This window comes from Scyliorhinus canicula, chromosome 9 (genome assembly GCF_902713615.1).
Source record: "Scyliorhinus canicula chromosome 9, sScyCan1.1, whole genome shotgun sequence".
In the NCBI taxonomy this organism is placed as follows: Eukaryota; Metazoa; Chordata; class Chondrichthyes; order Carcharhiniformes; family Scyliorhinidae; genus Scyliorhinus; species Scyliorhinus canicula.
The window spans coordinates 79,033,237-79,134,765 of NC_052154.1; the positions used below are offsets into that span (position 1 = coordinate 79,033,237).

Genomic DNA, 101,529 nt, shown 5'->3' on the forward strand with positions numbered 1-101,529 from the left:
GGAATTGTAGTCTATCTTTTAAAAAAGGAAACAAGGTACTGCTAGTGCCACCTGGCACTGCCAAGCTGGCAGTGGGTCTGGGCGCGGGACCTCTTATAGTGAGTTGGGCCTTGGTGGGGTTCGGGGTTGCGTTAGGGGCTCGGGAGATTGGGATGTCTTTTTAAATGGCTACCAATCGACATTGCGGCGAGCAGAACTCCTCAGTGCAGGAAACATGGCCAAGTGTGAGCTTGCGGGGTGATCTCTGTTGAGGCCCCATATCTACCCAGGTGGGCGTTAGATAGTGGCCACTCCTCGCACCAAGAAACACCCAGCTAATCTCATGCACGACGGGTCTCTGTCCCCATTCGGGTAGATCGTGTCCTTAGTGTCCAAAGATGTTCAGATTGGGTGCGCTTGTGGGGTTATGGGGATAGAGGTTGGGGAGTGGGCCTAGGTGAGGTGCTCTTTCAGAGGGTCAATGCAGACCTGATAGGCCAGGTGACCTCCTTGTGCACTGTAGGATTTCTATAGATAATTTGACAGAGCACAAAATCCAGTGAGGTTCTGTTGACATGAAGCACAGAGAAACTTTCCCCCCTTCCACAAGAGTTGCCAACTGTGATTAAATGTATTCCTGGAGGTTTCATCACATGACTTGCCCCCCACTCTCCAGCCGCTCGTAGGCCAACACCTTCCATCCTTGCGATGCACTGCCTTCCTGCACCAGTTGGAAAGTAAAAGGGCTCATTACCCAATTGGATGATGCTCCACTGTCAGCATTTTATTTCCTCTATTGTCAATATTTTTATCTCAGGCAGAGGGAAATGTCGAAAGAACACACACACAAAAAAAACAATCTTTTTTAATGTCACTCGGATTTTTCTCCAGGTTGGCACACAGCAGTGTCCTGGAGACTCCGGGCTAACCCTGAAGGGTTGGCAACCCTACCTTCTGCCCAACCGCCTTTGTTTGAGTCATTGAGGGTCAGGTCGATACAGTAACTGAGGTTTACACGCCCTTCCCCCTTCAGTTGACTGAAGATTCTTCTCTCTTTTAACACGTAAACGGTCTCAGGCAGGCTTTGGGAATATGGGCGGTGGGGAAGCCATTAAACCTCTGGCAAACCCAACGCTGAGTGGGTAATACTCTTAACCCTCTCATTCGCCATTGAAGAGGAACTCGCCCAGCGACGAGAGAGTTACTGTTATGGGAGGGACCCCGCCCCCCGCCCCCGGGCGAATCGCACCTCCCCTGATTCCCGCCCCACCCCTTTGTATAAATACTGATGTCTCCAGCAGCAGCGGCTCAAGTTCCTCTGCTACAAGGTAGGAGTGATGGGGAGATTCGGCTTCTTCTTATTCCTGGGCCTTGCTTTTGTAAGTAGAGTGGGTTCAATCTTTCAGCAGTTGATCCTAGCGAATAATACTCCTTGCCCCCTCATCTGATGCTTGGACGTTTATCTGTCACATTGAATTCTCCTTTGCCCGTCATCTCATTTCACCAGGCGGATCGCGATGTTCCAGCGAAGGCCCGGGTCGCCAAGAGATGCTACTGCGATCTTCAGGTGTCAAATGGGCCATTCCCTCGCCAACAATTGGAGCAACTCTATTCGATCTCCAAGAACTGCACCCAGAAGCTGCTTAACGCTAACGAGGTGAGTGTGAGGCAAGAGCCAATTCCTCCCTACCTTCAGGACACCTCAGCCACAAGGCTGCAAAGCACACGTGCCTCACTCCCAAAGAACTGTGAAATCTTTTCATCCTGTGACCCAGTTCTCCCTGGGTCTGTGTGTGGAAACGAATGGGTTATTGCGCTGAGTTGGGAGGCCTGTTGCTCGTCCCAGCTGTAGGCAGAATTGGGGTTGCGGATTGTAGACTTTACTGCCTTATCTCTGCACACGTAAAAGGAGGAAGGGGGTATGCGAGAGTTATTTTTCCTTTCGAAAGCAACAAAGACTTCCACTTATATAGCGCCTTTCATAACCTGAGAATGTTCCAACAGTGTTTTAGAGCCAATGAAAATACTTTTTTTGAAGTGTAAGCATTGTTGTAGGAAATTGCTCAGCAAACGACAAGGTTTGCTGAGAGAATAATATTGGCTGAGGCACCAGGGGAAAACCCCTGCTCTTCTTCCAATAGTAGTATGGATCTTTGTCTTTAACCTGGGGTTGCAATTGAGCCCCCTGTTTAAAGTCTCATATCAAAGACACTGGTCGGAATCCTCCGGCCATTGGGATTCCCTATTCCCGCCCATGGGTTTCTCAGTGGGGTGGCTCAATGGAAAATCCCATTGATAAGTGGCGGGAATACCAAATCCTGCCGCCAGCGAATGGCGTACCACCAAGAGACATGCGGCTGGAGGACCAGAGAATCCCGGCAACAGTGTGGCACTCCCTCAGTTCTGCACTGGGAGTGTCTGTGTTTTGCTGTCAACCAGTTGATTCTTTATCTCAATCTTTTGAACAGAGAAACATACCTTCTATTTAATTCACAGTTCAGTGAATCTATGCAAATGATTGCCGATGTGGAGCAGAGACTGAAGGACCTTGTGAAGCGCATTCATGAATTCAAAGAAGAATATGATAGTGAACTATACAGTATCATTTCTTTTCGGATAATAGAGATCGAAATTGAAGAGCTGAATTATTTGCTTGACCAACTTCAGGAGATGTGCTTGAGGAACAATGATGAGAGAACTGAACTGGATACACAAGTAAGGAGGGTTCAATGTTGGTTGGTTAGGGTTGGGGAGGTGTGAAGCCACTTGAAACTCCCATGACTGAGAGGAATCCATTTAATCTCAAATTGGGAGTCAAACATGGAACTAATCACTGGAGGAACTTGTTGAGGCATCAGGGGATCTATCCAACCAACATCAGTAAAACACATTATTTAACTGTTACCATGTTGGTTTCTGGGGATATTTGCTGTTCCAAAATTGGCTACCACACTTCCTACATTCCAACAGTGACTATACTTCAAGACTATACTATGGCTGCAAAGCATTTTTGGACATCTTGGGTTGGTCTAAGGAGCCAAGTAAACACAAGTTAGAGTCAGACCTTTACAGCACAAAAAGAGATCCTTCGGCCCATTGTGTCTGCACTGGGTAGCACAGTTGCGTCACAGCTCCAGGGTCCCAGGTTCGATTCCCGGCTTGGGTCACTGTCTGTGTGGAGTCTGCACGTTCCCCCTGTGTCTGCGTGGGTTTCCTCCGGGTGCTCCGGTTTCCTCCCACAGTCCAAAGATGTGCAGGTTAGGTGGATTGGCCATAATAAATTGCCCTTAGTGTCCACAAAAGGTTAGCTGGGTTGCGGGGTGGAGGTGTGGGCTTAAGTAGGGTGCTCTTTCCAAGAGCCGGTGCAGACGTGATGGGCCAAATGGCCTCCTTCTGCACCGTAAATTCTATGATTCTATGGCCATCAAACACCTATCTATTCTAATTCCATTTTCCAGCTCTTGGTCTGTAGCCTTGTGTGCTATGGCGTTTCAAGTGCTCATCTGAATGCTTCTTAAATGTTTTGAGAGTTCCTGCCTCCACCACTCGTTCAGGCAGTTCCTTCTTATGTTCTTTCTTTATTCAACAGGTGCAAAATATGACCAGCAAAGTAGATGAATTAGAGAAATATGACCGGCTTAAAGTAGTTCAACAGCACAGAAATAATGTCATCCTGAAAAGGAGTCTGACTTCTTGCCAGAGTGCTCTATTAGTAACTCCAAGCCCATATATCACCCCAAAGCCAGGTGAGTACAACTGGCAAAGCTGTCACCACACACACAAGAGGAAGAATCCCCCCTGTTTTCCATTCAGGTGATGTGAAATATTGCTGCTGCATTAATTCAGTTTTGTCACTTTTGTACCAAAGAAATTCAATTGTTCAAAGACAAATTGGCTGGAAGAGCCTAAATAAGCGGATTAATTGACTGCATTTAACCTCCACATCATAAGCTGAGTCACGAGCAAGAAGGCAGCTCCTCGAGGACAATAAGTGATGGGCAATGAATGCCGGTTTAGCCAGCAATCCCCAAATCCCATGAATGAATTTTTAAAAAACTACCAAAAGATACTTCTTCCCAAATTGTGTAACTGGCCATTTTATTAACTTCATTTTGGTTTTCCCCCCATTCTATTAATTCCATTTTGGTTTCTCTCTCCATTTGCACAATCCTGCATTTATAGCTCAGTGAGCCCAGAATATTAATCAGACAGCAAGTGAACCAACCTCAGCGGTTTGGTAGGCATGGTAAAAGACGTCACGGGTACGGTAGCCTAGTCGGCGTTTCACTTAACTAGCAACCCCAAATCATGAGTTGAAATCCCAGCAGGCATACTAAGTTGTGCAACGGAATTCAATAACTTTGTAATCAAAGCAGAAAATGCTGGGAATACTCAGCAGGTCTGACACCATCAGCGCAGAGTGAACGTTTCAGACCTGTGCCTTTTTATCAGATAAATACATTTGTGGTCTGATACCAAAATAGATTTCTTCAGGAAAAGTAATATACCACTGTTGCTCAGTCTGACCTTTAGTGTCTCCCGCTCTGCAGTTAAAGCTTAATATACTCGGGGTTACAAGGGATGGGCTGTTTGACTGTCAGTGTTGTTGAAATCCCAAAAAGAAATGAAAACAAAATGCATGGGTTTTTACAGTAAAGACGTCTCAGTTATTCGGGGTAACAACAGGGTAGACACTTTTTATGTAACAGTCAGATCATCAACATTTAACTGCAAAGTATTTTAAGGTTTGGCCCCGGATTAGATTCTCGACAGTGCAGAAGGAGGCCATCCAGTCCACCTAGTCTGCACTGAACCGCTGACAGAGTGTTCTAACCAGGCTCCCACCCTATCCCTGCAACCCCGTAACCACACTTTAACCTGCATATCCCTGGACACTTAAGGGGCAATTTATCATGGCTAATCTAGCTAATCTCCACATCTTTAGACTGGGAGGAAACCGGAGCACCTGGAGGTAACCCACGCAGACACGGGGAGAACGTGCAAACACCACACAGACAGTCACCCAAGGCTGAATTTGAACCTGGGTCCCTTGGCCTGTCAGGCAGCAGTGCTAATCACTGTGCCACCATGCTGCCCCACTGTGCCATTCAGTAGACTCAGTCTTCCTTGATCATAAGGGATGTGGGTGCTCGTTGACAATTCATGAATAACCTTGGGAACCACACACACTAAATTAAATGTAAATTCCCACATTGATTTTTTAAAAAGGGTGTGATGGAAATAGAACCAGTAAGGGATTGACAGCACAATACCTCAGGTAAGGACTGACACATGGCAGAAATATTAAATAATTATTTTGCCTCAGTAATTCCCAGGGAGCTAGAACGGGTAGAAATGATATTGCATGATGAGATGAGCAATGAGGTAAGTGCGATTTAAAACTTTAAAAAAAGTGTTGTATTGAATGTTTCTTTTCTTTGCTCATGGGATGCGAGCATCACTGGCTAGGTCAGCATTTGTTGCCCATCCCTAATTGCCCTTGAGAAGGTGGTGGTGAGCTCCCTTCTTTAACAACTGTAGTCCGTGTTGTAGGAACAGTGCTGTTAGTACAGGAATTCCAGGAAATTCCTGTTGAATAAACAAATCAAACTCAAAGAGGATAAATTCCCGGCCTGATGGATTGCATCCACATATTTTAAAAGAATCAAGGGAAGAGATAGCAGAGGAATTACTACACACATTGTTAGAAAAAAGTTTGTTTCCAGAGGACTGGAATGTAATTGGTAATGTAATTCATATATTTAAGAAAGGGGATCATGGTCAGGAAACTATAGACGAATCAGCCAAAACTGGTCTTGGGAAAAATAATGAAAACCCAACCAAAGGAGAGACCAACATCTAGAAACAAAGAAATCTAATAATGAGTCGTCAACATGGATTTCAAAAATTTAGCCTGACCGACCTTGTTGAAATTATTGAGGAGGTAACACAGCAAGTCAATGGTAATACGAACCAGTGACCACTACCACCGAGAAGGACAGCCAAGTAACACACCATCCTGACAGGGAACTACATCACCATTCCTTCACTGTCACTGGGTCAAAATCTTGGAACTCCCTCCCGAACAACACTGTGGGTGTATCTATACCTTATGGGCTGCAGCGGTTCAAGAAGACGGCTCACCCCCATCTTCTCAAGGGCAATTAGGCATGGACATTAAATGCTGACCTAGCCAGCAACACCCACATCCTACAAAAGAATAAAGGACAAGATATGATTTATCTGGATTTTCAAAAGACCTTTAATAAGGTCCCCCATAATCGACCAATTAATAAGGTCAGAGAATGTGGTGCCGGGACAAGTAGGGGAATTGATTTCTAGCTCGCTTCAAGAAAGAAAGTGGAGAATAGGAATAAATGGTAGCTATTTATAGTGGCAGAAAGAGGGAAGTGATGTTGCACAAGTCTCAATGCCGGTACTACATGTGTTCACAATTTAAATTCACAATTTGGACTTGGAATCAAAAACACCATTACTAAATTTGCAGATTAGGGTGGAATAGCGTATCATATGGTTTGCATTCTCTGCCTGAAGGCAGGTCCTTGGCTCATTGTCTGCTGATGTTTCACCCTGAGCCATTTGTTTGGCATTTTTTTGTCACTGGTGGTTTACCATTGCCTTCCACACGGGGGGGGGGGGGGGGGGGGGGGGGGCAGAGCAAGGAGTCCGGCTCAGCCAGAATGGGAATCAAACCCATGCTGTTGGCAATATTGTGAACCAAATGCTAGACATCTAGCTAACTGAGCTGAACTGCCTCCCAAATAGTTAATACTGCAATAAATTAGAGGAAATTACAGTAATAACCTTGTGGAATGGGTAAGTAATTGGCAAATGAAGTTCAACACAGATAAATATGAGGTAGTACATTTTGATAGGAAGAATAAGGAGATGACTTATTACTTGGAAGTTGCAAATTTTGGTGGGATAGAGGAACAAGGGGATCTCAGAGTACAAATACACCAATCGCTAAAGCTTACACCATAGATTAGCAAGGCCTTGAGAAAAGCAAACCAAGAACCAGGCTTTATTTCTCGGTTAGGATTGAAGAATAGAGAAGTCAATCCTCATTTGAACCTTAGACCACACATAAACCATTCTGGTTGCCATATTATAAAATGAATATAGAGGCACGGGCAGGTGCAGAGAAGATTTACAAGGATACCAGAAATGTGTGCCCATATGTCTGAGGAAAGGATCAACATGCTGGGTCTCTTTAAATCATGTAAGGTTTTAATACAGCGAATACATCCGTTGGCTGATACCAAAATCGTGAAATACGATTGGGCAGAGAATAGGATTAGTTGTCGCCTCGACATAGGCGCCAATGCGTTCCGGAATGCTCATACAATAAACACCATTTGCATGTTTTCCATTAGAATCGATTGTGTTCCACGTGGTGCCAGCGCCAGTCCCTGAGCAGTAACTGAATCAGTCCACGTGTGGCAGCAGTTTTTCTGTTGTGAAAGTCCACGAATCCTGTGTCGACATCAACCCCCAGTCTCAGAAATGGAGAATCCTGCCCAGAATGTTTCCTCTTGTGAGGAAGAGAATAGCTAAATGCCATCAATATAAGATCATCACTGAGAAATCCAAAAGGGAACATAGAATAAATTCTTTACCCAGAGAGCTGTGAGAACGTGGAACTCGCTACCGTAGGAAGTGGTTGGAAGGAATGGTATACATGAGTTCAAGAGGACGCTAATAATGCACAGAAGGAAGAAGGGAATACAGGTTTATGATGATAGATTTAGGTGAAATGAAACTGAAATGAAAATTGCTTGTTGTCACAAGTAGGCTTCAAATAAAGTTACTGTGAAAAGCCCCTAGTTGCCACATTCCAGCGCCTGTTCGGGGAGGCTGGTACCGGAAGAAAGATGAAAGGAGGTTGGAGTGGAGCAAAAACACCAGCATGGATGGGAGAAGCTGGAATCAGATGTAACAATATTACAATTGATTAAAGGGAACTACAAAGACGTGAGGGAGGAGCTGGTCAGAGTTGATTGGAAAAGGAGCCTAGCAGGGAAGACAGTGGAACAGCAATAGCTGGAGTTTTTGGGGGTTATTAGGGAGGCACAACAGAAATTCATCCCAAGGAGGAAAAAACATGCTAAAGGGAGGACAAGGCATCCATGACTGACAAGGGAAGTCAAGGACAGCATAACAGAAAAAGCAGACAGGGTGGTGAGGATTAGTGGGAAGCCAGAGGATTGGGAAGCCTTTAAAAGCGAGCAGAGGACAACTAAAAAAGCAATAAGGCGGGATAAAATGAAATATGAGTGTAAGCTAGCTAGTAATATAAAAGAAAATAGCTTTTTTTCAATCTATAAAAGGTACGAGAGAGGCAAGAATAGACATTGGACCACTGGGAAATGCGGCTGCAGAAGTAGGAATAGGAAACAAAGAAATGGCAGAGGAACTGAGTATTTACTTTGCATCAGTCTTCATGGTGGAAGACACCAGTGGGATACCAGAACTTCAGGAGAATCAGGGGGCACAAGGTGAGTGTAGTGGCCATCACTAAGGAGAAGATTCTGGGGAAATTGAAAGGTCTGAAGGTGGATAAAACACCTGAACCAGATGGACTACACCCCAGGGTTCTAAAGGAGATAGCTGAGGAGATTATGGAGGAGTTGGTGGTGACCTTTCAGGAATCGCTGGAGGTAGGGAGGGTTCCAAAGAACTGGAAAATGGCTAATGTAGTACCCTTGTTTAAAAAGGGAGGGAGGCAGAAGACAGGAAATTATAGGCCGGTTAGCCTGACATTGATCATATGTAAGATTTTAGAGTCCATTATTAAAGATGAGATTGCGAAATACCTGGAGACGCATGATGAAAAAGGACTGACTCAGCACGGCTTCGTCAAGGAAAGTCATGTCTGACAAATCTGTTAGAATTCATTGAGTTAAACAAAGGAGAACCAGTAAACGTGATCTATTTAGATTTCCAGAAGGCCTTTGACAAGGTGCCATATAGGAGGCTGTTAAATAAGTTAAGAGTCCATGGTGTTCAGGGTAAGGTTCTGGCATGGATAGGGGATTGGCTGACTGGCAGAAGGCAGAAAGTGGGGATAAATGGGTCTTCTTCAGGATGGCAACCGGTGACTAGTGGTGTACCTCAGGGGTCGGTGTTGGGACCACAATGTTTCACAATATACATTAACGATCCAGAAGAAGGAACTGAGGGCACTGTTGCTAAATTTGCAGATGATACAACGATATACAGAGGGACAGGTAGTATAGAGGAAGCTGGGGCCTGCAAAAGGACTTGGGACAGGCTAGGAAAGTGAGCAAAGAAGTGGCAGATGGAATACAATGTGGAAAAGTGTGAGGTTATACAATTTGGTAGGAAGAATGGAGGCATAGACTATTTTCTAAATGGGAAAAGGCTTAGGAAATCAGAAGCGCAAAGGAACTTCAGAGTCCTAATTCAAGATTCTCTTAAGGTAACGTGCAGACTCAGTCAGTAGTTAGGAAGGCAAATGCAATTTTAGTATTCATGTCGAGAGGGCTAGAATACAAGAGCAGGGATGCACTTCTGAGGCTGTATACGGCTCTGGCCAGACCCCATTTGGAGTATTGTGAGCAGTTTTGGGCCCCGTATCTAAGGAAGGATGTGCTGGCCTTGGTAAGGGTCCAGAGGAGGTTCACACGAATGATTCCTGGAATGAACAGCTTCTCATATGAGGAGCAGTTGAGGGCTCTGGGTCTGTACTCACGAGTTCAGAAGGATGAGGGGGATCTTATTGAAACCTACAAGATACTGAGAGACCTAAATAGAACGGACGCGGAGAGGATGTTTTCACTCGTAGGAAAAACTAGAACCTGACTCCACAGCCTCAGACTAAAGGGATAATCCTTTAAAACTGAGATGAAGAGGAATTTATTCAGCCAGAGGGTGGTGAATCTGTAGAACTCCTTGCTGCAGAAGGTTGTGGAGACAAAATCATTGAGTGTCTTTAAGACAGAGATAGATAGGTTCTTGATTAATAAGGGGATTAGGGTTATGGGGAGAAGGCAGGAGAATGGGGATGAGAACAAAATCAGCCATGATTGAATGGTGGAGTAGACTCGATGGGTTGAATGGCCTAATTCTGCTCCTTATGGTCAGTTGGCCGGTTTCTGTGTTGTTTGTCTTATGTAATGTAAAGCTCCATCAATGCTGTGGTGGCTAAAGACACACAGACTAGAAGGTGCTAAACTGTGATCTTTTATCATTATTGAATTAGCTGATCTCAGCCAGGGCATAATTGGCTTCAATATCATTGATTTGGGAAGAGTTAAAATCAACCAATCAGCTCAAAATATCCAGTGATTCAATATACCGTAGCAACAACCAGCATCCAGAAAAATGTGAGGCATTCTGCTAGGATTTCCAAGAGAATAGCCCTATGAAATTGCTGTGAGTGATTGGCTGGTTTAGTAAGGCTTTAGAGGAATGCAAACCATTGCGTTTGGAAGGTAGTAGAGCACCATCCCCACACATGTAGGGTCTGAATATGCATGATAATTTTGCTATAAGCTAACACTGTTATTAGCACTATTAGTCTTATCTATAACATCATTAGAAAGTAAGATTAAAGATGTACTGAAAATCAGAGAATTCCGTCAAACTTACGTGGAACCTTGGTTAGATGTAAAAGCACTAGAAAAGTTTAAAAAAGATCAAGAATAATGGCAGAACTGAGACGGAATAATGATCAGGAAAGAGAACAGTCTGGTGCTCCTTTCTCTCGAAGAGTGATGTCTGAGCGGTCTAAAGTTGTTACTAGGTTTTATCACGACAAACAGAGATCAAACGAATTCCTGGCCCGTTTCTGTGTTTTAAGTGTGCTGAGTATTATTATACTGTACATATCGCGGTTTACTCACTGTAGCTGTAACAGGATTTGTTGGAATTTCTCACAGGGTCCTGTTCCTTTGGAAGGTTAAAAGCAGTCTCCTTTCCCAAGAGTTCAATGCTCAATCATTATGGGTCATCCTACCCATATGGTAACTGGGGAAAGGATCCGTTGCCAGCACCTGGGAAAGAGGATCAATACTGGCTTGCCATTGTATCCACCAGCTCTCGATATGGAACTACGGTTCGTACCTACGACTCTTATGTTGAATTCCTCACCAAAGGAACTTACAAAGATGTGACTGTTGGAGATGGGCTCAACCCCCAAGGTCCTGGTGGGTTAATATATGGAGATGCCTACTATTACAATTGCTACAACTTGGGCAAACTCTGCCGGTTTGACATGACCACACATGAAGTCGTATCTGCCATCCTGCCATTTGCTGGTTTTAATGACAAGTTTCCGTACTGCACTTTTTCTTCCTGTTATCCATACACAGACATGGACCTAGCAACAGACGAAAATGGGCTCTGGGTCCTCTATGCCACCGAATTTAATTTAGGGAATTTGGTCGTCAGCCGACTCAATGCAACTGATCTGTCACTCCTGGAAAGCTGGAACACCACCGTATTCAAACGATCGGTAACCAATGCCTTTATGGTGTGTGGAGTTCTGTACGCCACCAGGTTCCTGAACTCTGAAATAGAAGAGATCTTTTACATGTTTGACACAACCAGTGGAGTTGAGCGAAATGATTTGAAAATAGAGTTGCGAAAAGCCTTGCCTGGCATCCAGTACATGAACTACAACCCACGAGATAGGAAGCTGTATGTGTACAGTGATGCTTATGTTATGAGTTACACTTTGACCTTTGACTAAACTGAATGTAGGTTCCTAAGAATCATGCAATGGAAGGGAACCTGTTCTGGTCCAGGTAATAGTAGGAAGCGAAATGTATGTGGCAATTCTTTAAAACAGATTTGTGGAAAAACCAAGTGATGTGGCCATTAGTTGACACATTTCTTTTTTACTTTTTCTTCAAGTTCTTTGTCTTTCATATCTTGTAATGTGCTTAATGTGATCCTTGTGCTAAATAAAACCAATAATGACAAAGCTTGTCAGAAACTTATTCGGAAATTGATATTGGGGGATTATGCAAACATTTTAATTATTGCTCCCTAGTATGTATTTCCTACAGTGTTTAATTGATAACATTGTGACTTTGTGGGAGAGCGCTGGCATTTACAGCAAGCTGGACGCCTCAATCGAGTCTGTGACATCTACAGCAGCAACTCATCTGGACTAGTTATGTAACCTTGACAGTATCTCACATCTGCCTGAAATTTCCGTACCAGCCTCCCCGGACAGGCGCCGGAATGTGGCTTTTCACAGTAACTTCATTGAATCCTACTCGTGACAAAAAGCGATTTTCATTTTTATTTTCAAATTAAAATAGAAATACTGGAAATATTCAGTTGGTCAAGCAGCATCCGTGAAACAGTCAATGTTTCAGGTTCTTAACCTTTGAACAAGACACATCTGTCTGGACTCAGTTGATCGTCTTTGCAGTACTCACACATGTCTAGACTGAATGTGATATAACATGTAAGAGGTAACTCAGGTAAATGTGATAGCCAAGCAAAATTAGATTGATGTAACTATTGGTGTTTTGGTCTCTCTAGATTTTGACATTTAACATTTAGCAGCAACATTGAAACTTCACTTTCAACCAAGCACCTTAACAGTTTGCTGGTTCAATCACTATCATGAAGAATCATAACCTGTTAAACTTAATTTACAAAAAGCATTGAAAAATAAAAATGAAGATCCAGTATCTGTCAACACTGTAAAGGTGGCAAGCTAGTTTCTAGCTACCTGCTTGCACTGTAAGTAAACATCTCTTTTTCTACAATCTGGAGGCCACGTTCTCATAACAAACTGTGCCCACTCAGGTTTTGTGATTACATGAGAACTAGGAGTAGGCCATTTGGCCCTCAAGCCTGCTCTGCCATTCAATAAGATCTTGGTTGATCTTTTTGTGGACTCAGCTCCACTTACCCGCCTGCCCTCCATAACCCTTAATTCCTTTACTGTTCAAAAATCTATCTTTGTCTTAAAAACATCCAATGAGGTAGCCTCAACTGCTTCATTGGGCAGGGAATTCCACAGATTCACGACTCTTTGAGTGAAGATGTTCCTCCTCAACTCAGTCCTAAGCTGCTCCCCCTTATTTTGAGTCTATGCCCCCTAGTTCTAATTTCACCTGCCAGTGGAAACAACTGTAATTGCTGTATATCTGCCACAAAGGAAAATGGTGCGTTGGTTGGTGGTCAATCATCTCAGCTCCAGGACATCACTGCAGGAGTTCCTCAGGTTAGTGTCCTAGGCCCAACCATCTTCAGCTGCTTCATCAATGTCCTCTCTTCCATCATAAAGTCAGAAGTGGGGATGTTTGCAGATGACTGTACAATATTCAGCACCATTCGCGACTCCTCAGATAATGAAGCCGCCCATGTCCAAATGCAGTGCAAAAAACCTCCCTGCTTCTATCCTAACTATTCCCTTCATCATTTTATGTTTTTATAACATATTCCCTCATTCTTCTGAAGTCCAATGAGTATAGTCCAGTCTACTCAGTCTCTTCTCATCAACTCCGCGATCAACCTAGTTAATTTCCTCTGCACACCTCCAGTGCCAGTACATCCTTTCTCAAGTAAGGAGACCAAAATTTTACACAGTACTCCAGGTATGACCTCACCAGCACCCTATACAGCGGCAACGTAACCTCCCTATATTTAAACTCCATCCCTTGAGCAATGAAGGACAAAATTCCATTTGCCTTCTTAATTACCTGCAAATTAACTTTTGTGATTCATGCACAAGGACACCCAGGTCCCTCTGCAAAGTAGCATGCTGCAATTTTTAAACATTTAAATAATAGTCCATTTTGCTGTTATTCCTACCAAAATAGATTACCTCACATTTACCAATATTGTACTCTATCTGCCAGACCCTTGCCCCCTCATTTCAACTATCTCTATCTCTCTGTAGACTTTCAGTGTCCTCTGCACACTTCGCTCTACCTCTCATCTTAGTGTCACCTGCAAATTTTGACACATTACACTTGGTTCCCAACTCCAAATCATCTCTGTAAATTGTAAATGATTGCAGTCCCAAAACTGAGGCACATTACTAGCCACTGATCGCCAACCAGAAAAACATCCATTTATCCCACGCTTTGCTTTCTGTTAGTTGACCATTCCTCTATCTATGCTAATACATTACCCGTAACGCCGTCCACCTTTACCTTATCCAACAGCCTTTTTGTGCGGAACCTTGTCGACTGCCCTTCTGGAAATCCAGATAGACCACATCCACTGGTTCCCCATTGTCCACTGTACTCGTAATGTCCTCAAATAATTCAGTAAATTAGTGATACATAACCTGCCTTTCATGGACCTGCCCATGGGACAATTTCTAGCCAGATGTCTTGCTATTTCTTCCTTGATGATAGATTCAAACATTTTCCACACTACAGAAATTAAGCTAACTGCCCGATAGTTACCTGCCTTTTGTCTACCTCCTTATTTTTGAACAGTGGTGACAAAATACCTGTTCAATGCCTTGGCCAGTTCCTCATTTCCCATTATTGAAATCCCCGTCTCATCCTCCAAAGGACCAGTGTTTACCTGAGAATGACAGAAAGACCGTCCGTGCCATGACCCGCACCTGCATGTACCGGGATCTCTCCTTCTGCGCCAGCCCAAATATCTCACTCAACTCCTCCAGACTCGCAAATTGTCCTTCCAGAAACATATACTTCACCTCCCTGATCGCCCTCCCCTCCCATCCATGTTATGGGATGGTGGTTAGATCCTCTCTTGTAGGAGATGTTCTTTGCCTGGCACTTGTGTGGCGCGAATGTAACTTACCACTTGTCAGCCCAAGCTTGGATATTGTCCAGGTCTTGCTGCATTTGGACATGGATGGCTTCATTATCTGAGGAGTCCCGAATCGTGCTGAACATTGTACAGTCATCTGCAAACATCCCCACTTCTGACTTTATGGTGGAAGAGAGGACATTGATGAAGCAGCTGAAGATGGTTGGGCCTAGAACAGTAAGCTGAGGAACTCCTGCAGTGATGTCTTGGAGCTGAGATGATTAACCACCAACCAACGCACCATTTTCCTTTCTGGCAGATATATAGTAACGTAGGCCCAATCCCAAACTTCCCCAACACTGCAATCAGATACCTCCACTCCACCAATCAAACTCCTTCTCCACATCCAATGCCACCATCGCCTCCAACTCCCTTCTGCCAGAGAAAGCACCGCATTCAGCACCCGCCGCACATTTGGTGACAACTGTCTGCCCTTAACGAACCCCATCAGATCCCAATTACCCTTGGAAGGCACTCCTCCAGCCTTAATGCCTGCACCTTTGCCAATACCTTGGTGTCTACATTCAGCAGAGATATGGGCCTGTATGACCAAACTCCACCTCTATCTTCACATTCTTTTTTTTAAATTTAAATTTAGAATACCCAATTATTTTTTCCAATTAAGGGGCAATTTAGCATGGCCAATCCACCTACCCTGCACATCTTTTGGGTTGTAGGGGTGAAACCCACGCAGACACGGGGAGAATGTGCAAACTCCTCACAGACAGTGACCCAGGGCCGGGATTCGAACCCAGGTCCTCAGCGCCGTAGGCAGCAATGCTAACCACTGTGCTACCGTGCTGCCCTATCTTCACATTCTTGAGCAGGAAAGAGTTGGAGATCACTTATGGGCAATGTAACATGGCCAATCTTCCTAATGTGCACATTTCTGGACTGTGGGAGGAAACCAGAGCACCCAGAGGAAATCCACGCAGTCACCCGAGGTCAGAATCGAACCAGGTACCTGGCGCTGTAAGACAGTAGTGCAAACCACTGTGCCACCCAGCCACCCATAAAGAGAAGCATTGTAAATAATCCTCATTTAAAACCAGAACATTCCGCACAGGCAACATCATGTTATTAAAGAACCACTATTTATGTACTGCTGTATATTTTTGGGCCAAGCTGTAATATTCCAGGCAATAGTTTACTATGGCTTGCAAAGATGATTCTGGATAGGAGCGAAAATAACAGGGTAGTTGCTATGGGGGACTTTAACTTTCCAAATATTGACTGGAAACATATAGTTCGAGTACTTTAGATGGATCCGTTTTTGTCCAATGTGTGCAGGAGGGTTTCCTGATGCAGTATGTAGATAGACCAACAAGAGGCGAGGCCGTATTGGATTTGGTACTGGGTAATGAACCAGGACAGGTGTTAGATTTGGAGGTAGGTGAGCATTTTGGTGATAGTGACCATAATTTGATTACGTTTACTTTAGCGATGGAAAGGGATAGGTATAAACCGCAGGGCAAGAGTTATTGCTGGGGGAAAGGTAATTATGATGCGATGAGGCAAGACTTAGGATGCATCGCCTGGAGAGGAAAACTGCAGGGGATGGACACAATGGAAATGTGGAGCATGTTCAAGGAACAGCTACTGCGTGTCCTTGATAAGTATGTACCTGTTAGGCAGGGAGGAAGTGGTCGAGTGAGGGAACCATGGGTTACTAAAGCAGTTGAAACACTTGTCAAGAGGAAGAAGGAGGCTTATGTGAAGATGAGACGTGATGGTTCAGTTGGGTCGCTTGAGAGTTACAAATTAGCTAGGAAGGCTCTAAAGAGAGAGCTAAGAAGAGCCAAGCGAGGACATGAGAAGTCTTTGGCAGGTAGGATCAAGGATAACTCTAAAGCTTTCTATAGGTATGTCAGGAATAAAAGAATGACTAAGGTAAGGGTAGGGCCAGTCAAGGACAGTAGTGGGAAGTTGTGCGTAGAGTCTGAGGAGATAGGAGAGGTGCTAAATGAGTATTTTTTGTCAGAATTCACACAGGAAAAAGACAAAGTTGTCGAGGAGAATACTGAGATACAGGCTACTGGACTAGAAGGGCTTGAGGTTCATAAGGAGGAGGTGTTAGCGATTCTGGAAAGTGTGAAAATAGATAAGTCCCCTGGGCCGGATGGGATTTATCCTAGGATTCTCTGGGAAGCTAGGGAGGAGATTGCTGAGTCTTTGGCTTTGATCTTTAAGTCATCTTTGTCTACAGGAATAGTGCCAGAGGACTGGAGGATAGCAAATGTTGTCCCCTTGTACAAGAAGGGGAGTAGAGACAACCCCGGTAACTATAGACCAGTGAGCCTTACGTCTGTTGTGGGATAATTCTTGGAAAGGTTTATAAGAGATAGGATGTATAATCATCTGGAAAGGAATAATTTGATTAGAGATAGTCAACATGATTTTGTGAAGGGTAGGTCGTGCCTCACAAACCTCATTGAGTTCTTCGAGAAGGTGACCAAACAGGTGGATGAGGGTAAAGCAGTTGATGTGTATATGGATTTCAGTAAAGCGTTTGATAAGGTTCCCCACGGTAAGCTGTTGCAGAAAATACAGAGGCATGGGTTTCAGGGTGATTTAGCAGTTTGGATCAGAAATTGGCTAGCTGATAGAAGACAAAGAGTGGTGGTTGATGGGAAATGCTCTGACTGGTGTCCAGTTACTAGTGGTGTGCCACAAGGATCTGTTTTGGGGCCGTTGCTGTTTGTCATTTTTATAAATGACCTGGAGGAGGGCGTAGAAGGATGGGTGAGTAAATTTGCAGATGACACTAAAGTTGGTGGAGTTGTGGACAGTGCAGCAGGATGTTATAAGTTACAGAGGGACATAGATAAGCTGCAGAGCTGGGCTGACAGGTGGCAAATGGAGTTTAATGCAGAAACGTGTGAGGTGATTCATTTTGGAAGGAATAACAGGAAGGCAGAGTACTGGGCTAATGGTAAGATTCTTGGTAGTGTGGACGAGCAGAGAGATCTTGGTGTCCATGTCCATAGATCCCTGAAAGTTGCCACCCAAGTTTAGAGGGTTGTTAAGAAGGCGTACGGTGTGTTAGCTTTTATTGGTAGAGGAATTGAGTTTCGGAGCCATGAGGTCATGTTGCAGTTGTACAAAACTCTGGTACGGCCACATTTGGAGTATTGTGTGCAGTTTTGGTCGCCACATTATAGGAAGGATGTGGAAGCATTGGAAAGGGTACAGAGGAGATTTACAAGAATGTTGCCTGGTATGGAGGGAAGATCATATGAGGAAAGGTGAAGGACTTGAGGCTGTTTTCGTTAGAGAGAAGAAGGTTAAGAGGGGACTTAATTGAGGCATACAAGATGATCAGAGGATTAAATAGGGTGGACATCGAGAGCCTTTTTCCTCGGATGGTGCTGTCCAGCATGAGGGGACATAGCTTTAAATTGAGGGGAGATAGATATAGGACAGATGTCAGAGGTAGGTTCTTTACTCAGAGAGTAGTAAGGGCGTGGAATGCCCTGCCTGCAACAGTAGTGGACTCACCAACAGTAAACGCATTCAAATGGTCATTGGATAGGCATATGGACGATAAGGGAATAGTGTAGGGGGACTTTAGAAGGGTATCACAGGACGGTGCAACATCGTGGGCCAAAGGGCCTGTACTGCACTGTAATGTTCTATGTTCTATGGCTCCCTAGTTTCCATTATCAGCAGATGGGACGGCAGGAAAGAGAAGGCACAGGGGGTGGAGTGAGGATTACCAGGGGTGTGGAGGAACAGCCAGGATGGGAAGTTGCCAATCTCCCTTGTTTTCATCACACCTGCTGACTTTGCCACACTACAAATGAGCCTATGGCCTAAATGCCTAATGGAGGAGCAAATCAGATCTCTTTCACTATACAAGAACAGATGAGCAGTAGACATGATTGAACAAAACAAAATCAGTTTATTGACATATATTCGTACATTAGGAAAATACAGAGACTTCAATCTGTAGATTTTTTATTCTATCATGGGATGCGAGTGTAACGGGCAAAGCCAGCATTTGTTGCACATCTCTAATTGCACTTTTGTTGGTTGTGGTAAGCAGCCTTCTTGAAATGCTTCAGTCTGTATGGAGCATCGTGGGGTAGGCCTCAGCCAACGATCAGAGGTTGCTTTTCAGGGGCGGAGTATCACAAAAGCAGCGCTGCCCCCGATTTCGGCATTGTTGGGGATTCTCCACCCCGTCGCCAAAAGCGATTCCAGGGTCCGGGATCGGAGAATCCAGCCCCATGTTTCCAAAGCCAAGGAGAACTTGGCAGCTAAACCCAGGTGGGTACTGTTATCTCCAAGAGGTTTCATTAACCTGCTGAATTCCACATGCCTACATGGGCAACCCCACTGTGATCAGACCCCGCCACCCACAACTCTTCCGATCTCTCCAACTTTCCCTACGAGGCCTCAAAGCTCTCCTCCAGGCTCCCATGTCTCCAACGGATCTTGAGGTCTCCGAGTCTCCCTCGGTCGTTAACCACCCAGATGTGGGTTCAGGCTCAACAAGTATGTCATCTGATTTGAGAAGACTTGCAGTGACAATCAGCCATTCCCATTATCATTCCCAGTAAAGAACTTTCAGTCAATACTTTCAAAAGATTGGACACAAACAAGCAGGCTACAGAAAATCATGTGACTTTTGGCATTTGGACAATGGACAGTCAAGTCTCCAGAAAATACCTAATTAAATATGTGCGTAGGTTCTCTCACAGCCATTGTTTTTTTTAAATTTAGAGTACCCAATTCATTTCTCCAATTAAGGGGCAATTTAGCGTGGCCAATCCACATACCCTGCACATCTTTGGGTTGTGGGGGCAAAACCCATGTAAACACGGGGAGAATGTGCAAACTCCTCAGGGACAGTGACCCAGGGTTGGGATCGAACCTGGGACTTCGGCACCGTGAGGCAGCAGTGCTAACCACTGCACCACCGAGCTGCCTACCCCATTGTTTTCAAGGATTAGCCAACACCTGAAAACTATGGACCTGCTGGACTGCCCATCTTCATGTTTCATACTGAAGAAAGGGGAAGATGAAAACACAATGGGGACTACTAACTTTTCATTGTGTCACAATGTTGTATCCAAACTAGACTGGGTGGGTCTCAAAATTGTGAATCCAATGGGCATGTTATCAAAACTGGTTTCAGCGACAGCACCTTTATTACTGTCAGGACCAGTCAATCTGAGAACAGAACACGGAAACAATTGGCAATTCCCTATTAGCCTATTAGCGATAACCTTCAGCCATGCGGCCAGAGGTTTTTGGCAGTCGTTGACCCCGGAACAGATAAACACTATCCAGGGGTTGGCATGGTGCTGTCGCGAGCGGTTGCCCCCTCAGGCACCCCCCCCCCCCCAACCACCACCACCTGGGTCACTCTCTGTGCGGAGTCTGCACTTTCTCCCAGTGTCTGTGTGGGTTTCCTCCGGGTGCTCCGGTTTCCTCCCACAAGTCCCGAAAGACGTGCTATTGGGTAATTTGGACATTCTGAATACTCCCTCTGTGTACCAGAATGTGGCGATTAGGGGCTTTTCACAGTAACTTCATTGTAGTGTTAATGTAAGTCTACTTGTGACAATAAAGATTATTATTATTATAGATTCTAGCATTTTCCCTGCAACTGATTTAAGACTACCAGGTTTGTAGTTCCCCATTTTCTCTCTCCCTTTCTTTTTAAGCAGTGGGGTGACATTTACGACCTTCCAATCTGCAGGAACCATTCCAGAATCTATAGAATTTTGGAAGATAATCATCAATGCATCCACTCTTCATAGCTACCCCTTTCAACACTCTTGATTCTAAAATATCAGGTCACAGGGACTTATCAACCTTCAGCCCCATTAATATCTCCAAAACAAGCTTCATATTAATACGAATGTCCTTCCATTCCTCATTCTCCCTTGGATCTCTGATTCTGGGAGATTTCAAGTATCTTCCTCAGTGAAGACGGGCACAAATTAATAATTTAGCTTCCCTGCTATTTCTTTATTCCCATAATACATTCTCCTGACTCTGCCCATATTGGACCCACATTTATCTTATCTAAACATTTCCTTTATTAGATACCTATAGAAGGTTCTACAGTCCGCTTTTTAATGTTTTTTGCTATTTTACAATCATATTCTATTCTCCCTTTATCAGTTTCTTGAACCTCCCTTGTTGTATTCTAAAGTTCTCCCAATTTTCAGGTTTACTACTATTCTGGCATCTTTAGTGGCCTTTTCTTTTAATTATATACAATCCTCCAACTTCCTTTGTTAGCCATGGTTGACTGACTTTTGTCTTTCTGGTTTGATGCTTTGAAGAAATGTCAAGTTGCGGTAAACTATGTAATAATTCTTTAAAGACTATCCATTGCTTCTGTATCATCCTTTTTAAGGGCGAAATTCTCCGCCCCCCACGACGGGTGGGAGAATAGCGGGAGGGCCTTCCCGACATTTTTGCTGCCCTCCCGCTATTCTCCCACCCCCCCGCCGAAGTTCCGACCCGAATCGCTGCCGCCGTTTTTTTACGGCCGGCAGCGATTCTCAGCTGTTAGATGGGCCGAAGTCCCAGCCCTTTCCGCCGTTTTTACGAACGGCAAACACACCTGGTCTTGCCATTCGTAAAAACGGCGTCACAAACTCGCTATTAATAACCATGGCACCGATTGGCACGGCAGTACCACGGCCGTGCCAAGGGTGCCATGGGCCCGCGATCGGTGGGCACCGATCGCGGGCAGCGGGCCCGATGCCCGCGCACTACTTGTCCTTCCGCCGCCCCGCAGTATCCATTCGCGGGGCGGCTGAGGGGCAACCCGGCCCGCGCATGCGCGGGTTTCGCGCAAAAACGCGATGACGTCACCCGCGCATGCGCGGGTTGGAGTCTTCCAAACTGCGCATGCGCGGCTGACGTCATATGACGCGTCAGCCGGCGCTAACTCCGGCAAGCGGGCTTAACGATTTTCGTTAAGCCCGTCTTGCCGGAGCCTACGGCGTCGGGCTGCTAGCCCCGACTGGGGACCAGAATCGGTCCCCGGTCGGGAAGGGGCGCGCTGCCGTAAAACCCGCCCGGGTTTTACGCCAGCTTTACGATTTCTCCCATTTTGGGAGAATCTCGCCCTAAGTATTTTCCAACCGACTTCAGATATTTTTGTCCTCATACCTGTTGGATTTCTCTGTAATATACAGCCAGCAGGGTACTTTAAGGACTGCTTACCAAATAGGAGAGAGAATAGGAGGGGCAGCACGGTAGCATTGTGGATAGCACAATCGCTTCACAGCTCCAGGGTCCCAGGTTCGATTCTGGCTTGGGTCACTGTCTATGCGGAGTCTGCACATCCTCCCCGTGTGTGCGTGGGTTTCCTCCGGGTGCTCCGGTTTCCTCCCACAGTCCAAAGATGTGCAAGTTAGGTGGATTGGACATGATAAATTGCCCTTAGTGTCCAAAATCACCCTTAGTGTTGGGTGGGGTTGCTGGGTTATGGGGATAGGGTGGAGGTGTTAACCTTGGGTAGGGTGCTCTTTCCAGGAGCTGGTGCAGACTCGATGGGCCGAATGGCCTCCTTCTGCACTGTAAATTCTATGAAACCAAAAGACAATGCTGTACTGAACACAGGCTGCCTGACGCTGTGTGTTCTCTCTGCTTCTCTCTCTCCAAAATGTGTGCGGTTTTGCAAAGTAACCACCCTGAGACGAGGAATCTACTGCAAACCAAGATCTTTTGGGAATAAAATGTGGAAATCTGCTCCAGACAACTACACCAAGGAAGGTAACTGAACAAAACAGCTTCAACATGGAATTGAGACCAGCATTGAGACCAGCCAAGGGACATGTCATAGTAAATCCTTAGTTTTATTTTTCATGAACTGTAAAAATCCTATACATCTTTGCCATTTGTACAGGTGTGTGTGTGTGTGTGTGTGTGTGTGTGTGTGTGACCTGTGAATACTGGTTACGATAACCTAGTTTTTCTTCAGTTTGGGAAATAGTTTCAATAACCTTATCTTGTTCTTTGTTCAACCTATAAAAAAAAGCTATCAGGATAATTCTTTACAATCTGGAAGTGCAAATAGTGGGACTCCTACAGAATTGGCAACATGCATCGTCTCTAAATTCACAAAAAATACCTGTTAGGCCAACCTGGATTTGGGAGAATAGGGGAGTCATTTCACCCCTCCTCAAATGTACAGTACGCTGAAGGAAGGAGTGATTTCCCTCTGCCTTGAGCCCAAAATACAAAATGTGAATGATAGTGATGTGAGAATTTGATGCGTGGCCCCTCTATGAAGCAGCTTATAATTATGTACTGTATCAGACATCAGCAAGTTACTGGGATGCATAATCACTAAAGGAAAAGCACCAGCACCAGGTCACTTACATTACAGTATTTACTCAATGAAAAGTAAAATATGTTCTTAAGATTGAAAGAGAACTGTTTACTCCTATGAACGTATGGTTAGCAGCTCCAGATCCTGCGGCACATCCGATTCCATAGTGACAGTTTCTGTTCATTGCTTCCGAACCTACGACGAGCTCTAATACCAAGGTCGCTGGAAGGAAGTACGACTATAAAACATAATTTAACATTAAAGGCAATTCTGAGTCTTAGGTTAATCAGAGACAAAGACACCATGGGATGAGTTAATAAACCACTTGTAAAACTAACATGTATTTGGGGTAGCTGGCGTAAGTCTGAGTCACCCAGATCAAAGGTGTAGATCAGGTTGCTACAGCTTCAGCACCCATTGGCTAAAGAGGACAAATGATTAGTCAGGTTCTCTTTAATGATTGCACCCCACCCCCCTCCAATTGCGGGATGAGATTCAAGGGCAGCACGGTAGAACAGTGGTTAGCACCGTTGCCTCACAGCACCAGAGTCCCGGGATCGATTCCCGGCTTGGATCTCCGTCTGTGTGGAGTTTGCACGTTCTCCCCATGTTTGCGTGGGTTTCCTCCGGGTGCTCCGGTTTCTTCCCACAGTCCAAAGATGTGCCGGTTAGGTGGATTGGCCATGCTAAATTGTCCTTAGTGTCCAAAAAGGTTGGTGGGGTTACGGGGATAGGGTGGAGGTCTAAGTGGGGATCCTCTTTCCAAGGACCGGTGCAGATTTGATGGGCCGAATGGCCTCCTTCTGCATTGTAAATTCTATGAAGCTGTGATGCCACCACAGGAATAATAAAGGGTTATCTAAGATATTGTACACCATGTGTAGTACACTGGCAGTGGGTTGTGCAGGTTATAGACATCAAAAGTGGGTCACCTCCAGGGTGTTGTATTATCCAAAAGATGGCACCTCCACTTGTGGAACATTTCCTCAGACCTGCACTGAAGGGTCAACCTAGGCTATTGCTCAAGTCTGTGAAGCAAGCTTTGAACAGCAAGCTTCTAACTTAGACGCATTAATGATGCCACTGTAGCTGACACTTGAAGTACATCATTACAAACAAACAGATTACACTCTAGAATAGGAAAGTCAAGAAACATCAGTTATTAATAAGAAGAATTTTTTTAAAACTGACATTTTTTTGTTTACTGGATAGAAAACCCTGCATTAGTTTTGCACATAATTATGATAGTGGCTTTTACAACAGGAGACACAGATGGTATAATTATACATGCTTGTGTAACACACTTCAGGTCCCATTTAGACTCAGAGTGGGACAGGGCAACAGGTCCTAATTGGACATCGTCGGACAAGGTTGCAGGTCCCAGCTGGACACAGGGTGGGACAGTACCGCCAGAGAGCAGAAGTGCAATGGCCATTTATTTTTGCACAGCTGAGGACCAATAATAGTGTCCTTTCAGTATTACTCCAATCCCTCTCAGTGGGTTTGTGAGAAGACACTTGTTTTATAAGAAGACCATTCTAGATGGAGCTTATACATGATGCCCTCTGACTTGGACATGTAAGCTTTGACTGGGATTGTATGAAGTCGGGGGGAGGGGGGTCTATTTTGGGAGATGCATTTTCAGCCAGAATATGCACAATTCCTCTCCTCCCCACCCTTTCATATTGTTACATTGGTAGTCCAGATAGAAATCAAGAAACAGATGGGTGTCTTCAGCTTTTGTGTCTCAAGCAATCCTCAATATTGGGAACAGGTTTAATCAACAGGGAAGTGAATTTGATGAACCATCAGTGTTGGTCATTGCCACCGTGATATCCTGGATTACTGCCCAAATTGGCCAAATTCCTCTCCAGCATTTACCCAATAGGGTCGTAGAAGCTGTGAGGCTGAATTGAGAGTAATAGATTCAATGAATTTACCCTCATGTACTTTATTACAAGTGGTGATTATGGGGTGGCACGGCGGCGCAGTGGTTAGCATTGTTGTCTATGGCGCTGACGTCCCAGGTTCGATCCAGGTCCAGGGTCACTGTCTGTGTAGAGTTTGCACATTCTCCCCGTGTCTGCGTGGGTTTCATCCCCACAACCCAAAAATGTGCATCATAGTTGGATTGGCCACTCTAAATTGCCCCTTAATTGGGGAAAAAAAATAACTGGGGACTCTAATTTTTTTTAAAAGCGGTGGGTATGAAGGTTCATTTTGTTTGAGTGCGACAGGTGCTATTCAGGAAAATAATACATGTGTACACTTAGGCCATACGTGGTGCGAGACATGACCTTGATGAGTGTGTTCGTGTACACATAGCTAATATCCGTGGCAAGTATGAAAAGTGGACAGATCATGTCAAAAGTGCTATATTGATGCTCAACACTCCAGCTAATCCCCTATGTTAACCTCATACACATTCACGCGTGTTCAACAACAGGAAGGATCCCCACTACTGCTGTTCAATAGGATCAGCAACTATTTACAGGTGAGTTGCTGGTTGATTTCTTCTGGCTGCTGCTACAATTCCCATGATTCTTTCAAGAGAGTGGTGTGGCAGATGATAAAGACATTTTTCCTGACTTCAAGGTTTCTGGACAAACCAGTTGCTCCCAGACATGGACGCACTAGAAGACTATTAGTATACTGTATGACTTGGAGAATGAACACAGAGCAGGGCAAACATTGCACACATAATCAGTTGGGACTTGGGGAAATTTTGGCAGTATATAAGGTCACATTTGTTGTGACCACTACAGGACGGCAATTGCTGACAATGATTACAGCTGATGATGATCATTTGACATCACATATTTGATTTGATTTGATTTATTATTGTCACACGTATTAGTATACAGTGAAAAGTATTGTTTCTTGCATGCTGTACAAACAATGCATGCTGTACATTGGGAAGGAAGGTTGAGACTGCAGAATATAATGTTAGTTATAGCAAGGTGTAAAGAAAAGATCAACTTAATACGAGGTAGGTCCATTCAAAAGTGTGATGGCAGTAGGGAAGAATCTGTTCTTGAGTCGATTAATCCGTGACCTCAAACTTTGGTATCTTTTTCCTGATGGAAGAAGGTGGAAGGGGGTATGTCCGGGGTGCGTGGGGTCCTTAATTATGCTGGCTGCCTTTCTGAGGCAGCGGGAATTATAGATAGAATCAATGGATGGGAGGCTGGTTTGCGTGATGGACTGGGCTACATTCACGACCTATTATATTTTCCTGCGGTCTTGGACAGAGCAGTCTACATACCAAGCTGTGATACAACCAGAAAGAATGCTTTCTATGGTGCATCTGTAGAAGTTGGTGAGGGTCGTAGCTGACATGCCAACTTTCCTTAGTCTTCTGAGAAAGTAGAGTTGTTGGTGGGCTTTCTTAACTATAGTGTCGGCATGGGGGGAGGGGGGGGGGTCTAGGACAGGCTGTTGGTGATCTGTACACCTAAAAACTTGAAGCTCTCGACCCTTTCTACTTCGTTCCCATTGATGTAGACAGTGGCATGTACTCCACTACGCTTCCTGAAGTCGATGACAATCTCCTTTATTTTGTTGACATTGAGAGAGAGATTATTGTCGTCGCACCAGTTCACCAGATTCTCTATCTCATTCCTGTACTCTGTCTCGTCATTGTTTGAAATCAGGCCCACTACGGTGGTGTCATAAGCAAATTTAAAAATCGAGTTGGAGGAGAATTTGGCCACACAGTCATTGGTGTATAAGGAGTATAGTGGGGGCTGAGGACACAGACTTGTGGGGCACCGGTGTTGAGGATGATCGGGGAGGAGGTGTTGTTGCCTACCTTTACTGATTGTGGCCTGTGGGTTAAAAAGTTCAGGATCCAGTCACAGAGGGAGGAGCCGAGGCCAAGGCCACGGAGTTTGGAGATGAGTTTCGTAGGAATGATGGTGTTGAAGGCTGAGCTGTAGTCAATAAATAGTAGTCTGACATATGTGTCTTTGTTATCGAGATGCTCTAGGGTAGGTTCCATGTGAAAATTATGGTTAAATGGTCAGCTTTGAATCAAAATGAAAGAGAACAATAACCAGATGATTGCTTCTAAATGCAAGTGATGTCAAATGAATACAAAATGATAACATTTGAGAACAATTGATGTGAAATGATAGGAAAATGATTGCAACAGCTGGCTCGTAATGCAAAACAAGGCCAGCAGCGGGGGTTCAATTCCCATACCAGCCTCTCTGAACAGGCTCCGGAATGTGGCGACTAGGGGCTTTTCACAGTAACTTCACTGAAGCCTACTTGTGACAATAAGTAATTATTATTATTATTAATTGAGTGTAGCTGATGTCAAATGCAAGATGTTGAAAGCAAATGAAATGGAAAATTTCAGGTATGGACTGCTGGAAAATGAAAGAGGATCAGGAGGAGAGAAGGGATCTTAGTCGGAAGCTGTATACCCTGAGTGTTTGGGGGCAATTCTCCTACCTCAAACTTAGTGAGGAACAATGAATTTGATGTTTCCATTTCAGTGAAGATCGTCTCAATGAAATCTGCTACTTGCTGCAGCCACAACTGCAATCTCATTGCAGCACGCTTATTGGGTTGACTACTGCTTGTGAAATTGATTTTGATTCACTGTGGAGCCACACAAGTATGTGAATGGAGTTGTCCATCCAAGCTATACGTAAAGTTCTGTAAATCCTGTAACAAGTTGGTGCTGAACTCCTCCTTGCTGCTTGGCATTGACAGCAGGCTTTCTGGCAGGCTCCCCAATGCTTCAAGCATTTGGTGGTAATAAGTAGTCACTGATCTTCATTCCAAGCTGCAAAGACTTCCGGTAGCGGTGATGCGGAGCTAAGCTACACGTTCGGTAGCTCCCGCTACTTTCGGTCTTTTGGGCTCTTTTAAGGGGCCGTAGCGGTGCTGGTTGGACTTTTCCCCGTGTGGGAACACTTCCTCCACGATTCTCCGCCGGTGGATGGCCTGGACCAGGAGCGGAGCGGTCAAAAAATCGGCTTTTGAGCAGAGAAAGGTGCGAGGCAGGAGAAGCAAGATGGCGGTGCACGGGGAATCAGCAGCGGGGCAGCAGTGGGCGCAGGAGCAGCAGGAGCTGCTTCAGCGCTCCTTTAGGGAGCTGAAGGCAGAGATCCAGGAACTGCTTAAGGCCTCCCTGGACAAGCTCATGACGACCCAGACGGCTCAGGGTGCGGAGATCCGAGAGCTTCGGCAAAAGGCCTCGGAGAACAAGGACGAAATCCTGGGCCTGGCAGTGAAGGTGGAGTCGCACGAGGCGCTCCACAAGAAGTGGTCATCGAGGATGGAGGAGATGGAGAACCGTGCCCGTCGGAAGAACCTGCAGATTCTAGGCCTCCCAGAGGTGCTGGAAGGTTCGGATTTGGGGGCCTATGTGACTGTGATGCTGAACTTGCTAATGGGTGCAAGGTCATTCCAGGGACCCTTGGAGTTGGAGGGTGCCCATCGGGTGTTGCTGAGGAAACCCAAACCAAGTGAGCCGCCTCGGGCGGTGCTGGTCCGTTTTCACCGCTTCGTCGACCGCGAGTGTGTGCTGAGGTGGACGAAGAAGGAGAGGAGTACAGTAGTAAGTGGGATAATACGGAGATTAGGATCTACCAAGACTGGAGTGCGGAGGTGGCAAAGAGAAGGGCTGGCTTTAATCGGGCGAAGGCAGTGCTCCACAAGAAGGGGGTCAAGTTTGGCCTGTTGCAGCCGGCACACCTCTGGGTCACTTATAAAGACCGCCAGCTCTACTTTGACTCTCCGGAGGAGGCCTGGGCTTTCGTCCAGGCAGAGAAGCTGGACTTGAACTGGGGGCTGGGGAATGGTGCATACAGTCCGGTGGCTCTGTCCTCCTTGGTATCCTTTCGCTTTTATTGGTTCTATTTGATGATGCTTTTGTTTTTTCTGTTCTGCCTCTTTTGCTTTGTTTTTTTGGGGCAGTTATCTGTTTACTGGGGCGTTTTGTCACGTCTGATTTTTTTCCCACTGGTTGAGAGTTTGAGAGTGGTGCGCGGCCCTGTTGGGTCATGTGCCCGTCATTTCCCGCGTGTTGGGCCGGGGGGGGGCGGGGCTCGGGATGGAAGCGCGGGCTTCTCTCCCGTGCTGGAGGAGCAGTGGGCGGGGCCGGCACTGGGGGGGGGGGGGGGGGGGGGAGAGAGAGGGGGTGCAGTGGTTGTGTTACACTGGAGAGGGTCAATGGGATGGTGGGAGCAGCCGGGGTCAGCAGGAGTCGGCTGACTTACGGAAGTACAATGGAAGGGGCCTAGCTTGGTGTGGGTGGGGAGGCTTTGGGGGGGGGGGGGGGGGGGGGGGGGAATGGGTGGGGTACCGGGTTGCTGCTGGAATGGCCAAGAAGAAGCTGGAGTTTGTATAGGGGGGTCGGGATGGGGGTTTGCTGCCGTGGGAACGGGCTGAGTTGGGGGGGGTGGGCATGTGGCGGACTGAGGAAGGGTAATGGCTAGTCGGCGGGGGAGGGGGGCAGGTAGCCCCCTGATCCGGCTGATAACCTGGAATGTGAGGGGACTGAATGGGCCGGTTAAACGGGCCCGCGTGTTTGCGCACCTGAAGGGGCTGAAGGCGGATATGGCCATGCTTCAGGAGACGCATCTGAAGGTGGCGGACCAGGTTAGATTGAGGAAGGGATGGGTAAACCAAGTGTTTCATTCGGGGCTGGTGCAAAAAATCGGGGGCGGTGGCGATCCTGGTGGGGAAGAGGGTGTTGTTTGAGGCGTCGAATGTGGTGGCAGACAGTGGCGGGAGGTATGTGATGGTAAGCGGCAAGCTGCAGGGGGAGCGGGTGGTGCTGGTCAACGTATACGCCCTGAACTGGGACGATGCAGGTTTTATGCGGCGCATGTTGGGCTGGATTCCAGATCTGGAGGCCTGATAATGGGGGTGATTTCAACACGGTGCTGGATCCGCCACTGGATCGATCCAGATCCAGGACGGATAGGAGGCCAGCGGCGGCTAAGGTTTATGGACCAGATGGGAAGGGTGGATCCGTGGAGGTTTGCGAGGCCGAGGGCCAAGGAATTTTCATGCTTCTCCCATGTGCATAAGGCCTATTCCCGCATCGCTTTTTTCATTATGAGTAGGGCGCTGATTTCGAGGATGGAGGATGCCGAGTATTCGGCGATAGCCATTTCGGACCATGCCCCACACTGGGTGGACCTCGAGCTGGGGGAGGAGAGGGACCAGTGCCCGCTTTAGCGCTTGGAGGTGGGGCTGCTGGCGGACGAGAAGGTGGGCGGGTGGGTTCGAGGATGTATTGAGAGGTACCTGGAGGCCAATGATAATGGGGAGGTCTGAGGGGGGGCGGTCTGGGAGGCATTGAAGGCGGTGGTTAGGGAGGAGTTGATCTCCATTCGAGCCCATAGGGAGAGGAGAGAGCAGAGAGAGAGGGAGAGACTGGTGGGGGAGATGGTGAGGGTGGACAGGAGATACGCGGAGGCTCCGGAGGAGGGATTGCTGAGGGAGCGGTGTAGTCTCCAGGCTGAGTTCGACTTACTGACCACCAGAAAGGCGGAAGCTCAGTGGCGGAAGGCACAGGGAGCGGTTTATGAATATGGGGAGAAGGCGAGCATGATGCTGGCACACCAGCTCCGTAAGCGGGATGCGGCCAGGAAGATTGGTGGAGTTAAGGATAGGGGAGGAAATGTGGTGCGAAGGGAGGTAGGCATTAATGGGGTCTTCAGGGACTTTTATGAGGAACTGTATCGGTCCGAACCCCCAGCGGAGGAGGGGGGGATGGGGCGCTTCTTGGACCGGCTGAGATTCCCGAGGGTGGAGGAGGGACAGGTGGAGGACTGGGGGCGCCGGTTGAGCTGGAGGAGCTGGTCAAAGGGATAGGGAGCATGCAGTCGGGGAAGGTGCTGGGGCCGGATGGGTTCCCGGTCGAATTCTATAAGATGTATGCAGACCTGTTGGGCCCCTGTTGGTTAGGACCTTTAACGAGGCAAGGGAAGGGAGGGCTCTGCCTCTGACGATGTCTCGGGCGCTGATTTCCTTGATCCTTAAGTGGGACAAGGATCCCCTGAGTGTGGGTCATACAGGCCGATGTCACTTTTAAATGTAGACGCCAAGCTGTTGGCGAAGATTTTAGCCACGAGGATAGAGGACTGTGTGCCGCAGGTTATCCGCGAGGATCAGACGGGGTTCGTGAAGGGGAGGCAGCTGAACACTAACATACGGAGGCTATTGATTGTTATAATGATGCCGGTTAGCATCAATGCTTCACAGCTCCAGGGTCCCAGGTTCGATTCCCGGCTGGGTCACTGTCTGTGTGGAGTCTGCACGTCCTCCCCGTGTGTGCGCGGGTTTCCTCCGGGTGCTCCGGTTTCCTCCCACAGTCCAAAGATGTGCGGGTTAGGTGGATTGGCCATGCTAAATTGCCCGTAGTGTAAGGTTAATGGGGGGATTGTTGGGTTACGGGTATACGGGTTACGTAGGTTTAAGTAGGGTGATCATTGCTCGGCACAACATCGAGGGCCGAAGGGCCTGTTCGCGCTGTACTGTTCTATGTTCTATGTTCTATGGTAGCAGGGGAGGCGGAGATAGTGGTGGCGTTGGACGCAGAGAAGGCCTTTGATAGGGTTGAGTGGGGGTACTTGTGGGAGGTGCTGGAAAGGTTCGGGTTTGGGGAGAGGTTTGTCAGGTGGGTGAGGCAGTTATGGCGAGCGTGGCCATGAATAGGAGGAGATCGGAGTAGGGGCAGGGATAGGGGGGAGCTGGCGCTGCCCAACCTCTGTGGGTATTATTGGGCTGCCAACGCAGCGATGGTGTGTAAGTGGTGCGGAATAGGATCTGGATCGGCGCAGGCTGGGAGGGCCGAAGGACCTGTTCCTGTGCTGTAATTTTCTTTGTTCTTCTTTGTTCTTTGTTCTACTTTCGGTTATACCGAGGGACGAGGCAAGGGTGTGCCTTGTCCCCCCTGCTTTTTGCGTTGGCAATCGAACCCCTGGCCATGGTGCTGAGGGAGTCGAGGAACTGGAGGGGGCTGGTGCGGGGTGGGGAGGAACACCGAGTGTCGCTCTATGCGGATGACTTATTGTTATATGTGGTGGACCCGGTGGGGGGAATGCTGGAGGTGATGAGGATTCTCAGGGAATTTGGGGATTTCTCAGGGTACAAGCTCAACTTGGGGAAGAGCGAGCTGTTTGTTGTGCACCCGGGGGACCAGGAGGGGGGATTGGTAGGCTCCCACTAAAAAGGGCGGAGAGGAGCTTTAGGTACTTGGGGGTCCAGGTGGCCAGGAGCTGGGGGGCCCTGCACAAACTTAACCTCACAAGGCTGGTGGAGCAAATGGAGGAGGAGTTTAAGAGATGGGACATGTTGCCGCTGTCGCTGGCGGGTAAGGTGCAATCAGTCAAGATGACGGTGCTCCCGATGTTTCTGTTCCTGTTCCAGTGCCTCCCCATCCTTATCCCGAAGGCCTTTTTCAGGCGGGTTAACAGGAGCATTACGGGGTTTGTGTGGGCGCACGGGACCCCGAGGGTGAGAAGGGTGTTCTTGGAGCGGGGCAGGGATGGGGGGGGCTGGCGTTTCCCAACCTCTGTGAGTATTATTGGGGTGCCAACGCAGCGATGGTGCGTAAGTGGGTGATGGAGGGGGAGCGGGCAGCATGGAAGAGGATGGAGATGGCGTCCTGTGTGGGCACGAGCCTGAAGGCGCTGGTAACGGCGCCGCTGCCGCTCCCTCCAACGAGATATACCACGAGTCCGGTGGTGGCGGCTACCCTCAAAATTTGGGGGCAATGGAGACGGCACAGGGGGAAGGTGGGGGCTTCGATGGGGTCCCCGATATGGGGGAACCACCAGTTTGTCCCGGGGAGAATTGATGGCGGGTTCCTGAGTTGGCACAGGGCAGGTGTTAGGAGGGTGAGAGACCTGTTTGTAGACGGGAAGTTTGCGAGCCTGGGTGCGCTGGAGGGGACGTTCGGGCTCCCCCCGGGGAACACCTTTAGGTACATGCAGGTAAGGGCTTTTGTCAGGCGGCAGGTGGCGGAGTTCCCTCTGTTGCTGCCGCGTGGGGTCCAGGACAGGGTGCTCTCGGGGGTGTGGGTTGGAGAGGGGAGGATCTCGGAACCGTACCAAGTGATGCAGGAGGTAGACGAGGCCTCGGTGGAGGAGCTGAAGGGTAAATGGGAAGAGGAGCTGGGTGAGGAGATTGAGGAGGGGGCGTGGGCGGATGCTCTAGGAAGGGTGAACTCCTCTTCTTGTGCAAGCCTTAACCTCATACAGTTCAAGGTGCTGCATAGGGCTCACATGACCGGGACAAGGATGAGCCGTTTTTTTGGGAGCGAGGACAGGTGTATTAGGTGCTCAGGGAGCCCAGCACACCATGCCCATATGTTCTGGGCATGCCCAGCGCTGGGGGAATTGTGGAAGGGCGTAGCAAGGACGGTGGCAAGGGTGGTAGGGTCCAGGGTCAATCCGGGCTGGGGGCTCGCAATATTTGGGGTTGCAGAGGAGCCGGGAGTGTAGGAGGTGAAAGAGGCTGACATTTTGGCCTTTGCGTCCCTTGTAGCCCGGCGGAGGATTCTTCTTCAGTGGAAGGATGCGAGACCCCCAAGCGTGGAGGCCTGGATCAACGATATGGCAGGGTTTATTAAATTGGAGAGGGTGAAATTTGCCCTAAGGGGATCAATGCAGGGGTTTTTCAGGAGGTGGCAACCATTCCTAGATTTCCTGGCACAACGGTTGGAAAAATGCCAGCAGCGGCAGCAACCGGGAGGGGGGGTCGTCTCTGTGTTTTGGGTTGAAGGGACGTATATATTTGTTCTTTGTTAATGACGGGCGTTAATTTATTTGCTTGTCGTCTTTTTGTAGATACGGGGGGGGGGGTGGGGGGGGTGGGGGGGGGGGGTGGGGGGAGAAAGGTGTTGTTCCTTTGTGTCTTTCTGTTCTTAGTATTTTCTGTTATTGATATTTTGTGAAAATTTGAATAAAAATTATTTTTTAAAAAATAATTCCAAGCTGCACAGACCGACAGATGTTCTCACGAAGGCTGTGCACCAGTTGGCCCCTTTCAGCAACTGTCCTCATGTAGCCGGGCAAAAATAAAGTGAAAGAGCCCATGCACTTAAATGAATCAGCTACACACTTCAAAACTTAGAAGTTATGTTGTCCGTCAGCTTTTTTAAAAAATCTGTGGTCCTCTGCAGTGGAACCTCCCTATTAACTCATCCTCTAACAAGCTGGTACCTGCAGTATCTTGCTCCTTGCCCTGGCTGAAGCATAGTTGTATCCAGTATTGCACCATTTGCACATTCTGCCTCTATTGTATCCTCCAGGGTACATGCACTATCAATATCTGAGTGGGTGGCTGCAAGTGTGAAAAAGCGACGGTGCTGTTTTCTTCATCGTCATTCACTTATTGGTGTTGCTCCAATGCCTGGGCAGGTTGTACCACTTGGATAGCTCAGATGAAAAGACACAATGGTAAGGGTTGTTGTTGGGAGGGGTGGGGTAAAGTGAGAGGTGCAACTTAATCTGAAGAGATGGGAAGTGGGATGTGAAATGGAGGATTGGTTTTGAAGATACCATTATCATCAACAGCTTCAGCTCCACACTGGCCACAGTTTCAGCAATGCCTGTTCCAGAAATGACCAGCATTGTCTCCAACTTGGGGTTCGGGACACCAGCCCCTCACTTGTCACTTCTGTTATTCAACACCTTGGCCCAGATTCTCCGCACCTTTAGGGGCTAGGCCCGCGCTGGAGTGGTTCCCGCTCCGCCAGCCGGGGCAAACGGCCTTTGGCGCCCCGCCAGCCGGGGCCAAAAGGCCTTCGCCGGCCGGCTTAAGTCCGAGCATGCGCCGGAGTGTCAGTGGCTGCTGACGTCATACCGGCGCATGCGCAGGGGAGGGGGTCTCTTCTGCCCCCGCCATGGTGAAGGCCATGGCGGGGGCGGAAGACAAAGAGAGCCCCCATGGCACAGGCCCACCCGCCGAGCGGTGGGCCCAGATTGTGGGCCAGGCCACCATGGGGGCATCCCCCAGGGTCAGATCGCCCCCCCCCCCCCCCCAGGACCCCGGAGCCCGCCCGCACCGCCAATCCCGCCGGTACCAGAGGTGGTTTAAACCATGCCGGTGGGAAAGGCCTGTCAGCGGCGGGACTCCGGCCCATCGCGGGCTAGAGAATTGCCGCGGGGGGCCCGCCGACCGGCGCGGCGCGATTCCCGCCCTCGCCAAAACCTAGGGGCGGAGAATTCGGGACATGGCGGGGATGGGATTGACGCCGGCCCCGGGCGATTCTCCAACCCCCCGGAGGGTCTGAGAATTCCGCCTCTGGTCCTGAAAGGGACAGGGATGTGTGTCAATCAACTTGCGTGATGCAGCTGTCATGATGGACAAGCTAGCACTGTGTGGAAGATGTGAGATGTGGTTGTGAGGTTTTCAGCAATGCTAATTGGGTGAGATGAATGTTAACGATAAGTCCTGATCAGCAGAGATTATTGGTAGGTGAGTGAGAGAGCCATGGAATTTGAGCAGTGATTGAGGATAGTGGTATTTAAAGATGCATCTGCTCACCATGAACACTCGTGTAAGATCACTGTACTTATTGCGACACTGTTTCCAAAGCTCAAAGCTTGACCCTTTGCACTGACCACCACAGCTATTTGCCCTCACTGCCTTTTGGCCGTTTGTTTGGAGGTTCCCTGTGGATACAGGGCAACTCCCCTCCTCTTCATTTCTTCCAGCAACATCGCCAGTACAGCCTCCAAAAGCCTTGGAGCCTGATCCTCTTACCTTGTCCCATTGCTCACTTTTCTCTCAGACAGCTTCACTTCATGCAAAACCCCAGTAACAGCCACACCTCCCACCCCACCCAGTGGGTACAAAATAGAGTGTAAGCTAGAAATATCACCAGAATCCTTAGAGTGCTGAGCTAAGTACCTGAACGGACCGGCCAAACTTCTATATCGGTTCCTGTTGAAGAGGAAAAAAGGATGAGAGGATTAGAAGTTAAACTAGGCAGCAATTTGATGGAACAAGCTTTGTCTGGACTTACCAAGTTTCGAATGGGACGGGCTTCTGATCATAACTCTGCACCGATGGCTCTGAATGAAGGTAATACTGAAAAGGGGGCACATAGTGGTCATTTTAAAATGCAAACGGGGGATTTTTATTACATAGTGCAATGGAACATTGAGGGGGAATTTAAACTTTTACCCTACCTTCCAGGACTGGGTAATGTTGGGTTTCAAATATCTGACAGCATAACCAGAGTAGTGTACATCTAAAAGGAGCATGGAAAATAAAGGCATTGGTCATCAGTGTGCACACTATAGTACCATAAGATATCGGAGAATTAGGCTATTTGGCCCATTGAGTGTGCTGCGCCATTTGATCATGGCTGACATGTTTCTCATCAGAACAGTTAATGTGAGGCCATTGGCACCATTATTGAGGGTAGGCATGATGTTTGAAACAAACCTGGTGTTGTAAGACTTCTTACCATTATTGAAGATTAAGATTTGCAACCAGATGGCTTTGTTGGTAACTGGTTGGGGCAGACAGACCGACCGTCTGCTGGGCCACTGTGTGGCTTAGCTGGAATGATCATGTGATGCAAGATGTGTTACACTCCAGGACAGCTGGGGTGTTAGCCTTTGTTCACTTTGAAACTCCTCAGAAACTTGCAGAAACCAGCATGTGACCTGCTGGAGCCAACCCTTTTCCTACCTTTTCCTACCTGCTCCCCGTAACCCCTGATCCCCTAATTAATCAAGAACCTATCTTTCTCTGTCTTAAAGACACTCAGTAACTTGGTCGCCTTCTTCGCCAATGGGTTGCACAGATTCACCACCCTCTGGCTGAACAAATTCCTCATCTCAGTTTGTGCCCTCGGGTTCTAGTCTCTCGTACCAGTGGAAACATCCTCTGCATGTCCACTCTATCCAGGCCTCGCAGTATCCTGTAAGTTTCAAACAGATTCCCCTCATCCTTCTAAAATCCACCGAGTACAGACCCAGAGTCCTCAACTGCTCCTCATATGACAAGCCCTTTGTTCCCGGGATTATAACTGTGTTATGCTGGACTAATGTATGACATAGACCTTACTGTTTCAATGTGTTATTATATCATTACAGAAAAGGACTTCTCAGTATGCAAAGCAGCAAATGTTTTTCTGGAAATTACTGCACTGCCAGAGGCATTGCTGCCTTGTCATTGTGAAGGGACATGAAGTGTCAGGGAACAAAGAACAAAGAAAAATACAGCATGTTAATGTGCCTGCTTCCACCACATCCTCTGGCAGTGCGTCCCAGGCACCCACCACTCTGCCTAAAAAACCTACCCGCACATCTCCCTTAAACTTTCCACCTCTCACCTTGATCCTGTGCCCCCTTGTAATTGATACTTCCACCCTTGGAAAAAGCCTCTGACTATCCATCCTGACTGTGCCTCTCATAATTTTGTAGACCTCTATCAGGTCTCCCCTCAGCCTCTGTCTTTCCAGTGAAAACAATCCTAGTTTATTCAACTTCTCCTCATTGCCAACATCATAGTCCAGAGACCAGGCAACATCCTGGTGAACTTTATGTGGTGGTATGACTAGGAGGTTTACGGTACCTCAGAGTAGTGCTGCCATTGGTGCAGAGGACTCGCTGCCCATTGGCTCAGGCAGGTCATGTGTCTCTCTGCCAATTGGCTGAGGTCAGTCATGTGACTGCTCGCCGATTGGCCGAGAGGCCAGCAGCCCCTCCTACGAGTCGGGGTATACGAACCCGTAGCAGCCGGCAGTCGGCCTTTCTCTGTAAGTCGACTGCCGGGCACACAACTAGTTCATTAAAGCCTGATATTTGGAACTTCTTCACGACTCGAGTCCAATTGATGGTGCATCACTTTATTTGCACTCACTCCAAAGCTTCCATGTCCTTCTGACAATGTGGTGACCAGAACACCATGCAATACTCCAAACTTGGCCTAACCAAGGTTTTATATAGCTGTAACATGATTTCCCAATTCCTGTACTCAATGCTCCGGCTGATGATGGCAAGCATGTCATATGTTTTCTTAATCATCTTGGCCACCTGTGTTGCCACTTTTAGGAAACCGTGGACCTGTATGTCCAGATCCATTTGGAAGCTCCAGTGTGGCTAATGTTTAACGCACCCCAGGCATCCACATGATAACAACACCTCCCAGGTGTTTGATTGTTGTGTTATGCCATACAATGATGCACATTCTGATTGGACCATTACTGCCTAGTAAAAAATGGATCTTTCAACCTCTCCTACTTTTTGATCCTTTTATACTTAAAATTGTTTTGTGTCAATTTACTTTCAAAATAAGTTTAATTAAAGTCCATTTGATACCATGGCAGGACAGAACAGTGGTGCATACACATGGAGCTCTAGTACCCAATTAAACTGGTTTATTCCTGTTTGGGTTTATATATTAAATATATAGGCCACATTTATACATACATGAATAGCCACAAAAGGGCCCTATTGCTGGCTTTCCTCTTTAATGTAAAAGTTACACAATGTTCAAAATTCATACAACTTATAGGGCAGCACGGTAGCATTGTGGATAGCACAATCGCTTCACAGCTCCAGGGTCCCAGGTTCGATTCTGGCTTGGGTCACTGTCTGTGCGGAGTCTGCACATCCTCCCCGTGTGTGCGTGGGTTTCCTCCGGGTGCTCCGGTTTCCTCCCACAGTCCAAAGATGTGCAGGTTAGGTGGATTGGCCATGATAAATTGCCCTTAGAGTCCAAAATTGCCCTTAGTGTTGGGTGGGGTTGCTGGGTTATGGGGATAGGGTGGAGTTGTTGGCCTTGGGTAGGGTGTTCTTTCCAAGAGCCGGTGCAGACTCGATGGGCTGATTGGCCTCCTTCTGCACTGTAAATTCTATGATTCTATGATATACAATTCTTGATTTTCTTTCATGTACAAATCCAACTTAACCACCAGTTTCCTATTATGGCCCTATCTTGACCCAAACTTTCAAAGTGTGGGTAAGGACCTTGACCCATCTTGACCTGAATCTGAAGAAGTTTCCCCCAACTAACACTGACCATTAATGACATTTTCTACTACATCAGACCTGTCTGTCTGACTCTTACTCAGTTTCAGGTTTCAGGCATCTCTTGTTGCTGCTCTGCCCATATCTCAACTATCCAATTCATCAGACTCATTTGATTCTCAAAACTTTCTTCTTCTTCTTGAAACTACTGAAGATAAAACAAGATCGATATGTCCAAACCTAACCATTCCATTACCAAATATCTGCACATATGACCACATATTTTCATGGCGCGTCCAGTAGCCCCTTCAAACACTTATGGTGATCTTTTTTCTGGTTCAACTTCAAACTTATTTCTCTCACTCGACCCGAACATGTCCCTCTTCCTGCCTGAATTGTTGCTCTTCCACTGGCTGTGCCAAACATAGCTTCAGCAATTAAAGACTTTTTCTAGGCTATTTTCTAAGAAAGAATTCAGCTGGTGTTTTGATGACAGCCATGTGAGGTGTGCTGCTATAAATAAGCAAAGGGTTGGATTCTGCCCCCCCCCACCCGTCCTGCCAGGCTCGCCACTAGTCACCAACGGGATCTTATGGTCCCGCCGATGTCTATGCCTTTATGCATGACTTGCCGGGGTATCGCCATGGGATTCTGCATCAGTGGGACCGGAAGATCTCGCCGTCAGGAAGAGCCAGAAAATCCCACCCAGGTAAAACATTTTTGATTCCATGACAACTCGGCAATAACCTGCTCATGAACGCTCAGTTTGGGTTCCACCAGGGTCACTCAGCTCCTGACCTCCTTAGAGCCTTGGTTCAAATATGGTCATAAGAGCAGAATGCCAGACGTGAGGTGAGAGTAACTGCCCTTGACATCAAGGCAGCATTTGAGCGAGTATGGCATCAAGGAGCTCTAGCTAAACTGGAGTCAATGGGAATCAGGGGGGGAACTCTCCGCTGGTTGAGCCATACCTGGCACAAAAGAAGATGGTTGTGGTGGTTGGAGGTCAATCATCTCAACTCCAGGACATCACTGCACGAGTTTCCAGGGTAGTGTCCGAGGCCAACCATCTTAAGCTGCTTCATCAATGTCCCTCCTTCCATTATAAGGTCAGAAGTGGGGATATTTGCGAATGTTCAGCACTATTCACGACTCCTCAGATAATGAAGCAGTCCGTGTCCAAATGCAGCAAGACCTGAACAATATCCAGGTTTGGGCTGACAAGTGGCAAGTTACATTCGCACCACATAAGTGCCAGGCAATGACCATCTCTTGCAAGAGAAGTTCTAACCACCGCCCCTTCACATTCAATGGAATTACCATTGCTGAATCCCCCAAAATCAACATCTTAGGGTTACCATTAATCAAAAACTGAACTGGATTAGCCATATTAATAAAAGCAAATTACTGCGGATGCTGGAATCTGAAACGAAAGGGACAATGCTGGAAAATCTCAGCAAGTCTGGCAGCATCTGTAGGGAGAGAAAAGAGCTAACGTTTCGAGTCCGATGACTCTTTGTCAAAGCTTTGACAAAGAGTAATTGGACTCGAAACGTTAGCTCTTTTCTCTCCCTACAGATGCTGCCAGACTTGCTGAGATTTTTCAGCATTGTCCCTTGGATTAGCCATATTAATACTGTGGCAACCAGGGCAGGTCAAAGGTTAGCAATCCCACGCCGAGCAACTCACCTCTTGACCCTCCCCCCCCCCCCCCCCCCACCCCCACCCCCAAAATCTGTCCACCATCTACAAGGCACAAGTCAGGAGTGTAAGGGAATGCTCTCCACTTGCCTGGATGAGAGCAGCTCCAACAACACCCCAGAAGCTCAACACCATCCAGGACAAAGCAGCCGCTTGATTGCTTCCCCTTCCACAAAAGTGGCAGCCGTGTGCACCATCTACAACATTCACTGCAGTAACTCACCAAGGTTCCTTACACAACACCTTCCAAACCCACAACGACTACCATCTAGAAGGACGAGCAGCAGATACCTGGGAACCCCACCACCTGGAGGTTCCCCTCCCAAGTCACTCACCACCTTGACTTGGAAATATATCGCCGTTCCTTCACTGTCACTGAGGCAACATCCTGGAACACCCTCCCTAACAGCACAGTGGGTGTACCTGCACCTCAAGGACTACAGTGGTTGAGGAAGGCAACTCACCACCGCCTTCTGAAGGGCAATTAGGAATGGGCAATAAATGCTGGCCTAACCAGCAACGCCCACATCCAGTGAAGGGATTAAAAAAACAGCTGATATTTCATCCAGTATTGGAGAAACATGAGGGAATAAAATCCCCAATATTGGATGGCCGACATTCTTGGGTTCTCAAAGAAATAGCTGCTGAGCAATAGTGGATGCTCTGTTTTCTAAAATTCCCTAGATTTTGGAATGGAAGAAAGCAAATGTGGCACTGCTATTCAAGGAAGATGGGAGAGAGAAAACAGGGAACGACAGGCTCGTCAGCCTGTGACCAGCCATCGGGAAAGTACTGGAATTTTATCATTAAGGAAGTCTTAACAATGAACTTATAAAATCATAGTAAGACCAATCAAAGTCAACATGGTTTTAAGAAAGGGAAATCGTGTTTGACAAATTAGAGTTTTTTGAGGATGTAACTAGTTGGGTAGGTAAAGGGGAAACCAGTAGATGTAGTATATCTAGATTTCCAAAAGACATTCAATGAGGTGCCATACAAAAAGTGAATAGGCAGGATAAAGGTTTATGGAGTTGCAGGTCATCATTAACATTGACTGAGGATTGGTTAATAGACAGAGAGCCAAGAATAGGCTTAAATAGGGTGTTCTCAGGTTGGCAGGCTGTGACCATTGGAGTGCCATGAAGGTCAGTGCTGAGGCCTGGCTATTTAATATGAGTGACTTAGCAGCATGGCAACACAGTGGTTAGCACTTTTGCTTCACAACTCCAGGGTCCCAGGTTGATTCTAGGCTTGGGTAACTGTCTGTGTGGAGTCTGCACGTTCTCCCTGTGTCTGTGAGGGTTTCCTCCGGGTGCTCCGGTTTCCTCCCACAAGTCCCGAAAACATGCTGTTAGGTGAAATGGACATTCTTAATTATCCCTCAGTGTACCTGAACAGGCGCCGGAATGTGGCGACTCAGGGCTTTTCACAGTAACTTCATGGCAGTGTTAATGTAAGCCTACTTGTGACAATAAAGATTATTTTTTTTAATTACTTAATTAGCCAAAGAAGCAGAGTGAAATGTATCTAGGTTTACTAATGATACAAAGCTAAGTGGAAATGTAAATTACAGAACCTGCAAAGAAATATACACAGGTTAAGTAAGTGGGCAAAAAGATGGCCGATGGAATATAATGTTGGAAATTGTGAGGTTATTCAATTTCGTCATAAGAACAGAAAAGCAGAATATATTTTATAATGCATGAAACTTGCAAATGTTGATGTTCAGAGAGACGTCATACAAGAAACTCAGAAGTTTAGTATGCAAGTACAGCAAGCAATTCAAAAGGCAAGTTGGTCTTTATTGCAAGTACAGGAACGAAGAACTTCTGCTATAATTATCCAAGGCTTTGATGAGACCATACCTGGATACCGTGTGCACTTTCTATATTTAAGGAAGGATATATTTGCATTGAAGGGAATAGAGTTCACTGGATTGGATTGTGGGATGACAGGGGTGTCCTTTGAGAGCCTGAGTAAATTGAGCCTATATTCTTTGGTGTTTAGAAGAATGGGAGGTGATCTCAATGATACATTAAAGACTCTGAAGAGGCTTAACAGGATGGACACAAAGAAGTAGTTCCTACTGACTGGGGAATGGAGAACACGGGGCAGTCTCGGGATAAGGGTTGATCATTTAGGACTGAGATGAAGAGAAATTTCTTCACTCAAAGTGTCATGAATCTTTGGAATTCTCTACCCCAGATGGTAGTGTACGCCGATTTGTGGACTATATTTGAGGCTGGAAGAGACAAATATTTGGTTTTCTTAAATGGGGAGCAGGCAGGTAAGTTGAGTTGAAGCCCAAGATCAGCCATCATCGTGCTGAATGGCAGAACAGGTTCAATGGGTCATATGGTGCACTCCTGCTCCTATCTCTTTTCTTCTTCGGTGTACATGCTGACTGCATTCAATAAAATACATAGCCTTTTGTATTATTTCAGATATGTTAACAATTGTAATGCAATATAAGTGTCTATGTCATTAATATTAAGTACAGACTTCAATGATATATTGGAAAATGCCTGCAGGTCTATGAAGAGAAATCAGAGATGACATCAGTTGTGTATTCTTGCCAGAAAGCAATTCTGAGGATGAGCACACACCAGAAGTGTCATAACTTGTGTTATCAGTTTGCATATACCGACTGTCCTGTGGAGAATTGCCACCATTTTCTGTTCTTATTTATGATTTTCAGAAACCAGAGTTTTCTTACTTTAATTTAATTTGATAATGCATAGCTACTGATTGATTGTCATGACTACAATCTTAGCCTTTTTATTGCTAGAGGTAATAACTCGTACTGAGATGTGACTGAACAGGTACAGAAGTCCACCATACCCAAAGTGCCTATTTTCACATTTAAGCAGTCAGCGAGTTACACATGGGCACATTGGCAAACCTGAGCTCATAATCATCCAGCCTCTACAAACAGTGTATTTTCCAGCTGGATTCACTGGACAGCGATCAGGAGTGGGAACTCTGGCTGTTTTTTCACCCTTCTCCTGGACCACAACATTAAAGCCAACTTGAACTGTGATCAGAAAACTCAGCGCATACCCAGGATGCACAGAGACTTACTATAGATCTGTGAAAATAACACAGGTATATTCAACTTGCGTTTATTTAGCGCCTTTGCAATAGCAATGCATCCCAACATTCATCCTGAAAGGCAATGAACAAAAAGTCAAGGAAGGATTAAGCAAAGTGACTAAAGGCTTGCCAGAGATAGTGGGGTTCAAGGAGAGTCTTGAAAGAAGATAGGGTGGTGGGAAATGGAGAGGCAAGAGTTTGAGGCCAGAGGAGCTAAAAGTGAAGCCACCAATGGTGAGATAAATGAAGGTCAATGTACAGTAGAGGAAAGGAATGTTTATGGGGAAGCATTATAAGGTAGGATGGGTTTCAGCAGAGAACATGGGCAAAGTAAGGGTGGACCAATGTTTCTAAAGTTGCAGTATGGAGTCATCTAGTTAAAATTAGATTCAGAACATCAAACAATGGCACAGTGGGTAGCACTGTTGCCTTACAGTGTCAGAGACCCGGGTTCGATTCCTGGCTTGAGCCACTGTCTGTGCAGAGTCTGCACGTTCTCCCCATTATCCGGGTGCTCCGGTTTCCTCCCACAAGTCCCGAAAGACGTTCTGTTAGGTAATTTGGGCATTCTGAATTTTTCTCCGTGTACCCGAACAGGCTCCGGAATGTGGCGACTAGGGGCTATTCACAGTCACTTAATTGCAGTGTTAATGTACGCCTACTTCTGACAATAAAGATTTTAAAAACGAAATTTGCAAATAGCGGCCAAGGAGGATGATGGAATTAGTGTTGAGGATAAGTAGTATGTATCTGTTGTCAAGGATTTTGGGCTTAGTATTTTCAATAATATTTAGCTGGAGCTAAATATGGTTTATAAGTACAATTGGATGACGAACAAACTGTTTGATAATTCACAGGCACTGGAGAGTCACAAGAAGTTGGAAAGAGGTAGTGTTGGGCGTTGCCACCATATAATCCATCACAGTGGTTAGCAATGCTGCCTAACCACTACCCAATGGGACCTTGCCGTTTATCCTGCGGGGGGGGCGGCCTGGTTTGGGGGGGGGGGGAACTGACCTCGGGGGGAGGGTCCTCCACGGTGCCCTGGCCCGCGATCGGGGCCTACCGATCGGCGGGCTGGCTTGTTCTGGTGGGGGGCCTATGTTCCTCCATGCCAGGCCCCTGTAGCTCTCCGCCAAGTTGCGCCAGGGCCTGTGCGGAGAAGGAAACCCATGCGCATGCTCAAATTCGCGCCAGCCATAGCACGCATGCGCAGACCTACGGCGCCCGTTCTGACTCTGGTATCGGCAGCTGGAGCTGCGTGCGTCGCTCTAGTGCCGTGCTGGCCCCCCTGTGCGGTGCAGGATCGCTGATCCTAGGGGCCTGTTGACGCCGTCATAAAATGCAACGGCGTTTACGACGGCGTCAACACATCCTCAGGATCAGAGAATACCGCCCATGATCTCCAATGAAAAAAAGATAAAATTCCTTCAATGGCCAGTCAAAAAATACTAAAATGTGACAGCGGTTTAAAGTTGGTTACAATTTTGTGCCATGATGTATTGGCAATAAAGCTGGCGAAAGTAAGATAACAGGAAAAAATTTGAGCTTCTCAGTATTCCCCTTACTGTGGTACCAATAAGATGTAAACAGATCGCCAGTTTTAAACATTTGCAAAACAGCAAAAAAGTGCCAATGGAACAACTGTACCAAAACTCTCACCTTTGAAGTCCCTTCTGGGAAGCACAAATTCCCCACACTGCGATACAAAATGAGACCAGTCCTTTGAGGCCTTAGTGATCAAAGGCTTGTAGTGGCTCCAGGGTTTCTCGATGTGAATGCTGGGAATCGCATATCGCTTTCCATCGGGAGAAAACTTGTCACTTGCACTCAGCGATCCTCCGGCATGGCTAAACAACTGGGCAGACCAGGGATCACAATTATAAAGGTTACCCGGTAGAAGGGAATGTCGTTTCACATTGTTTTATGTTTTTCACTTTTTAACATTATTTCCTCCCTTTGTAGAAACTGCTGCCTGATTGCTCCCCTGAACGAGAATGATGGGTGGATGGACATCTCCCTCTAAGATCTCCATAAAAGTGCCCCTATAAGTGAATGCTATGAGTGAAGCACATGGAGCTCTCACTCTTATTCTCACCAGTGCCAGCCATGGCTCAGTGTAAGCAGTGTTGCCGGGGAGGTGGGAGGGTTTAGTCTTACCACAACACGACTGAAGGAGTGCACCGCACTGTTGGAGGTACCACCTTTCGAATAATCATGTCTCCCCTCAGATGAATATCTAAAGATTCCACAGCACTATTCTGAAGGAGAGCAGGGAAGCTGGCTGCAGTGTCCTGGCTGATATATCATAAAATATTATAGGAAGGGGGTCATTTGGCCGATCAAGTTTGCACTGACCCTCCAAAAGAGCACCCTAACCTGGGCCCACTCCCCTGCCCTATCCCTCGTAACCCCACCTAACCGTTAGACACTAAGGGGCAATTTAGCGTAGTCAATCCACCTAACCTGCACATCTTTGGACTGCGGGAGGAAACTGGGGCACCCGGTCTGAATCTAACCCAGGTCCCTGGCGCAGTGAGGCACCAGTGCTAACCACTGTGCTACTGTGCGCCCCCCCCCATATAGACATATCATTCAACAAATCTCATTAAAAGATATTCTATTGTCATTATCACGTTGCTGCTTTTTGGACTGAGCTGTGCACAAATGAGCTGCTGCTTTTCCCATATTACAACAGCACTCCATTTGCTAAAGTGCTTTGGAATATCCTGAGGCCGTGAAAGGTGGTTGAAACAGAGACCAGGAACAATTTCAAAAGGAAATTGAATTGACACTTGAGAGAAATGAATTCATCATGTTATGCCGGATAGAGCAGGTTTGTAACAGATAGAGTTATCACAACACAGAAGAAGGTCATTCAGCCCATCAAGTCGATGTGGTTCTTAGTGGAGCAATCCCATTTGTCCAACGAGTCTATACCAGTTCTGTATTCTGAAATCCAGTCAGTTCCATTCCCTACTCGATCCCGTGTAACGCTATGAATTTATTTCCCTCAAGTGCCAATCCAATTTCCTTTTGAAATTTTTCATTGTCTCTGTTTCCATCACCCTCATAGGCAGAGAGTTCCAGGTCATTATCACTTGCTGTGTTCTTTCTCACATCCCTCCTGCATATCTTTCCCAAACCTGAAATCTGCATCTCTAGTCCTTGCATCATCAGCTAATGGAAACAGCTTTTCCTTATCTCCACCATGTTTAAACCTATTATAATCTTGTACACAGAATCAAATCTCCCCTCGATCTCCTTTGCTCTGTCTGCTTCTAGAACAATCCCAACTTCTCCAACCTAACCTTACACCCAATATCTCTCATCCCTGGAACAATTCTGTTAGTATTATAATGAAACTGCACAGCAGTAGCAGTAAAATAAAGTGAACAAAATATTATAGGATGCGGGATGACCAGCAACAGGTAGAAATCTGCCTAGAGACAGCAGCAGACAATATTCGAAAGGCCCCGTCTCTTCCAATAACAAGAAAGCCAATTAGATAGTAATCAGGTGTAGCATCATAGAATCATTACAGTGCAGGAGGCCATTCGGCCCATCGGGTCTGCACCGACCTACTCAAGGAACACCCCACCATATCCCCGTAACCCAATAACCCCACCTAATCTTTTGAATACTAAGGGGGTAATTTAGCATAGCCAATCCACCTAACCTGCATATCTTTGGACTGTGGGAGGAAAATAGAACACCCGGAGGAAACCCACACAGACACGGGGAGAATGTAAAATCTCCACACAGACAGTGACTCAAAGTGGGAATTGAACCGAATCCCTGGCGCTGTGAGGCAGCAGTGCTAACCACTGTGCCACCTTGCCATCCCTGTGAATAGTTTATGAGGAGAAACAGATTATAGATGATTGGGAACATCCATAAGGTATACATATGATCATGTATAGTCAAGGAAGTTGATAGCGGCAGACAGCCAAATATACAGGAGGCATAATGAAATGAAAATGAAAATCACTTATTGTCACAAGTAGGCTTCAAATGAAGTTACTGTGAAAAGCCCCTAGTCGCCTATTCCGACGCCTGTTCGGGGAGGCTGTTACGGGAATTGAACTGTGCTGCTGGCTTGTCTTGGTCTGCTTTAAAAGCCAGCTATTTAGCCCAGTGTGCTAAACCAGCCCCCTAATCAAAGAGGAACAAAGGTATAATGACCCAACCCTGAGAAGCCAGGAAGGCAGTTAAAATCAAGCAGTCTCACAAAGCTGACGAGCCAGTTTCTAGCCACCAAACTTTTTTAAACATCTTCACCGGAGCAGGAAAAGATGTTTCCCAGACTTGAGTATCATCCATGTATTGTGTTGGAACTATAAGCTGGCTATGGGGGAGTCTTACGGAATTCAGGTATCAGAATGGTATTTTGGAACAAGCGGTAAGTTCTATATAAACTGTGTGTGTGTTTAGTAATTCATACACCTTAATTGCATTAGAGGAGCGTAGTCCTGTTCTTGTGCATTTGTCTTTACTTTAATAAATAGTTTTTAATGATTGTTACACAATGACTGGGCTGTTTATTCTCCCTGGAGTTTCACTTGTCCTCTCACACCAATGCAAAACAAAACTATGCACCCCCATGAGCTGTTCCAAATTGCGATCCTCACAGATAACATCACTGTGCTTCATGACAGTAATCTTCTGCACTCTATCAGAATCCTCACATCCTTACTAAAGTGTAGTGACCTGAACTGGACATCCACTCTGTAAAGTCTGTGGGCAGGATTCTCTGATCCCGGGCTGAGTCGGAGAATTGCCGGGAGGGGGTGCGATTCACGCGATGCCGGACTGCCGATTCTCCGGTGACCGAGAATCGATGCCATTGGCGCCGGCGCGGTCGGTGCGGCGCTGGTCGGGGGCCACTCTACATTCGCATGTGGTCCTACCCGGTGGGACTAAGGCATTCATCCAGCGGGGGGAGGGGGGTGGCCTGGTGGGAGGGGGGTCTATTGATCAGCGGGCCGGCCTCTCCTGGTGGGGGCCTCTTTTACTCCGCACAGGGCCCCTGTAGCTCTACTCCATGTTGCGTTGGGGCCAGCGCGGAGAAGGCAACTAGCGCGCATGCGCGAGTTCGCGCCGGTCGCAGCATGCATGCGCAGACCCGCGCTGCCCGTTTGACACTGGTATCGGCAGCTGGAGCTGCGTGAGTCACTCCAGTGCCGTACTGGCCCCTGTGGGGCGCAGGATCCTGGGGGCCTGGTGACGCTGTCGTAAAACGCGACGCCATTTACGACGGCGTCAACACCTAACCTCAGGATCAGAAAACCCCACCCTTTATTCTTCATGATTAACTGCTACTACCTGGATTCCACATGCTCAACATGGATTCAAAATTAAAATCACTCACCAGTGCTGCATGGTTTTGTTTGGGATGGTCAAATAGGGTAAAGGAAGTATTTGTGAAATCATCTGGAAAAAAAAACAAAATCAGTACTCAGAATGCTTGGTCCCAGACCATCTTCAACATCTACAGAGCATATTAAGAGGAACAAAGGATCAACTAACAGTTCAGTTAGTCCTGTGGCGTCCTTTTATGTGAGAGCTATTTGCACTGAGGCAGGCACAGTGAAGGGGGTGAATTAAGCTTCAGTTCCACCCCACTCTGTGCCAATTTAAACCACATTGAGATGGTGTCACATCTTGGGGCTTCGGTATGTTTGGCAGTCTCCTGAGTTGTACTTCCATTCTGCATCGATAGACACCCACAAACACCATCTATTAACATTATACTGAATAGTTTATCTGTCATCTTGGGTGGTCATTTTACTATTGGGGGAGCAGAGTAAGTTTGCTGACGTTTTCTATATTTTGGCTTATGTTTCATCAAGCTACATCTTAACATGTATATAATGTTCAGGCAATTGACATTTTGCTCACAGGGTACTTTGCACATTGTACCCATCTGATCTCTTAAATTCCTACCAGGTTAGAGTCCAACAGGTTTGTTTCAAATCACTAGCTTTCGGAGCACTGCTCCTTCCTCAGATTCACCTGAGGAACGAGCAGTGCTCCGGAAGCTAGTGATTTGAAACAAACCTGTTGGACTTTAACCTGGTGTTGTAAGACTTCTTACTGTGCTCACCCCAGTCCAACGCCGGCATCTCCACATCTTAAATTCCTGAGGACTGAGGACTCTCCTTGGCCTGCACTTGGGGAAGGGCTTTGCCCAGGACTACAGACTCATAAGATTGCCCTTTAAATATCTGACGATCTTCATATTTGGTCATATTATTTTCCAGAAGCCTGTTTTATGTCTTCTAGACGATTGAAAAACAGAACTGTATTTATGGGCAACTTTTGCTTGTTGAAGAGTTTGAATTCCCTTCCACTTATGGCATCTGTTGCCAGTGCAAGGTTTTTCTGAGGCAAGCACGGCACAGATTAGATACGAATCTCTGTTTTCTACGCCAACAGCCCTTGTGGCTGATCACATATGTTATGATCACAACTTCTGCTCAATGCAGCTACTCTGCAGCAGACACATATACAGCATCCTTTAAAGCACAATCCTATCTGTTGGGCTGTACGAAAAACAGAAAATGGTAGAAAAACTCTGACAGCATCTGTGGAGAGAGAAACAGAGTTAATTTTCTAAGTCCAATATGACTCTTCTTTGATCCTGCCTCCCCTTACTCTCATTTCCCCCCCTGTTTCCTGAGGTATCTCCTCATTGAGTTCTCACACAGCCCCTTGCTCCCTCTTTTGCCATCTCGACTTTGCCGTGTTGAGGATGTTATCTTTTCCTTCTCCAGTCTCTAAGCCTCTAGATTTTTGTCCCTCCCTCCATCAACCTTCCCGGTTACACCCCTTTCTGCTTCCTCTCTTCTCCGTCCCACTTTTCCTCTTTCCCATCTTTCTCCTTCTCAGCTTTCCAGTGTTGCCAACTGTGATTAAAATGTATTCCTGGAGGTTTCATCACATGACTTTCTCCACACGCCAGCCATTTGTCAGCCAACTCATCCATCCTCGTATTGTCAACAATTTTATATCTGGTGGAAAGAAATGTTCAAAGAATCTAACAAAAAACACAATCTTTAAAAAATATCTCTATGATTTCTCTCTAGGATTGCACAGAGAAGTGCCCTGAGTGCACCTTATGTAACGCCTGGAGAGTTAGATAAGGTGGTTAAGAAGGCATATGGGATACTTGCCTTTATCAGCCAAGGCAGATAATAAGAGCCATGGAGGTTATGATGGAGCTATATAAAACGCTTATTAGGCTGAAGTTTGTGTGTCTTTCTGATCGCCACACTACAGGAAGGATATGATTGCACAAGGGAGGGTGCAGAGGAGATTCACCAGAATGTTGCCTGGGCTGGAGCGTTTCAGCTATGAAAAGAAGAGGCTGGCAAGGCTGGGGTTGTTTTCCTTCAAGTAGGGAAGGCTGAACATAGAACATTACAGCGCAGTACAGGCCCTTCGGCCCTCGATGTTGCGCCAACCTCTGAAACTACTCTAAAGCCCATCTACACTATTCCCTTATCCATATGTTTATCCAATGACCATTTAAATGCCCTTAATGTCGGCGAGTCCACTACTGTTGCAGGCAGGGCATTCCATGCCCTTACTACTCTCTGAGTAAAGAACCTACCTCTGACATCTGTCCTCTCTCTATCTCCCCTCAATCTAAAGCTATGTCCCCTCATGCTAGCCATCACCAGCCGAGGAAAAAGGCTCTCACTGTCCACGCTATCTAATCCTCTGTTCATTTTGTATGCCTCCATTAAGTCCCTCTTAACCTTCTTCTCTCTAATGAAAACAGCCTTAAGTCTCTCAACCTTTCCTCATAAGATCTTTCCTCCATACCAGGCAACATCCTGGTAAATCTCCTCTGCACCCTTTCCAATGCTTCCACATCCTTCCTATAATGCGGCGACCAGAACTGCACGCAATACTCCAAATGCGGCCGCATCAGAGTGTTGTACAGCTGCAACATGACCTCATGGCTCCGAATCTCAATCCCTCTACCAATAAAAACCACCGTATGCCTTCTTACAACCCTATCAACCTGGGTGGCAACTTTCAGGGATCTATGTACGTGGACACCAAGATCTCTCTGCTCATCCACACTACCAAGAATCTTACCATTAGCCCAGTACGCTGTATTCCTGTTACTCCTTCCAAAATGAATCACCTCACACTTTTCTGCATTAAACTCCATTTCCCATCTCTCAGTCCAGCTCTTGCAGCTCATCTATGTCCCTCTGTATCCTGTAACATCCTTCCGCACTGTCAACAACTCCACCGACTTTAGTGTCATCTGCAAATTTACTCACCCATCCTTCTACGCCCTCCTCCAGGTCATTTATAAAAATAACAAACAGCAATGGCCCCAAAACAGATCCTTGTGGTACATCACTAGTAACTGAACTCCAGGCTGAACATTTCCCATCAACCACCACCCTCTGTCTTCTTACAGCTAGCCAATTTCTGATACAAAAATGCTAAATCACCCTGGAACCCATGCCTCTGTATTTTCTGCAATAGCCTACCGTAGGGAACCTTGTCAAATGCATTACTGAAATCCATATATACAACATCAACTGCTTTACCCTCATCCACCTGTTTGGTCACCTCAAAGAACTCAATAAGATTTGTGAGGCATGACCTACCCTTCACAAAACCGTGTTGACTATCTCGAATCAAATTATTCCTTTCTAGATGATTATAAATCCTATCTCTTATAAACCTTTCCAAGACTTTGCCCACAACAGAAGTAAGGCTCACTGGTCTATAGTTACCGGGGTTGTCTCTACTCCCCTTCTTGAACAAGGGGACAACATTTGCTATCCTCCAGTCTTCTGGCACTATTCCTGTAGACAATGATGACATAAAGATCAAAGCCAAAGACTCAGCAATCTCCTCCCTAGCTTCCCAGAGAATCCTAGGATAAATCCCATCCGGCCCAGGGGACTTATCTATTTTCACACTTTCCAGAATTGCTAACACCTCCTCCTTATGAACCTCAAGCCCTTCTAGTCTAGTAGCCTGTATCTCAGTATTCTCCTCGACAACATTGTCTTTTTCCTGCGTGAATGCTGATGAAAAATATTGATTTAGCACCTCTCCTATCTCTTCAGACTCCACGCACAACTTCCTACTACTGTCCTTGACTAGCCCTACTCTTACCCTAGTCATTCTTTTATTCCTGACATATCTAAAGAAAGCTTTAGGGTTATCCTTGATCCTACCTGCCAAAGAATTCTCATGTCCCCTCCTGGCTCTTCTTATCTCTCTCCCTGAAGGATCCTTCCTAGCTAACTTGTAACTCTCAAGCGCCCTAACTGAACCCTCACATCTCATCTTTACATAAGCCTCCTTCTTCCTCTTGACAAGTGATTCAACTACTTTAGTTAACCACGGTTCCCTCGCTCGACCACTTCCTCCCTGCCTGACAGGTACATACTTGTCAAGGACACGCAGTAGCTGTTCCTTGAACGAGCTCCACATTTCAATTGTGCCCATCCCCTGAAGTTTCCTTCCCCAACCTATACATCCTAAGTCTTGCCTCATTGCATCATAATTGCCTTTCCCCCAGCTATAACTCTTCCCCTGCGATATATACCTATCTCTTTCCATCGCTAAAGTAAACGTAACTGAATTGTGGTCACTATCACCAAAGTGTTCACCTACCTCCAAATCTAACACCTGTCCTGGTTCATTACCCAGTACCAAATCCAATACGGCCTCGCCTCTTGTTGGCCTATCTACATACTGCATCAGGAAACCCTCCTGCACACATTGGACAAAAACGGATCCATCTAAAGTACTCGAACTATAGTGTTTCCAGTCAATATTTGGAAAGTTAAAGTCCCCCATAACAACTACCCTGTTATTTTCGCTCCTATCCAGAATCATCTTTCCTCTACATCTCTGGAACTTTTCGGAGGCCTATAGAAAACTCCCAATAGGGTGACCTCTCCTTTCCTGTTTCTAACCTCAGCCCATATTACCTCAGTAGACGAGTTCTCATCAAACGTCCTTTCTGCCACCTTAATACTGTCCTTGACAAACAATGCCACCCCTCCCCCTCTTTTACCACCTTCCCTGAGCTTACTGAAATATCTAAACCCCGGAACCTGCAACAGCCATTCCTGTCCCTGCTCTAGCCATGTCTCTGAAATGGCCACAACGTCAAAGTCCCATGTACCAACCTATGCTGCAAGTTCATCCATCTTATTCCGGATGCTCCTGGCGTTGAAGTAGACACACTTTAAACCACCTTCCTGCCTGCCTGTACACTCCTGCAACCTTGAAACCTTACGCATGACCTCACTACTCTCAACCTGGAGAGTACAATTCAGGTTCCCAACCCCCTGCTGAATTAGTTTAAACCCTCCCGAGTTGTTGAAATTTCCCGCTGCCTCAGGAAGGCAGACAGCATTGTCAGAGATCTCTCCCACCCAGTCTTTGCCCTCTTCCAGACCCTTCCATAAGGCAGAAGATACAGAAGTCTGAAGGCCCGCACATCCAGACATAGGAACAGATTCTTCCCCACAGCTACTAGAATCCTCAACGATTCTCCCTGGGACTGATCTGTTCCCTGTAAGAACACTATTCACGATGCTCTATGCTGCTCTTGCTCATGTATTGCTTTGTTTGGCCCGTGTTCTGCATTGTAACCAATCACTGTTTGTTGATGTACCATTTGTCCATGTACTCTGTTGATTATTCTTTTGTCTACTATGTACGTACTGTGTATGTTGCCTTGGCCACAGGAAAATACTTTTCACTGTACTTTGGTGCTGTGGTAAACACCACTGGTTATACACTACGTGTATTACGGTACTGCCACTGTACTCCAGCCAATACAGTAAACTCCGGCCTGCTGGCTCCACCCAGGCACTGTAGGTGCTGTATAAAAGTGCGCCCTCTCCTGCGCTGCATCCATTCTGGTTCCAGCTGCAGGAGGCTTAACATCTAGTGCAATAAAGCCTCAATAGTTCACCATTTTGTCTTGTGGTTATTGATGGTACATTAGGTACATGTGACAATAAATATCCATCCATCGATCATTCAGGGTTCAAGAACCAGGGAGAGTAGATTTAAGGTAAGGGTCAGGAGATTTAGAGGGGATTTGAGGAAACGCTTTCACCAAGAGGGTGATGGGAATCTGGGAGTCACTGCCTGAAAGGGTGGCAGGAACCCTCACAACTTTTAAGAAGCATTTAGAGGAGCACTTTAAACACCATAGCATACAAGGTTCTGACCAAGTGCTGGAAAATAAGATTAGAATAGATAGGTGCTTAATGACTGGTGCCCATAGGATGGGCCAAAGGGCCTCTTTTTGTGCTGTAAAAACTCTGTGGAGACATCAGGTTAATCCTGGAGGGTTGGCAACCCTACTTGAGCTTCCCCTCCTTCTCCCCTCCTCTCCCTTGTGCACCTTCCTTCTTTCCTCCCTTTCCAGATCCTCCTCTCTCTCTCTCTCTCTCTCTGGTCTGTCCCACCTCTCTCACCGGCTCCAGCCTCTGTTACCTGTGCTGCACATGGTTGTGTTCCGGCTGTGATCGCCCGGCAGCTTGCTCATTTCATCGTCCATTTGCATGCGGCGCAGGGAGGGCAGGTCAGGCCGATACAGGCCTGTTTTCCGGGCGGCCAGACTAACCCGCTGCGGAGGTGTCTGCGCCCCCTGCCCCTCGTACTCATGTCCCTCCATTTTATGCATCTGGATGCACGGCCGTGTCCAGACTCTGAGCCAAACATCTACTCACTCATCACCTCCACTGAGTTGTATCCAAGTTACTTAGTTACTTAGCAACCGAGTAGCCCTCACTGTTACCTCGTTAGTGACCCTGTTCATTTAACAGGCAGCCAAGAATCTGAATTTCTCAACCCAAAAGAGTATCCAATTTTTCAATTAGTAGCTCCTCCAATTCATTTTTAAGTTTTATTTCAGATTTCACCAGTTGATAATTAATTTTTCAGCAGGGCCTTCCAAACCTTCGACCTCAGCTAACTGGAAGGACAAGAGCAGCAGATCTGTGGAGACACCACCACCAGCAAGTTCCCCTCCAAGCCACATGTCATCCTGACTTGGAACTATATTGTCCTTCCTTCGCTGTGGCTGGGTCAAAATCCTGGAATCCCTTTGTAACAGCACTGTGAATGTACTTACACCATTGTGGTAGTCACCACTGTTTTATTGTTGTATTGTATATATTGTATATAAGGTATATTACGGTAAGGCCCCTATACTACAGGTACGGGGGTAGATCCCTGCCTGCTGGCTCCGCCCATGGCACTGACATCTTCCCCGCCTCAGGACCCCTGCTCGTCGGGCACCTCATCTGGCCACTCATCGCCTGCAACTGCTGCCGACCATCCGCGTCTCGCCTCCATCACGATCGACCAGTCCCAACCGCACAACTTCGCGACCGTGTCAACGACAGTGAAGGTCGATGGGCACGAGACATCATGCCTTCTGGACTCCGGGAGCACTGAGAGCTTCATCCACCCCGATACAGTAATGCGTTGCTCCCTCACGGTACACCCCATTAACCAGAAAATCGCCCTGGCCTCCAGATCCCACTCCATGGCGATCGAGGGTACTGCACCGCCATCCTCACGACCACCCAGGGCGTAGAGTTCAGCGACTTCAGGCTCTACGTCCTCCCCAATCTCTGTGCTGCCTTGCTACTCGGCCTGGACTTCCAGTGCAACCTCCAGAGCCTAACCCTAAAATTTTGCAGACCTCTACCATCCCTACAGTCAGACCCATGCTAGTGCATGAGTCACAGAAGGTTGGTTTACAGGTGCAACAGGTGATTAAGAAGGCAAATGGAATTTTGTCCTTCATTGCTAGAGGGATGGAGTTTAAGACTAGGGAGGTTATGTTTCAATTGTATAAGGTGTTAGTGAGGCCACACCTGGAGTATTGTGTTCAGTTTTGGTCTCCTTACTTGAGAAAGGACGTACTGGCGCTGGAGGGTGTGCAGAGGAGATTCACTAGGTTAATCCCAGAGCTGAAGGGGTTGGATTATGAGGAGAGGTTGAGTAGACTGGGACTGTACTCGTTGGAATTTAGAAGGATGAGGGGGGATCTTATAGAAACATTTAAAATTATGAAGGGAATAGATAGGATAGATGCGGGCAGGTTGTTTCCACTGGCGGGTGAAAGCAGAACTAGGGGACATAGCCTCAAAATAAGGGGAAGTAGATTTAGGACTGAGTTTAGGAGGAACTTCTTCACCCAAAGGGTTGTGAATCTATGGAATTCCTTGCCCAGTGAAGCAGTTGAGGCTCCTTCATTACATGTTTTTAAGGTAAAGATAGATAGTTTTTTGAAGAATAAAGGGATTAAGGGTTATGGTGTTCAGGCCGGAAAGTGGAGCTGAGTCCACAAAAGATCAGCCATGATCTCATTGAATGGCGGAGCAGGCTCGAGGGGCCAGATGGCCTACTCCTGCTCCTAGTTCTTATGTTCTTACTGTTTGCAGTCTCACGACCCTTAAAGTCAACCCGCCTTCTCTGTTTGCGAACCTCACCTGGATTGCAAACCCGTCGCCCCCAGGAGCAGACGGCACAGTGCCCAGGACAGGACCTTCATTAGGTCTGAGGTCCAGCGGCTGCTACGGGAAGGTATTATACAGGCCAGCAACAGCCCCTGGAGAGCTCAAGTGGTAGTTGTAAAAACTGGGGAGAAAAATAGGATGGTTGTTGACTACAGTCAGACCATCAACCGGTACACGCAGCTCGACGTGTACCCCCTCCCACGCGTATCTGATATGGTCAATCGGATTGCACAGTACCGGATTTTCTCGACAGTGGACCTAAAATCTGCCTACCACCAGCTCCCCATTTGCAAGGCAGTCCGCCCATACACCGCTTTTGAAGCAGACGGCTGCCTTTACCATTTCTTTATGGTTCCCTTCAGCATCACTAACGGGGTCTCGGTCTTCCAATGGGAGATGGACCAAATGGTTAACCGGTACAGACTGCGGGCCACCTTCCCGTACCTGGATAACGTCACCATCTGTGGCCACGACCAGCAGGACCATGACGCTAACCTTTCCAAATTCCTCCACACCGCCAAACCCTTCAACCATACGTACAACAAGGGGAAGTGCGTGTTCAGCACTAACTGATTAACCATCCTCGGCTATGTGGTTCAAAATGGAGTTCTAGGGCCCGACCCCGATCGCATGCGCCCCCTCATGGAACTCCCCCTCCCCCACTGCCCCAAGGCCATCAAACGATGCCTGGGGTTCTTCTCATACTATGCCCAGTGGGTCCCTAACTATGCGGACAAGGCCCGCCCACTCATTCACTCCACCATTTTCCCCCTGACGACCGAGGCTCACCAGGCCTTCAATCGAATCAAGGCCGACATCGCCAAGGTCGCGATGCACGCAGTCGACGAGACCCTCCCCTTTCAAGTCGAGAGCGATGCATCAGACATCACTCTGGCCGCCACCCTCAACCAGGCTGGCAGACCTGTGGCATTCTTTTCATGCACCACCATGCCTCCGAAATTCGGCACTCCGTCAAAAAGGAGGCCCAAGCCATTGTAGAAGCTGTGTGGCATTGGAGGCATTACCTGGCCGGCAGGAGATTCACTCTCCTCACTGACTAACGGTCAGTAGCCTTCATTTCAATAACACACAGCGGGGCAAGATCAAAAATGATAAGATCTTGAGGTGGAGGATTGAGCTCTCCACCTACAATTACGAGATTTTGTATCGCCCCGGTAAGCTCAACGGGCCCCCCGATGCCCTATCCCGAGGTACATGTGCCAACGCACAAGTGGACCGAATCCGGACCCTACACGACGCTCTCTGTCACCCAGGGGTCACCCGTTTTTTCACTTCATAAAAGCCCTCAATCTGCCCTACTCCATTGAGGAAGTTAGGGCAATCACCAGAGACTGCCAGGTCTGCAAGGAGTGTAAACCGCAATTCTACCGGCCAGACCGAGTGCACCTGGTGAAGGCCTCCCACCCCTTTGAACGCCTCAGTGTGGATTTCAAAGGGCCCCTCCCCTCCACCGACCAAAACACGTACTTTCTTAACGTGGTCGACGAATTCTCCATCCCCTGCCCCGATATGACGTCTGCCACCGTCATCAAAGCCCTCAACACCATATTCACTCTGTTCAGTTTCCCCGCCTACGTCCACAGCAACTGGGGATCCTCATTTATGAGCGATGAGCTGCGCCAGTACCTGCTCAGCAGGGATATCGCCTCCAGCAGGACGACCAGCTATAATCCCCGGGGAAACGGGCAGGTGGAGCAGAAGAATGGGACGGTCTGGAAGGCCGTCCAGCTGGCCTTACGGTCCAGAAATCTCCCGGCCTCCCGCTAGCAGAATGTCCTCCCCGACTCCCTTCACTCCATTCGGTCGCTCCTTTGCACTGCGACTAACGAAACTCCCCATGAACGTCTCTTTGCCTTCCCCAGGAAGTCCACATCCGGGGTTTCGCTCCCAACGTGGCTGGCAGCTCCAGGACCTGTTCTCCCCCGTAAGCATGTGCGGCTCCACAAGGCGGACCCGTTGGTTGAGAGGGTACAGATACTTCACGCGAACCCGCAGTACGCCTACGTGGCGTACCCCAACGACCACCAAGACACGGTCTCCCTCAGGGACCTGGCGCCAGCCGGGTCCCCACACACCGCCCCCCCTCTGCCCCGGCACCACCCCCCCCTCCCCCCAGAACACCCCACTGTAGTAATTTGTACATCTGTACATACATCTGCCATACACAAGAGACGACAGACAGATGTAACAGCCACAGCATCACTAGAGGGCAGCATCAGAGACGGGTCCAGCCCAAGGTATTATCCACCTCTTTCAGAAGCACAGGGTTAGTGAGCAGCAGCAGACAGAGACAGCTCAGCATAGGCAGTTTACCTTAGCTTCACTGGTCATACCTCTTGACTGTATTACATCGAGCTGAGCTCTGGAAACAGAACAAACCCACTGAATAAAGTATTTGTGTTAACTGGAAGTCTACAATCTTTATTCAGACTTAGAGAATAATATATGATACCAGGAGTGATTTCAGAAAGCTAGCTAGACACCAGCAAGAGAAGAAAAACTTAAACTGGATATTCGACTGTGGAAGACTTCGCAGCAAATGGATCCTCGACGACTAACTGATTCGATGGAACTTGTTGGAACTCCCCGGCAGCTGGAAACAACTGGTAATTTAAGTTGTAACTGGAAAATGTTTGAACAGCTGTTCCAAATATTTGTCACAGCTAATGATTTAAGCACTGCCTCTGACGCAACGAAAATAGCCCTACTACTCTCAACAGGAGGGCATGAAGCTAGAGAAATCTATAATTGCTTCAATTACTTAGAAGGTGAGGACAGCACCAAAGTAGACGTTATACTCAAAAAATTTGCTGAACACTGTAACAGTCAGTCCGGTGAGATGCTGGAAAGATTTAACTCTTGTCAGAGAAGCGGAGGGCCCATCTCTGATTTTACTACAAATCTCAAGTTAACACCACAAGGCTGTTATTATGCTGATTTCAGAGACACTGTGATAATGCATCAAATAATTTCTGGACTATCTGATAAAAATTTGAAGGAAGAACTTTCACAAAATAAGTATCTAACTCTAGAAATCGCTATACAAAAATGCCTTGCTTATGAACAAAACCAAAGTCAGTACTTTGAGTCTCTACAAACACAGAATCACCATTTAGAAAACAAAATTGGTGAAAATGTCGCGAACACTCACCACGAGGCGGAGGCAGGGTTGAATCGGAGAAAGACGGAGGTTCTGAGCGGTAGTCATCTTGGGAAAGGAGCTGCACATGCTCAGTTGCAAAAAGAGGGCACAGTACAGGAAACTCGGTGTGCGCATGGGCAATCAAGTCCTACGCATGACGTCACGAGCGTCATGACGTCAGAGGACCAGCACCACGCCCACTTAAAAGGGAAATGCATGCAAATGAACAAAAAGAAATTTAAAGCTGCAAAACCCAATTTTCCTGCCTCAAAAGACAGAACAATGCCCAAACTTACACCAGCAGTTGAAAATACCTTTCGCAACACCCTGGAATAAGCAGTTAGCACCGCCCTAGAAGATGATATGGTCCTTGTAGACTACGACTCAGACGAAGATTTCATCTTGGGAGATGGCTACCCCAGTACCAAATCCGAACCGCAACTATAGGTGTTGTACCGTGAAGATCCCGACGATGAGTTCTTCAGAATGGGGAATCTTCAGCCCAGCATATATGACACTCCGACTCGTGAGTGCAGGATTATTCTGCGGCCTGACGCCAAGAAACAGAGAATGGTCCACGCACCACGAAAGGTCCCAGCCTCCACACAAGATAATTTGTTCATTGAACATGAAGAGAACGATCACAACTCCGAAACAGAAAGTGATGATTTGTCCAACGAACAATACACACAATACTGCTCAGACATGGCTGAGTTATTCGGAGATCCTGATCACAGCATCAGCAACACGGTTGAAAAGCTCAATATGACTCTTCTCATGGTAGATGAATCCAATACCATGGTGCCATGGCAGATCATCGGTGCATTGGATGACAGGAATACCCCAAGACGAAGACGACACCACACAGAGAGCACAGAACGACTCCGTTGAGAGAGCACAGATTGACTCTACAGCGAGAATACTGCACAAAGAGAACAATGACAGACTCCACAGAGAGAGCGATGACAAACTCCACAGAGAGAGCGATGACAAACTCCACAAAGAGAGCGACGCAAGCATCCCCAGACAGCTCGGTGACAGACTCAAAAATGGAAGCAAGCAAATACTCCATAGCGAATGCCATGCATGTACAAGACCATGAAGATCTGTCAAGCTTATTTGAGCCACCAGAAGAAGACACTGAATGTCTACCCACTGTATGTGAGACAAGTGACGAAGAAATCACAAATCCCATACAGGATGTGCAAGATCACAGCGAGACTGATATATCTCAGCTCGTCTGCACAGAAGCACTCAATAATCAGAGGAAGGCCACCCATGAGTCCAGAGAGACCACGTCAATTGAAATATTGAGGATTTTGGCTCCAGAAGAGGAGCACCAAGAGTCCAGAGAGACCACGTCAATAGAAATCCTGAAGATTTTGCCTCCAGAAGAGGAGCACCAAGAGTCCAGAGAGACCACGTCAATAGAAATCGTGAAGATTTTGACTCCAGAAAAGGAGCAGAAAGAGATCGCAGATGATTCAAATAAACCTGAAATGACTCCAAAAGAGGAGCACCTAGAAATCAATGATGGTTCAAGTGAACCAGAAATGACTCTAGAAGAGGAGTACCAAGTAAGCAAAGAAGAGGAATCGAATCCACCACAAATGACTGATGTCACCAACATCAATGCAATATCAGATCATTCTCACAATTCTCAAGAAGATACGCTCAATGTAGCAGATACCACAAAGGACACTGGCACCAATAACTGTGACAATGACTCAAATCATCCACATGGCACACTCATTGAGTGCAACAAGAACAACAAAAACCGCAAGAAGCACAACAGAAACAAGAACAACAACAGCAACAACAAAAACAAAATGCAGCGCAACAAAAACGACAAAAGCAACGAGAAGCATCCCAGAAACAACAAGCATGACAAGAAAAAGAACAAGAATAAAAGCGAAAACAACAAAAACAGAATCAACAAGCGCGACAAAAAGAACAACAAGAATGATAACAACAAGAACGCCAACGAAAACAACCAGGACAGAAACGACAAAAACAACAACAAGAACGACCACGAAAATAACAAAGACAGAAATGACAGAAACAACAACAATGAAAGAACGAGCTGTACAACATGGTACAACTCTACACATGAAGGACAATGCCACAGCACACTGTGAAACAATGACAAGACTACAAACATGCCATGGCATGATAAAGAATCTAACGAATTCACATCTGCTCCAGAACAAACAAGCAAAACAGCCTTCACGAACAGTGCCAATAGAATCAATACCACAAACACAGGAAAAAGTCACAGTCAGACAACAGTGCGACACAGAATCGCTACCCGCAATCAAATGGAACAAGGGGAAAAGGTGTCCACATCATTAAACGACTCATCAGCAAAGCAGCCGAGTCATGTTCCGACATCAATCTAGCTCTGTTATCGTACCGAGCAACCCCACTGACCTCAGGACTGTCGCCAGCGCAAATGCTCTTCGGCAGAGATATCTGGACAACCCTACCGGCAAAGCAATTCCGAGACCCCGGCAACGCACTGGTTCTCGACGACATGCGGGCACTATGCTCCAAACAAAAACTATACTACGATCAACATGCGATCCCACTCAAGCCACTGACAATAGGTGACACCATCAGAATCAGGGACCCAGAAGGCAGATGGTCTGGGTCAGCTACGGTGATCAGGCAGGAGGCACCGCGGTCCTACATTGTCAAATCGTCTGCGAGAGTACATTTTCGGCGTAACCGCCGGGATCTATTAGAGATTCGACCTACAACGCCAGTATTTCCCACACTGGACTTGACTGAGTCCATTTGTCCACAGGACATTCCTCGCCACACAACGCCAGACAGTATTCTTGATGACATCAAACCATCATCCCTACTACCGCCGTTAAGACGCTCCAGCAGAAGCCGTAAGGCACCCGACCGGTGAGATTTGTAATGACACCTGAACACACGCAAAAGCCAAATATGTACATTTCTCACGATGGACTCACAACACAGTTAATTGTTTCTGTATTACTTTTATAATTTTTACAGTGTGCAGATTTGCATATTCTCACCACTTGTTCTGTCCAGTTTTCTTGAGGCCAGTCTAGAAAACATGTCAAATAAAAGGGGGGGGGGGATGTAGTGATCTGTAAATACATCTGCACATACACCAGAGACTACAGACAGATGTAACAGCCACAGCATCACTAGAGGGCAGCATCAGACACGGGTCCAGCCCAAGGGAGGATCGGCCTCTTTCAGAAGCACAGGGTTAGTGAGCAGCAGCAGACAGAGACAGCTCAGCATAGGCAGTTTACCTTAGCTTCACTGGTCATACCTCTTGACTGTATTACATCGAGCTGAGCTCTGGAAACAGAACAAACCCATTGAATAAAGTATTTGTGTTAACTGGAAGTCTACAATCTTTATTCAGACTTAGAGAATAACATACCCACAACAGCCCCGACTCCAGGACGACCCGTCCTCCCCTTAGTCCCACCCGTGGGTGAAGAAGAGGTCGACACGCTCCTGGAGTCACCCACACCCGAACCGACGCCTGCATCACCACCAGGACTGCGATGCTCACAACAACAGATCAAGGCGCCCGATCGTCTGAATTTGAAAACTTTCCTTAAAATATTAAACACCTACATGCAAATAGCCTTCCACCACCCCCGCTGGACTCTTTTTTTAACAGGGGGTGAATGTGGTAGTCACCACTGTTGTCTTGTATATATTGTATATAAGGTATATTACGGTAAGGCCCCTGTACTACAGGTACGGGGGTAGATCCCTGCCTGCTGGCTCCGCCCAGTAGGCGGAGTATAAATGTGTGGGCTCTCCGAGCTGCAACCATTTCGGCAGCAGCTGCTGGAGGCTACACATCTCTGCTTAATAAAGCCTCGATTACATTCTGCCCTTGTCTCATCGTAATTGAACCATATGGACTTCAAGGAGGCAGCTCACCACCACCTCCTCGAGGGCAACTCATGATTAGCGACAAATGCTGGTCACCCACATCCAGTGAATGTCTACAAATATCGAAGCAGTCACAGAAGAGACAGACATGAACAAAAACACAGGGTGCGATTTAATGCTCAAAAAAGAGTCCCGATTTGGGTGCATGTAATGGGGTGTTTCTCAGCGCCTGCAATGCCGAGAACGACCCCGCTCTCAAACGGGACTCAACTTTTTCTGGCCTCGGTCAGGAATGCCCCATAACGGCCGCACTTACCTCATTTCCTGTACTGACTAGCTAAATTAAGCTCATCAGTGCCACCCCGATCTCTTGACCTCCCTCGGACACTCGACCGTGGCCCCTGGACTCCCCAACCCGCACCCCCAAACTTAACTCTTAAGGGGTCCTTGCGTGTACTCTCACTCCACCCATTGAGGGCAGAGCACCCCCGGGCCAAATCTCTGGCACACGAGCCTGGCACCCTGTCAGTGCCAAGCTGGCAGTGCCTGGGTGCCAGGGTACCACCCTGCCCAGAGCCAGACCACCCAAGGGTCTACGATGGTCTGGGAGAGCCCCCCCCCCCCAGGTGCCATTATACCTGGTCTGCGATTGTGTGGACCAATGCACTAAAAGGTGGCATGGCAAGGTCTCCCAGGCGCGACCATTTTATCTGAGCCTTGGGAGAATCGAGCGCTACCATATATTTTTTTTAAATATTTTAATTCAAATTTTAACATTTTAACAATTAAACAAATAACACACATTACATTTACAAAATCAAACCAACCCAAGTAAACCAAAACCCCAGACTCCACCCCCCACACCCAACCTACCTCCCAGCCCTAATGAGGCCTCTTGCGAGGTATAATGGCCTCGCTGTGTCACCTTGTCAGGCGCAACAAGGCCATTCGATCATGCCCACCGACACACATACAGGGACACTGATGGGACACACAGGAGAGACAGACATAGAAACAGACACAGAAGCAAAACATTGCAGAATCTGGAAACAAGTACAGAAAATGCTGGAAATTAACCATGCCCATATGTTCTGGGCATGCCCGGCATTGGAGGAGTTCTGGAACGGGGTGGCGAGGACGGTGTCAAGGGTGGTGGGATCCAGGGTCAAGCCAGGATGGGGACTCGCGATCTTTGGGGTTGGGGTAGAGCCGAGAGTGCTGGAGGCGAAAGAGGCCGGTGTGCTGGCCTTTGCGTCCCTAGTAGCCCGGCGAAGGATTTTGCTACAGTGGAAGGACGCGAGGCCCCCAAGCATGGAGACCTGGATCAATGACATGGCGGGCTTCATTAAGCTTGAGAATGTTAAATTCGCCCTGAGAGGATCGGTGCAAGGGTTCTTTAAACGGTGGCAACCTTTCCTCGACTTTCTGGCTCAACGATAGGGTACTGGGACAGTAGCAGCAGCAACCCGGGGGGGTGGGGGGGGGGGGGACGTTGATTATGTTTGCTTAATTTATTTAAATTTGATTTATTTAATTTTAATTTATGGTTAAGTTCTCTTGTTGGGGGGGGGGGGGGGGAGTGTGATACATGTGATGTTACGGTATGGGGGGATTTGTGGGTGTTATGGGGCTGTTAGTTGCATATTACTGCTTGTTGCTATACTTGTTATATTTTTATATTTTCTGTAAAAAATCCCAATAAAAATTATTTTTTTTAAAAAATGCTTGAAATTGACTCTAAGTACCATGACAACTCTTCTTCACATCCCACGTCCTGGAAGGACTGTATCCCATTCTCAGCCATTCAACCTCTGGCACATCTATTCCAACGATGCATCTTTCCATATTAGTGTTTCTGACATGTACCCCTTTATCCACAGTCAAGGAATTCTTTCCCTAGCATGGTTGACAGTGTCCATGTATTTCAAAGCACTTCTCTCATTACTCCCCCACTCCCCCAGAACCATGGTAGAATTCCCCTTGCTCTTATCTTCCACCTCACCAGCAGTGGCGGACTGGGTCTAAAAATATTGGTTGCCAGGAGACAAAGGGGGCCCACCCACAACTACAATGCTATTATTTAATTTTCATAACGAATAAATAAAATTTTCAAAAAATACATATGGAAAAAAGGGTACAATTAAAATTTTTGTGGAAAAAATGTGTATTTCTTAGTAATTACAGTGTACATGTACTGTACATATTACTGGCAGTAGATACCAAATGTAAATACAGAATGTTATAATTGAATTTTTTATTTATTTTTTAAAATTTTATGTAATTGGTTGATATTTTTAAATAGTTTACTGCACAATTTACACATTAACAGATAGTTCAAAAGCACAATAGAGCATTGCATGCAGTCCACTATATTAAGAGCAATCGTTTGTGTTCGCTAGATGATTATGCGAATCTGCCAATAATTGCTTCTGCATCCAATTCATCTAACAATTCCTTTTCAATGGATAGCAACATGTATGATTCCAAATTCTCCTCAGACAGCGAATTTCTTAACCTTGTCTTTATGATCTTTAGCTTTGAAAATGTCATCTCACATTGGACTTGAGTAACTGATAGTGTGCAGATGACTTTATAAAGTTCATAAAGGTTATCATATGCCTTGTCATGAAGTCTGTTGGATGCCAGAATTTTTAGTACACACGATGGGCAAGTACTGCAAATTTTACAATTGTTGCAATTGGAATCCGTATTCTCACCATCATTAAGCAATAGCTTTAATACATCAAAGTTTGAAGCAAAAGAAAACAATTCCAATATTACTTGATCTTTGCTGATTTGTGGAAACAGCTTAATAATACCTTCCAATGCTTCATCTTCAAGGCCCTTCTCTGCAATAGTTTTAAACTTTGCTGGGTCCAAGCAGGACAAATCTTTATACAACTGTTTGTGTTGTACAAAGCGTGATTCTAGTGACTGGACAATGCGATCCATTATTAGGTTAAACACATTTACTCGAAAATCAGCTAGACAATCTGAGGAATTTCTTTCATCATCAATAAGCTCATTTGCCATTCTTTTCTCCTTCCTCTGCCTCTTAACTGGAAATGCTGTTTCCAACGCATCAATTTCCAATGTTTGATTTTCATCCATATTCATCTGTGAAATCCTGTCATTACATTTATTTACAAATTCCAAAGCCTTACTGTGAACGTTATCAAATGTTCTTGTCTGTTCCTTCAACGTTGTTGTAGCTGAATCTACCAAACTCAATGCAGTAAACATATCTAAACCACTTGTTTGTAGATAACTTGATAACGGGGTTGTAATTTCAAATATATACAAGTAAGTAGATGCTGTCAATATGGTTTCAAACTTTAGAAGACTTTGAAGTAAAACATTTGCTTCATGTTTTGTTTTTGCATCAAACTTTTCTGAATCTTGTATCATTGATAAGCATGTCAATAGATTTACGAAAGTACTGGCAGCGGCATCATCAAAACGTCCAAATATAGTTGTTGCTGCATTGGATTTTCCTGACCAGCTGGTCTCACCAATTAGCTTTAATCATTTCATTTTTTCTTGTCCTAGATGTTTTCCAACAACTTCTATCCATACAGCCATTCTCTTGTATGATGCTTTCACAAAAGTTGCGATATTCTGGAGCAAATTGAAAAAAGAAACTGCAGGCACACAACATTTTGTTGTTTCAGTTATCACCAAATTCAAGACATGGGCATAGCACCATATATGAACATGTTGATCAGCCACATCAGCAATTTTACTTTGTAAACCATTATACTGGCCATGGTAGCTTGCAGCACCATCTGTGCTATCAGATAAGCATTTTTGGGGGTCAATTATAAGATGCTGTAATCTTTCAATCAATAGATCAAAAAGTCCCTGTCCTGTACCATCATTACTTGGCACAACTGAAAGTAGTCGCTCACAGATAATACCTTTAAGTACATACCGAATAATAATGCTAAACTGATCGATGGATGAATTATCTTGTGTTGAATCAACCTGAATAGAATAATATTTTGCTTGAGAAATTTCATGACTAATTCTTTCTTGTATCATATTCTTCATAATTTTGATTAACCTGTTTATAGTTGTTTTACTCAGGTATGTAACAAGTCCACCACGGCCTTTACTTTGAGCCTTTCCTTGTTGCTCTAATCGTTTGATTCTTTGTTTAGACTTGTTTTGCACTGCAGAAACATGAGCTGCCATAATGGGGTCATATTTTGCCATCAACTGCACTGTAGCTAAAAAAGTGCCATGATTCAGAACCTCATTATCTAGAGTGTAGGCCGATTCATTTCTGTGACCTCGAAAAGGAAGTGCTTGCTTGCCTAACATCTTTATGATGTCTATAATCCTCATGACAATACTTCTCTGCTTCAATACTTCTTCTTTCCTTTTAATTAGTGATGCTGCAAAAAATGTTATCTAAGGTGCCATCATTAACCACACTGATATATTGCTGAGCATTTCTGACATGTGTTGTCGATTCATGTAAAGTCAAGCTCTGGCTAATATGCCTGTAGTCACTAAAGCCACGTACAAAGGGTGATGGATTACAAGCGTTGGGAAACTCAAAGGCTAAGCAGTATGAACAATATAAGCATCTATTTTCTTTGTTATATGTTAGCCATTTTCTTGGGACTGAGTCATTCATAATTTTCCTCTCATACAAACGAGCATCAAATGGCAGATCATCAAGTGGCTGAAGTGGATGTTCAGCAAAAAACTGTTTTAGCTTTGCTCGTGATGGATATTGGAAGATTCCAATAATTGATCTTTCATTTTCTTGCGTCGGTTCATTTACAGGATGTGCTTCAGAAACCAAGTAATTTATGCTTGAAGGAATATCTGATTCCCTGTCACTAGTTGAAGCTATGTGTTCAGATGTTGCAACTACAGGCAGTACAGATACCGGAACAAGGAAGCCAGAAGAAATATTGGGCCTGGGTTGATGAGTAATGGATGCACTTGTATTTGTCTCTTCATTCAAAGTAGCTCTTCTCTGTTCTTGTAACTCGCATGTCATTGCATCATCACCATGAGCATTGTTTCTTGCTTCTTGATTATTTGTTGCACAATTGGATATTGATGTGGATTGTGCTTGTGGTATTATAAACTCTGTAATAGGCCTGCATCGCTTGGCTGATTCCTTCCTTTCTGCTTCTTTTTATTCTTTGCGTTTTAGTGACCCAGATTTATGCTTTTTCTTTTCCATGCTGGTAGGGGTAATATTCCTAAAATAAAAACTTAATTAAAAATAGCCCACATTGGGAAAAATGAATATTGATGATTGCAAGAATAAGTTGAAGGAACGCCAGATAAACCCCTACTTGATAAAAAATATAAAAAAACTTACTTACACTTCAATAGGCTATGTTCATTAGTCAATACTACTGTGGCCTATGCAGCTTCAGAAGAGGAGACAATCCACTGTCCAGTGTTCACACCAGCAAGCAACTGAGACAACTGTTGAAACTTAGAAGTTTGGTCCGACTATAGTAAGACATTAAGAATGGTCCCACGACCAAAGTTAACATGTCCAGTTTGATACCAGTGTAGTGTTACAAGTCGCAACCCTTTGAGTTTACCGATCATAGCTTATCACTTCAATATCTTTGACCTCATGATTCACGGTCAACGGTACCGCTTCTCCTTTTCGGTGACCTCACGACCCTATGTACTGCTTGATATCCTTTCAAGTTGCCGACCATCTCAAATCACGAACTGTAACTTTATCTTTAAATTCACACACTCTTGCTGAAAACGTGTATTTCCAACTATGTCCGACCCGGGTGAACCAGCCCCCCCCCCCCCCCCCCCCTCCTCCTTTTCACATCCGGTTAACACTGCTTCATTCCTTCTTACACTGAGTGATTATTTGTTTGTTTCTTTATTGCATTTTTATTTGGTATTGCTCTTTTTAAAAACAATTATATTTTATTAAGTTAGAATACAAATCTCAGGAAAGAAGTTGGAGATTTATTTATCTAATTAATTATAATTTTTAAGGGCCCTTCAGAGATTCACGGGCCCCTTCTTGGCTCTCCGGGCCCCGGACCGATGTACCGGCTGAACCAAGACTACTGCTTGATATCCTTTGAAGTTGCCGACAAATCATGAATTGTAACTTTATCTTTAAATTCACACACTCTTGCTGAAAATATGGAATTTCCTTAATTATGCCCGACCCGGGCCCCCCTATTCCACATCCTTCCACTACCTCCCCTGCTTCGTTCCTTTTCATGCACTGCTTATTTGTGTCCTGTTCTCTTTTTTTCTTATTCCTTTTTATTACTAAAACAGTTGTCTGTGTTTGTTTCTTTATTGCATTTTTATTTGATATAGGGGGCCCACTTCATCAGGGGCCCACTTGCCATCGGGCAGGTTGACACCCTGGCCAGTCCGCCACTGCTCACCAGCCTTTGTTTTAAATGAATCAACTGTCATCATTCTTGCCCCTTCCAGTGTGATGTTGCCACCAAACATATTCGGCGGGATTCTCCGGCCGAGATTCTCTGAGCCTCCGCGCTGCAATCGTATCGGGTGCGGGGGCGGAGAATGGGGCATCGGACCCGTGACACCTTCCCGCGATTTTCCGGCGACTGGAGAATCACCGCCAGTCCTGCGCGTGATCGACGCGGCACAGGCCGGGGGCTGTTGAAAGAGGCCCCCGCGGCGATCCTCCGCCGGCAACTGACCAAGTTCCTGCCTGCGTGGTTCACGTATGGTTCCACACAGCGGGAGCTCGGAGTCGCGGCTGCGGTGGCCGGCCTGGTGGGGGGCAGGGAGATCCGTCAACGGGGGGTGGGGTCCTCCATGTTGGCCAGGCCAGCGATCGGGGGCCACCGATCGGCAAGTGCGCGCGATCCGTGGGGGAGGCCTACTTCTTCGGTGCCGGCCCGCTGTGTGGATCCGCCATGTCGCGCGGGGCCAGCACAGCAGGCGGACGCCACACCGCGACCGGAAGTGCAGGGCCCATACCGGCAGCCGGAGCTGCATGGAGCACTCCAGGGCCCTGCAAGCCCCATTAAAAACTGGGAATCACAACGGACTTTCTAGAGAAAAGTCAGGAGTGATTTGTGCCTGTTTTCTCACGGGTGTGGGGACATCGCCCCATTATTGGAGAATACCGCCCTCCGTTTCTGAGATTAAGTGTTGACGCCAACACAGAATGAGTGGATTTTCATGACAGCTAATCTGACGCCACACCTGGACCGATTCTGCTACTGTTAAGGGGCTAGCAAAGGAGAACATAATCGATTCCAATGAGAAACGGTGCCGGATTTGCCAGTTTTGCGATTGGCACTCAGGAGGCTGACAAGCTGCAGCCGCATATACACACTGCACTCCCCACACACACCATCCCAGCCAACAAGATGGCAGTAAGGCGCGCAGCCTCATGGTTCGCAGACACCAAGATGGAGACCCTCCTGGATGCCATGGAGGAGAGGAGGGTGACCGTGTACCCCAGCCCGGGAAGAAGGCTGCCAGCTGCTGCCGTTCGTTGTGCCTGGCCGCAGGTGGCAGAGGCGGTCAGCGCCGTGGGCAGCCCAGTCCAGACTGGCCAGCAGTGCAGAAAAAAACTACATGACCTCCTCAGGGCAACCAGGGTGAATAGGCAGCCATACCTGTCCTACACACCCGTAACCGGACCCCGCCCCACTCGGAGGGCAGCCGAATCCACACCCTGCACCACGTACTGGTACCCATACCAGCCTCTGAGGCCACCAACTACCCACCCACTGGGCTGCAGGAGGCGGACTGTCTAACACTGTTGCTTTTTGTACTCCCCCCACCCCCCCCGCAGGTGAAGGCCGCACACAATAGCTGGGAGCCGGAGAAGACAGGAGGGGGGCCATGGGACTTGCAGCCCCTCACCATGGCAGAGCAGAGGACCCTGGGCATGGTCGGTGGCCTGGAGGCCAACACCACCCCCAATGCACCCTCACCCTACACCAGCCCCACAACACCCTTACCCCCACCCCCACCCTCACCCTCATCCCCATACCACCCTCACTCCACACCACCATCCCCCCCCCCCCCCCCCACCCACAAGCCCACTCCCCACGGCCTGCGGTCTAATCATCCATCTTGTCTTGGGTCTTACAGAACCTGCTGGAGAAGGGGCGGGTCCATCCACCGTCGCCCGCCCTCCAGTCAGTGCCACAGCCAGAGCCCCGCAATAAGCCGAGCGGTGATGGGAGCAGCTCAGACACCAGCCCTCCGCTCGAGACTCAGGAGACCCTGGAGCTCAGGCCGGAGGATGACACTGACTTCCCGTGACAGCTATCTGTAACACCCTCCACCATCCCAGAGATAAACACCTCGGTTGGGCATGTTAGTGGGACACTATCTGGGGCTCTCCACACAGCTGCTCCGGTGTAGCAGGTGGAGGTAGGAACACTCGATGGGGCGGATGGTCTGAGGCCAGTCCGACCCCAGGGACTAGCTGCCATCCAGACAGGTTTCGGGTTTCTGGGACCATAGATTGTGGAGATACAGTTGCAGAGCCAGGGACTAGGGGTTATCGACGAGCATCCAGCACCTGCAGGTGCAGTTGGAGGAGTCCACATTTGGCAGCCTCCGCTCACTCCAAGGCCGCCACCAGAATTCATATTATAAAATATTTTAATTCATTAACAGGCTTAACGCCACTATTTCCAATGCATTGACCCACCCAGCTGGTCTGATGTAATGCTGGCGCGAATCACTACTGGTTTTCAAAAACAAAAAACATGTTGTGGTGACCATGCCGAGAGCACAGAGGTAAGTGGAGCTAGTCCCCGGGTGGTGAGGGACATTTGGGCACTGTCCCTTGGCACTGCATTGCCAACCTGACAGTGCCAACCTGTTGCATTGCCAGGGGTGAGCCCCATTGGGGGGGATTCCCCTTACGTGTAATCGGGGGGGGGGGGGGGGTGCCCTGATACCTCTGAGGGGGACAGGCGATGCCCAATGTGGGGGCAGCGTGTAGTGCCCCAATGCTTGTGGGGAAGTCCTATGTGTCCATGGGAGGCTGGGGGGAGTTCACTTCAAAAGCCCTTTAAAGAGAGCACTGCGATCTCTGTGGAGCCGGTGTTGCCAGTTCCTTCAGGCCCCGTCCTGCCAGAGGGACAGTGCAAACACACCCCCAGATTCTCTGCACTGAGTGCCAGAAAATCTGGAGTGAAAACTCGGTTGTGCAGCTGGAGAGAAACACATTGGTTTTCAGTCGTAATCTGACAATCTGACAAATTTCAGGAAAATTGCGCCCTGGGGCAACATGTTGTGGAACACCTCAGATCAGCCCACAAGCTTGACCCCTGAGCTTCTAGTTGGATTTAAATTCTCCACTGTACTCCCACTCTGACCTTTCGGCCCTTAGTCTCCTTCAATGCTGCAAGAAACTCAACAGCGGAGGACGTCATCTTTCGACTGGGCACTTTACAGCCTTCCAGAAGAACAATGTTAGTTTCTGACCTTTGCCCCCATTTTTTCTCTTTTCTTTGCAAGTTTTGTTTTTCTCTTTTTGTTTCTTTTTTGCCCCATTACAACTCCCTTTGGCTTTGCATCTGGATGGATTTATTTTGATCTCTCCCACCCTTCACCTTATCACAGACTTATCCCTTTTTCCAGCCTCCTCTCTTTCACTTATTTAAAATCTATGGCATTTCTAAATTTTCCCAGTTCTCATGAAAGGTCACAGGTCTGAAATGTTGGCTGGTATTCTTTGAAAGGGAAGTAGTCCTGCTGTCGGGAGTGAAAGCAGGACCCAACCCTGAGTGAAAACGGGGTGGTGGTAATGGCCAATCAAGTAGACAGTGACCCACCACCCAGAGCTTTTAGCCCAATCAGAGGGCCAGCAGTTTGACAGCTTTGGCAGCACCGCCCATTGAGGTGGCTCCATGCTGAGAAAGCCTCAAAGGCAGGGTGAGGTTTTTTTATTCACCATGCTGGTGTCACACAGGCAGACTCCAGCAATTGAGGGGGGTGCACCATCCAGTGGGGACGCCATAACCTGATGCCCCTCTGTGGACCATTGAACAACCAGACAAGATAGCCGCCACCAGGTATCTGCTCGGAGGCTGTCAGGGTTTATGAACCAGAGCGGACAACATGATGAGATAACTGACTACCAGGGAGAAGTAAAATACCCCAGAAAGTGTGTTTCCAGCCTTGCGCCACTAATTGTAGACCTTCATTTAGTCACTAGAGCATGGAATTTGTAGGATTTCCTTCTTTAGCCGCCCTAGATCCACATTATTCTACTCTAGTGGGAGTTGGGAAAGTTCCGCAAGGCCACTTCCATGGGCACTTCTGTGCTGCTCATTTATCAACATGACAGGGTGCACATAAAGACACATAAGGAGTATGAGCATGTTGCATTAAATCCTCCCCTCCCACTGTTCCAAAGTCACAAAGTCTCTTGGTTGAGAGTCTAACACACTATCCTCTCACCAGCCATCCTTCGACTGGAATTTGCAATGAGGGATCCACGACAGGAGCCCAAACCATAGTGCGGTGGCCACCAGGTCGCACTAACTGACTTTCAATTTTGAATTGGTGAACATTAAAATAATAGCATCATCAGCGATAATTCACAATTTTTACTTGCCAATAGCAGTAAGTTACACATACTTAGTATTGAATTTGAATTGTTCACTCGGAGTTAAAAAAGTGACATTATTGCTCCTTCAAATTTAAATGGAGGGCCCTTGGTTCAGGACAACACCAAGGATGAAAAGAGTAAGCCAGAAACCAAAATAAACAACATGAAGAGACAGCAAAAAATAACATCGAGTTTGTGATTCAAAAATATAGATTGCACGAAAAAGGAGATCAAAGAGCTCCACAGTTTTGAGGCTCTGGTAAAGAATGAGATAAAGCAGGTGACATGTGTCTTGAGTCTTGATTTGAGCACAGTGGGGAGGGGAAGGGGGCAAGTAACACAGCAATTATAGAGGAATAGGAAATTAAAATTCAGGGCAGCACTCACCATAGCAGTACTGCACTATAACTTGGGCAGGGATGAGCAAGTCTACAATGGAGAAAGGTTGGAGGCTAGTGGATAGATGGCGACACTTTATCAGATGGCAAGCGTTTCCTGTCAGGGCTGATGAAACAATGTTAGAAGAGTATCCACAAATAGAAGAGCAACGTTCTAAAACTAAACCGAGTTGGTGGTTGATGGTGAGGAAAGAATTGTTTGCAAGAAAAGTGGGAACTGGCTTTCTTGGAGGCAGGCTAGGCATGTTAGGTTTGGTGATAATGAGAGCAACATTGTCAATAGATGGAAGATAAACAATGGTTCCATGAAAGATAAGAGCTGGTAGCTACTTTTTGGTTTTTTTCAAGAGACGTGAAGAAATTACATTGTTGGATAACATCTAAAAATGTTTTCATTGCCCTAACTGCCTGAACTATTATTTTTTATGATTGGTTCATAGAATCTGAGCATCACTGGCTAGGACAACATTTGTTGCCCATCCCCATATTGCCTCTGAGAAGGTGGTGGTAAGCCGCCTTCTTGAATTGCTGCAGTCCATCTGGAGCAGGTACACCCACAGCACTGTCAGGAAGGGGGTTCAAGGGTTTGGATGCAGTGACGGGGGAGAAACAGCAAGACATTTGCAAGTGAAGATGGTGTGTAATGCTGGAGGCGGGGGGGGGGGGGGGGGGGGGGGGGGCGCGGGTGGGGGCGGTGGTGAACTTGCAGCTAGTGGTGTTCACTTATGTCTGCTACTCTTGTTCTTCTAGATTGTCGATACTGTGGAGTTTATGATATCATGGCAAGTTGCTGCGGTGCATCTTGTAGATGCTAAACCCTACAGTCACTGTCTGCCAGTGGTGGGAGTGAATGTTTAAGGTGGTGGATGGGGTGTCGATCAAGCAGGTGGCTTTGTCCTTGAGCATGTCAAAGTTTGTAAGTGTTGTTGGAGGTGAACATATCCAGGCAAGTGGGAAACCTTCCATCACATGCTTACCTTCTGCCTGTTGGATAGTGAACTGGATTTAGGCAGTCAGCAAGTAGGTTACTCACCACAGAATTTCCAGCCTATGACCAGCTCTTAAAACCACAGTATCTATATGGTTGGTCCAGTTCAGTTTCTGCTCAATGGTATCACCCATGATGTTGCAAGTAGGGTAATGCCATTGAGGGAGACGTTAGATTCCATCTTGTTGGAGATTATCATTGCCTGGCATCTGTATGACACAAGTCTTACTTGGCACATATTATCCCAAGCTGAATGCTGTCTAATTTGGCTTCATGAAGGAACAAACTGCTTCATTACCTTGGCAGTTGTGAATTGAACTGAACATCATGTAATCATCAGCAAACATCCCCACTTCTGACCTTGTGATAGAGGGTAAAGTAATTGATGAATGTGGTTGGGCCTAGGAGATCACCCTGAAGAACTACCACAATGATGTCCTGGGGCTGAGATGATTGGCTGCCAACAACCACAACCATCTTTCTTTAGAGTAGGTATGACTCCAGCCAGAGAATTAACAGCAGCTGCAATCAGCTTGGAAAGTACAGGGGCGGGAATCTCCGTGAATTGGCATGATGGCCCGACCCCAGCGCCAAAATGGCACGATTCATTCCGGCTTCAGGCCCCCCAAAACGTCACGGATTCTCCGGCCGGGAATGGGCTAGTAGCAGCGTGACGCCATTTGTGACGGCGACACCAGTCACGGATGCATGCGCCGTCAGTGACACCGCACGCCGTCAATGCAGAAAAGAGCCCCCCCCCCCGGAGACCCGGCAAAATGGCCACCCACCAGGCAGCACCAAGTGAGACCCCCCACTGCTTGCCCCTTTACTCTATACCCCTTACCCATATCCCCCTTCCCCATATCCCCTTCTCCCATATCCCTCTTCCCCATATCCCCTTCCCCATAACCCCTTTCCCCAGATGCCCTTCCCCATATCCCCCTTCCCCATATCCCCTTCCCCAATATCACCCCCATATCCCCTTCCCCATAACCTCTTTCCCCATATCCCCTTCCCCATATCCCCCTTCCCCATATCCCCCTTCTCCCATATCCCTCTTCCCCATATCCCCTTCCCCATAACCCCTTTCCCCATATCCCCTTCTCCATATCCCCCTTCCCCATATCCCCTTCCCCGTATCACCCCCATATCCCCTTCCCCATATCCCCCTTCCCCATACCCCTCTTCCCCATATCCCCTTCCTCATAACCACTTTCCCCCATATCCCCTTCCCCATATCCCCTTCCCCATATCACCCCCATATCCCCTTCCCCATATCCCCCTTCCCCATACCCCTCTTCCCCATATCCCCTTCCTCATAACCACTTTCCCCCATATCCCCTTCCCCATATTCCCCTTCCTCCATATCCCCTTCCCCATATCACCCCCATATCCCCTTCCCCATATCCTCCATATCCCCTCTTGCCCCATATCCTCCATATCTCCTCTTTCCCCATATCCCCCCTTATTCCCCCATATCCCCCCCCCCTTATTCCCCCTTCCCTCATATCCCCCTTCCCCCATATCCCCTACCCCATATCCCCTTCCCCATATCCCCTTCCCCCATCCCCTTCCCCCCATATCCCCTTCCTCCATTCCCCCATATCCCCCCAATATCCCCTTTCCCATATCCCCCTTCCCCCATAACCCCCCTTCCACATATACCCCTTCCCCCATATCCCCCTTCCCCCATATCCTCCAGGTCCCCCCATACCCCATATCCCCCTTCCCCCATATTCCCCCTCCCCATATCCCCCATTCCCCATATGGGGAAAGGGGGATATGGGGAAAGGGGGGATATGGGAGAAGGGGAATACGGGGGGAGGGGTGATATGGGGGATGGGGGACAGATCCGGCCCATCAGGCATACAACACCCCCAGGACGTTCCCTGGCGGCCGTGAGCCAGGGACAGACCTGGAGCACTAGGCGGACGCCGCCCACATCGAGTGCGAGTGCGGCGACGCTGGCGGGCCACACCAGCGATGAGGAGGGCAGCCACAGCAACAGGCCCCCGTCGCAGCCGACCCAGGACACTGACGCACAGGACACTGATGCACAGGACACCAACACGTAAGTCCCTAACACACAGGACCCTAACACACAGGACTATGGCACACAGGACACCGACACACAGGACACCATCACATAGGATCCTAACACACAGGACCCTATGTTGCACGTTCTGGGTGAGTGTGCTTAACACTCAATTTGGCTCTGTTTCGTTACTTAGCTTTGGAGTCGCCAGGTATCGTTAAGATACCGCCACAAGTTTCAAGGTCAAGTTCAAAGCAATAAAACCATACACCAATTAGTAAGTTCAAACAAATGAGTTTATTATAATACAATTATAAACTACTCATGCACACGCTAAGATGACTAAACTATTCCTACCACTAAATAGACCAATACTTATCTGAATAAGGAACTGCCGGATCAGGGGACAAGGGCCTCTTGCTCTGCACTGGGTCCGCAGACTTCAGGTTGGTACGGGTTAACAGGGGTCAGGAGTGTCTATCTCTGGTAGCGATCGTTGTGAGACACTTACTTGCTGGTGGCTGCTGTCCGAACCTCTCCTCCCTCTCGGTCAAGGTCTTCTTCGGTAAAGGCTGGTCGAGAGGGCTGGTCAAGAGAGGAGGGCTGGTCAAGAAGAACGAACTGAGTTTGGGACCTGTCTTTTATAGGTCCCAGGGCTTTGCGCCCTTTTGGGTGGACCCTCTATCTGCTGGGGATCGATTGGGTCTCTTCCCAATCGATTTGTTTGAATCCCCCCAATACTGAGGCTGTCTCTCGGCTACTGGGCGGGCCTTCAGGTGCTTTGTCTTCGAACCCCGCTGGTGCCGGGGTGTCTGGCTTCCCATACAATGTTGCACTCACTTCCCTATTTGTGTCCTTTGTCTCTGGGATCGTTCCATTACTATGGTAACTATCCCAGAGATTGCTTCATTAGTATGCAGAATGTTCGTTTCGGTGCTGTCTGCTCTCTTAGCAGACAGAATACACGGTGGCTTATTGCAGCCTGCTTGTGCTGCAAACTTTGTCCATTTTACCCTGCAAGCTTTGCGTTCCTCCATTTTGTATTGAGGGAATGGCCAACTTCGGTGGCTACACCTAACACACAGGACACTGACACACAGGACATCGACACACAGGACACTGACGTACAGGACACCAACACATAGGATCCTAACACACAGGACACTGACACACAGGACATTGACACACAGGACATCGACACACAGGACACCAACACATAGGATCCTAACACACAGGACCCTAACACACAGGACACTGACGCACAGGACACCGACACACAGGACACCGACACACAGGACACCGACACATAGGACCCTATGACGCAGGACCCTAAGACACAGGACACTGATGCCCAGGACACTGACGCACACAACACCCACACACAGGGTACAGATGGATAGGAATCACCACTCCAGGGGACCCCGGACTTCGGGTCAGATGAGGAGCCATTATGCCATTCCAACTCCCACACCCTCCTGTCAGCGTTTATAGGAGACACAATGAAGGACAAGGGGCTTTTTGTTGAAATATTTTTATTCTTTTATTAAAGCTAATGATATTTTAACATTTTATTTTACTATTAAATTTAGAGTTCCCAATTCTTCTTTTCCAATTAAGGGGCAATTTGGCGTGGCCAATCCACCGACCCTGCAAATCATTGTGTTGTGGGGGTGAGAACCACGCAGACACGGGTAGAATGTGCAAACTCCACATGGACAGTGACCCGGGGCATGGGATCAAAGCTGATTCCTCGGCACAGCAGTGCTAACCACTGCGCCATCGTGCCGCCCAGATATTTTAACATTTTAAGCACCCAACATAGCAAAGAAAAAAACAACACAAACCGCCCCCCGCCCCCAGTAACCTCAACCAAACACCCCACTTTACCCCCACCCCCCCTTCACCTTAACAGCTGATGGTAACCAGCTCTTTGACATGTAGCACAAACAAACCCCATCTTGTGGAACCCCTCACTTGCCCCCCTCTCAAAGCAAATTTCACCTTTTCCAGATACAAAAACTCCATTAGATCCCCCAGCCACACCGAGGCATAGGAGGGAGCAACTGACCTCCAAACGAATAGGACCCGTCTGCGAATGGTCAGCGAGGTGAAGATGACAATATCTGCCGCTGCACTGGCAAGTCCGACACCCCAAATACGGTCCCCAGGGAACTGGACTCCAAGTCGGCGACATGGTGCTGAAGAACGACCTCCAAAATGTCTTCAACTTAGGGCAGGACCAGAATATATGTGCATGATTGGCCGGGCCCCTCCCACACTGGTCACAAACGTCCTCCACCCACTCAAGCAACCGGCTCATTCTCGACTTGGTCAAGTGCACTCTATGTACTACCTTTAACTGTGTCAACCCCAGCCTTGCACATGAGGTTGAGGCATTCACTCTCCGCAGCACCTCACACCACAGCCCCTCTTGCAGCCCCATCCCCAGCTCCTCCACCCACTTGGCCTTAACCACCTCCAGAAATGCCATCTCCTTCTCCAAAATCCTCCCATACATCACCGAAATGGCCACCATGGGGGCGAATCGCCGATATGGAGCCCAAGTGTCACGTTTCACAACGGAATGAACCGGGCCCTAGCGTGACCGATTCTGGCCCGCACGGCGCTGAAGCGGTTCATGTCGCTCCAGCCTTGGGCGCTGCGCCAACCCACGCATGCGCAGTTGGGCCGCGTCAACCTGCGCATGTGCAGGGGACTTCTTTGGCGCGCCGTGCCGAACAACATGGCGTCGGTGTTGAGGGGCCGGCCGCGCCATAAAGTAGGCCCAGGGGGGAGAGGCCGGCCCCCGATCGGTGGGCCCCGATCGTGGGCCAGACCCCCTCACAGGCCCCCCCCCCCCCCCCCCGACCGTTCGCGCAGAGTTCCCGCCGGCAGCGACCAGGGGTGAATAGGGCAGGCGGGAGTCTGTTGTATCGACGCGGCCGCTCGGCCCATCCGGGCCAGAGAATCCGTGGCCCCCCCGAGCCAAACGCGCCGGCATCAGGGCATTGTGGCGCGGTTGCGGCGATTCTCTGGCCTGGCGCGGGACTCGGAAAATCGCCCCCCATATATTTCCGAATATTTCTCTGGGGCAAACGGGATTGACGCCGTTGCCAGCACCTGCAACCCTGACCCCTTACAAAAGTCTGCCTCCATCCTCACGCACAAAGCCTCCGGCTGCCTGCTCTAGCACTGCACTTTCTCCCCGTTCGCCACCCAATTATAGTATATCAGGTACGGAAGGGCCAGGTCCACTGACTGTTGCCCTCTCTGAAGCACTATCCTCCTAATGGATGATAAGCCAGCTCTCACATGTTCCGCATTATCAAACGGACCTGGGGTCACTCAACCCCCCCCCCCCCCCCCCCCCCCCCCCCCCCAAACCTATCAGTCATAACCACTACTTCTGGCCTGTCTGGCTGGCGGGACCCAGCCCTACCCCAGTCCAAAGACGAGCAGGTTAGGTGGATTGGCCATGATAAATTACCCTTAGTGACCAAAAAGTTTAGGGGGGGTTATTGAGTTACGGGAATAGGGTAGAAGTGAGGGCTTAAGTGGGTCGGTGCAGACACAATGGGCCAAATGGCCTCCTTCTGCACTGTATGTTCTATGTACCCTACTCACCGTCAGCCACCTACCCCTCCCTCATTCCCAGAAGCCCTCCCAGCCACTTTGTCTCAAAACCACTTCTCCCCATATCGTCCCCATCACCCAACCATTCACACCTCCCAGACCCATCAAAACCTGTCCATACATGTTTCAATGACAGCAGCCTCTCCCCCCATCTTGTTCCTGTTCACTAGCCAATGCCCTTGCCAGAAACCCTATCCAATATCAAAAAGAAACCCAACACGGAGGCCCTCCACATCCAGACCTTCCAAACCCCAACACAATAGTCCCTCAAACCAAGAAGAAACTCATGCCAACAAATTACCCCAAAGTCCCAAAACATTCCCCTCCCAAACACAGCCCGAAAGAAGAAAAAAAGATAACAAAGTCCAAACTCAATTCAGTCCTACCCCCTTCAGCTTTCACGAACGCCTCCGCCTCCTCCTTCATCTCAATGTAGTGGTCCCTGGAGATATGTGTGACCCTCAGATTCTCTGGGTAGACCACCCCAAACCTCACGTTGTTTTTATACAATACCGCCTTTGCCTGACTAAAGGCAACCTGTCTTCTTGGCAAATCCACTGTGACGTCCTGGTATATACAAATACCATCGCCTTCCCACCTCACCTCTCGATTCAGCTTCGCCCATCTCAACACCTTTTCCTTCATCTGGTAGCTGTGAAAGCAACTCTTAGTGGTCAATTCACCTTTGGTTTTGGCTGGAGCGACAGGTGAGACTGGTCCAGCCCGTGTGGGAAGGGGTCTTACTCCTCCCCCAATAATTTGCCGAACATCTCTGCAAAATACTCCATTGGCTTCTGGCCCTCCATCCCCTCAGGCAGTTCCACGATCCTCAGATTCTTCCTTCAACACTTGTTCTCCAGGGCTCTCAGCCCTTTGTTACTCTCCACCATCCCTGCAGCTCCTCACCCGTTGAGGTGAACTGGTCGCTGTGCCGCGACAATGCCTCCTCCACCACCATCATCGTCTCTCCTTGCTTCCGTCAACACCCTTGCCAAAGCCTCCTTTACCGGGGCAAGAGTCTCAGCCGTCCACTCCTTGAGCGAGGCCATCATCTCCTTTTGATTCCTGTGGAAGTGCTTGGAAAACAGCTGCTCAAAGTCTCCCGCCATCACTTTGGCCAGCGTATCCACGTCCCACATGGCGAGCTTGCTCTCGCCATCATTCCTCCGACTGAACTCCCCACCGAGCTTGGTGGTAGACTATTGCTCGCACCCTTCACCGATTCATTTTCTGGGATTTCAACGTCCTTTGGTTGCCGCATCCTTTCTAACAATCAATCATATAATATTCTGGATGAAAAGAGCCAAAAGAAATGAAAGCTCTATCAGGAGCCACCCAACGTGTGACCTCCACCTACATGTGGCCACCGGGAGTCAGGTCAAGAGGCTTTATAAGAAATAACAGTAAATGCATCGAATGTATTTTAAGAAGTCTCCTTTGAGCTTTGACAGGGTCATAACTTGAAGTTGTGTGCATGGTCCCTGATTGAGTCCGCCCCAAAAAACTTAGTTTTTAAAACCGCCCCCCCTAATGGAGCACCTACCACGGAACACCTGTGCACTTCATCAATGCCTATCATCAGAGCAGGGAAATATGAGAGATGTGATAGGTTTTAAACAAAATAAGGTGGGAGGATGGGGGATGAAGGAAACAAAAGAGATGTTTCATGATCGGGTGGAAGACAGGAGGGATAAAATGACAAAAAAGGTTCATGGTCCAAGACCATAGGGAATGGTTATGGGATAAGTATAGCCATGGCGACACAGGGAAGGATATTGCCAAATCCATCAAAGTTCTATCATAAATGAATGTTGGCAATATGTATGGCTGGTTGGTGGGATTTCTCCCACTAATTTAGAAAAGGCAGCTAATTAAGCAGCTACCATCCTGTTCTGGGCCAATCAGAGTGTTGGCAGCTCAGAAACCTTAGCGTCTCCACCAGGAACAGAGCCCTGCAACTTCAGAACTTAGGCCGAAGAAAATGTTTTTAAAATGAAGAATTTTATTGATGGAGGAGAAACACCTCCAAGGAAACTGTGGGGTCTAAGGATGCTGCCTTCTGGGCAAACCTCCCCCTCTTTGATTAAAGAAAATCCCTCCAGAGACACTTACATATAGCTGGGGGCCTCCCCATTGTCGGGGAGGGCGGAAGGATCAGTCCAACATTGGCAAAATTCCATGCTGAGGAAATTGGCCCTTAAAATAGCCTTTGTATACTTACATTTGTTTTCTCCCTGCTTGTAACGGGAAATCTGTCCAGACCTGTTTATATCATTGGTAAAATTCCTCGCTGGTCAGGGAGCCAATCTGTCAAGGGTTCCCTGCAATTTTACTGTTACCTCTGTACCCCTACCTTGTTCCCACCTCATGTGGGCCAGTAAAATCCCCTTCATAGACTCATGAGGGCACAGAAGGGAGCCACTCAGTCCATGCTGGGTCTCTGTAGAACAATCCAGTCAGTCTCTTTCCTCTGCTCTGCCAACATATTTGCCTCCAGTGCCCTTTCCAATTTCCTTTCGATATCATTGATCCTTTCCCACTGCCACCGTCCTCATGTGTTCCAGGTCATTATCACTCACTCTGTTAAAAACATTCTCCCTCACATCCTCTCTATCTCTTGCATAACCATTAAAATTTGTCCCCATGTCTTTGTGCTATCAGCTAAGGTATCCGTCTACTTTAACTAAACTTGTCATAATCTTGTACACCACCATCTGATCTCCCCTAAATCTTCTTTCCCTCTCTCGTCAGATACCAGCCCTGAGCGCATTGGCAATAATCATGGGCACTTCCATATGTTAGTCAATGATCCATGGTTAATGTTGTGCAGTGGTTTACCTTTCTTTTTTGCATGTTCTGGCTGACCAGGAGATTCTCCTGCTCTTACCGCCTGCCATAGGTTTCCTGGAGGGATTTGTAGGTTGATAATCACCTGTTTTGCAACAGTTTGAATGCACCTTTTATGGCAGTCAAGTCCTGGAGTAAGGGGTAGGGAGGTGAAGGGAGGAGAGGGGGATGGAGGAAGTGGGAACGCTATGAGGGAGGGGGCAAGAGAGGAGGGGGTGGTTGACAGTCATTGCAAGCAGCAGCGTGGGAAGGTAGGGAGGGTGAATTAATAAAGTGGGGTAGCAACAAACTAAGGACTGGGCAAACTTTGGAGGCATAAAGATTGATGGACCTCTTCTGGGTGGATTTTATGCATGAAGAGTAAGGGGAGTGAGAGGCCTTAATGATGAGCACTGCAAGGTTCAATCGTCTCACAGCACCTGCCATTGCACTATTACCACCTTTATTTGGCTTCCCTTTCAGTCTCTTTGGCATGTGCTGCCTTACAACAGTGCTGTCTCTCCTCAGAAATGCTGCTTGTTTCTCAGGGATCACCCCTCTCTCTCTCTCTCCCCCCCCCCCCCCCCCCCCCACAATATTGGATTGCCCTGCTAAAATTCCTTTCACCTTCCTCCGCCCATCTGCATTACTGCACCACCCACTTAACATCCTCACATTCTGACTTCCTCACTGCCACCAAAATTTCACCAATGGTCTGAATGAAGTTAATAAACAGATAGCGGCACGGTGGCACAGTGGTTAGCACTGCTGCATCACAGCTCCAGAGTCCCGTGTTCAATTCTGGCCTCGTGTGACTGTCTCTGTGGAGTTGCACGTTTTCCCTGTGTCTGCGTGGGTTTCCTCTGGGTGCTCCGGTTTCCTCCCACAGTCCAAAGATATGCAGGTTAGGTGGATTGGCCATGCTAAATTGTCCCTTAGTGTCCAAAAGGTTTAGTGGGGTCACTGGGTGTGGTATTATGACTAGAGATACGTCGGTACCTGGGAGTGTGCTGTACCTGCTGCTATTGGTGTAGAAGGCTCGCTGCCCATTGGCCCAAGTGTTGTCTTCTCATTGGTCGAGAGGAAGGTAGCTCCGCCTACGAGGCGGAGTATAAGAACCCGTGTTTCCCAGCAGCCATCATTCTTTCTGTACTCATGCTGCTGGGCACACTTTTTGTAGATTAAAGCGTTCGATTCGGACTACTCCTTCGTTTCTGCGTTCATTGATGCCGCATCAATTTAATCTCCAAGTTTTAAAGGATGGAGCTTCGCATCAAGCCCGAGTGTCTACGTCTCAGCCCCCACGCAGCTAATGCAACAGCCACATTCAAGCACTGGCTGGCTTGTTTCAACAGCTACCTCAGTACGGCGGAAAACATACCGACGAAGGAGCAGAAGCTACACATCCTCCACTCGTGCGTCGGCACTGCCATCTACACGCTCATCGAGGACACGACCGACTACGACGCGGCCATGGACCTTCTCAAAGGACACTTCATCCGGCCGGTAAATCAAGTTTACGCTCGGCACTTACTGGCCACGAGGCAGCAGATCCCTGGTGAGTCGTTGGACAATTTTTATCGTGCTCTCCTCGTACTGGGGAGGAACTGCGGCTGCCCACAAGTGTCTGCTAATGAGCACACGGAACTCCTCATGCGAGACGCCTTTGTTGCATCATGCAGTCCCCACAGATCCGCCAGAGACTGTTAGAAAGAGAAACCTTGAGCTTCACGAAAGCACGGTCCCTCGCTACCTCCCTAGATATCACGATCAGAAACGCACACTCATACGCCCCTGACCGCGTGGCGGCCCCCTGGGCAGCGTGGAATTCAGCGTCTCTCTCCCCCAAGGACTCGGATTCCCCCCCAGGCCTGCGCCGCAGGGGACCCCGAAAAACCCGCGGGGCCCCGCTGATATTTTTGCGGCCAGGCAAAACACCCCCGACAACGTTGCCCAGCCCGTTCTGCAACCTGCAAGGGCTGGGGGAAGAAAGGCCACTTTGTGGCCGTATGCCAGGCCAAGGCCGTCGCTGCGGTCCCGGGCAGCGACCGCGGGACTCCCCCTTCTCTCTCTCCAGGGGCCCCATGTGGCCTGCGGACCTCGCTGCCCCCATTCCCCGCCATTTTGTGCCTCCGACGCCACGTGCGGGGGATGGGCGCCACCATTTTGTTCACCCCCTAACATGTGCGACCAAAGGACGCCGCCATCTTGGATCGGCTCCGAGGACCCCGCGGGTGACTACGCACTGCCTGATGAAGACTCCGACTATCTGCCACGACTCGCTTCAGTCACTTTGGACCAGTCTTGACCCCGCACCCTCTCTTTGGCAACAACGAGGATACTGCTCAACGGGCACGAGACGACCTGCCTGCTGGACTCCGGGGGCACGGAGAGTTTTGTCCACCCCACCACAGTAAGACGCTGCGCTCTCCCTGTCTACCCGGTCAAGCAAAAAATTGCCCTGGCCTCTGGCTTCCATTCAGTGGAGATCACGGGGAGTTGTATAGCGGACCTCACGGTCCAGGGGAGGGAGTTTAAAAATTACAAACTCTATGTCCTCCCCCACCTCTGCGCAGCCGCACTCCTGGGGTTAGACTTCTAATGTAACCTCCAGAGCCTAACATTTGAATTCGGCGGCCCTATGCCTCCCCTCACTGTCTGCAGCCTTGTGACCCTCAAGGTCGATCCCCCGTCCTTGTTTGCAAACCTCACCCCGGATTGCAAGCCTGTCGCCCCCAGGAGCCGACGGTTCAGTGCCCAGAACCGGACCTTCATCAGGTCCGAGGTCCAACGGCTTATGAAGGAAGGGGTCATCGAGGCTAGCAACAGACCCTGGTGAGCACAAGTTCTGGTGGTAAAGACCGGAGAGAAGAATAGGATGGTAATAGACTACAGTCAGACCATCAACAGGTTTACGCAGCGGGACGCGTACCCTCTTCCCCCTATATCCGACCTGGTCAATAGGATCGCGCAGTACAAGGTCTTCTCCACGGTGGACCTCAAGTCTGCCTACCACCAGCTCCCCATCCGCGCAAGTGATCGCAAGTACACTGCGTTCGAAGTGGACGGGCGGCTCTACCAATTTTTAAGGGTTCCCTTCGGTGTCACAAACGGGGTCTCGGTCTTCCAAAGGGAGATGGACCGAATGGTCGACCAATACGGTTCATGGGCAACCTTCCCGTATCTCGATAATGTCACCATCTGCGGCCACGATCAGCAGGAATGTGGTAGTATCAGCAGGACCACGACACCAATCTCCGCAAATTCCTCCAAACCGCAAAGCTCCTGAATCTGACTTACAACAAGGACAAATGCATGTTTAGCACCGACCATCTAGCCATCCTCAGCTACGTAGTGCGAAATGGAGTGAAAATGAAATGAAATGAAAATCGCTTATTGTCACGTGTAGGCTTCAAATGAAGTTACTGTGAAAAGCCCCTAGTCGCCACATTCCGGCGCCTGTTCGGGGAGGCTGGTACGGGAATTGAACCGTGCTGCTGGCCTGCCTCGGTCTTCTTTAAAGGCCAGCGATTTAGCCCAGTGTGCTAAAGCAGCCCCGACCCGGAACGCATGCGCCCCCTGATGGAGCTCCCCCTCCCCCACTGCCCCAAGGCCCTCAAGCGCTGCCTCGGCTTTTTCTCATATATTACGCCCAGTGGGTTCCCAATTACGCCGACAAAGCCCGTCCCCTCATCCAAACAGCCATGTTCCCCCTGTCGATGGAGGCCCGCCAGGCCTTCAGCCGCATCAAAGCGGATGTCGCAAAGGCCACGATGCGCGCTATCGCCGAGTCCCTCCCCATCCAGGTCGAGAGCGATGCGTCCGATGTAGCTCTGGCAGCCACCCTCAACCAAGCGAGCAGACCCATGGCCTTCTTCTCCCGCACCCTCCATGCTTCCGAAATCCGCCACTCCTCGGTCGAGAAGGAAGCGCAGGCCATAGTAGAAGCTGTGCGACACTGGAGGCATTATCTGGCCGGCAGGAGGTTTACCCTCCTCACAGACCAACGGTCGGTGGCCTTCATGTTCGACAACGCAGAGGGGCAAGATAAAGAACGACAAGATCTTGCGGTGGAGGATCGAGTTGTCCACCTATAACTACGACATCTTGTACCGTCCTGGGAAGCTGAACGAGCCTCCCGATGCCCTGTCCCACGGCACCTGTGCCAACGCACAAGTGGACCTCCTTCGAGCCCTCCACGCGGATCTCTGCCACCCGGGGGTCACCCGCCTCTTTCACTTTGTAAAGACCCACAAACTGCCCTACTCCATCAAGGAGGTCAGGACACTCACGAGGAACTGCCACAACTGCGCGGAGTGCAAGCCGCACTTCTACCGCCCCGAAAAAGCGCATCTGATAAAGGCTTCCCATCCCTTTGAACGCCTCAGCATGGACTTCAAAGGTTCCCGCCCCTCTACCAACCGCAACATGTACTTCCTCAACGTGATTGACGAGTACTCCCGCTTCCCGTTCGCCATCCCCTGCCCCGACATGACCACACCCACCATCATAAAAGCCTCCACAGCATTTTCTCCCTGTTCGGATTCCCCGCTTACATTCACAGCGATAGGGGGTCCTCCTTTATGAGTGACGAACTGCGTCAATTCCTGCTCAGCAAGGGCATTGCCTCAAGCAGGACGACCAGTTACAAACCCCGGGGTAACAGACAGGTCGAGAGGGAGAACGGTACGGTCTGCAAGACCATCCTGCTGGTCCTACGGTCCAGAAATCTCCCAGGCTCCCGCAGGCAAGAGGTCCTCCCAGACGCCCTCCACTCAATCCGGTCACTACTTTGCACATCTACCAATCAAACGCCTCATGAACGCCTTCTTGTCCTCCCCAGGAAGTCTTCCTCAGGGACCCCACTCCCGACCTGGCTGGCTGCCCCCGGGCCCATCCTGCTCTGGAAACACGTGCGGGCGCACAAGTCGGACCCGTTGGTCGAGAGGGTCCAGCTGCTCCACGCTAACCCGCAATACACGTATGTGGAGTACCCTGACAGCCGACAGGACACGGTCTCCCTAAGGGATTTGCCGCCCGCCGGATCCCCACCCCCCACTCCAACCGCGACTGCTCCCCGCAGGTGCTCCCCCCAGTGGCCAACCTCCTCACCCGCGCTGCCGAGAGGACCAGATGCCCCTCCCACGGCCCGGCCTCACCAGCTCCGTCTAGGGGTATGGAAACATCCACGAGGACCGGATCATTGCTCCCGGAGTCATGGACGCCCGCATCTCCAACGTTTCCGATGAAGCTCCGCAGGTCGCAGAGGACGTCCAAGGCCCCCGATCGGCTGATCGAGTTGATATGAACTGTTAATGGACTTTTTTTTGTTCTCTCGCTTTCCAACTCTGTGAACAATTACCGTGTGCTAACATGTCCCTGTATATAGTTACGGGCCAGTGGGCAGCCGCCGTTGGAGAGGTATAATCCCATATCACTAGTCATACTACCAGTATCTTATCCCACCCGCAGGGGACGCCCACCCCCCTCCTTCCCCGGCTTCTCAAAAAGCACACGCCCCCCCCCCCCCCCCCCCCCCCGGGTTCCTTTCTCAACAAGGGGTGAATGTGGTAGTATGACTAGAGGTACTACGGTACCTGGGAGTGTCAGCTGCTATTGGTGTAGAAGGCTCGCTGCCCATTGGACCAAGTGTTGTCTTCTCATTGGTCGAGAGGAAGGTAGCTCCGCCTGCGAGGTGGAGTCAAAGAACCCGTGTTTCCCAGCAGCCATCGTTCTTTCTGTACTCAGGCTGCTGGGCACACTTCTTGTAGATTAAAGCCTTAGATTCGGACTACTCCTTCGTTTCTGTGTTCATTGATCGCACATTACTGGGTTACGGGGATAGGGTGGAGGCGTGGACTTAAGTAGGGTGCTCTTTCCACAGCCGATGAAGACTCGATGGGCCGAAGGCCTCCTTCTACACTGTAAATTCTATGATTCAAGCGTCTTTGACAAACCTTTACACATCCGTCCATATACGCATGAGACAATGATTAAAATATACATTAAAATAGTTGATTACATCATTTGGGCATGATGTCTGATGATAAATCTGTCAGTGGAACTGGCTCAAAACTGCAGCAGCTCATGGCCTAGTCCGCACAATGTATAGAGGATCAGCAGATTGATGTAAGTCTGTTAAAATGGTATTTCATGCTACCCAAAGTTAAGTTACTTTTGCACAAAGCCTACATGACATTCTTGAACCACTTCTGACCGTCCCGTCTCCAGTATTACTGCTAGGATCTTAATAATCTTACATCCTGTATTTAGCAGTAATACGAGAATCATGGCTGTTTACAGTACCGAGGAGTCAATTTTCTCACGGCTTTGTGTTTTAAATAGTTACTCAACATTTCCTTAAAGGAGTCAATGGTCTCTGCCGGAACCAGTGCCTGTGTCAAAGCAATCCATGCTCCAGAACCACACAGTGTAAAGACATTTGTTCTGACCTCATTCTTAATTATACTATTAAAGAGATAACTTCTTAAAACTGGCTTCTCTTTCACTCTATTAAAACGATTTGAAATTTTAGAAACCTCTCTTAAATCTTCTCTAAGCTTCTCTTCTTGAATAGAAGTAGCCTCAGGATCTCAAGTGTCTTCTCATAACAATAGTTTCCCATCCCTGGCTTCGCCTGGTGGATCTACACTTAACCCTCTCCATGCCATTGATATTCTTTCAGCAGTTGGGAGGTCATGACCACGAGCACAACTCTAAATGTTGTCTACCATGCTTTCCATAAATCTGTCATTACTTCTTTCCTCCTGGACCTCATGTCCCTATTTATAAAATCCAGTGTTTTACGGTCTTCTGGTTTCATCCATCTGTTTGGTTGTTTTCAAGGAACTCTGCTCATCCACATCATTTCTCTTGAGTGCATATTCCTATTCCTTGCATTTCCACAAAATACATTACCAGATTGAATCTGCCATTTGTTTGCCCATTCTGTTGAAGACCGATGCCGTTCCAACATCTTACGAATGTACATACAAATTTCACAGTCTTGTTGATTTTCAAAACTTGGTAAATTTGTATCATCAGTAAATTTTGTTCCCATACCAAAGTTTATATCATCTGAATAAACTGAGCACAAATCTAAACCTGGCACCAACTTCTGGGTACATTACTTCCAAGCTCCATAATTATTTTTTAAAATAAAAATTTAAAGTGATCAACTCATTTTTTTTCCAATTAAGAGGCAATTTAATGTGGCCAATACACCTACCCTGCACATCTTTGGGTTGTGAGGTGAAACCCAAGCAGACACGGGGAGAATGTGCAAACGCCACACTGACACTGACCCGGGGCCAGGATCAAACCCGGGTCCTCGGCGCCGTGAGAACGTGCTGCCCTCAAGCTCGCTAATTCTGAGCAAAATCTAATTACCTGATTTCTTGTCTGTCAACCAACTTTCTATCCTTGCTGTTGAATTTTCTCACACCTTATGCCTAGATTTTTGTGTCATTGCAAAGCCTCATCCTGGCAAATAGCAGAGTGAGGTCATTCATTTAGGGAGGTCAAACAGTTATAGGGAGTGCACAATAAATGGGAATCTACTAAGATGGGTAGGTGAAGTCAGAGGTCTTGGTGTACAAGTACATAGGTCCTTAAAGGCGGCAGTTCAAGTAGATAAGGTTGCAAAGAAAGCATATGGAATGCTCTCGTTCATTGGCAGAGGAGTAGAATATAAAAGTATGAACATAATGTTGGAATTGTATAAAACACTGGTGAGGCCACAATTGTAGTATTACGTGCCCTCTGCATAAAAAGTGATGTAAGCTACAGGGCTATGGACTGGGTGCAGGAAGGTGGGATTAGAAAGGGCACCTGTGTGTCCTTGAGCTGGCATGGATACGATGGACCAAATGGCCTCCTTCTTTCCTGTAACTTTTCTATAGTTAGGATACTCTTCTTTTGGCCCTTCTGTACACCTTTAGCCTCCTCCATTGCAGAGATAAGAACTATCTCAGCATAGGGCCACCTCCATGGGGAACTCCTCATTTTTCAACATGTCAGTGTGAACATGACAAATAATAATAATCTTTATTGTCACAAGTAGGCTTACATTAACACCGCAATGAAGTTACTGAGAAAATCCCCTAGTCTCCACACTCCAGTGCCTGTTCGGATACACAGAGGGAGAACTCAGAATGTCCAAATTACCTAACAGCACGTCTTTCGGGATTTGTGGGAGGAAACCGGAGCACCCGGAGGAAACCCACGCAGACACGGGTGTAATGATATGTATAATCTAAGGAGAGTAAAGGGTTAACAAGATGATGTTCATATATATCGACACTTGCTGGCATCACTGAGTAGTCTTATAAAAGGCTGTGTCTCTAGGCATTCTGGGAGAAGCTGTTGGAGAAGTTGATGTAGAAGGATAGTGTGAAGTTGAATTAGAGTGTACGTTATATATTAGACAATTAATTACTGTATCATAGATTCAATACTATTATTTTGTTAACTGTTACTCAGTGGAGTGTGCGAACTAATTCATTTCATTTCAAGTAGTGTAAAATAAATTAATTTTGATTTAAACATATAGCTTTATGTTCTTTGTCAACACTACGACTTTGGCTATCTTGGAGAACAATACAAGGAACATAACAACGGGGAGAACATGCAGACTCCACACAAACAGTGACCCAAGCCAGGAATTGAACCTGGAACCCTGGAGCTGTGAAGCAACAGTGCTACCCACTGTGCAACTGTAAATGTTAGAGCATGGGCATACTGGGTTAAATCATTCTCCCCTTCCACTGACCCAAACAAAGTAGCACTCGACCCTAAGGTGAGAGTCTAACACACTTATCCAACCTCCAGCAACCCTTAGATTAGAAGTTACAATGAGGGATCCAAAGCAGAAGGCTTAAGCCCTCGTGCTGCCACTACTGACTGTGAGATGCCAGTTTCAATTTTGAATTTGTGATTGTTAAAGGAAAAGCACAGCCAAAGATAATTTCATTTACAATCTTTACTTTGCAATACGATACGGCATTGGAATTGTTCATTCATACAAAATAGTCGTTTTCATCCGGGGCTTGCAGCAGATCTGGTCACAGAGGTAATGAAGACAGCGCCAACGTCCATTATACACTTTAATGCCTTGTTTCTCAGTATCTTAAAGAGAGACAAATAAATAATTGGTTTATTGAAAAATCAGCAGAGCAGCAGTTGCCGCATTGTGATGACAATACAAATAATACAGGAAATCAGAGATGCATGTGTTGAAGGAACATCTGTGATTATGGGTGACTTTAATCTGCAGATTGATTGGGTGAGCCAAATTAGTCATAGTACAATAGAGGAGGAATTTCTGGAGTGTGTAGGAGATGGTTTTCTGGACCAATACGTTGAGGAACCAACAAGGGAACAGGCCATCCTGGACTGGGTGTTGTGCAATAAGAAAGGATTAGTTGTGAGAGAAACCTTGGGGATGAGTGACCATAATATGATAGAATTCTTTATCATGGTGGATAGTGAGGTAGCTGATTCTAATACTGTGGTCCTGAATCTCAATAAAGGTAACTAACGATGATGGTATGAGGCATGAGCTGGCTATGATGGACTGGGAAACATTATTGAAAGGAAGGACAGTGGACAGGCAATGACAGACATTCAAGGAACAAACAGGTGAACTCTAAAAGTTGTTTATCACTATTTAGCACAAAAGTAGAAAGGGAACCGTGGCCAAACCATGGCTTACAAGGGAAAGTTGAGATAGTATTTGATTCAAAGAAGAGGCATGCAAGTTAGCAAGAAAAAGCAATGAACCTGAGGATTGGGAACAGTTTAAAATTCAGAAAAGGCAGACCAAAGGATTGATTCAGGGAAAAATACAATATGAAAGTAAGCTAGCGGGAAACAAAAACTGACTGTAAAAATTTCTATCGGTTTGTAAAACAAGTAATCATAACTCATAACTAGTTATAGACAATCATTAAAATCAAAATAAAGCATAAAATAATAAAAGGATTACACAATAATGAACATTTCAATATACAAATAATTACAATATGTTGCAAAACGCAGGTCGTTTTAATTTATAAAATAGAAGTGAAAGGTCTACCATACTCTACATTTAGTACTAAATTCCACATATCACATGTTGCCAGGTTGAGTTCCTTAAATTCGTAATAAGTTCCATGCACTAAGTTTTATAGATAAGGAGATTGGGCTGACTGACAGTCTATTTGTGCTGTTTCTATGGGCGGGATTTACCGGCTGTTCATGCCGCCGGGAAATTCGATCCTACACCGGGTGCGCATGGGTTTGCCGGCAACGAAGGGGTGCAGTCACCGGTAAATTCCACCCATGTCTTTTCTCCTGAATTCCATTGCACATTTACTTCCGTGTTGTTGTGACAAGTGAGAATGGCAGTGAGAGATGGGATTAAAGAGCTTTGTATTGAAGTCCAGCAGAGTATGTTCAGCAAGGAGACACATATTCAGTTATTTAATTGAGTCAGAGTACCTTTGCCTTGGGTCAATCTCGGTGCTAATTTCTGAACATTTTTAAGCTTGGTCACATACTCTTTGGTAAGCACAGCATTCCAAACAGGTGCTGGGTATTCAATAATGTAATGTAATATATGTAATTATTAAACACAGCAAATAATAGGTCAGTTTGAGATACATTGAGGAAACATGGCATGTGAAGACTTCCACTTGGTAAACCCATTTGAAATCACTTTGAATGTCTATTCGGAATAATTTAATGCACACTTGTCACACAGTCTCAGCATCGTTGAAGCTGATGAGAAGGAGATTGGGGGATTTTGGGTTGCACTTGAAACACAATTCCATAGTGTTGCATTTTGGAGGGTTTAGTTTCATGTTATTCATTGTTATCCATTCACCGAATTTCATGTGATTATGACTGTTCAAGAGGGTCAGGTCCTCCACATATTTTATAGCGATGAATAGGTGTGGTCATATCAATCCAGGGCGTGGTTTACGAAAGCTAAATATATAATAAAGCCTAATTTTGTTCCTAATGGGATTCTAATATGTAATGTTTTCCGACTGGAAGGACTTGATTCACATCAAACACATTGGACCAAATTTTTGGGGCATGCTCGCCGTGGGCGCAAATCCTGTAATGGGCGGTAACTCTCGGGAGAGGCCAAAACAGGATTTACACCGGTGAGAACTATGTTCCCGGGCCCTCCCTGCTGAAATAATCTGCTTCACGCCCGGGTCCTCCCTGCTGAAATAATCTGCTTCAGGCCCGGGCGCTCCCTGCTGAAATAATCTGCTTCAGGCCCGGGCCCTCCCTGCTGAAATAATCTGCTTCACGCCCGGGCCCACCCTGCTGAAATAATCTGCTTCACGCCCGGGTCCTCCCTGCTGAAATAATCTGCTTCACTGGTACAACTTGTTTATCATAAATTTAAATCAACTGAAATACGCTCAAATGACTTAAAGCCGTTGCTTCCAGGTTGTCAGATGATGCCTCCTCCCCTCTCACCCGCCGCCGAAACGCCATGACAGCGGAATCACGGCTGATTTCCAAAAACAGAAACCAGTCGTGATGACCACGCCAGGGAGTTCGGAGGTGAATGTAGCCCCTGGGTGGTGAGCCACATGGCTGGGCAGTGCCAAGCTGACAGAAGATCCTGCAACCGGCCAACAGCAGGATGCCACCCGTTGCTGAGAAACACATTGCGGGGGCGCATGGAAAATCTTCCCCACATCAAATACCCGTTTAATAAAAATCTGTGGAAATGAAACTCCAGCCGTTTTATGTCCACACAGAAATTGAAAATCTACCATCGTGCCAATGTTCCCTTTAAACTGTGTAAAACAAGTTGTTCTCTTTAAAATACAATACGTGTGCAACTGTGCAAAAATATTTTTATGGGGCTGCACACTTAAATGAATAGGCTGTGCACAACGAAACAAAAGTTAGAGGGGACATTGCTCAGCATATCCAGAAACACACACTGGACTAACACACATAGGCATCAAACAGGCGGTATAAACTCTGAGGAAAATGGGGAGCAGGTTGGAAGCTGAGGGCAAGATCAACCCTAAATGGGAATGGAGGAGTTGGGGAGAATGCTGAGCCAAATGGTCTTGAAATTACTCTTTAATAGGCTTTTTAAAAATAAATGATTGTGTTTTCCTTGCATCCATTTTATTTCCCAAACTATGAAATGGAGAATTAGGAATGAGCATGTATCATGATCTTGGTTATTACAGGGCTTGACGCACTTCAGGAAAGGACTGATTCCTGTATCTGTATATTGCAAGTCAAATAATTGTTTTACCAATTTTTTTTATCCTTACACAGTCCTGCAATGTGATCTGATGCACATTTTTGCTTCTTTCGATAGAGGCTAAATGACTTGATTGTTACAGTAACCTACTCCTGTCTTTGGGATAAGACACTAAATTGAGGTCTCACCTGCCTGCTCAGGTGGATTTTTAAAAATCAATTGAAGAAAAGCAAGCAAATTATCTCCAGTGTCCTGGCCCAGATTTATCCCTCAAAGGACATCATCAAGTCAGATTATATGGTTATCATCGCATTGCTGTTTTTGGGAGTGCAATATGTGCAAATTGCTGTATTTCTTACATTAGAACAATGAATTCAAAATGTATTTCATTAGCTGTAAAGCACTTCGAATGTTCCATTGGTTATGAAAAGTATAAACTGCAAGTTTTTCCATGTTTTGTCGCTATAGAGGAAGAGCAGTAATCTGATAGTCCCAAGATGTAGTCTGTGAGTAGGATCCCATCTGTTGTAACAGGAGATTGGATAACTCTTCTTAAAAATTTATATCTATTACATAAGAGGGGAAAGCCTAAAGTCCAGGATCCCATTAGGCTGAAAAAAAAGTAACATCAAGCTTGTTGTGTTGTTGTTTTAATGTATGGATTGGAAGTGGAAGTGAAGATTTAGAGGAACTTCATACTTTTGAGGTTCTAGTAGAGATTGAGTTAAAGCGGGGACAGAGTGTTGCAGCTTGATTTGAACACAGTGGAGGAAGAAAAGGGGAAAGTAGCCAGCATTTAGAGAGAAAAAGGACAGAGAAGTTCTGACATTAAAATAGGGCAGTTCTGATGTTCACTCACGGTAGCAGTGGCATAAAATGGGTAGATAGAGGGAAACTATTTCCACTTGGTTGGGGAGTCTAGTACTTGCATTCTTGCACTCCTGAATCTCCTGAAATTTAAAAGGATAAGGGTGATTTAATCAAAGTATTCAAGATATATTAAGGGAGCTGACAGGGAATATAAAAGCTCAGGAGGCTCGAGAAGGTAAATCCAAAAGAAGTATAATTTGACAACAAAAGTAAAGGCCGCAACGCAGCTTTCAGCTCCAAGATCCCAAGCAGGATTATCATTCTAGCCGATCCCAGTCCGGGCTGGCTTTTATGATGTGATTTCTATTAGACCCAGCTGAACGTCCTCCAACTGCTAGCGGGGGAGCTCATATTCCCCAGTCTCTGAACGAACACAGAACCCATCCCGAAGGGGGAGGGTGAACAGCCCGACGTTGTAGTACACATAGGTACTAACGACATAGACAGGAAGAGTGATGAGGTCCTGCAGAAGGCGTTCAGGGAGTTAGGCAGAAAGCTAAAAAGCAGGACCTCTAGGATTGTAATCTCAGGATTACTCCCTGTGCCACGTGCCAGTCAGGCTAGAATTAGGAGGATAGTGCAGCTAAACAGATGGCTAAATTGGTGGTGTAGGAGGGAGGGTTCAGATTTCTGGATGATTGGGATCTCTTCCGGGGCAGGTGGGACCTGTACAGGAAGGACGGGTTGCATCTAAATTGGAGGGGCACCGATATCCTGGCTGGGAGGTTTGCTAGAGTCACTCGGGAGGATTTAAACTAGTATGGCAGGGGGGCGGGAAGCAGAATGTTACCTTAGAAGGTGTAATAACTGAAGAGGAAATAGAGAACCAAAGTAAGAGAACATCATCACCCTCAGGTAGAGCAAAAATGATGACATGTGTGCGAAGGGAGGTGGTCAACGCAGGATTCAGGGTGTTGTACCTAAATGTACGCAGCATATGGAACAAGGTAAATGAGCTTGTTGCACATATTGAAATTGGTCGGTACCATGTTGTGGGCATCACAGAGATGTGGCTGCAAGGGGATCAGGGCTGGGATCTAAATATCCAAGGATATGTGTCCTATCGAAAGAATAGGCAGATGGGCAAAGGGGGCGGGATTGCATTGTTAGTAAGGAATGAAGTTATATCAATAGCAAGGAGCGATATAGGATCAGAAGGCGTAGAATCTCTGTGGATTGAGTTGAGGAATCGCAAAGGTAAAAAGACCCTGATGGGCGTTATGTACAGGCCCCCAAGCAGTAGTCAGGATGTGGGGCAGAAAATAAATCATTAGACAGAAAAGGCTTGTAAAAAAGGCAATATTACAATATTACATGGGGCACTTCAATATGCAGGTGGACTGGGAAAATCAGGTTGGTAGTGGATCCCAAGAAAATAAATTTGTGGAATGTCCAAGAGATGTTTTCTTGGAGCAGCTTGTGACAGGACATACTCGGAAACAGGGCAATTCTGGATTTGGTGAAGTGTAATTTTGTTTTTTTAATATTTTTATTCTTCTCCTTTTTCACATTTTCTCCCAAATTTACACCCACCAACAATAAACAATAATCAGCAACAAATATGTCAAACCCCATAACAATAACAACAATCCCATTCTCCCACCAACCCCCAAATATTAGCCCGCATGTTTACATAAACAAATGACAAAAAGGAATCAGGGATTACCCATAGTCACCCTTAATACACACAGCCCCCTTCCTCCAACCCTCCTACCCATCCCCCCCAACTAATGTCCGATGTTATCCAGTTCTTGAAAGTGCATAATGAATAATGCCCATGAATTGTACAACCCCTCCGTCCTTTCCCTCAGTTTAAACTTAACCTTCTCAAGAGTCAAGAATTCCAACAGGTCCCCTCGCCACGCCAGGGCACAGGGTGGAGAGGCTGCTCTCCATCCCAGCAGGATCCGCCTTCGGGCGATCAACGAGGCGAAGGCTATGATATCTGCCTCCGCACCAGTTTCCAACGCTGGCTGGTCTGAAACCCCGAATATGGCCTCCAGGGGACCCGGGTCCAGTTTCACATACACCACCTTGGAAATTACCCTAAAATCCTCTAGCTTTCGACAGGACCAAAACATATGAACGTGATTAGTCCCCCCCCCCCCCCCCCCCCCCCCCCCAACACTCACACACATCTTCTACTCCTTCAAAGAATCGGCTCATCCTCGCCCTCGCGAGGTGTGCTCTGTATACCACTTTCAGCTGTATCAGCCCCAACCTCGCACATGAGGTCGAGGCATTTACTCTCCGGAGCACCTCACACCAGGCCCCCTCCTCTATAACCTCTCCCAACTCTTCCTCCAACTTTGCTTTGATCCCTTCCAGTGGTGCCTTATCCTCTTCCAAAATAGCTCCATACACTGCTGACACTACCCCCTTCTCCAGTCCCGTTGTCGTCAGCACCTCCTCCAGCAATGTGGAGGCCGGTTCCTCCGGGAAGCTCTGTATCTCCTATCTGGCAAAATCTCGAACCTGCACGTATCCAAACATTTTTCCCTGCTCCAGCCCATACTTCACTTCCAGCTCCTTCAGCCCTGCAAACCGACTCCTAAGAAACAAATCTTTTAGCGTCTTAATCCCCTTCTCTTCCCATTTCCGAAAATTTCCATCCCGCCTCCCTGGCTCAAATCTGTGGTTCCCCCAAATCGGCATTTCCTTTGACCATGCCCCCAACCCGAAGTGTTGGTGAAACTGCCTCCAAATTCTCAATGAAGCTATTATTACCGGACTCCCTGAGCATTTCCCGGGAGTTATCGGGAGCGGCGCTGTTGCTAGTGCTTTCAGTCCTGACCCCCCCTGCACAAACTCTCCTCCATTCTGACCCACTGGGGTGATGTGTAATGAGGCAGACTTGATTAGGGAACTTAAGGTGAAGGAACCCTTAGGGAGGAGCGACCACAATATGATAGAATTTACCCTGCAGTTTGAGAGGGAGAAGCTGCAATCAGATGTAACGGTATTACAATTAAATAAGGGTAACTACAAAGACATGAGGGAGGAGCTGGCTAGAGTTGGTTGGAAAAGGAGCCTAGCAGGGAAGACAACAGATCAGCAATTGCAGGAGTTTTTGGGGTTATTCGGGAGGCACAACAGAAATTCATCCCAAGGAGAAAGAAACATGCTTAGGGGAGGACAAGGCATCCATGGCTGACGAGGGATGTCAAGGACAGCATAAAAGCAAAAGAAAAAGCATACAATGTGGCAAGGATAGTGGGAAGCCAGAGGATTGGAAAGCCTTTAAAAGTGAGCAGAAGACATCTGAAAAAGCAATAAGGGGGGAGAAGATGAAATCTGAGTGCAAGCTAGCTAATAATATAAAGGACGATAGAAAGAGATTTTTTCAATAAATAAAAGGTAAGAGAAAGGCAAAAATAGACATTGGACCACAGGAACATGTGGCTGGAGAAGTAATCTTTACATCAGTCTTGATTAATAAGGGTATCAGGGGTTATGGGGAGAAGGCAGGAGAATGGGGATGAGAAAAATATCAGCCATGATTGAATGACGGAGCAAACCCGATGGGCCGAGTGGCCTAATTCTGCTCCT

General features: G+C 47.4%; 2 protein-coding genes across 2 annotated transcripts; one reads left to right on the forward strand and one right to left on the reverse strand.

The window, feature by feature from the left end:
• The first annotated feature begins 1,270 nt into the window (after positions 1 to 1,270).
• Positions 1,271 to 11,950, forward strand: LOC119971457 (olfactomedin-4-like). The gene is made up of 5 exons (XM_038807016.1): positions 1,271 to 1,358; positions 1,487 to 1,636; positions 2,476 to 2,694; positions 3,569 to 3,725; positions 10,905 to 11,950. The coding sequence occupies exons 1-5, from the start codon at positions 1,317 to 1,319 to the stop codon at positions 11,714 to 11,716; spliced, it is 1,380 nt and encodes a 459-aa protein (XP_038662944.1). The 5' UTR covers positions 1,271 to 1,316; the 3' UTR covers positions 11,717 to 11,950.
• Positions 11,951 to 23,126: 11,176 nt separating this feature from the next.
• On the reverse strand, positions 23,127 to 55,568 carry LOC119970981 (testis, prostate and placenta-expressed protein-like). The gene is made up of 7 exons (XM_038806093.1): positions 55,336 to 55,568; positions 49,205 to 49,266; positions 45,496 to 45,691; positions 36,247 to 36,308; positions 36,081 to 36,145; positions 35,966 to 35,998; positions 23,127 to 23,318 (listed from the first exon to the last, which is right to left on the reverse strand). The coding sequence occupies exons 1-7, from the start codon at positions 55,523 to 55,525 to the stop codon at positions 23,288 to 23,290; spliced, it is 639 nt and encodes a 212-aa protein (XP_038662021.1). The 5' UTR covers positions 55,526 to 55,568; the 3' UTR covers positions 23,127 to 23,287.
• Positions 55,569 to 101,529: the final 45,961 nt, after the last annotated feature.

Coding starts and splice junctions, on each gene's coding strand:
- LOC119971457 (XM_038807016.1), top strand. CDS start 1,317: ATGGGGAGATTCGGCTTCTTCTTATTCCTGGGCCTTGCTTTT. Junction 1,359..1,486: donor TATTCCTGGGCCTTGCTTTT/GTAAGTAGAGTG, acceptor TCATTTCACCAG/GCGGATCGCGATGTTCCAGC. Junction 2,695..3,568: donor GAACTGAACTGGATACACAA/GTAAGGAGGGTT, acceptor TTTATTCAACAG/GTGCAAAATATGACCAGCAA.
- LOC119970981 (XM_038806093.1), bottom strand. CDS start 55,525: ATGCATAAAATGGAGGGACATGAGTACGAGGGGCAGGGGGCGCAGACA. Junction 45,692..49,204: donor AACAAAACCATGCAGCACTG/GTGAGTGATTTT, acceptor TGGTCTGCCCAG/TTGTTTAGCCATGCCGGAGG. Junction 36,309..45,495: donor TCCCAGAAGGGACTTCAAAG/GTGAGAGTTTTG, acceptor TGCTCCTTTTAG/ATGTACACTACTCTGGTTAT.